This window comes from Salvelinus namaycush, chromosome 27, assembly GCF_016432855.1.
Source record: "Salvelinus namaycush isolate Seneca chromosome 27, SaNama_1.0, whole genome shotgun sequence".
Taxonomy (NCBI): domain Eukaryota; kingdom Metazoa; phylum Chordata; class Actinopteri; order Salmoniformes; family Salmonidae; genus Salvelinus; species Salvelinus namaycush.
In genome coordinates this window covers 4,526,549-4,665,928 of record NC_052333.1, presented here as the reverse complement: position 1 = coordinate 4,665,928, position 139,380 = coordinate 4,526,549, and the positions used below count along the sequence as shown (strand labels likewise).

The following is a 139,380-nucleotide window of genomic DNA, read 5'->3' as shown; positions in this document are numbered from 1 at the left end:
TCAAAAATGTCATTTTTCCTGTGTTTTATATATATTTCAACGCTATGAGGTTGGAATAATACTGTGAAATTGTGAGAATGATGATCGAGCCCTTTTCGTGTAAGAGCTGTTTGAAAAGGACGCCGGAAACTTTTTCCTGTTTTGGTGGGATGTAGTTTTGGCCTCCCTTGTGACATCACCAGGCGGTAAATTAGTTAATAGACCAATAAGAAAAAGAGTTCCAAAACTGTCTTTCAATAACAGCTAGTTTCCAGTTTTCCCCTCTCTACTTCAGACAGTCCTAGCAAAATGTGAGACCGTTTTGGTTGAAATCAATATTTAATTGTTACCCAGAAATGATTTAATTTAAGTAATGGTTTAATTTGGGAACGTAATTATTACAAAGTGCTAACAGCACCCCCTAATGACAAGAAGTTAATATTGAGATATAAATGTCTGCATTGGACCTTTTTTAAGGTTTAGAAATTGGAATCCAGCCGCTACTTGGTGGTTAAAGATACAAATGTCTGGACTCCTATAAATCCCACTCCATAGAGAGCCATTTCTAGAGAAGGGCAGAGACTCGTCTGCGTCCCAAACCGCACCCTATATAGTGCCCTACTTTTGACCAGAGCCCTATTACCTATATAGTGCACTACTTTAGACCAGAACCCTATTCCCTATATAGTGCACTACTTTTCCCCAGAGCCCTATTCCCTATATAGTGCACTACTTTTCCCCAGAGCCCTATTCCCTATATAGTGCACTACTTTTCCCCAGAGCCCTATTCCCTATATAGTGCACTACTTTTCCCCAGAGCCCAATGGGTCCTGGTCTAAGTATTTCACTATGTAATGAATAGCAGGGTGCAGTTTGTTTTTTCCTCCTGGTAGTGGAGGGTTGCAAGGTTCACTGTTTTTACCTTTTAGTCAGAGAGCTGATAACATCCCCACCAGTCACTTTCATTGGTCAGTAAATGACATTAGACCAATAAAGGGATCCTCTGCTGCATAATAACTCGAGGTGAATACCGCACCAGACACTCGGTGGAATCTAAGGGCTCTTTTTTTATGCCAAAGGACTTTGTTCTCACATTTTAACTTGATTTATTATGGATTTCTTACTTTTTTTTGTTATTATTGCTGAGAAAGTATGTATTGTTTTAATATCAGAACCATTGTTTTTTGCACAATGGCATGAGCTGAACAACCGGATTTTTAAATCCCCCAAACCCCTTTGCTTCATTTTGGCCAAATATGAATGTCCAGTGTGACCTGATGGAGTGTTTACCAATGAAAGCTATTTCTGTTTTTTCCATTAGTTATGTAATTGACACCACTCACCTTCAGTACCAAGTCATTCCACCAGATGGCACCAGTGTATTGCATTTTATGAGGGACAGTAGCAGCCAGTGTAAATGGGGGAAATGGATTGAGAGAGATGATTGTGGATTTTGTATTGAAGAGATGCCTGATGACATTTTTTGTACTTGAATTTTTTATTATATTCTTAAATTAATTCCTGAGGCTTCCAGACGGTCTGGAAACTTCTCTGTTTGACAAATCTAATGTATAACTATCAAATCAAATCAAACTTTATTTGCCAAATCAAACTTTATTTGCCATGCACTGAATACAACAAGTGTAGACTTTACCGTGAAATGCTTACTTACAAGCCCTTAACCAACAGTGCAGTTCAAGAAGAAGAAAATATTTACCAAGTAGGCTAAAATAAAAAGTAATAATTAAAAGTAACACAATAAGAATAACAATAACGAGGCTATATACAGGGGGCACCGGTACCGAGTCAGTGTGCGGGGGTACAGGCTAGTAGAGGTAATCTGTACATGTAGGTGGGGGCGAAGTGACTATACATAGGTAACAAACAAACAGCGAGTAGCAGCAGTGTACAAGAGGGGCGGTGTCAGTGTAAATTGTCCAGTGGCGATTGTTATGAATTGTTCAGCAGTCTAATGGCTTGGGGGTAGAAGCTGTTGAGGAGCCTTTTGGTCCTAGACTTGGCGCTCCGGTACCGCTTGGCGTGCGGTAGCAGAGAAAACAGTCTATCACTTGGGTGACTGGGGTCTGACAATTTTATGGGCTTTCCTCTGACACCGCCTAGTATATAAGTCCGGGATGGCAGGAAGCTTGGCCCCAGTGATGTACTGGGCTGTTCGCACTACCCTCTGTAGCGCCTTACGGTCAGATGCCGAGCAGTTGCCATACCAGGCGGTGATGCACCCAGTCAGGATGCTCTCGATGGTGAGGCTATTTTTCAAAACATTTTTATTTCACCTTTATTTAACCAGGTAGGCTAGTTGAGAACAAGTTCTCATTTACAACTGCGACCTGGCCAAGATAAAGCAAAGCAGTGTGACACAGACAACAACACAGAGTTACACATGTAATAAACAATAAACAAGCCAAAAACACAATAAACAAGTCAATGATACAGTAGAAAAAAAAGAAAGTCTATATACAGTGTGTGCAAAAGGCATGAGAGGTAGGCATAAATAGGCCATAGTAGCGAAGAATTACTTTTAGCAGATACAATGGAGTGGTAAATGAGCAGATGATGATGTGCAAGTAGAGATACTGGTGTGCAAAAGAGCAGAAAAGTAAATTAAAACAGTATGGGGATGAGGTAGGTAGATTGGGTGGGCTATTTACAGATGCAGCGATCGGTTAGCTGCTCAGATAGCTGATGTTTAAAGTTGGTGAGGGAAATAAAAGTCTCCAGCTTCAGCGATTTTTGCAATTCCTTCCAGTCACAGGCAGCAGAGAACTGGAAGGAAAGGCGGCCAAATTAGGTGTTGGCTTTGTGGATGATCAATGAAATATACCTGCTGAGATATATAGAACCTTTTGAGGATCTGGGGGCCCATGCCAAATCTTTTCAGTCTCCTGAGGGGGAAAGGTTTTGTTGTGCCCTCTTCACGACCGTCTTGGTATGTTTGGACCATGATAGTTCGTTGGTGATGTGGACACCAAGGAACTTGGATACCTATCCCATAGGTATCCCCCCTTTCCCTTTCCTTTACCATACTAGCTCTCTCACAACTCTGATTAAAGAAAATACTTGGAAATTGTATCCTTAAAACAAACTATAATGAGCTAAAATTCCCCCGATCAACTGAATTTGTAGTGCATTAGTTAGTTATTACACTCGTTAAAATCTTTTCTGGTTCTAGTTCAGGAACCAAATGTGTCTTATTTCAGATGACTCTACCACAGCTAGAACAATGAGACAGATATTTCACCAGATGTGTAAATGTGAAGCATCCGCGTGGCGTTTCCACTCACTACCAAATATGGTAGTGAGAGGAAGCCCGCTGGCGGGCAGTGGGACAAGATAGATCGAGATGGATTTCAGCCGACATTCTGCAAATGTTCTCATCGATGAAACATTTGTTCTGAAAAGAGTGGACTGTTTTGTAGACTTTGCCCTTTGAAAACTTTTATTTGTATTTTTTTTAATCGCGTTGTTTAGAAGGTGCGAGTTATTGCTCACGCGCACTTCACAGAGTAGGCGTTCCCTAACGGAAATATGCAGATGATGCTAGAACACGCCAATAGGATCTCGCTAGCTCGTGCTTGGCTCTGCGCACCTCATTGCTTGTTCTGCCCACTATGACTCATTTGTTCCCATTGGAAAGGACAGGCTGTGGCCTATCTTGGTTTAGTTATAAATAATCTTTGACTCTACCCTGCTGTCAGAGTGATATGATCAATACTGTATGTTTCTGTTTGTAAGTGAAACTGTGTTTGACAGAGTGTCGATGTTGTACTTGATGTATGTCTGTGTGGTGTGGTTGTTGTGTATGTGACTGTTTGTAAGTGAAACTGTGTTTGACAGAGTGTCAGTGTTGTACTTGATGTATGTCTGTGTGGTGTGGTTGTTGTGTATGTGACTGTTTTAACATGTATTCACTTATTTTCTTTCAATCCCTGAAAAGCGCTTTCTCGAGTCTTGGGCAAAATGTTGTCTGATGGTCACTGAACAATGTCTAATAATAATGTTGTTTAAAACCTTTTGCTGTATTTCATCTACAAGGTGTCCACAACTATTTTTCTGCCACCAAAGCTCCATGCACTATTCTTAATACTGTTAAGAGATGAAGTCAAGATTTTGTTTGGCCAGATGAGGACGCGTCATGTATTATTGTGCAGAGTATACGATGCCGGGTTGGGCTCAATTCCATTTTAAATTCTAGTCAATTCAGAAAGTAAACCAAATTCCTATTCTAAATATTCTCACATAAATCATTAAACAGAATTGGCATTTCAGTGTAATTTGTGCATTGACTGGAATTGAGGAATGGACCCCAACCCTGATATAGTCTTCACCAGAGGATGTGTAGCATGAGCTCTACTGACATATATTGACATTTACATTTGCACCATGCACAGTATTTTGATACCAAAAAATATGTTTTTGTCTATTACAAACACTAACCATATTTTGGAGCGTTAAAAGGAAAGGTTCACCCATTTTGAATGTTATATTGTTTTGGTGCATCTCTGAGGGATGTTTGATCGATTCCATGGGTCATTTCTTGTTTTCATGTATATCTGAGTTATTGGCGTTGAACCAGGCAGAAATCCGACCAGTATGACGTAGCACCGTGATGATAAAGTCTCTCTCGCTACACTGGAAGTTAATAGGAATACGACTTTTAGATCGCCAAAACGTCTATCATACATGTCAGATTTCAATACTGGCCGATGTCATAACTCATGAGGATGTCTTCTCTTGAATGAGACATTTTCTGTGATTATCCTACCTCGAGAAATGTGTAATTTAACGGAGGGTCTAGCACATTTTTCCTATTTGTCTGCCTCTTTAGTCCAGGGTGCATTGCATGGTGCCGTTGAGATGTTATAGAAAGGAGATCGGAATCCACTGAATGAAGGAGCGTCTAACGCCTCACCCAGCAGACTGGCGACCAATCGCGTTCACTTTGTCTTGCTGCGTCACGCAGTTGCTAAACTAATCGTCACTCAATCCCTTCTCAAAGTCATTGTATATGTCGAGAAACGTGCCTATTTTCCTCGAAAGTACGTAATGTCACATTTCCAAAGCTATACGATATTCTACAGATAGCAAGTTAATTATCGCACATCTCAGAAAAAATGTGTAATGTTGGGTTTTTGAGCTAGCGCCCAATAGACTCCCATTCACTCCTTGAAGGAGAGTGCTCATTGACCTAGCATGGGCAATGTTTCCCATCTCCTGTTTGACTCCACTTTGTGAGGCACATTGATCTGCAGGTTAAACATGGTGAGATTGTAGACTCCTAAATTGATAGTGCAGTTTGTTGAGGCGATTTTACAGAAAACCAGCTGCTTTACATGCTGGTATTATCTTTGGTAGTATTGTGTGTTGCTACGTTTGCTAGCTACACTCTTAGGAAAAAAGGGTTCCAAACATTTTTGGTTCTAGGTACAACCCTTTTTGGTTCCATGTAGAGCCCTCTGTGGAAAGGGTTCTATATGGAACACAAAAGGGTTCTACTTGGAACCAAAATTGTTCTACCCGGAACCAAGAACAGTTCTTCAAAGGGTTCTCCTATGAGGACAGCCGAAGAACCTATTTAGGTTCTAGATAGAAGAAAAGGTGCTAACAGTTGTCACGTTCCTGACCTGTTTTCCGTTGTTTTTGAACTTTGTTTAGTTGGTCAGGACGTGAGCTGGGTGGGTAGTCTATGTTATGTGTTTCTATGTTGGGTTAAATGTGTTGCCTGATATGGTTCTCAATTAGGGGCAGGTGTTTGACGTTTCCTCTGATTGAGAACCATATTAAGGTAGGCTGTTCTCACTGTTTGTTTGTGGGTGATTGTTCCTGTGTCTGTGTCTACCACACGGGACTGTTTCGTTTGTTCGTTCGTTTGGCTAGTCTTTCCTGTTCGTGCGTTCTTCGTGTCTATGTAAGTTCTCAAGTTCAGGTCTGTCTACGTCGTTTTGTTGTTTTGTATTCTATTCAAGTGTATTTCGTGTCAGTGTTCGTCTTGTTAAATAAATTCTTTATGTCTGCATACCTCGCTGCGTGTTGGTCCGATCCATGCTCCTCCTCAGCCGAGGAGGAGGAATATGACGAACGTTACAACAGTGTAGGTACCTAGCTAGCTAGCTAGCCAGTCAGCCCATAGAGAGAACATTGCATTGTGGGTTTTGTAGTTGACAGATTTCCACAACGATTTTCCATGTTGCTACCAACCTTATTATAATCCCAAAATGAAAAATGTGTGTTCACAAAAAATATTGTTCTCACATATTAGTGTTATTCAACACTGTAAATTTAAAGGAATGAATGGTTTTGGGTGGATTTTTCCTTTAATGTAATTGCCATGAATGTAAATTTGTTGCCGTTGGACGAGTACATTTTCTGCTCACTGTGATGATGTCATAGACGTGGGCGGGTAATCCTGTGGAAACTGCAATAACTAAAGGGACATTTTGCAGCTGGTGATCCCCACAGTTTTAAATACCCACAACCTCCATCCGACCGTACGATGCGCTGTCCTATAATCCGTTGTTTGTATTTCTCATGAGCTTATAACCAATGCCAACCCCTCAGTCCAGTTCAGTGTTATACAAATGCCACGTACGATCCAAGGACAACTCTGTACCCACTCAGCAACTGCATGCGGAATGAAACTCGGATAATGTGTGTGAATGGATTTGGACAATCCATAGACCATGGTGTGCAAAACAAGTGGCATGTGTAGATAATGTATAATATGTTGTTTTTTACATTTTGTACCAGCGAACAGCTGATGTTTATAACTTGCCTATTTATGTACAAATGTTCTCCTGTACATACTCAGCATTCTGTTGAAATAAAATGTTTTGCAGTAAAAATACTGTTGGTTATTCTTTCGACTTATTCCTAAGTGTATGAAATATACAGTTACTTGTTCATATAGTAGTATGTTCAGCTGAATGATGGTTTTGTTAAGAAGAGAGTGGTAGTATTATTGGGACTATGATGCTGAAGAGGCTTTCTGCCTCTCCTGGTAATCTACCATTCTTCTTTCTAGAAGCCCATTCTACTATATGACTAGTCTGACCATGTCCTCTCTCCCTCCAGCTCTCACAATATCACCTGTCAACATTTCCTATCCTCGGTCACACTTTGGATAGTCCGGGTTTTCCATCTGTAGATGCTTTATAGATGGTCATACTATCAACAAACTATCTGTTGATAAGCAACTGCTTGCTAAGGTTACGGTTAGGGTTAGAATAAGGGTTAAGGGTTAGAATAAGGGTTAAGGTAATAATAAGGGTTAGGGTAAGGGGTAAGGGTTAGAATAAGGGTTAGGGTTAGAATAAGGGTTAGGGTTATAATACGGGTCAGGGTTATAATAAGGGTTAAGGTAAGGGGATAGGGTTAGATTAAGGGTTAGGGTAAGGGTTAAGGTTATAAGAAGAGGTAGGGTTAGAAGAAGAGTTAGGGTAAGGGTTAAGGTTAGAGCTATCCTCATAGTGTTACCCTACCCATTACTCTATAAGTCTCTTACCTACCTCCTTTTGTCCCTCCATATCCTACCTCTCTATCCCTCCCTCTCTGTCTCTCTCTCTGTCTGTCTCCCTCCTCCCCCTTCTTCCTGTCCATATGGACACTGCCCTCAGTCTGCCCATGCTGAAACCCTACCAGGCTGGCACACCCCACACACAGAGCCGTCATAAATCCTCATTGTGTTTCCACATGACTCTGCCATTGTCTCCCATTCATGGCTGGCCTCCTGGCAGTGCCCCCATAAGGTTGCCCAGGGTGACATGCTGGATGTGGAGCCAGGGAGGGATCATCAGAAGAGGGAGTGGCTGGACTCCCGGGCTGGCGCTGCTACTAGACAAGCCACACCCCCTGGCGTTGCTACATTTACATTTTACATTTAAGTCATTTAGCAGACGCTCTTATCCAGAGCGACTTACAAATTGGAAAGTTCATACATATTCATCCTGGTCCCCCCGTGGGAATTGAACCCTGGTCCCCCCGTGGGAATTGAACCCACAACCCTGGCGTTGCAAGCGCCATGCTCTACCAACTGAGCCACACGGGACCATTGCTAGACCAGCCACACACCCTGGTGCTCGTAGACCAGCCACATCCCCTGGTGCTGCTAGACCAGCCACACACCCTGGTGCTCGTAGACCAGCCCAACCCCTTGGTGCTCCTGCTAGACCAGCCCAACCCCTGCTAGACCAGCCCAACCCATTGGTGCTCCTTCTAGACCAGCCCAACCCCTTGGTGCTCCTGTACCCCAATTCTAGGTGAGGCAGGAGACCACTGGGGATGGATCCTGGAGCCTTCCAACTGGCAGAAATGCTTTTCAGAGTGAGGCAATAGACAAAGTCTATTAGATGCAGAGGTCTATGGCACTGCGGCTCAGTACTAGAGGTGTCACTACAGACACCATGGTTCGAATCCAGGCTGTATCACAACCGGCCATGATTGGGAGTCCAATAGGGCGGCGCTCAATTGCCCCAGGGTCGTCCGGGTTTGGCCGGTGTAGTCTGTCATTGTAAATAAGAATTTGTTCTTAACTGACTTGCCTAGTTAAATAAATAAAGGTTAAATTGAACAATTTACATTTAAAAGTAGTTCAACACTTACGTGCTCTTAATACAGTTTAAGAGCCATTTTTAACCGAGCTGCTGAAAGACATGGTGTGTCCACCCTTGGGTTTGAGGAAGTTTGCTGTTTTGGCTAATATGGTACAGCCCTTCAATGTTCAAGAAGAACCCTCTGTAAGTGATGGATCATCAGTCAGTGAATGGAGTAGAACAATCGCAAAGTTCCTTATCCGATCCTAGTCTCCATGTCGGGAACAAAAGACCATTTAGAACCTCAGACAATTCGTCTTTCCATTGATATTTGTGTAATGTGTCTCGTCGGTTTCAAAGTAACTTGACTTGAACCCAAAATCTCAAGGCCTAGTCTCCTATTACCGTATGTTCTAGTCACCACTGTGCTGTACTACAGTAAGTACTTTATGTCCAGGGGTCATTGTCATCTTTGTTGCCTAAAGTAGGTTGACTGAGGCGTGGGAGCGACAATGCACTCACTGGAATTGAATCAGTTGCTGTGGAATGAAAAAGGCGAAGGTCTCAAGTCTTTATCACTGTATTTTTGTGAGTGTTTTTGTTATTCTTCTGGCTAGGTTTGTGGTTTCCAGTAAACTCCGTACAAGGGACTGTTTTATAACCTGTTTGAGTGGCTGAGAGGAGCTGATAAGAGGTCAGTGGCCCAGTCTGAAGCTTTGTCCCAAACCGCTCCCTATATATCCCTATTTAATGCACTACTTTTGGCCTGGGAGCTGATTAAAAGTAGTGCACTAATATAGGGAGGAGGGTGCCATTTGGGATGTAGTCTGAGCACGGATACAGGGAAGGAAATGTTTCATAAGAGCAGAACAGAGCAGAGCGGCGCTGAGCGTATATGATCCATGGAATGTGTGTGTGTGTGTGTGTGTGTGTGTGTGTGTGTGTGTGTGTGTGTGTGTGTGTGTGTGTGTGTGTGTGTGTGTGTGTGTGTGTGTGTGTGTGTGTGTGTGTGTGTGTGTGTGTGTGTGGCTTTGTGTGTGGCTTTGTGTGAGGCTGTGTGTGAGGCTGTGTGTGTGTGTCAACTTGGTGCCACCCCGTACATCACCTGTCAGTCTGTATTTGATATCCCAAACAGGAAGTCTGTTATGTTGCTTTCCTGTTTTCTGTCTTCCATAGCTTGTTCTGGAATTCGACATGTCACACCAGGGGGGTGGGTTCCAAATGGCACCCTATTCCTTATAGTGACTTATGGGCTCTGGTCAAAAGTAGCGCACTATATAGGGAATAAGTTGCCATTTGGGAAGAAGGCCAGTTGTCTTTTACGTGGCCCTTGGTACAATCTGTGCCCTTATTTTCCAGGAATGTATTTATCCTTTAACCTGGAAGTGCTCTGGTCATGGCAGGAAGCCACCTCTCTGTGATCTAGTTCAAACACATCACTTTTCTACTGACAGAGGTTTATTATTCTAAGGACTGGTATCTAGCTGTGAGGGACAGTTTCCACTTAAATACTGACACAGAGATTAATGAACTAGTGAACCACCAGGACAAATATGAAAACACTAACAGGTAGAAAGGGTGATTAGCAAGTCATGTCTTATTTCAAAGAAGAATAGATTTATTCTGCTTGTATGTTTCAGTTTATTCAGGACATACTATACACGATTCAGCATCTCCACTTGTGGCTCTTTTGGATATAGGCTACTACTTTATCTGAGACATTAGCTTTCTAGACTACGTTTTAAGTGTTGTAAATCATCCTATCACCATGGTGACTAAATTAGTCATATCACTGCACTAATCCAAACAGTTTGTTCTATATTGATTCATCATAGGATTTATTATGGCTCCGTAGAGTAGATCAGTCTGCTTCATTAAGTCTTGTGCCTTTTGTCTTATTGCTTCCTCCTCAGGAAATACTCCTGAGTTGAGGACGAGACAAGGGGATGCATGCTTGCCTTGAGAAAAAAAAAAGACTCGTTCCACAATGGCTGGATCCTGACCAAGTCGTTTGACCTGGAATATCATCTCAAATGATTGACCTTGTCTCCCCTGGATCATCATCTTTAAGAGCTGCAGACAGACAACTCAGGGTCTGTCTCCTGGACTGACCAGAGGTTCAGTCTTGACAGCAGCGTCTACAGTCTGGGCTGGCCGTAGTCTCTCCAGACAGACAGGTTGCCTCCCACAATGTACCAATGTTCCACTGCTGTTGATCTAGGTCTGGGATTTCTGAGGCTAGGTCTGGGATTTCTGAGGCTAGGTCTGGGATTTCTGAATCTAGGTCTGGGATTTCTGAATCTAGGTCTGGGATTTCTGAATCTAGGTCTGGGATTTCTAAGGCTAGGTCTGGGATTTCTGAATCTAGGTCTGGGATTTCTGAATCTAGGTCTGGGATTTCTGAATCTAGGTCTGGGATTTCTGAGGCTAGGTCTGGGATTTCTGAATCTAGGTCTGGGATTTCTGAATCTAGGTCTGGGATTTCTGAATCTAGGTCTGGGATTTCTAAGGCTAGGTCTGGGATTTCTGAATCTAGGTCTGGGATTTCTGAATCTAGGTCTGGGATTTCTGAATCTAGGTCTGGGATTTCTGAATCTAGGTCTGGGATTTCTGAATCTAGGTCTGGGATTTCTGAGGCTAGGTCTGGGATTTCTGAATCTAGGTCTGGGATTTCTGAGGCTAGGTCTGGGATTTCTGAGGCTAGGTCTGGCTTAGTCACGGTCACTGAGGGTGGAAAGTCATTCTATTTCTATGGCTTAGTCATGTGGATGGAGAGAATCCTCTGATTAGTTTACTGTCCTGTCCTCTGGCCCACGGCCTGGGTGAGACTAGGGCTGTATCCCATATGGAACCCTTTTCCCTATACAGTGTACTAATATGGGCCTTGGTCAAAAGTAGTGCACTTAGGGTTGCAAAGGGAAGGTATATTACTGGAAACTTTAGAAGTTGACCAGTAAAGTATGTCATACCAGACATACTGTATAGTGGCCCTTTTGAATACTTCAGTTGATCAGTTTGTCTGTAATCATCTCTGTCCCTCTGTGTGGCCGTATCACATGTAAAATATATACAATCATTACAATAGATCATCAAACATTATCCTAAATATAAACCATCAACGTAGTGAATAACATTGGTGTTTAATATGAAGGTTTCAGCATGAAATATCCTTTATTTAGTTTTTACAAACTTTTATTTATTTTACTATATCAATGTGAATTTGCTGTCAATGTTTTGGCGTTAAAAGTCATTTGTTGGAAGAGTTGCAGACATCATTTAAAATAATGCCATTGTTGATTAGATGCTTTGAAAAATGAATTAGGCTGTTTTCTCTTGAACCATATGGTCTGTCTACTAGAAACCCGTGGACAATATGGACACAGATATTATAAAGTAATACTATATATGAATATATATTTTTAAAGTTAGTAAAGTATAAATTACCAAAGTTACGATAGATTGCCATAGACTTTCTGTTAATTACAAAAATGACTGAAGATTCAGGTAACTTTGGTAAATTACCCATAGCTTTGCAACCCTAAGTGCACTACATAGGGAATAGGGTGCCTATATAGTACACTACATAGGGAATAGGGTGCCATTTGGGACGCAACTCTAGTTCTGGCTGACTGGCTCTGGGCCCACTGCACCGCTGACGGCACAATACACTCTGGGACTGATTTACGGTCTTCTCTCCTCTCATTATATAAATAGACAGTATGAAAAATGACCCAACTCTTCAGCTCCCCATTGTTTAGGGCTTCTTCTCCGACTCGACTCTATCTCTGAAAGTTACGGCCCTGCTGGGTCATCCTCTGGGGAGGGGCGTATGTGTGTGTGTGTGTGGGGGGGGGGGGGGGTCCTCCCGTTGTTGTGCATGTCCAGTGCCTGAGAGGGGATCATTGTCTGGGCCAGTGGCTGTCATGTGTGGGGACAGTGCGGCAGGCGTCGACCCACACAACTGGCTTCTGGTTCTGGTACAGGCTTCTTAGATGTTGAAACGACAATCAGCCACACAAGGCTCTGGGTGAGGTGGATCTGGATGAGGGGCTTTGGGTGAGGTGGATCTGGGTGAGGTGGATCTGGGTGAGGTGGATCTGGGTGAGGTGGATCTGGGTGAGGTGGTTCTGGGTGAGGTGGATCTGGGTGAGGTGGATCTGGGTGAGGTGGATCTGGATGAGGTGGATCTGGGTGAGGTGGTTCTGGGTGAGGTGGATCTGGGTGAGGTGGATCTGGGTGAGGTGGATCTGGGTGAGGTGGTTCTGGGTGAGGTGGATCTGGGTGAGGGGCTTTGGGTGAGGTGGATCTGGGTGAGGGGCTTTGGGTGAGGTGGATCTGGGTGAGGGCGACTGATTGACTGCAGTCTGATTGACTGTCATTGGGTGTGGCCAGTCATCATGTGGCTCGCTGTAGTCTTGTTCTACATCAATGTTACTCAATACTTCAGGTTCTGATTGGCAGGCAGGTGTTACTCAATACTTCAGGTTCTGATTGGCAGGCAGGTGTTACTCAATACTTCAGGTTCTGATTGGCAGGCAGGTGTTACTCAATACTTCAGGTTCTGATTGGCAGGCAGGTGTTACTCAATACTTCAGGTTCTGATTGGCAGGCAGGTGTTACTCAATACTTCAGGTTCTGATTGGCAGGCAGGTGTTACTCAATACTTCAGGTTCTGATTGGCAGGCAGGTGTTACTCAATACTTCAGGTTCTGATTGGCAGGCAGGTGTTACTCAATACTTCAGGTTCTGATTGGCAGGCAGGTGTTAGGATTCAGTCTTCATTATCTAACTGAAACATTCAAAGTGGATAGTATATGATTTAAATTAAGATTTGCATTTTGAGACTTTATAAAAAACCTGTCAGATTCACATCATACACATAGGTTATACCCGAGGATATGAACCTGGCTATTATTAACTGCAGCTCAAATGTTTATTCAGTTAACTTCCACCAGGGGCCAGCAGTGTAAGAGTCATTCTCTGTTTGTCATCGACTCAGCTCGAGGCAAGCTGTATTTTCCAGTAGGGCTGCATACAACCTATCAGTCTTTCTCTCAATCAATAGTCAATGAAGGCAGTTCATGATCCACTGTTAACAAGGCATTAACACTAGCTATATTCTGGTGGGCAGTCGTGAAGGATGATTGCCACCACAGAGTAGGAGACTCACGCCACGCGTGATCCAATGGAAGAAGGATGATTGCCACCACAGAGCTGTAGACTCACGCCACGTGTGATCCAATGGAAGAAGGATGATTGCCACCACAGAGTAGGAGACTCACGCCACGCGTGATCCAATGGAAGAAGGATGATTGCCACCACAGAGCTGTAGACTCACGCCACGCGTGATCCAATGGAAGAAGGATGATTGCCACCACAGAGCAGGAGAATCACACCACGCGTGATCCAATGGAAGAGGGATGATTGCCACCACAGAGCAGGAGACTCACACCACACGTGATCCAATGGAAGAAGGATGATTGCCACCACAGAGCAGGAGAATCACACCACGCGTGATCCAATGGAAGAGGGATGATTGCCACCACAGAGCAGGAGACTCACACCACACGTGATCCAATGGAAGAAGGATGATTGCCACCACAGAGCTGTAGACTCACGCCACGCGTGATCCAATGGAAGAAGGATGATTGCCACCACAGAGCTGTAGACTCACGCCACGCGTGATCCAATGGAAGAAGGATGATTGCCACCACAGAGCTGTAGACTCACGCCACGCGTGATCCAATGGAAGAAGGATGATTGCCACCACAGAGCTGTAGACTCACGCCACACGTGATCCAATGGAAGAGGGATGATTGCCACCACAGAGCAGTAGACTCACGCCACGCGTGATCCAATGGAAGAGGGATTGTGTGCGTTCGAAGTGGCACCCTGTCCCCTATATAGTGCACTTTGTTTTGACCTAAGGTCCATAGGGCTCTGGACAAAAGTAGTGCACTATACAGGAAAGTGGGTGTAATTTCCGATTCAGACACAGCCAGTGAAGGGGAGAGTGTCTGACTGGACACAGGTTAGTTAAATAATGAGCAGCAAGAGCAGTGAGGCGTAAAGTGGAGCCAGTTTAATTTATTTAGTATGCATAACATAGCTTTTGTTTCACACTGACAATCAATGTTTTATTTCCATTTATTTAACCGTTACTCAGGCAAGCCTCATTGAGATAGTGATGTCATTTGGAAGGGAGACCGGTGTACCACCATCAAAGAGACATATGTCTCAGTGTAATTGGACTGGACAGAGCTGTAAAAGTGAGACGGCATCAAGCTGGGTGTTAGACAACGAAAAGTCTCCTGGGTTGTTCCCATAAACCAATGAAATAACAGGATTTCTCCATTCACGTTCACTGTTCCTGAACTCTTGCTGTGCTTTCTCTTTCCACAGATGAAACATCCTGCCGTTTCTGGACCCAAACTACTCGTGTTGTTTACATGCATCATGCTCATCAATATTGGATGCCATGATAAAAAGTCCTTAAAAAAATCAGTGTTTTATTCAGTCTACTCTACACTATCCTACTAGGACTGCTATGCAATGGTGTCGCAGAATAGTAAAATACCTCCGGCATGGTTTGGGGGCACGATGGCATTCCACAAGGTACAGTCCCAGGGCCCTTTGAGTTTAACTTATGACAATAGAGAGCCATATCAGGTCTCCACAGACCTGGCAGTCTGAGGCCTGCTTTCCTGCCCCAAGCGCCCCAACCCGGGGCCTGACATTTTGAATGAGCCCTGGGTCTTCGCTAACAAACCCGCCGCTGTGATGCCTCAGCTGATTTGGAGCCATGGTTGCCATCGGTATCCTGTAAACCAACAGGGGAGACTATTTTAAACCCAGTTTATGTACCAAACGACACCCTATTCCCTATTTAGTGCACGACTTTTGATGGGCCCTTGTCAAAAGCAGTGCACTAAATAGGGAATAGGGTGCTATATGGAGCACAGCCCCAGGCATTCCTATCAGTCCCCTCAGCTCAGACTCTGACCTTTCAGCCAGCACTTGTCCACAGGCAAATGCCGATCAGCATTGTTATACTAGGGTTGGCATGCGTGTGTGTGTGTGTGTGTGTGTGTGTGTGTGTGTGTGTGTGTGTGTGTGTGTGTGTGTGTGTGTGTGTGTGTGTGTGTGTGTGTGTGTGTGTGTGTGTGTGTGTGTGTGTGTGTGTGTGTGTGTATGGGGGAATGGTTGGCAGGTGTGAGCAGGTTGTACTGTACAGTATCAGAACAACTAAGAACAGAAAGGATGAGTCACACACACACACACACATGTACCCACACACGCAAACACATGCATACGCACACACACACACACACACACACACACACACACACACACACACACACACATACGATTGACACGCAGGCCTTCCATTACATAAGCTTGAAGCGTGGGAGGTGGAATGCGAGCCATATTTAATTCATCAATGTGAGATCTAGCAGCAGTCTCACCATGAGAAAGACAGCCCCCCCCTTAACACACACACACCACCCACAACACACACACAGATCACCATGAGAAAGACAGCCTCCCCCCTTAACACACACAACACACACACAGATCACCATGAGAAAGACAGCCCCCCCCCTTTAACACACACACCACCCACATCACACACAGATCACCATGAGAAAGACATCCCCCCCCCCCCTTTAACACACACACCACCCACAACACACACACACAGATCACCATGAGAAAGACAGCCCCCCCTTTTAACACACACACCACCCACAACACACACACACAGATCACCATGAGAAAGACAGCCCCCCCCCCCCCCCTTTAACACACACACCACCCACAACACACACACAGATCACCATGAGAAAGACAGCCCCCCCCAGCCCCCCTTTAACACACACACCACACACAACACACACACAGATCACCATGAGAAAGACAGCCCCCCCCTTTAACACACACACCACCCACAACACACACACAGATCACCATGAGAAAGACAGCCCCCCCCCTTTAACACACACACCACCCACAACACACACACAGATCACCATGAGAAAGACATCCCCCCCCCTTTAACACACACACCACCCACAACACACACACAGATCACCATGAGAAAGACAGCCCCACCCCTTTAACACACACAGATCTTCCATTGGATATTTCTATGTCAGTTCAGTAAGAGTTCTCCATTTCAGTCAAAAGACTGAAGATAAAAACATGTTGAGGCTCCTGAATACCATGGTTTGATGTGCTATGAGATTTGGTCCTTGTCCCCCCCCCCCCCCCCCCCCCCCCCCAAAAAAAAAGTGTATTTCATTAAAATGGCTTTGTGTTCAGGAACAAAACAGTTGCATTCACTTGTGACAATAAAATAGAGGTCGTGGTGGATGTTTTATAATGACATAGAAGGACAGAGGGAGAATCTCCATATCTTCTTCCAGTAACCCGTAGAGGGTACTGTTCCTCTACGAGAGGTGCCGGCAGATTGACACTAATGTTGACCAGCTTCTAAAAGAACAGGGAAACACTGCTTATTATTGCCTGTGGTGGTTTTTATTTCTTGTTATCTCTTGACACCCAAATGAAAATGTTAGGCCCTGGTTCAACAGTCCATTAACACAAGTCATTGTTTGTGTATCTGTGTATCTGGCTATTGTGTATCTGGCTATCATAGTAAATAGAAAACACACGATCCAAATCAAGTTGTGGTGACGACATGAGAACAACAGGAACATCATGGTGCGTTGAGGAGTGATGGAGCCCTCACATGACGTATTAAACAGATAAAAACATCTGTCCAAAGCAGCAGATAAAGACATGTACTCCCAAGTGTAAGGGATTTAAGCCCATTGAGGCCTGTTGCACCCCAGGAGTCAACAAAAGACGTGTGGCTGGTAGAGGGATAACTAGTTTACATAATATTTCTAGACATGTGTGGCTGGTAGAGGGATAACTAGTTTACATAATATTTCTAGACATGCGTGGCTGGTAGGATAACTAGTTTACATAATATTTCTAGACATGTGTGGCTGGTAGAGGGATAACTAGTTTACATAATATTTCTAGACATGTGTGGCTGGTAGGATAACTAGTTTACATAATATTTCTAGACATGTGTGGCTGGTAGAGGGATAACTAGTTTACATAATATTTCTAGACATGTGTGGCTGGTAGAGGGATAACTAGTTTACATAATATTTCCACAATGATAGAACACATGTAGTATGTGTGTTTATTAATGAAAAGCCTCTAAACAAGTTGCCACTATCCCAATATTTCATGTTTTTACCAAAAAATGCATATCCAGCTATTCATATCATGTGGGAGAAGGATGAGTTTCATTACAATTTGTAGAAATTGCAATAAAGGATGAGGAAATTCAATGGGTTAATAGAAAATAGTTAATACATAAATAGTTAATACATAAATAGTCTATGTGAATGGATAATATTGAAAAAGTGCCCTTCGACCTGAGCACATTCTCACACCTAATGGTTTCACTTTCAGGTGGACTTTCCATATGAGACAATGCATTGGTTTCACTTCCTTATCACAATCAGGTGACAGTCACCTGATGGTAAAGGACTAGGAACTGAATGGAGGAAGACATTTCCCCCCCCCTCCACCTCTGACACTAACTTTCCTGACCTCTCTTTTCCTTTCTTGATGACTAACTAGTGTTGATTACCCCAGGGCTACAAATGTGGTGTCCTTCACCTATAGAAATGAAAGAAATAAAGAACCTGATTTGATATGATTAGTTGTTTATATTGGAATTATTCATGATGACAAACCCAAGCACTTGAAACCTGCTTCGAGAACTTGAGGCAAACCTCGTAAAGCGGTACGACGCAAGCGCAGTGAGTGGCACAACAAAGGGCATCACCCTCCCACTCTTTCCGGCTCAGGTAGCCAATCACGGAGCCCTGGTGGGTGCTATTACAAGAGAAGAGAAGAGAAGAGAAGAGAAGAGAGAGAGGGGAGCGAGAGGAGAGAGAGAGGAGTGATAGAGAGAGAGAGAGGAGAGCGAGAGAGAGGAGTGATATTGAGAGAAGAGAGAGGGAGAGAGAGAGAGGAGAGAGAGAGAGGAGTGATAAAGAGGAGAGCGAAAGAGAGGAGTGATATTGAGAGAAGAGAGAGAGGGAGAGAGAGAGAGAGAGAGGAGAGAGAGAGAAGAGATAGAGAGGAGTGATAGAGAGGAGAGATAGAGAGAGGAGAGAGAGAGAAGAGATAGAGAGAGAGAGGAGTGATAGAGAGAGAGGAGAGATAGAGAGAGAAGAGATAGAGAGAGAGAGAGAGAGGAGAGAGAAGAGATAGAGAGAGGAGAGAGAGAGAGAGAGAGAGAGAGAAGAGATAGAGAGAGAGAGAGGAGTGATAGAGAGGAGAGATAGAGAGAGGAGAGAGAGAGAGGAGTGATAGAGAGAGGTGAGAGAGAGAGAGAGAGAGAGAGAGAGAGAGAGAGAGGAGTGATAGAGAGAGGAGAGAGAGAGAGAGAAGAGATAGAGAGAGGAGAGAGAGAGAGAGAGAGAGAGAGAGAGAGAGAGAGAGAGAGAGGAGAGAGAAGAGATAGAGAGAGAGAGAAGAGATAGAGAGAGGAGAGAGAGAGAGGAGAGAGAAGAGATAGAGAGAGAGATAGAGAGAGAGAGAAGAGATAGAGAGAGGAGAGAGAGAGAGAGAGAGAGAGAGAGAGAGAGAGAGAGAGAGAGAGAGAGAGAGAGAGGAGAGAGAAGAGATAGAGAGAGAGAGAAGAGATAGAGAGAGGAGAGAGAGAGGGCTCAATCAGTGATCAATAGAGTTGAGTGAGTGGCATCTAGTGGAGCGGAGGCGTCAGAATGAAACACATTGACACCCATGTCTTTTCCTCTCTGCAGGCAGACCAGGTACAGTAGACCAAGTCCCAAATGGCATCCTATTCCTTATACAGTGTACACTTTTGACCAGAGCCCTATGAGATTCCCTATGGGCCACAATCAAAAGTAGTGTACTAATATAGGGAATATTTGGTACCATTTGGGACGCAGACAAGGCATGTGCTGCTCCCCAGGAGCCCAGGAGCCCAGCAACAGAAGACCAGTTAGTGAAGCCACAGGCTGCATGAGGATGATAATTAAGTGCTGTAAATCAGCTGATGTATGATCCACCAGGGGACCTGCATCCGGCAAGGGCGGGTGGTTAAAACTCTGCGTAAGGCTTTTCCTTCCAGTGATGGGTCAAAAACAGGAGTGGCTGTATATAGCCAGAGTTTTTGATGACATGGATTTTCCTTGTGTTTTTTTCCAGAGATGTTTTTCCACCACAACACCCAGCTAGCACATTTGGTTCCTTGGAAGTTGTAGGAACGTACGTTTTTGGTTTCCCATTGGTTCTGGGAATGAAGCCATAAGTTTCCTGACTGGTAATCAACTGAACATTTCGCCTGTTCATGGAACGTTCATTTTTAGGTTGCAGGGAGATTCTGAGAACATTTGACTATAGTTCCCTGAAACTTTTCCTGGGAGATTTTATTAACGTTCTGAACCCGGAAATTATAGGTAATTTTAAAAAATGATAATTTATAACTTCCTTAAAAATTCCACTGAAGTTTTCAATAAGACTGTTCATAACACTGCTAGCTTAGTTTGGGTTAGCTATTTTAAACTCTAAGCACAGATAGAACACATGCAAATTCATTTCCTTAGGCATTAATCATACAAACACTTTCCTAAATAAACATATTTTCCTGAGTCTAAATTAAAAGCGATGGAAAAACAAGAGGCTTTTGCTTTCTTCAGCTCTCCTCCTCAGACTGCTGTATTAACTTGTCTCATGGTGTCTATCTGGGTAGGCCTTCTAGCCTTCTTCAACTACAACATTCCTCAGGGACTTGCCTTAACAACAACCGAAGCAGCTTTTCCCCCAAAGTAATGTTGCTGGAAATGATGTGTCCCGAAACACACCAAGCATCCAGGATTCCAGTATCCCCTCTCTTCCCCCCTGGGTGAGGTTCCTTCTTTCCCCACTGGGTGAGGTTCCCTCTCTCACCTCTCTTCCCCCCTGGGTGAGGTTCCCTCTCTTCCCCCCTGGGCGAGGTTCCCTCTCTCACCTCTCTTCCCCCCTCGGTGAGGTTCCCTCTCTCACCTCTCTTCCCCCCTGGGTGAGGTTCCCTCTCTCACCTCTCTTCCCCCCCTGGGTGAGGTTCCTTCTTTCCCCTCTCTTCCCCCCTGGGTGAGGTTCCCTCTCTCACCTCTCTTCCCCCCTGGGTGAGGTTCCCTCTTTCACCTCTCTTCCCCCCTGGGTGAGGTTCCCTCTCTCCCCTCTCTTCCCCCCTGGGTGAGGTTCCTTCTTTCCCCTCTCTTCCCCCCTGGGTGAGGTTCCCTCTCTCCCCTCTCTTCCCCCCTGGGTGAGGTTCCTTCTTTCCCCCCTGGGTGAGGTTCCCTCTCTCCTCTCTCTTCCCCCCTGGGTGAGGTTCCCCCTGTGAAATGTTGCTGAATTGTTGTCACAACATTGCCATAACATCAGCTGGCTGGTCTTCAGTTGGACCACTGCAGGGAAATGACTGTAGTATTCCACTGGCACTATGACCGGGGCACCAAAACATTGTCCAAAAGAGGTAGGGTACTTCCCTGAGCCCTTTATTAGGCTACATAAGGATTCCAAGCACTTTATTAGGCTACATAAGGATTATGAGCAGTTTATTGGGCTACCTAAGGATTCTGAACACTTTATGAGGCTACACAAGGATTCTGAGCACTTTATGAGGCTACATAAGGATTCTGAGCACTTTATTAGGCTACACAAAGATTCTGAGTACTTTATTAGGCTACATAAGGATTCCAAACACTTTATGAGGGAACACAAGGATTCCAAGCACTTTATTAGGCTACATAAGGATTCCAAGCACTTTATGAGGCTACATAAGGATGTTGACCACTTTATTATGCGACATAAAGATTCCAAGCACTTTATTAGGCTACATAAGGATTCTGGGCACTTTATTAGGCTACATAAGGATTCTGAGCACTTTATTAGGCTACATAAGGATTCCAAACACTTTATGAGGCTACACAAGGATTCCGAGCACTTTATGAGGCTACATAAGGATTCCGATAACTTTATTAGGCTACATAAGGATTCTGAGCACTTTTTAGGCTAAATAAGGATTCCAAACACTTTATGAGGCTACACAAGGATTCTGAGCACTTTATTAAGCTACATAAGGATTCCGAGCACTTTATTAGGCTACATAAGGATTCTGAGCACTTTAATAGGCTACCTAAGGATTCTGAACACTTTATGAGGCTACACAAGGATTCTGAGCACTTTATGAGGCTACATAAGGATTCTGAGCACTTTATTAGGCTACACAAAGATTCTGAGTACTTTATTAGGCTACATAAGGATTCCAAACACTTTATGAGGGAACACAAGGATTCCAAGCACTTTATTAGGCTACATAAGGATTCCAAGCACTTTATGAGGCTACATAAGGATGTTGACCACTTTATTATGCGACATAAAGATTCCAAGCACTTTATTAGGCTACATAAGGATTCTGGGCACTTTATTAGGCTACATAAGGATTCTGAGCACTTTATTAGGCTACATAAGGATTCCAAACACTTTATGAGGCTACACAAGGATTCCGAGCACTTTATGAGGCTACATAAGGATTCCGATAACTTTATTAGGCTACATAAGGATTCTGAGCACTTTTTAGGCTAAATAAGGATTCCAAACACTTTATGAGGCTACACAAGGATTCTGAGCACTTTATTAAGCTACATAAGGATTCCGAGCACTTTATTAGGCTACATAAGGATTCTGAGCACTTTAATAGGCTACATAAGGATTACAAACACTTTATGAGGCTACACAAGGATTCTGAGCACTTTATGAGGCTACATAAGGATGTTGAGCACTTTATTAGGCGACATAAAGATTTCAAGCACTTTATTAGGCTACATAAGGATTCTGAGCACTTTATTAGGCTACATAAGGATTCCAAACACTTTATTAGGCTACATAAGGATTCTGAGCACTTTATTAGGCTACATAAGGATTCCAAGCACTTTATTAGGCTACATAAGGATTCCGAGCACTTTATTAGGCTACATAAGGATTCCGAGCATGTTTTGAGGTCAGAAACAAAGTAGGCAGGTCCTCTCAGACGTGTCATCGTGTATTCATTGCATTGGCAGTGGAACCTACAGCTTTATGATAGATCACATGACCACACTGTACTTCATCTAGCTGTTCCGCCAGCCGTTAAGTCTTAAACCCCCCCCCCCCCCCCGCCCCATTCTGTTGATAAGAATCTCTGTATCTGTGTGGCTCAGTGCCTGTGGATGGAGTAGTTATTTTGATTTGTGCTTGTCGGCACACCCCTTAAAGACCAATCATTGGCTTCTTCTGAACAAAAAGCTCTTGCAATAGCAAAACCATAGACACACACAAGGCACGCACACACACACACACACACACACACACACACACACATGCACGCGCACACACACACCAACGTGATTTGGAACACATAGCATCCAGTATGGCGAATCCAGAACACATCGTAACAGTTCTCTCTGTGTGGCTGAAACTGACAGCCCTGCTCAAACACAAGCCATTGGGCCAGATAAGAAGATGTCTAATACAGACTACAGGATTTCCATCCTCCACAAGTTGCTTTTATGGATGTTCGGAGAGCAGCAGTGTTGAAACTCGAATCTATCAAGGACACTGGAGAGAGCACCGCAATCAATAAGTGAGTAGTGAATAGTTGACTGCTCTCTTTGAGAAGCACAGATTGGCAAACATTTCAAGAGAATAAAAGGCACACAATTTCTTATTTCATTGAATGCTAGACAGGCAGAGCAGGAGAAAGAAAGTGCAGCCATGGCGATTGAAAACAGGGAGGCGTCTACTTATATTAAGAGAAAGCCAGATGGTAAGGACTAAAGTCACAAGGTAGGCTATATAAATGGCGAACAGCTGAGAGAGAGAGCACTCAGTGATGATCCCTGGAATACAAAGAGACAGCTTATTCTGTGGGGAAGCCGGGTGCTGTTATTGTACGGCTCAGGAGGACCCGAGTGCCTGTGACCTCGAGTCCATCTTCTAGTGGGTATTACACACACACACAGAGTAATGAGAATGGACTCACATTGTTACCAGTGATATCAAGTGTTTGTATGTGACTTGAACAAGAAGACGCCTCACATTCCCCTCAAAGGTTAGGCTACCCAGAGTTTTTTTTTTTATGCTACAATGTTCCACATTTGGTATTTTTGACGTAAAATAACATGTCAAGAGGACCAATGCTGCTGCAGGTTCATATGATAAAATCACATTAAAAAATGATTTGAAAATACTGTAATATTGTTCCCACACAGACGAAAGATGAACTTCCCTCATGATGGATTTATTTTATTTAATAGATGATTCCTTTATCATCACAGGTTGGCAGATAAATAGCCCGTCGACCATTACACATGCATTACAATCACCTCCCTCAGTGGTTGTTGAATGTTTTTATCAGTATGACACCAATCAGCCATCACACTAGAGGTATCTCAACCATCACACTAGAGGTATCTCAACCATCACACTAGAGGTATCTCAACCATCACACTAGAGGTGTCTCAACCATCACACTAGAGGTATCTCAACCATCACACTAGAGGTATCTCAACCATCACACTAGAGGTATCTCAACCATCACACTAGAGGTGTCTCAACCATCACACTAGAGGTATCTCAACCATCACACTAGAGGTATCTCAACCATCACACTAGAGGTGTCTCAACCATCACACTAGAGGTATCTCAACCATCACACTAGAGGTGTCTCAACCATCACACTAGAGGTGTCTCAACCATCACACTAGAGGTATCTCAACCATCACACTAGAGGTATCTCAACCATCACACTAGAGGTATCTCAACCATCACACTAGAGGTATCTCAACCATCACACTAGAGGTATCTCAACCATCACACTAGAGGTATCTCAACCATCACACTAGAGGTATCTCAACCATCACACTAGAGGTATCTCCACCATCACACTAGAGGTATCTCAACCATCACACTAGAGGTATCTCAACCATCACACTAGAGGTATCTCAACCATCACACTATAGGTATCTCAACCATCACACTAGAGGTATCTCAACCATCACACTAGAGGTATCTCAACCATCACACTAGAGGTATCTCAACCATCACACTAGAGGTATCTATCTCAACCATCACACTAGAGGTGTCTCAACCATCACACTAGAGGTATCTCAACCATCACACTAGAGGTATCTCAACCATCACACTATAGGTATCTCCACCATCACACTAGAGGTATCTCAACCATCACACTAGAGGTGTCTCAACCATCACACTAGAGGTATCTCCACCATCACCATCACACTAGAGGTATCTCAACCATCACACTAGAGGCATCTCAACCATCACACTAGAGGTATCTCAACCATCACACTAGAGGTATCTCAACCATCACACTAGAGGTATCTCAACTATCACACTAGAGGTGTCTCAACCATCACACTAAAGGTATCTCAACCATCACACTATAGGTATCTCAACCATCACCATCACACTAGAGGTATCTCAACCATCACACTAGAGGTATCTCCACCATCACACTAGAGGTATCTCAACCATCACACTAGAGGTATCTCAACCATCACACTAGAGGTATCTCAACCATCACACTAGAGGTATCTCAACCATCACACTAGAGGTATCTCAACCATCACACTAGAGGTATCTCAACCATCACACTAGAGGCATCTCAACCATCACACTAGAGGTATCTCAACCATCACACTAGAGGTATCTCAACCATCACACTAGAGGTATCTCCACCATCACACTAGAGGTATCTCAACCATCACACTAGAGGTATCTCAACCATCACACTAGAGGTATCTCAACCATCACACTAGAGGTATCTCCACCATCACCATCACACTAGAGGTATCTCAACCATCACACTAGAGGCATCTCAACCATCACACTAGAGGTATCTCAACCATCACACTAGAGGTGTCTCAACCATCACACTAGAGGTATCTCAACCATCACACTAGAGGTATCTCCACCATCACACTAGAGGTATCTATCTCCACCATCACACTAGAGGTATCTCAACCATCACACTAGAGGTGTCTCAACCATCACACTAGAGGTATCTCCACCATCACACTAGAGGTATCTCAACCATCACCATCACACTAGAGGTATCTCAACCATCACCATCACACTAGAGGTATCTCCACCATCACACTAGAGGTATCTCAACCATCACCATCACACTAGAGGTATCTCAACCATCACACTAGAGGTATCTCCACCATCACACTAGAGGTATCTCAACCATCACACTAGAGGTATCTCAACCATCACACTAGAGGTATCTCAACCATCACACTAGAGGTATCTCAACCATCACACTAGAGGTATCTCAACCATCACACTAGAGGTATCTCAACCATCACACTAGAGGTATCTCAACCATCACAGTAGAGGTATATCAACCATCACACTAGAGGTATTTCAACCATCACCATCACACTAGAGGTATCTCAACCATCACACTATAGGTATCTCAACCATCACACTAGAGGTATCTCAACCATCACACTAGAGGTATCTCAACCATCACACTAGAGGTATCTCAACCATCACACTAGAGGTATCTCAACCATCACACTAGAGGTATCTCAACCATCACACTTGAGGTATCTCCACCATCACCATCAAACTAGAGGTATCTCAACCATCACACTAGAGGTGTCTCAACCATCACACTAGATGCATCTCAACCATCACACTAGAGGTATCTCAACCATCACACTAGAGGTATCTCAACCATCACACTAGAGGTATCTCAACCATCACACTAGAGGCATCTCAACCATCACACTAGAGGTATCTCAACCATCACACTAGAGGTATCTCAACCATCACACTAGAGGTATCTCCACCATCACACTAGAGGTATCTCAACCATCACACTAGAGGTATCTCAACCATCACACTAGAGGTATCTCAACCATCACACTAGAGGTATCTCAACCATCACACTAGAGGTATCTCCACCATCACCATCACACTAGAGGTATCTCAACCATCACACTAGAGGCATCTCAACCATCACACTAGAGGTATCTCAACCATCACACTAGAGGTGTCTCAACCATCACACTAGAGGTATCTCAACCATCACACTAGAGGTATCTCCACCATCACACTAGAGGTATCTATCTCCACCATCACACTAGAGGTATCTCAACCATCACACTAGAGGTGTCTCAACCATCACACTAGAGGTATCTCCACCATCACACTAGAGGTATCTCAACCATCACCATCACACTAGAGGTATCTCAACCATCACCATCACACTAGAGGTATCTCCACCATCACACTAGAGGTATCTCAACCATCACCATCACACTAGAGGTATCTCAACCATCACACTAGAGGTATCTCCACCATCACACTAGAGGTATCTCAACCATCACACTAGAGGTATCTCAACCATCACACTAGAGGTATCTCAACCATCACACTAGAGGTATCTCAACCATCACACTAGAGGTATCTCAACCATCACACTAGAGGTATCTCAACCATCACACTAGAGGTATCTCAACCATCACAGTAGAGGTATATCAACCATCACACTAGAGGTATTTCAACCATCACCATCACACTAGAGGTATCTCAACCATCACACTATAGGTATCTCAACCATCACACTAGAGGTATCTCAACCATCACACTAGAGGTATCTCAACCATCACACTAGAGGTATCTCAACCATCACACTAGAGGTATCTCAACCATCACACTAGAGGTATCTCCACCATCACACTAGAGGTATCTCAACCATCACACTAGAGGTATCTCAACCATCACACTAGAGGTGTCTCAACCATCACCATCACACTAGAGGTATATCAACCATCACACTAGAGGTATATCAACCATCACACTAGAGGTATCTCAACCATCACCATCACACTAGAGGTATCTCAACCATCACACTAGAGGTATCTCAACCAATACAATCACACTAGAGGTATCTCAACCATCACACTAGAGGTATCTCAACCATCACACTAGAGGTATCTCAACCATCACACTAGAGGCATCTCAACCATCACACTAGTGGTATCTCAACCATCACACTAGAGGTATCTCCACCATCACACTAGAGGTGTCTCAACCATCACACTAGAGGTGTCTCAACCATCACACTAGAGGTATCTCAACCATCACACTACAGGTATCTCAACCATCACACTAGAGGTGTCTCAACCATCACACTAGAGGTGTCTCAACCATCACACTAGAGGTATCTCAACCTTCACCATCACACTATAGGTGTCTCAACCATCACACTAGAGGTATCTCAACCATCACCATCACACTATAGGTGTCTCAACCATCACACTAGAGGTGTCTCAACCATCACACTAGAGGTGTCTCAACCATCACACTAGAGGTGTCTCAACCATCACACTAGAGGTATCTCAACCATCACACTAGAGGCATCTCAACCATCACACTAGAGGTGTCTCAACCATCACACTAGAGGTGTCTCAACCATCACACTAGAGGTATCTCCACCATCACACTAGAGGTGTCTCAACCATCACACTAGAGGTATCTCAACCATCACACTAGAGGTATCTCAACCATCACACTATAGGTATCTCAACCATCACACTAGAGGTATCTCAACCATCACACTAGAGGTATCTCAACCATCACACTAGAGGTGTCTCAACCATCACACTAGAGGTATCTCCACCATCACACTAGAGGTGTCTCAACCATCACACTAGAGGCATCTCAACCATCACACTAGAGGTGTCTCAACCATCACACTAGAGGTATCTCCACCATCACACTAGAGGTATCTCAACCATCACACTAGAGGTGTCTCAACCATCACACTAGAGGTGTCTCAACCATCACACTAGAGGTATCTCCACCATCACACTAGAGGTGTCTCAACCATCACCATCACACTAGAGGTATCTCAACCATCACACTAGAGGTATCTCAACCATCACACTAGAGGTGTCTCAACCATCACACTAGAGGTATCTCAACCATCACACTAGAGGTGTCTCAACCATCACACTAGAGGCATCTCAACCATCACACTAGAGGTGTCTCAACCATCACACTAGAGGTATCTCAACAATCACACTAGAGGTATCTCAACCATCACACTAGAGGTATCTCAACCATCACACTAGAGGTGTCTCAACCATCACACTAGAGGTATCTCAACCATCACACTAGAGGCGTCTCAACCATCACACTAGAGGTGTCTCCACCATCACACTAGAGGTATCTCAACCATCACACTAGAGGTGTCTCAACCATCACACTAGAGGTGTCTCAACCATCACACTAGAGGTGTCTCAACCATCACACTAGAGGTATCTCAACCATCACACTAGAGGTATCTCAACCATCACACTAGAGGTGTCTCAACCATCACACTAGAGGTGTCTCAAGCATCACACTAGAGGTATCTCAACCATCACACTAGAGGTATCTCAACCATCACACTAGAGGTATCTCAACCATCACACTAGAGGTATCTCAACCATCACACTAGAGGTATCTCAACCATCACACTAGAGGTGTCTCAACCATCACACTAGAGGTATCTCCACCATCACACTAGAGGTATCTCAACCATCACACTAGAGGTATCTCCACCATCACACTAGAGGTATCTCAACCATCACACTAGAGGTATCTCAACCATCACACTAGAGGTGTCTCAACCATCACACTAGAGGTGTCTCAACCATCACACTAGAGGTATCTCCACCATCACACTAGAGGTGTCTCAACCATCACACTAGAGGTATCTCAACCATCACACTAGAGGTATCTCAACCATCACACTATAGGTATCTCAACCATCACACTAGAGGTATCTCAACCATCACACTAGAGGTATCTCAACCATCACACTAGAGGTGTCTCAACCATCACACTAGAGGTATCTCCACCATCACACTAGAGGTGTCTCAACCATCACACTAGAGGCATCTCAACAATCACACTAGAGGTGTCTCAACCATCACACTAGAGGTATCTCCACCATCACACTAGAGGTATCTCAACCATCACACTAGAGGTGTCTCAACCATCACACTAGAGGTGTCTCAACCATCACACTAGAGGTATCTCCACCATCACACTAGAGGTGTCTCAACCATCACCATCACACTAGAGGTATCTCAACCATCACACTAGAGGTATCTCAACCATCACACTAGAGGTGTCTCAACCATCACACTAGAGGTATCTCAACCATCACACTAGAGGTGTCTCAACCATCACACTAGAGGCATCTCAACCATCACACTAGAGGTGTCTCAACCATCACACTAGAGGTATCTCAACCATCACACTAGAGGTATCTCAACCATCACACTAGAGGTATCTCAACCACCACACTAGAGGTATCTCAACCATCACACTAGAGGTATCTCAACCATCACACTAGAGGTATCTCAACCATCACACTAGAGGTATCTCAACCATCACACTAGAGGTATCTCAACCATCACACTAGAGGTATCTCAACCATCACACTAGAGGCATCTCAACCATCACACTTGAGGTATCTATCTCCACCATCACACTAGAGGTATCTCAACCATCACACTAGAGGTATCTCAACCATCACACTAGAGGTATCTCAACCATCACACTAGAGGTATCTCAACCATCACACTAGAGGTATCTCAACCATCACACTAGAGGTATCTATCTCCACCATCACACTAGAGGTATCTCAACCATCACACTAGAGGTATCTCAACCATCACACTAGAGGTATCTCAACCATCACACTAGAGGTGTCTCAACCATCACACTAGAGGTATCTCAACCATCACACTAGAGGTATCTCAACCATCACACTAGAGGTATCTCAACCACCACACTAGAGGTATCTCAACCATCACACTAGAGGTATCTCAACCATCACACTAGAGGTATCTCAACCATCACACTAGAGGTATCTCAACCATCACACTAGAGGTATCTCAACCATCACACTAGAGGTATCTCAACCATCACACTAGAGGCATCTCAACCATCACACTTGAGGTATCTATCTCCACCATCACACTAGAGGTATCTCAACCATCACACTAGAGGTATCTCAACCATCACACTAGAGGTATCTCAACCATCACACTAGAGGTATCTCAACCATCACACTAGAGGTATCTCAACCATCACACTAGAGGTATCTATCTCCACCATCACACTAGAGGTATCTCAACCATCACACTAGAGGTATCTCAACCATCACACTAGAGGTATCTCAACCATCACACTAGAGGTATCTCAACCATCACACTTGAGGTATCTCCACCATCACCATCAAACTAGAGGTATCTCAACCATCACACAAGAGGTATCTCAACCATCACACTAGAGGGATCTCAACCATCACCATCACACTAGAGGTATCTCAACCATCACACTAGAGGTATCTCCACCATCACACTAGAGGTGTCTCAACCATCACACTAGAGGTATCTCCACCATCACACTAGAGGTATCTCAACCATCACACTAGAGGTATCTCAACCATCACACTAGAGGTGTCTCAACCATCACACTAGAGGTATCTCAACCATCACACTAGAGGTATCTCCACCATCACCATCACACTAAAGGTATCTCAACCATCACACTAGAGGCATCTCAACCATCACTCTAGAGGTATCTCAACCATCACACTAGAGGTGTCTCAACCATCACAATAGAGGTATCTCAACCATCACACTAGAGGTATCTATCTCCACCATCACACTAGAGGTATCTCAACCATCACACTAGAGGTGTCTCAACCATCACACTAGAGGTGTCTCAACCATCACACTAGAGGTATCTCCACCATCACACTAGAATTATCTCAACCATCACCATCACACTAGAGGTATCTCAACCATCACACTAGAGGTGTCTCAACCATCACACTAGAGGTGTCTCAACCATCACACTAGAGGTATCTCAACCATCACACTAGAGGTATCTCAACCATCACACTAGAGGTGTCTCAACCATCACACTAGAGGTGTCTCAACCATCACACTAGAGGTATCTCAACCATCACCATCACACTATAGGTGTCTCAACCATCACACTAGAGGTATCTCAACCATCACCATCACACTATAGGTGTCTCAACCATCACACTAGAGGTGTCTCAACCATCACACTAGAGGTGTCTCAACCATCACACTAGAGGTGTCTCAACCATCACACTAGAGGTATCTCAACCATCACCATCACACTAGAGGTATCTCAACCATCACACTAGAGGCATCTCAACCATCACACTAGAGGTGTCTCAACCATCACACTAGAGGTATCTCAACCATCACACTAGAGGTATCTCAACCATCACACTAGAGGTGTCTCAACCATCACACTAGAGGTGTCTCAAGCATCACACTAGAGGTATCTCAACCATCACACTAGAGGTATCTCCACCATCACACTAGAGGTATCTCAACCATCACACTAGAGGTATCTCAACCATCACACTAGAGGTGTCTCAACCATCACACTAGAGGTATCTCCACCATCACACTAGAGGTATCTCAACCATCACACTAGAGGTATCTCCACCATCACACTAGAGGTATCTCAACCATCACACTAGAGGTATCTCAACCATCACACTAGAGGTGTCTCAACCATCACACTAGAGGTGTCTCAACCATCACACTAGAGGTATCTCCACCATCACACTAGAGGTGTCTCAACCATCACACTAGAGGTATCTCAACCATCACACTAGAGGTATCTCAACCATCACACTATAGGTATCTCAACCATCACACTAGAGGTATCTCAACCATCACACTAGAGGTATCTCAACCATCACACTAGAGGTGTCTCAACCATCACACTAGAGGTATCTCCACCATCACACTAGAGGTGTCTCAACCATCACACTAGAGGCATCTCAACCATCACACTAGAGGTGTCTCAACCATCACACTAGAGGTATCTCCACCATCACACTAGAAGTATCTCAACCATCACACTAGAGGTGTCTCAACCATCACACTAGAGGTGTCTCAACCATCACACTAGAGGTATCTCCACCATCACACTAGAGGTGTCTCAACCATCACCATCACACTAGAGGTATCTCAACCATCACACTAGAGGCATCTCAACCATCACACTTGAGGTATCTATCTCCACCATCACACTAGAGGTATCTCAACCATCACACTAGAGGTATCTCAACCATCACACTAGAGGTATCTCAACCATCACACTAGAGGTATCTCAACCATCACACTAGAGGTATCTCAACCATCACACTAGAGGTATCTATCTCCACCATCACACTAGAGGTATCTCAACCATCACACTAGAGGTATCTCAACCATCACACTAGAGGTATCTCAACCATCACACTAGAGGTATCTCAACCATCACACTTGAGGTATCTCCACCATCACCATCAAACTAGAGGTATCTCAACCATCACACAAGAGGTATCTCAACCATCACACTAGAGGGATCTCAACCATCACCATCACACTAGAGGTATCTCAACCATCACACTAGAGGTATCTCCACCATCACACTAGAGGTGTCTCAACCATCACACTAGAGGTATCTCCACCATCACACTAGAGGTATCTCAACCATCACACTAGAGGTATCTCAACCATCACACTAGAGGTGTCTCAACCATCACACTAGAGGTATCTCAACCATCACACTAGAGGTATCTCCACCATCACCATCACACTAGAGGTATCTCAACCATCACACTAGAGGCATCTCAACCATCACTCTAGAGGTATCTCAACCATCACACTAGAGGTGTCTCAACCATCACAATAGAGGTATCTCAACCATCACACTAGAGGTATCTATCTCCACCATCACACTAGAGGTATCTCAACCATCACACTAGAGGTGTCTCAACCATCACACTAGAGGTGTCTCAACCATCACACTAGAGGTATCTCCACCATCACACTAGAGTTATCTCAACCATCACCATCACACTAGAGGTATCTCAACCATCACACTAGAGGTGTCTCAACCATCACACTAGAGGTGTCTCAACCATCACACTAGAGGTATCTCAACCATCACACTAGAGGTATCTCAACCATCACACTACAGGTATCTCAACCATCACACTAGAGGTGTCTCAACCATCACACTAGAGGTATCTCAACCATCACCATCACACTATAGGTGTCTCAACCATCACACTAGAGGTATCTCAACCATCACCATCACACTATAGGTGTCTCAACCATCACACTAGAGGTGTCTCAACCATCACACTAGAGGTGTCTCAACCATCACACTAGAGGTGTCTCAACCATCACACTAGAGGTATCTCAACCATCACCATCACACTAGAGGTATCTCAACCATCACACTAGAGGCATCTCAACCATCACACTAGAGGTGTCTCAACCATCACACTAGAGGTGTCTCAACCATCACACTAGAGGTATCTCCACCATCACACTAGAGGTGTCTCAACCATCACACTAGAGGTATCTCAACCATCACACTAGAGGTATCTCAACCATCACACTATAGGTATCTCAACCATCACACTAGAGGTATCTCAACCATCACACTAGAGGTTTCTATCTCCACCATCACACTAGAGGTATCTCAACCATCACACTAGAGGTATCTCAACCATCACACTAGAGGTATCTCAACCATCACACTAGAGGTATCTCAACCATCACACTTGAGGTATCTCCACCATCACCATCAAACTAGAGGTATCTCAACCATCACACTAGAGGTATCTCAACCATCACACTAGAGGTATCTCAACCATCACACTAGAGGTATCTCAACCATCACACTAGAGGTATCTCCACCATCACACTAGAGGTATCTCAACCATCACACTAGAGGTATCTCAACCATCACACTAGAGGTATCTCAACCATCACACTAGAGGTATCTCAACCATCACACTAGAGGTATCTCAACCATCAAACTAGAGGTATCTCAACCATCACACTAGAGGTATCTCAACCATCACACTTGAGGTATCTCAACCATCACACTAGAGGTATCTCAACCATCACACTAGAGGTATCTCAACCCCTGATATCCATAAAGTCTCTCTAAGGAATAACATTTCAGGGCACCAGAGAGAGAGAGAGACAGCTGCCATCTCATTACGGGCATATATATCTATTGGATAAGCAATAAGTTAGTCAGTCAGTCATGTGGCCAAAATATACCCTCTCTCTTGCATGACCAGGTAAAGTCAGAGTCAGTGTTGTCTGGGCAACAGCCTCAGTTATGTGACATCATATGACACTGTGTAAACAAAGCGCCCACAGCAGCAGCGTGTTCTCTTTCCGTCCCTTCAGTGCCTTCTGTGGAGAATAGATGGAAATAGACAGCTCGATCACGTTAGCTTTAAATCCATACACACGTCTACTCCGGCGTGGAGTGTACAGTCGCTCCCTCAAACAACCCTGCAGCAGTGCAGCAGGGACACGATAAAAAGACAATTCTCTATAAACAAATTATATAATACAGTAGTGGACGTTCATGACGTCGTAATTTACAACAACAGGAGCAGCTACGCACGGCAAGTTGCAGCCCTGATTGAACATGCTGAATAGTTTGATAGGGATCCTAACAGCTGTTTGTTTCAGTGGTTTCAGATATAACGGCATTTAAATAGAAAACTTTTGCCGTGTCGTGTGTTTATGGTAGCTCTTATCATTGGAAGACAGTGATTATTATTGTGAATTTATGTTTCAAGTGTTATTTGTCACATGCACAAGTAAAGTGACAGCCCTAACCAAAAGTCCAGTGTTCAATATCAAAATAGTATAACTAATGAAATGAAACACAGGACAAATCAGAGAGGAAGCTAAAACAGGGTCAGTACCAAATCTACAATGTGCAGGGATAGTGGAGTATTGAGGTAGATATGTACAATGTGCAGGGATAGTGGAGTATTGAGGTAGATATGTACAATGTGCAGGGATAGTGGAGTATTGAGGTGTATATGTACAATGTGCAGGGATAGTGGAGTATTGAGGTAGATATGTACAATGTGCAGGGATAGTGGAGTATTGAGGTAGATATGTACAATGTGCAGGGATAGTGGAGTATTGAGGTGTATATGTACAATGTGCAGGGATAGTGGAGTATTGAGGTGTATATGTACAATGTGCAGGGATAGTGGAGTATTGAGGTAGATATGTACAATGTGCAGGGATAGTGGAGTATTGAGGTAGATATGTACAATGTGCAGGGATAGTGGAGTATTGAGGTGTATATGTACAATGAGCAGGGATAGTGGAGTATTGAGGTAGATATGTACAATGTGCAGGGATAGTGGAGTATTGAGGTGTATATGTACAATGAGCAGGGAAAGTGGAGTATTGAGGTGTATATGTACAATGTGCAGGGATAGTGGAGTATTGAGGTGTATATGTACAATGTGCAGGGATAGTGGAGTATTGAGGTAGATATGTACAATGTGCAGGGATAGTGGAGTATTGAGGTGTATATGTACAATGAGCAGGGATAGTGGAGTATTGAGGTAGATATGTACAATGTGCAGGGATAGTGGAGTATTGAGGTGTATATGTACAATGAGCAGGGAAAGTGGAGTATTGAGGTAGATATGTACAATGTGCAGGGATAGTGGAGTATTGAGGTAGATATGTACAATGTGCAGGGATAGTGGAGTATTGAGGTGTATATGTACAATGTGCAGGGATAGTGGAGTATTGAGGTGTATATGTATATGTGTATATACTGTTAACCTATAAAGCGTTACATGGGCTTGCTCCTACCTATCTTTCCGAGTTGGTCCTGCCGTACATACCTATACGTACGCTACGGTCACAAGACGCAGGCCTCCTAATTGTCCCTAGAATTTCTAAGCAAACAGCGGGAGGCAGGGCTTTCTCCTATAGATCTCCATTTTTATGGAACGGGTCTGCCTACCCATGTGAGAGACGCAGACTCGGTCTCAACCTTTAAGTCTTTACTGAAGACTTATCTCTTCAGTAGGTCATATGATTGAGTGTAGTCTGGCCCAGGAGTGTGAAGGTGAACGGAAAGGCTCTGGAGCAACGAACCGCCCTTGCTGTCTCTGCCTGGCCGGTTCCCCTCTCTCCACTGGGATTCTCTGCCTCTAACCCTATTACAGGGGCTGAGTCACTGGCTTACTGGTGCTCTTTCATGCCGTCCCTAGGAGGGGTGCGTCACTTGAGTGGGTTGAGTTACTGACGTGATCTTCCTGTCTGGGTTGGCGCCCCCCCCTTGGTTTGTGCTGTGGTGGAGATCTTTGTGGGCTATACTCGGCCTTGTCTCAGGATTGTAAGTTGGTGGTTGAAGATATCCCTCTAGTGGTGCGGGGGCTGTGCTTTGGCAAAGTGGGTGGGGTTATATCCTTCCTGTTTGGCCCTGTCCGGGGGTATCTTCGGATGGGGCCACAGTGTCTCCTGACCGCTCCTGTCTCAGCCTCCAGTATTTATGCTGCAGTAGTTTATGTGTCGGGGGGCTAGGGTCAGTTTGTTATATCTGGAGTACTTCTCCTGTCTTATCCAGTGTCCTGTGTGAATTTAAGTATGCTCTCTCTAATTCTCTCGTTCTCTCTTTCTTTCTCTCTCTCTGAGAACCTGAGCCCTAGGACCATACGTCACGGCAAACCGGGCATGATGACTCCTTGCTGTCCCCAGTCCACCTGGCCTTGCTGCTGTTCCAGTTTCAACTGCTCTGCCTGCGGTTATGGAACCCCTACCTGTCCCAGACCTGCTGCTTTCAACTCTTAATGATCGGCTATGAAAAGCCAACTGACTTTTATTCCTGATTATTATTTGACCATGCTTGTCATTTATGAACATTTTGAAAATCTTGGCTCTCTCTAATTCTCTCCTTCTCTCTTTCTTTCTCTCTCTCGGAGGACCTGAGCCCTAGCACCATACGTCAGGACTACCGGGCATGATGACTCCTTGCTGTCCCCAGTCCACCTGGCCTTGCTGCTATTCCAGTTTCAACTGTTCTGCCTGCGGTTATGGAACCGCCACCTGTCCCAGACCTGCTGTTTTCAACTCTTAATGAGCGGCTATGAAAAGCCAACTGAAAATTATTCATGATTATTATTTGACCATGCTTGTCACTTATGAACATTTTGAACATCTTGGCATAGTTCTGTTATAATCTCCACCCGGCACAGCCAGAAGAGGACTGGCCACCCCTCATAGCCTGGTTCCTCTCTAGGTTTCTTCCTAGGTTTTGGCCTTTCTAGGGAGTTTTTCCTAGCCACCGTGCTTCTACACCTGCATTGCTTGCTGTTTGGGGTTTTAGGCTGGATTTCTGTACAGCACTTCGAGATATTAGCTGATGTACGAAGGGCTATATAAAATAAACTTGATATGTACAATGTGCAGGGATAGTGGAGTATTGAGGTAGATATGTACAATGAGCAGGGATAGTGGAGTATTGAGGTGTATATGTACAATGAGCAGGGATAGTGGAGTATTGAGGTAGATATGTACAATGTGCAGGGATAGTGGAGTATTGAGGTAGATATGTACAATGTGCAGGGATAGTGGAGTATTGAGGTGTATATGTACAATGTGCAGGGATAGTGGAGTATTGAGGTAGATATGTACAATGTGCAGGGATAGTGGAGTATTGAGGTAGATATGTACAATGTGCAGGGATAGTGGAGTATTGAGGTGGATACAGTGCATTCGGAAAGTATTCAGACCCCTTCCCTTTTTCCACATTTTGTTACGTTACAGCCTTATTCTGAAATGGATTTTTTAAAATTCAATCCTCATCAATCTACACACAATACCCCATAATGACGAAGCAAAAAACAGTTTTTAGAAATGTTTGCAAATGTATTTAAAATTAAAAACAGAAATACCTTATTTACATTTGCTATGATACTCAAAATTGAGCTCAGTTGCATTCTGTTTCCATTGATCATCCTTGAGATGTTTCTACAACTTGATTGGAGTCCATCTGTGGTAAATTCAATTGATTGAACATGTTTTGGAAAGGCACACACCTGTCTATATAAGGTCCCACAGTTGACAGTGCATATCAGAGCAAAAACCAAGCCATGAGGTCGAAGGAATTGTCCGTAGAGCTCCGAGACAGGATTGTGTTGAGGCATAGATCTGGGGAAGGGTACCAAAAACATTTGTACAGCATTCAAGGTCCCCAAGAACACAGTGGCCTCCATCATTCTTAAATGGCAGAAGATTGGAACCACCAAGACTCTTCTTAGAGCTGGCCGCCCAGCCAAACTGAGCAATTGGGGGAGAAGAGCCTTGGTCAGGGAGGTGACCAAGAACCCGATGGTCACTCTGACAGAGCTCCAGAGTTCTTCTGTGGAGATGGGACAACCATATCTTCAGCACACCACCAATCAGACTTTTATGGTAGAGTGGCCAGACGGAGAACACTCTTCAGTAAAAGGCACATGACAGCCCACTTGGAGTTTGCCAAAAGGCACCTAAAGAACTCTCAGACCATGAGAAACAAGATTCTCTGGTCTGATGAAACCAAGATTGAACTCTTTGGCATGAATGCCAAGCGTCACATCTGGAGGAAACCTGGCACTATCCCTACAGTGAAGCATGGTGGTGGCAGCATGCTGTGGAGATGTTTTTCAGAGCAGGGACTGGGAGACTAGTCAGGTTCGAGGGAAAGATGAACGGAGGAAAGTACAGAGAGATCCTTGATGAAAACCTGCTCCAGAGTGCTCAGGACCTCAGACTGGAGTGAAGGTTCACCTTCCAACAGGACAACGACCCTAAGCACACAACCAAGACAATGCAGGAGTGGCTAAGGGACAAGTCTCTGAATGTCCTTGAGTGGCCCAGCCAGAGTCCGAACTTGAACCCAATCGAACATATCTGGAGAGACCTGAAAATAGCTGTGCACCGATGCTCCCAATCCAACCCAACAGAGCTTGAGAGGATCTGCAGAGAAGAATTTTAGAAACTCCCCAAATACAGGTGTGCCAAGCTTGTAGCATCATACCCACAAAGACTTGAGGCTGTAATCGCTGCCAAAGGTGCTTCAACAAAGTACGGAGTAAAGGGTCTGAATACTTATGTAAATGTGATATGAGTTGTTTTATTTTTAATAGATTTGATTTGTCATTATGCTTTGTCATTATGGGCTATTGTGTGTAGATTGATGAGTAAAAAACTATGTAATCCATTTTAGAATAAGGCTGTAACGTAACAAAATGTGGAAACAGTCAAGGGGTCCGAATACTTTCTGAATGTACTGTACAGTATGTACTATGTGCAGAGATACTGGGGTATTGAGGTAGTCATGGATTAGGAGAACGTGACTGATAGCAGGATAAATAATAATAATAATAGTAATTCTTCAGGCCTTTCTAAGACACTGCCTGGCATGTATGTCCTGGATGGCTGGGAGCTCACTCCCAGTTATGTGCTGGGCTGTCACCCCGACCCTCTGGTACGGTACTCAAGTGAGGCCAATCGCTTTGAGATCTATAGCACTGGAAAATGGATGGTTGAAATTAATGACAGCACTTCGACCTATATACTTCAATTACGACATAAATATATACTGTACGTACCTTATGAAAAACACGTGCTAAAAGGAAGATGAGCAGCCTATAGGCAAGTCTTCCTCTGTGAAAGTTTAGTTTGTTTGAGGGCTTGTTCGTATCTATTCAATTAATATCTGAAAATTAAAAAAAAAACTCTTAAACATAGGACCTATCCCAAATGGCACCCTATTCCCTACCTAGTGCACAGGGCTCTGGTCAAAGGTAGTGCACTACGTAGGGAATAGGGTGCCATTTAGGACGCAAGTTAGGGGGTAGTAGGCGCAAACCACAAGTGCCCGTGTTCTTCTCAGTCCAGTCACATAAGAGGCCATTGTTCTGCAGGACAGTTCTGGAGGGCAGCTGCACTTTTTTTTACCAAAACCACTTCAGTTTATTAATAACCCATTCGCTATGACTGCTGTGGAGGCAGTTGAAGAAGTCCCCCTCTGTAACACAATCAGAATGTGCTTTTTATTAGAACATGAGGTGGCATTGACCAAGCCTTGGAATGCTGTGGATTCTGGTCTTGAGGCAGGTTAGGGGTCAGTCTTGTGGACCGGATACGAGGGATGACTCTCAAACTTTCCAAATCAGACTGTGGCTGTGTCCCAAGAGGCATCCTGTTCCCTATATAGTGCACTTCTTTTTGATCAGGGTCCAGCTACAGTAGTGCACTATATAGGGAATAGGGTGCCATGCAGTGCGTGACTCCAGCCTGTAAGTTGCCACTCTGGTCTATCTACAAGAGGATGGGGGTTTTGTTGGGTTATGCAGATTGCTTCTCTGCGACTTGGCTAAACCAAGACTGTCCCCCAAAAGGACCCGCAAGTTCTGCTGAAGGAGCCGTTATGACACGCCAATGCTTCTGGAAACTTCTGAAAACAGATAATCTCTTCTAATATCTACTGTCAAATCCAGACTTCTAGATCTGTACATCCAGACTGACAAGAGGCAGGTCTTCACAACAATTTTTCAACATCTGTCGTATTGCGGTAGCTCGTCAAACCAACACATTAACCGACAGTATGGAAGAAAAGCAGTGGTATGAATGGTTTCACATCACACCCTCATGCTCTCTTTCTCCACAATAATAAAACATCTAGCTCTGTGGGTGGGAAGAGAGTGGTGAATGCAAATGATTCTTATAGAGAGAAAATGAGGCAGACGTGTGGGAGTTTAGATCGTATCTGTGCTGAATTAACATCTTCTGTAAGCTGTGTTACTGAACTCCTAGTAGCCTACACGTTTTAATAGTAGATACCAAGATCAATTCATTTTTTCTCCCCTAATAATTCAAATGATGACATTATTATGCATGGAAGGTCATGGACAAGGTCATGGAAGGTCATGGAAGGTCATGGACAAGGTCATGGAAACACATTTAGTGTTAGTCACATGTGTGACTATATTCACACTCAAATAAGGTCCAGAAAGAGAAGGTCAAGAAAGAGACCAACATAAACGTTAAATCTTTGCCAAACTTATATTGGTCAGAACGGGCTATGTTGGTGCATGTTGTGTGCAGTGGAACAATGTGAGTCATAATGGGTGAGTAACGTCCAGGAGTTGCCACTCTACAGGTAGTCTGAGATGTGATGGTGAGGTGCTCTCACAGGACAGAACCACCTTTCCGTGGAAGTCATGACTGACCACACACTGTGACTAGTGACAGCGGTGACGTCAGAAAGTGTACCATCAAACTCTGCTAAGCTTCTTTGTGTGACAGGGCACTGACTGTAGAAAGAGTGAATGCCTTCCTACTTCTTCTTTTTACGCAATTTGGCCACCGTTATAAAAATACAATTTTAAACAATGGGAGTCATTCATATATTTCAACTGTCTTGTTAAGTTTTCTAAAAGACCAAAAAGCAACAATGAAAAAAATCAAGACATATGAATAGCTATTCGCACAGTGAACACATTTCGTTATATACATTTTGCAAATGTGTGAAGATCCAATTAGGTCCAGTCCAGAGAAAAAATCTACCTTGATCGCAGTATTTCCTCCTGGCAAAATAGCTTGGCCTGTGCAGCATGCCCTTAAAAATGAGACATTCACTGGGGTGCCATCGTACCATCCTTAATATCCCTCACATACATACAGTACAGGCCAGTCTTTGTCCAAAAGGACACCGTCTTTCCTACATAATGCAATACTTTTGACCATGAAGTGCGCTATGTAAGCAATAGTGTGTCATTTTAAGTGCGGCAATTATGTGGGCAATCTGTTTCACAGATAAAAAACTGCCACATCTCCCACGCATTGTTCATTAGTGAGCTATTTCTCTTAGCATAAAAATATACCGTGACTTTTTTCATTAGGTGATGTGTCATAGCGGAAACACACAGTGGCAGCCGTCATGATTCGAGGCACACAGGCATAGCTTAATAAAAACAGAACAGCATCTGCTGATGGATTCATGTCTCCTCTTCAGCATCAGCCCGACAATGGGGTACTGTGACTCAATGTATTACAGGACCAAGATTTTCCAACTATGTTGAAGTAGAGTATATCTCCATTAGATAAATCTCCCATTTATAGATACAATTCTCATAGTAGCTTAATTGACTTAACCTGATGTGGACATCAATAGCCAACACATTTTGTTGTAAGATAAAATATTTAAAATGTAGGCTGGTAAGTCATGTTTTTTTACAAAATAATGGGCAAATAAAAAAAAAACATGAGCTGGTGCACACCCAGAGAAAATTATTTTATGTAGAGGTGCTGACTAACAGCGAATAAAATATAAGCTATAAAAATAAAAACAGTCACACACTCTATATATAAACTCCCAGTAATTCATTGGGTAAATCACCAATGTTTCAGCATCACTGTGCCTTCTTCAGGGTAAATGAGGAAGTAGAAGGCAGACTATCCAAAAGACACAATACACTACATGGTCAAAAGTAAGTGGACACCTGCTCGTCAAACATCTCATTCCGCAATCATGGGCATTAATATGGAGTTGGTCCCCCTTTTGCTGCTATAACAGCCTCCACTCTTCTGGGAAGGCTTTCCACTAGATTTTGGAACATTGCTGCGGGGACTTGCTTCAATTCAGCCACAAGAGCATTAGTGAGGTCGGCGTTCCAATCATCCCAAAGGTGTTCGATGGGGTTGAGGTCAGGGCTCTGTCCAAACCAGTCAAGTTCTTCCACACCAATCTAGATAAACCATTTCTGTATGGACCTCGCTTTTTGAACGGGGGCATTGTCATGCTGAAACAGGAAAGGGACTTCCCCAAACTGTTGCCACAAAGTTGGAAACACAGAATCGTCTAAAATGCTATTGTATGCTGTAGTGTTAAGACTTCCATTCACTGGAACTAAGGGCTGTGTCTGAACCATGAAAAACAGCCCCAGACCATTATTCCTCCTTCACCAACTTTACAGTTGGCACTATGCATTCAGGCAGGTAGAGTTCTCTTGGCATCCGCCAAACCCAGATTCTTCCATCGGACTGCCAGATGGTGAAGCGTGATTCATCACTCCAGAGAACGTGTTTCCGCTGCTCCAGAGTCCAATGGCGGCAAGCTATACACCATTTCAGCCGACGTTTGGCATCGTGCATGTTGATCTTAGGCTTGTGTATGGCTGCTCGGCCATGGAAACCCAATTCAGTACAATCTGTAGAAGCTATGAGAATAGAAAGGTTCAGTACTTTTGTGAAGCATCACAGTACAGTTGAAAAATATATGGCAAATAGAAATCCAAAATGGATGGTTTTAAGAGATAGATGGGAGGGGTTGAATGGAGCTGAAGGGTGGGACAAATAACAACAAGATAACCAATGTTAAACATACAGGGTTTGTAAAATGTATATAGGTTCAGAAATGTTGTGAAATAGCACAGTTACAAATAGAAATCAAACCGGATGGACATCAGAAATAGAGGTAGGACTAAAAACAAACAAAATATAACTATTGTAAAATAGATTGTGTCTGTAAAATGTGTAATATGTACAATTGAAGTCGGAAGTTTACATATACTTTAGCCAAGTACATTTAAACTCAATATTTCACAATTCCTGGCATTTAATCCAAGTACAAATTCCCTGTCTTATGTCAGTTAGGATCACCACTTTATTTTAAGAATGTGAAATGTCAGAATAATAGTAGAGAGAATGATTTATTTCAGCTTTTATTTCTCCCTCTATATATATATACAGTTGAAGTCTGAAGTTTACATACACTTAGGTTGGAGTCATTAAAACTTGTTTTTCATCCACTCCACAAATTTCTTGTTAACAAACTATAGTGTTGGCAAGTCGGTTAGGACATCTAGTTTGTGCATGACACAAGTAATTATGCCAACAATTGTTCACAAACAGATTATTTCGCTTATAATTCACTGTATCACAATTCCAGTGGGTCAGAAGTTTACATACACTAAGTTGACTGTGCCTTTAAATAGCTTGGAAAATTCCAGAAAATGATGTCATGGGTTTAGAAGCTTCTGTTTAGCTAATTGACATCATTTGAGTCCTTTGGGGGTGTACCTGTGGATGTATTTCAAGGCCTACCTTCAAACTCAGTGCCTCTTTGCTTGACATCATGGGAAAATCACAAGAAATCAGCCAAGACCTCCGATTTTGTTTTTTAGACCCCCACAAGTCATTGGGAGCAATTTCCAAATGCCTGAAGGTACCACGTTCATCTGTACAAACAATAGTATGCAAGTATAACCACCATGGGACCATGCAGCCGTCATACCGCTCAGGAAGGAGACGCGTTGTGTCTCCTAGAGATGAACGTACTTTGGTGCGAAAAGTGAAAATCAATCCCAGAACAACAGCAAAGGACCTTGTGAAGATGCTGGAGGAAACAGGTACAAAAGTATCTATATCCACAGTAAAATGAGTCCTATATCGACATAACCTGAAAGGCCGCTCAGCAAGGAAGAAGCCACTGCTCCAAAACCGGCATAAAAAAGCCAGACTACAATTTGCAACTGCACATGGGGACAAAGATCGTACTTTTTGGAGAAATGCCCTCTGGTCTGATGAAACAAAAATAGAACTGTTTGGCCATAATGACCATCATTATGTTTGGAGGAAAAAGGGGGATGCTTGCAAGCCGAAGAACGCCATCCCAACCGTGAAGCAAGGGGGTGGCAGCATCATGTTGTGGGGGTGCTTTGCTGCAGGAGGGACTGGTGCACTTCACAAAATAGATGGCATCATGAGGAATTAAAATTATGTGGATATATTGAAGCAACATCTCAAGACATTAGTCAGGAAGTTAAAGCTTGGGTCTTCCAAATGGACAATGACCCCAAGCATACTTCCAAAGTTGTTGCAAAATGGCTTAAGGACAACAAAGTCAAGGTATTGGAGTGGCCATCACAAAGCCCTGACCTCAATCCTATAGAACATTTGTGGGCAGAACTGAAAAAGCGTGTGCGAGCAAGGAGGCCTACAAACCTGACTCAGTTACACCAGCTCTGTCAAGAGGAATGGGCCAAAATTCACACAACTTTTTGTGGGAAGCTTGTGGAAGGCTACCTGAAACGTTTGACCCAAGTTCAACAATTTAAAGGCAACGCTACCAAATACTATTTGAGTGTATGTAAACATCTGACCCAATGGGAATGTGATGAAAGAAATAAAAGCTGATATAAATCATTCTCTCTACTAATATTCTGACATTTCACATTCTTAAAATAAAGTGGTGATATTAGCTGACCTAAGACAGGGAATTTTTACTAGGATTAAATGTCAGGAATTGTGAAAAACTGAGTTTAATTGTATTTGGCTAAGGTGTATGTAAACTTTCGATTTCAACTGTATATATATATATTTATATATATATGACCCAAAAATTGTCTGTCCTCGCTTGCAAAACTCACTGACGTGCTCCAAACTGCCTCTGGAAACAACGTCAGCACAATAACTGTTCGTCGGGAGCTTCTTTTTAAAAAATAGTTTTATATACATATATGTGCTGACGTTGTTTCCAGAGGCAGTTTGGAACACGGCAGTGAGTTTTGCAAGCGAGGACAGACAATTTTTACACGCTACGTGCTTCAGCACTCGGCAGTCTCATTCTGTGAGCTTGTGTGGCCTACCACTTTGCGGATGAGCCGTTGTTGCTCCTAGATGTTTCCACTTTAAAATAACAGCACTTACAATTGACTGGGGCAGCTCTAGCAGGGCAGAAATTTGATGAACTGATTCGTGGCATCCTATGACAGTGCCACGTTGAAAGTCACTGAGCTCTTCAGTAAGACCATACTACTGCCAAATTTTGTCTATGGAGATTGCATGGCTGTGAGCTCGATTTTATACACCAGTCAGCAACGGGTGTGGCTGAAATAGCCCGAATCCACTCATTTGAAAAGGTGTCCACATAATTTTGTATATATAGTGTATGTGTGCAGCATACAATTCCATAGGCCTTTCTTTGCATAAATGCAAAGCAGTGGCATTCAAGTATGGGGTATTTTGCTGGGTGCATCTTATCCAATTTATTATAGAAGGCTAGTATTATTCAATTTAGTTTTTTTATATAATTAAAATGAAAACAATCTGAAATAAATTGGATTTGTAATACCCTAAATGTCTATGATTGTTGGGGAAAACTGACCGCAATCATTGCATGGCACCCTCTATGTATCCAACATTTTTTATATAGCAGCTGTATAATCTTCGATTTTCAAACTCACCCTCAATACCTCAGGCAAGGCCACAGTCTACTAGGCTTTTATATGGTTAGTAATTGCTATGGGAGATCTGCATGGGAAAGCCCGGTCGGCAGTCGTAGGGGCGCAACGTGACCTGAAAAAAAGGAACCTCCGGGAAAACCGTCAGTGCAAAGGGGAGATCTTTAGGGGGGTGGGCGACAAACGATACTTGAAATAAACACTATTTTAGACTGTTTTTAAATTGTACATATGATCTACACATAGTTGATATACGTTTTAAATGAATGTGCATGTATAAAGTAAAACGTAAGGCCTTGGTAATATTGTTTTCAGTAATTTATTCGCTCGTAGTTCGACCGTCTCACACCTCCCGGAGATGACATCCTGTGGTTGGGAGGCGGAGACGGGACCCCCGGTGACGTCAGTGGGCCTGTCTGTTTCCTGCAATAGAAAGTGAGAGAAGAGAGACTAAATAATCAATTTGTCCTTACAGTTAAGGTGTGTTACACCTGCAACCCCTGACAATTATTAATATTAAGACTGCACTTGTAAGTATATTTGAATGTAGTTTGTGTATATTTATTTATTTTATCGTTAATGTGTTAGCCACTTCGGTCTGCATCGGGATGTGTTCTGGCAGTGTTTTCACGGGGCGCTCGTGTCCAAGGCTTGTCGGGGACGTTCTAGCTGGTTCGGCTAGTTCTTTTCTCAAGGCCATCACTGTTTTGTTTCGTTTAGCTCACGCCTGTGCTTTTTTTGTTTGCCAAGAAGGAATGTCCAATTTTAGGACCAAACAAGTCAAACTTTCAGAGCCGTCGTTGCTTACCGTAGCATCGTTGTTTTGGTGTAGACGTCTGCAGCATTCGAATGTGGTGTGTGTAATGTTACTATCTTGCTTGCTACGCAACGTGTACTGAATGTGCCTATTTTGCGCCCATAGGTAAGACTTATCTATTGCAATTTATCTGATACACTAGCCAGTGTTTATATGTTACGCAACACATGGCAAACAAAGTGTTGAAAATAATGTCGCATTTTGTTGAATTAGGGAAGTGCAGCCGTTGTACTGTTGCAGAGAGCGAGGGGGTTTCCCTGACTCCTCCCTCAGTTACAGCGCGTTCATGTGTTGCTACAGACATAAAAATACGATGTTCCCATATTGCTTTTGATTTAGACTGCGTTCCCTGGAAATAAGATTGACATGTGATATAACATGGATTGTGAAAGCACATTGATGAATGACTACAAGGAAACAGGGGTGTTTACCTGTTTAGATGTGTCACTTGAAGCCACCGTTATTGGTTGGATAGACTGATTTGATTATGTCACAGACAGGGGTTTGGCTATTCAAAATTCATATTTCATAATGCAGGACATCGTGTCTATTGTTTTACATGCGGCTACAATGTTGCTGTAAAATGCTGCAAGGTGACTGACGGGAAGGAATCCTCCTAGGTGTGTGTTGAATGAGTCAGCCGTTAGTGACCAAGAGAGAGGATTTCATTCGGACAGTTTTTGGCCTACTGCAACATTTACTCAGCAGCTCATTGTGGCGTCCTCATCAAGCTGTCAATTTCGTTCGGGGTGTTTCCTCAAATATTTATCAGCTGACACGCGCGCCGCACACGCACGTCTTTGGTCTCCTCCTGACATGCAGCATCGTCTGAAGCATCAAGCATTCGACCTGTCCTTCGTTCTGCGAGGCAGGTGGGTGCCTAGGGCTGCATGTTATATTGTGTGACTTTCATTGTCGTTCTTTCGGTGACCTGGTGCAGACGCTATGTACAACACTGCCGATTTATTGCACTGACTTCGAGAATGATGTCATTGCTGTGGCAGCGCACATGTAGCAGTGTATGGTTAAAAATCCTACAGTTGTAGTAACTGACTGTTATGTAACATTGGCAAACGGAACATAGACGTGATGCTGAAAGATAATGTTCAGTGGAAGGGATTGGACGAGGTTGATTGTTATGAATACTACAATAGGTTATTTTAGTAACGCCATGTAGGAAAATTATATAACAGCATGCAGATCATTATATTTCAAAGGTTTTGTCATTTTCAATAAAGTCATAAAAAAAAAAAAGTATAGATATAATTCAGGGCAGTGTATTGGAGGGCTATTTGCAAGAGTGCTATGCTTTGCCGTGGGTTTTGCTGATGTTTTTTTGTTGTTGCAGAGCGCAGATTTGCATAAAGAAAAAAAAGGAGACCCGATCATCCTCTGTAAAAGAAAAGAAAAGGGCAGCAATACAATTAAACAACTACTACTACGAGATCACATTGCCCTTTCAGTGTTTGCAGAGGTCTGATTGTGACGCAATGATCAATGGAGTGTTAACTTTTACAAGAGGATCCGTCTGATATTAGCCCTGCCCGCTAACCGCCATAGCACCCTGGCGCGCTTACTTCCCGCCAGACACAGGGCCTTATTGTTGGCACCTTTAATCATTCGGGAACGTGTGTCGTCAAAACGAAGGACAGGGATGCGTATCTGACATGGACTTGTCAATCAGGCATTTACCAAAAACAATCTCCTCTTGGTTTAGATCAGACTAGAGATAGTTACTCCAGGGCTTATAGTTATATGGATATAGATGCCTTCACATCTCTTTTGTCTGTTCAGAATTCACCACATTTCAGTCGCAGGAGTGTCATCCTGTCATACGGACATTATACCATCAAACCTAGCTAGAGCTTTTCTTTTTCAGTAGGTGTGGACTGAAGTAAGAATTTCGCCTCTGTACATTTGGGCAGAAGTAACTATTTAGCCTGTGTACATTTGGGCTGAAATAAGAATTTAAAACATGTATCTTTGAATCAATTGTTTGTATATACACTAGATGACCGACAGGGGGCGCTGTATTGAAGCGACCGTACCTCCATCTTGGCACTCCCCCACCATTGTAGAACATATTTTGGGAGCTATTAAAATGCATTCACTAATGTCTACATTTGTTTTTGCCACATTTATTTTATTACAGACACCTTAATGCAGGGGTGGGCAACTCCAGTCCTCGAAGGGCCTGATTGGTGTCACACTGTTTCTCCATCCCTAGCAAACACAGCTGATTAATCAAATTGCATTCTAAACTGAAGATCATGATTAGGTGATTATTAGAGTCAGGTGTGTTAGCTGGGGTTGGGGCAAAACTGTGACACCAATCAGGACCTTGAGGACTGGAATCGCCCACCCCTGCCTTTAATGCATACTTTATAATTATATTATGTGAGCTAAACAAAATTAAAATAAATACACTGCTCAAAAAATAAAGGGAACACTAAAATAACACATCCTAGATCTGAATAAATGAAATATTCTTATTAAATACTTTTTTCTTTACATAGTTGAATGTGCTGACAACAAAATCACACACAAATTATCAATGGAAATCAAATTTATCAACCCATGGAGGTCTGGATTTGGAGTCACACTCAAAATTAAAGTGGAAAACCACACTACAGGCTGATCCAACTTTGATGTAATGTCCTTAAAACAAGTCAAAATGAGGCTCAGTAGTGTGTGTGGCCTCCACGTGCATGTATGACCTCTCTACAACGCCTGGGCATGCTCCTGATGAGGTGGCGGATGGTCTCCTGAGGGATCTCCTCCCAGACCTGGACTAAAGCATCCGCCAACTCCTGGACAGTCTGTGGTGCAACGTGGCGTTGGTGGATGGAGCGAGACATGATGTCCCAGATGTGCTCAATTGGATTCAGGTCTGGGGAACGGGCGGGCCAGTCCATAGCATCAATGCCCTCCTCTTGCAGGAACTGCTGACACACTCCAGCCACATGAGGTCTAGCATTGTCTTGCATTAGGAGGAACCCAGGGCCAACCGCACCAGCATATGGTCTCACAAGGGGTCTGAGGATCTCATCTCGGTACCTAATGGCAGTCAGGCTACCTCTGGCGAGCACATGGAGGGCTGTGCGGCCCCCCAAAGAAATGCCACCCCACACCATGACTGACCCACCGGCAAACCGGTCATGCTGGAGGATGTTGCAGGCAGCAGAACGTTCTCCACGGCGTCTCCAGACTCTGTCATGTGCTCAGTGTGAACCTGCTTTCATCTGTGAAGAGCACAGGGCGCCAGTGGCGAATTTGCCAATCTTGGTGTTCTCTGGCAAATGCCAAACGTCCTGCACGGTATTGGGCTGTAAGCACAACCACCACCTGTGGACGTCGGGCCCTCATACCACCCTCATGGAGTCTGTTTCTGACCGTTTGAGCAGACACATGCACATTTGTGGCCTGCTGGAGGTCATTTTGCAGGGCTCTGGCAGTGCTCCTCCTGCTCCTCCTTGCACAAAGGCGGAGGTAGTGGTCCTGCTGCTGGGTTGTTGCCCTCCTACGGCCTCCTCCACGTCTCCTGATGTACTGGCCTGTCTCCTGGTAGCGCCTCCATGCTCTGGACACTACGCTGACAGACACAGCAAACCTTCTTGCCACAGCTCGCATTGATGTGCCATCCTGGATGAGCTGCACTACCTGAGCCACTTGTGTGGGTTGTAGACTCCGTCTCATGCTACCACTAGAGTGAAAGCACCGCCAGCATTCAAAAGTGACCAAAACATCAGCCAGGAAGCATAGGAACTGAGAAGTGGTCTGTGGTCACCACCTGCAGAACCACTCCTTTATTGGGGGTGTCTTGCTAATTGCCTATAATTTCCACCTGTTGTCTATTCCATTTGCACAACAGCATGTGAAATTGATTGTCAATCAGTGTTGCTTCCTAAGTGGACAGTTTGATTTCACAGAAGTGTGATTGACTTGGAGTTACATTGTGTTGTTTAAGTGTTCCCTTTATTTTTTTGAGCAGTGTATATATAAAAACAGTTTCCTTAAAAAAATCCTAATCAAGCTACACACAATATCCCACAATGACAAAGCGAAAACAGGTTTCTAGACATTTTTACTAATTTATAAAAAAACAGAAATATCTTATTTATTTAAGTATTCAGACCCTTTGCTATGAGACTTGAAATTGAGATCAGGTCCATCCTGTTTCCATTGATCATCCTTGACGTTTCGAGAACTAGATTGGAGTCCACCTTTGGTAAATTCAATTGATTTGACATGATTTGGAAAGGCACATACCTGTCTATATAAGATCCCACAGTTGACAGTGCATATCAGAGCAAAAACTGAGCAATTGGGGGAGAAGAGCCTTGGTCAGGAAGGTGACCAAGAACCCGATGGTCACTCTGACAGAGCTCCAGAGGTCCTCTGTGGAGATGGGAGAACCTTCCAGAAGGACAACCACCTCTGCAGCATTCCAGCAAATAAAGCCTTGATGGTAGAGTGGCCAGACGGAAGCCACTCCTCAATAAAAGGCACATGACAGCCCACTTGGCGTTTGCCAAAAGTCACCTAAAGAACTCTCAGACCATGAGAAACAAGATTCTTTGGTCTGACGAAACCAAGATTGAAATAAGAATTTAGACCGTGTACGTTTGGACTGGAATAAGAATTTCGACTGTGTACGTTTGGACTGGAATAAGAATTTAGACCGTGTACTTTTGGACTGGAATAAGAATTTAGACCGTGTACTTTTGGACTGGAATAAGAATTTAGACCGTGTACGTTTGGACTGGAATAAGAATTTAGACCGTGTACGTTTGGACTGGATTAAGAATTTAGACCGTGTACGTTTGGACTGGATTAAGAATTTTGACCGTGTACGTTTGGACTGGATTAAGAATTTTGACCGTGTACGTTTGGACTGGATTAAGAATTTTGACCGTGTACGTTTGGACTGGAATAAGAATTTTGACCGTGTACGTTTGGACTGGAATAAGAATTTTGACCGTGTACTTTTGGACTGGAATAAGAATTTAGACAGTGTACCTTTGGACTGGAATAAGAATTTAGACCGTGTACTTTTGGACTGGAATAAGAATTTAGACCGTGTACTTTTGGACTGAAATAAGAATTTAGAAAGTGACACCGGTTAGGCTGACAGTCGCAACAACAGCAGTGTTCTCTCTTCCAAGTGATTAGGACAGGAGACTACACACACCCACCCCGTAAATGCCAGCTTTTGCCCATTTAAAAAAGAAGCTAAATCAAATTGTCCGGGAGAAAAAAAATCCATTGGAAAATAATGCTTTTTATTCATTGATGGAAATAGCAGTCGATGTGCCCCAACTTCAAAGGCAAATATACTTTATAGGCTAATAAATCCTCAAGCTGCTTGAAAATGTATATCTGGTGTGTTTCTATTTTTACCCACGTTAAAGACGCAAGGTCCTCGTAAGGGACTTCAGCTAAGTGTACCCTGACTGAGCAAAATTGGCGAATATTATGTTGATTATCCCTGTTTCCAGTGCGCCCGCCGAGAGGAAATCCTTTCTCCAAAACGGAGTAAAGACGGCCTCAAGATCGCTCCTTGAGGACAAAGTAGCGAGGCTGAAGCGAATCGCAAGCTGCCCCAAGGAGTTGGACTGATTTGACTTCCCAACAGCAGAGGCTCACTTTTGAGCAGGCCAAGGTCCGCTGCAAGTAAATTAGAGGCAAATGATTGTGTTGGTCAGCCCGGTACTAGTAGTTCTGCTGCCGCCCTAGACAAGATCAACATATGTCGCTCCTGTTTCATGTATAGTAGGACTATAAAGATTTGGAATGGATTGATAGACTGTAGAGTAATGATGTGTATCATGCGAAATTGGTGTATTTCAATTGTGCTTATTTAGTAGCACTTGGAAACAAAACCAGTGCTTCCATACATGTATGGCGTGCACCTCGTTTCACAGGAGCATTGTAAAATAAGCTTCCTCTCAATTAACCAACCTTTTTTTTAATGAATTCTTTGGATTTACTTATCGAATTTGATTATCCGACATCAGTTTTATAATTTCTTCATTTTGTTGCCGCCTTGAGTCGCCTCTCCACTGCTGTGGTGCTGAATCACAGCTTGACTGGGGTGTGGGGCAGGCCGGCTCTGGTGTTCGTAGACAGCCATGTTTTGTTATTTTAATTGGCTTAATTAAAATATTAATGTCTAGGCTAAATAAAATTTGAGAGGCCTAGGTTGTATTTAAATAAAAAACAGCTGTGATTTGTTATTTATTAATTAAAGTGTTCTTACAAATAGCCTGTAAGACAGGTCGTTCGCACATTTTATTATACAAATGTAATATTTTGAATTTGTTTTACTGTCTAGGCAGTCAAGCTGTCCCGTGCTAAACTTTCCTAACGGGAACCCTGACACACACCACACACACACACACACACACACACGGAAGAATGCATGGACTGCTTAGTGTTTATTGATCTTCACTGTGTGTTGAGCTAACGCTGACCACTCTGTTGTTTGTGTGTGTGAACCCAGAGGGTGTCCCTGACTGTGTGTATGTGGAGTCAGCTGTCCCCCAGCTGGTCTACCTGCATTAGAGAATCTACCACCTTTCAGAAGATGTGTCAGTGAGTGAACCAACCAACCGGGGAGAAGAAAATGCCGCGCACAAAGCAGAACAACCCCAAGAACCTTAAAGGTGAGTCCCAAAAATGTGTGTTATGAATGTGTCTTCTATTCTAACCTATCCTATTCTCACCTATCCTAACCTATCCTATTCTCACCTATCCTAACCTATCTTATTCTCACCTATTCTAACCTATCCTTTCTCACCTATTCTAACCTATCCTATTCTCACCTATCCTAACTTTACCTATCCTAACCTATTCTATCCTAACCTATTCTATCCTAACCTATTCTATCCTAACCTATTCTATCCTAACCTATTCTATCCTAACTTTACCTATCCTAACCTATTCTATCCTAACCTATTCTATCCTAACTTTACCTATCCTAACCTATTCTATCCTAACCTATTCTATCCTAACCTATTCTATCCTAACCTATTATATTCTAACCTATTCTAACCGAGTCTATTATCCTATTCTAACCTATTCTATTATCCTATTGTAACCTATTCTGTCCTATTCTATCCTATTCTATTATCCTATTCTAACCTATTCTATTTTATTATGTTCTATTCTATCCTTTTACATTCTACTCTCTGTCAGGTCATCTTTAGTTTAGACTTCAATAATCGGAAGCAAGTGAGCAATAGACAGAAATAGGAAGGGATCACTGAGTCACCTGTCCTAACCCCAGTCCCCTAGTCCCCAACACACTTCTGTCCACACAGACCAAATGTCTATAGGATCTGCTGACACATGGTCGTCCACTTCCCTTCTGGGTGATTTTGCTGGTTAGTCTTTTGTCATACACTTTCCTATTAGTGCTTCCTATTCCCTTCAGTGTGTGCTGTGGGAAGCACAGAAGTAGAATACATTGTGTAATTCTATGGTGGAACATCCCTTTAGGCCGATATCGTTGGAGTCTGTATGTTAGTTATGGTTGGAGTCTGTATTAGTTATGGTTGGAGTCTGTATTAGTTATGGTTGGAGTCTGTATGTTAGTTATGGTTGGAGTCTGTATGTTAGTTATGGTTGGAGTCTGTATGTTAGTTATGGTTGGAGTCTGTATGTTAGTTATGGTTGGAGTCTGTATGTTAGTTATGGTTGGAGTCTGTATGTTAGTTATGGTTGGAGTCTGTATGTTAGTTATGGTTGGAGTCTGTATGTTAGTTATGGTTGGAGTCTGTATGTTAGTTATGGTTGGAGTCTGTATGTTAGTTATGGTTGGAGTCTGTATGTTAGTTATGGTTGGAGTCTGTATGTTAGTTATGGTTGGAGTCTGTATGTTAGTTATGGTTGGAGTCTGTATGTTAGTTATGGTTGGAGTCTGTATTAGTTATGGTTGGAGTCTGTATGTTAGTTATGGTTGGAAGTCTGTATGTTAGTTATGGTTGGGAGTCTGTATGTTAGTTATGGTTGGGAGTCTGTATGTTAGTTATGGTTGGAGTATAGTGTGTAAGCTCATATGGCTTATGTTCATGTTTACAGAAGCATGCCTGTTAATCAAGAGCAGAGCTATTCTTTGGCTGCATTAATTGCTTTTGATTTCTACTAGGGTTGCAAAGATACCGGTAATTTACCAAAGTTACCAGAACAATCAGTAATTTAGGTAATTAACATATAATCTATGACAATCTATTTTAACTTTGGCAATTTATACTTTAATAACTTTACATTTTTTTATTAATATACAGTATACTTTAAATAAAAATAAGTATTAATATACAGTATACTTTAAATAAAAATAATCTGTGTCCATATTGTCCATGAGCTTCTAGTAGATAGACCATATGGTTCAAGAGAAAATAGCCTAATTAATGGGAAAAAAGCATCTAAAACAATGGCATTATTTTTAGTTAACTTTGCAACTCTTCCAAACATAGACTTTTTTCACAAATGCCACCAGTTTGACGCTAAAACATTGACAACAAATACATATTGACATAAATAAAATGTAAAAAAAAAATATATATATATATGAAGAATAGTTAATGCTCAAACCCTTGTATTTATATTATAATGCTATTCAGTAAGTTTTTGGTTCATTTAGGATAATGTTTCACAGCTTTGTCATTCTATTTTTTATTTATTTTAAATCATCTTAATTAATAATTTTATACATTTTACATGTGATACGGCCACGCAGAGGGACAGAGATGATAACAGACACCTGTGATGATCTGAAGAACCCAGAAGGGCCACTAGATGTCTTGTGAAAAAAATTCAGAAACATTTCTTGAAAGTTACCAAAATTCTGGTAGTTCACTGGTGAATTTAGAAAGTTAATGAATAATATACCCTCCCTTTGCAACCCTAATCTCTGCCAATGGCTTTCCTATGCTAATTATTGGATGATTGTGTGTTTGTGTGTGTGCGTGTGTGATGCATGCAAAGTCCACATGAGTAAAATGAGAAAAGGTTTCTTTTGCCAATCTCTGTTTACTCATCATATAACCCCCCCCCCCCCCCTGCATTCTTATTGCTTTGAGCTTACTTGGCCAAACAACGTTAATCATTTAGATTTATAGCAGCATATTGCCTAATGGAGGACTGTGAAAGTGTACATTTCCCCAGTCACGTTCGACCAGTTACTATTTTAGAGCAAGTCTAAACCACGTGTAGTGGTGGTGGTAGTAGTGGTGGTAGTAGTAGTGGTGGTGGTAGTAGTAGTGGTGGTGGTGGTGGTGGTGGTAGTAGTAGTGGTGGTGGTAGTAGTGGTGGTGGTGGTAGTAGTGGTGGTAGTAGTAGTGGTGGTGGTAGTAGTGGTGGTAGTGGTAGTAGTAGTGGTGGTAGTAGTGGTGGTAGTGGTGGTGGTGGTGGTAGTAGTGGTGGTGGTAGTGGTAGTAGTAGTGGTGGTGGTAGTAGTGGTAGTAGTGGTAGTAGTGGTAGTGGTAGTAGTGGTAGTAGTGGTAGTAGTAGTGGTGGTGGTGGTAGTAGTAGTGGTGGTGGTGGTGGTGGTAGTAGTAGTAGTGGTGGTGGTGGTGGTGGTAGTAGTAGTGGTGGTAGTGGTAGTAGTGGTGGTAGTGGTGGTAGTGGTAGTAGTAGTGGTGATGGTGGTGGTAGTGGTAGTGGTGGTAGTGGTGGTGGTGGTAGTAGTAGTGGTAGTAGTGGTAGTAGTGGTAGTAGTAGTGGTGGTGTTGGTGGTAGTGGTAGTAGTAGTGGTGGTAGTGGTGGTGGTGGTGGTAGTAGTAGTGGTGGTAGTGGTGGTAGTAGTGGTGGTGGTGGTAGTAGTAGTGGTAGTAGTGGTAGTAGTAGTAGTGGTGGTGGTAGTGGTGGTGGTGGTGGTAGTAGTAGTGGTGGTAGTGGTGGTGGTGGTAGTAGTAGTGGTGGTGGTGGTGGTAGTAGTGGTGGTGGTGGTAGTAGTAGTGGTGGTAGTAGTGGTGGTAGTGGTGGTGGTAGTGGTGGTGGTAGTGGTAGTAGTGGTAGTAGTAGTGGTGGTAGTGGTAGTGGTAGTAGTAGTGGTGGTAGTGGTGGTGGTGGTAGTAGTGGTAGTAGTAGTAGTGGTGGTGGTGGTGGTAGTGGTAGTAGTAGTAGTAGTAGTAGTGGTAGTAGTGGTAGTAGTGGTAGTGGTGGTGGTAGTGGTGGTGGTAGTGGTAGTGGTAGTGGTAGTAGTAGTGGTGGTAGTGGTGGTGGTGGTGGTGGTAGTGGTGGTAGTAGTGGTGGTAGTAGTGGTGGTGGTGGTAGTGGTGGTGGTGGTAGTGGTAGTAGTAGTGGTGGTGGTAGTGGTGGTAGTAGTAGTGGTAGTAGTGGTAGTAGTAGTGGTGGTGGTGGTGGTAGTAGTAGTAGTAGTAGTAGTAGTAGTGGTAGTAGTGGTAGTAGTAGTGGTGGTGGTAGTGGTAGTAGTAGTGGTAGTAGTAGTGGTGGTAGTGGTGGTGGTAGTGGTAGTAGTAGTGGTGGTAGTGGTGGTGGTGGTGGTAGTAGTGGTAGTAGTGGTGGTGGTGGTGGTAGTAGTAAATAATGAATTGTCTGCCACCTAAAGGCAGGACCTAATTTAAGGAATGGAAGGAAGCTTCATCTTTCCTCAATTGTTTCCTCTGGCAATGTATGGATTTGGTTTGTTACAAGAACAAGTACTGCAGTGAACAAGGATTTCCCATCCTCTCTGGCATATCTCTCTTTCTCTTCCACCAGTTTCTCCATGTAGTTTCAGACTGAAGGAACGCAAGGAAATTACCTGACCAGATATCTGTATAGTATATGAAAACTAAATACAGATGTAGGTTCTTAATTTGAGTACGAAAAAGTATGAAAATGTATGCACTCACTCTGGATGAGAGCGTCTGCTAAATGACTAAAATGTAAATGTAGAATGAGACAGTTTGCTACAGTAGGAAAATAATGCTGCAGCATGTGGATTATAATTCATGGACATTTTTTTGTAGGGGTTGATACATTTTTGTCATGATAAATCAAGTCTGACATTTTAAAGCGGAAACTACAAACTTTATAAACCTTGAATAGTTTGCATTTCCTGCTGTGCAGGAACAAATTAAGATCCTACATCTGTTGGGGATTGTACCGTTTCTGTGTTGTGACTTCTATGGTTTCAGAAGGATCTCAAGGAAATGAGAGTATTAGATATATTAAAAATAAATCCCAGTAGCTTGCTTACAGCTTTTGTATTGTGTCGTTTGACCTTTGACCTGTTTCATCACTTCTCCTCTCTGTGCTCGGAGGCTGGATTTAGTGAGACAGGAAATGCTGCTGTTCAGTGTTATCACATGTTCAGTCACATTCTACTGCAGTGACTGTCATACCCCTCAGATCCTCCTAATGCTCTTCTTGGGAACTGCACACACCCTCCTCTCCAAACTGCTTCTGGCAATCACATGTTGATGCTCAGTCAGACCTCAAGACAACATTCCTGTATGTATCCTGTCACAATCTACAACAGCCTCTTTTTCTTCTTGGTCTAATGGAAAAGGAGGGCCCCCATTAACATCGCCGTGGCTTTTGTGGAGCGGGTCGAGAGTTTCAAGTTCCTTGGTGTCCACATCACCAACAAACTATCATGGTCCAAACACACCAAGACAGTTGTGAAGAGGGCACGACAACACCTTTTCCCCCTCTGGAGACGGAAAGATTTGGCATGGATTCCCAGATCCTCAAAGATTTCTACAGCTGCACCATCGAGAGCATCCTGACCAGTTGCATCACCGCCTGGTATGGTAACTGTTCAGCCTCCGACCTTTAAGGTGCTGGGGCCAAGCTTACTGCCATCCAGGACCTTTTATACTAGGCGTGTCAGAGGAAGGCCCAAAAAATTGTCAGACTCCAGTCACCCAAGTCATAGACTGTTCTCTCTGCTATCCCACGGAAAGCGGTACCGGAGCACCAAGAGGCTCCTTAACAGCTTCTACCCCTGAGCCATAAGACTGTTGAACAATTAATCAAATGGCCACCCGGACTATTTACATTGACCCCCCCCCCCCCCCCCCCATCGCTTTGTTTTTACACTGCTGCTACTTGCTATTTGTTATTTATGCATAGTCACTTTACCCCTACCTACATGTACAAATTACCCCTGCACATTGACTCGGTACCGGTACCCCCTGTATATAGCCTCATTACTAACCTGTACCCCCGCACATTGACTCGGTACCGGTACCCCCTGTATATAGCCTCATTACTAACCTGTACCCCGCACATTGACTCGGTACCGGTACCCCCTGTATATAGCCTCATTACTAACCTGTACCCCTGCACATTGACTAGGTACCGGTACCCCCTGTATATAGCCTCATTACTAACCTGTACCCCTGCACATTGACTCGGTACCGGTACCCCCTGTATATAGCCTCATTACTAACCTGTACCCCTGCACTGCACATTGACTCGGTACCGGTACCCCCTGTATATAGCCTCATTACTAACCTGTACCCCTGCACATTGACTCGGTACCGGTACCCCCTGTATATAGCCTCATTACTAACCTGTACCCCTGCACATTGACTCGGTACCGGTACCCCCTGTATATAGCCTCATTACTAACCTGTACCCCCGCACATTGACTCGGTACCGGTACCCCCTGTATATAGCCTCATTACTAACCTGTACCCCCGCACATTGACTAGGTACCGGTACCCCCTGTATATAGCCTCATTACTAACCTGTACCCCCGCACATTGACTCGGTACCGGTACCCCCTGTATATAGCCTCATTACTAACCTGTACCCCCGCACATTGACTCGGTACTGGTACCCCCTGTATATAGCCTCATTACTAACCTGTACCCCTGCACATTGACTCGGTACCGGTACCCCCTGTATATAGCCTCATTACTAACCTGTACCCCTGCACATTGACTCGGTACCGGTACCCTCCTGTATATAGCCTCATTACTAACCTGTGCCCCCGCACATTGACTCGGTACCGGTACCCCCTGTATATAGCCTCATTACTAACCTGTACCCCTGCACATTGACTCGGTACCGGTACCCCCTGTATATAGCCTCATTACTAACCTGTGCCCCCGCACATTGACTCGGTACCGGTACCCCCTGTATATAGCCTCATTACTAACCTGTACCCCTGCACATTGACTCGGTACCGGTACCCCCTGTATATAGCCTCATTACTAACCTGTACCCCCGCACATTGACTCGGTACCGGTACCCCCTGTATATAGCCTCATTACTAACCTGTACCCCTGCACATTGACTCGGTACCGGTACCCCCTGTATATAGCCTCATTACTAACCTGTACCCCCGCACATTGACTCGGTACCGGTACCCCCTGTATATAGCCTCATTACTAACCTGTACCCCTGCACATTGACTCGGTACCGGTACCCCCTGTATATAGCCTCATTACTAACCTGTACCCCCGCACATTGACTCGGTACCGGTACCCCCTGTATATAGCCTCATTACTAACCTGTACCCCTGCACATTGACTCGGTACCGGTACCCCCTGTATATAGCCTCATTACTAACCTGTACCCCTGCACATTGACTCGGTACCGGTACCCCCTGTATATAGCCTCATTACTAACCTGTACCCCCGCACATTGACTCTGTACCGGTACCCCCTGTATATAGCCTCATTACTAACCTGTACCCCCGCACATTGACTCGGTACCGGTACTCCCTGTATATAGCCTCATTACTAACCTGTGCCCCCGCACATTGACTCGGTACCGGTACCCCCTGTATATAGCCTCATTACTAACCTGTACCCCTGCACATTGACTCGGTACCGGTACCCCCTGTATATAGCCTCATTACTAACCTGTGCCCCCGCACATTGACTCGGTACCGGTACCCCCTGTATATAGCCTCATTACTAACCTGTACCCCTGCACATTGACTCGGTACCGGTACCCCCTGTATATAGCCTCATTACTAACCTGTACCCCCGCACATTGACTCGGTACCGGTACCCCCTGTATATAGCCTCATTATTGTTGTTTTACTTTAGTTTATTTAGTAAATATTTATATTTCTTGAACTGCATTGTTGGTTAAAGGCTTGTAAGTAAGCATTTCACGGTAAGGTTGTATTTCAGCTGTTGTATTTGGCACAAATCATCATTTGATTTAATGCAGTGTGTTAAATAAATATATGAAAAATAACAAATTCCAGGAAAAAACTGTGGCTTTGGCAAAAAATAATTACATTTGAAAATAGCCCCCCAAAAATTGGCAAAGTATATAGACCTCAGTTGTTTTGAGCCGGGGCCTTCGAAGGCCAAAGTTCCTTCCTTATTATTTTTGGCTTGAAGCTCTGTAATGAATACTCGCACCATGGTTACGGACAATCATGTCAATAAGGGAACCACCCTAGTGTGTGTGTGTGTTCATGTCTTCGAATAAGGTTGTCACATTAAGTCCTGTTAAGAGATACAAAAGATGAATTGTTATATTGTCTTAAACCCATCTGGATTGGCACTGGCAGGTGAAGTTAAAACAGGGTGACACTCTGGTGTGTGTCTTCTCTCTCTCTCTCTCTCTCTCTCTCTCTCTCTGTGTGTTTGTGTCTGTCAACATGACAGGAATGCCGTGACGCAGTTTGCGGGTTTTAAGTCCGGAACTCCAGCAGTTGGTTTCCAAGCAGCTCTGGTTGGGCGGGAGCCTGGGTCATAACAGTAGTTTCCCCTGGCCTGCCGCTCATTCTCCCATCACTGACTGACAGAGTCACATTTAATGGCCATCATACATTCAGTCACCATTGAGGACCTTAAAGGTGCAATATGCAGAAATCGCTCCGCCATTTCCTGTTTGCAAATTTTTTAATAGTTTGCCTAATTTCAGTTTGTGTCAAAGTAAGCAGTCATTGTGTAGAGAATCATTGTACCATCTAAACTGCTGTGAAATATATTTTCCATAACCAAAAATATAGTTTTTTTTAGCTGTTTGAATCTGGTGTACAAAACCCAAAGTAAATGACACAATAACGAAACTTTAGAACGGGATGCATAGAAATAGAGCTCTACCGCTTCTTAGACTTGCGTTCAATGAGCATGACAGATCTATAACTCGTATATCTGCGACTTTGTTTGGGTCCCCCCAAAAATTACTTATTGGAGCTTTAACAGCCTAACGGGGTAGCTTATTTTTAGCTATTCAAAGATGAAAAATTCAAAATATTTGCTGAAAATTTAATTATGCTCAATAATAAGAGTCTAAGAACTTGAATTATTTATTCTCTCGTATTATTTATTTCAGTGGTTTTGCGAACTTTATGATATTTAGATTCTGTACTGTTCAGTTTATATGCTGTTTGGTCTGTATCGGGTGAATGACTTGCGGAAGCACCATAGCTCACCCTTAGATACCCCATATCCCTCTTTATTGTGCCCCTAAAAATGCCCAGACTTGTTGGCCGCTGAAGTTTTTATTATAGCACCAAGGCTGCCTGTCTTTTATAAAAGGTGTCTTCTCAGGAAGTGTCTTCTCAGGAAGTGTCTTCTCAGGAAGTGTCTTCTCAGGAAGTGTCTTCTCAGGAAGTGTCTTCTCACGAAGGCTCAGGATGTGTCTTCTCACGAAGGCTCAGGATGTGTCTGCTCCCCTGCTTTAGCTAGGAAAAAACACTGTCTGCAAAATGGGGAACAATTTATATGTAGCGGCCCACACATTTAACAAGGTGGGAAAAATGTTTAGGCTACCCTTTTTAAAGGAAAAATACATTGAATCTCCCTCACTATGCGAATTCCCAAACTGATCTGCCTTGTTTAGATGCTGTTATATAATGCATTAACTGGATGTGAATGCATTCGGATAAGGTCAATATAGTGCATAGCAGCTCTACTAGCCAGTTGAATATTCCACCTATACGGTGGTTTCTGACAATACCAACATCACTCTACCTGCATCCCAAAAGCACTCTTTTCCCTACAGTCCCTGGTCAAAAGTAGTGCACTATAAAAGGAATTAGGTGCCATTTGGGACCTAGACTCTGTTTTTAATAATCAACCCATAGATCTGCTCTCACTGACTTCATTCAGCCAGTGGTTACTGTTTAGGTGTTGTTGTGTGTCAGAGTAGGGCTGTAGCGGTCATGACATTTTGTCAGCCGGTGATTGTCAAGCAAATCACTGCCGGTCTCATGGTAATTGACCGTTTAATGAACATAAACTCATTTAGTATCTCCTGGCTTCCACACGTAGCCTACAAGCCACTGATATAGACTTTTTGGAACATCTACAAGTCTAATAAATCAATTTAATATAGCCTGCACCATCACAATAAAACCATAATTTATTTTAGACAGGTCTAAAGAAACATGATATTAAGAAAATATAGTGTATTTCAGAAGAACAGAATAGTTTACTCTGAGTTGTCGTTATGTTAGGTCCTGATCTGGCTATGCCAAATGGCTGTTGGCTACTCTAATTCATTTGGCAGACAAGATTTGTTTAGAATTCCATGGCATTATTTTATAGTATGAAGAATACAATTGAACGTAGCTGAATAAAATAGAAAATATATTTTTTCCAAATGATTTCTGAAGGAGTGCGCACATGCGGCTATTTTGTGTTGAGCGTTTAAGTAACAGGTCCTCTTATATGCTTCATTTGGAGTTATTTATGATACAAACGTTGGGCTATATGTTTTGATTTTAATACATTCTCTAAGGCTGCATGATGCGACTCTAATGATGATTTCAAAAAAGTTGCATGAAAGGCATGAGCTCTGCTTTGTTTTTTGCTCAGGCTGCACACACGTTTATCAGTCTCTCATTCACAATATGACAAGCACTAGAGCTCTAGAGCTCTGTCAGTGACCATTGTGTTCTTGGTCACCTCCCTGACCAAGGCCCTTCTCACCCGATTGCTCAGTTTGTAGGGGCGGCCATTTCTAGGAAGAGTGTTGGTGGTTCCAATCTTCTTCCATTTAAGAATGATGGAGGCCACTGTGTTCTTGGGGACCTTCAATGCTGCAGAAATGTTTTTGTACCCTTCCCCAGATCTGTGCCTCGACACAATCCTGTCTCAGAGCTCCACGGACAATTCCTTCGACCTCATGGCTTGGTTTTTGCTCTGACATGCACTGTCAACTGTGGGACCTTATATAGACAGGTTTGTGCCTTTCCAAATCATGTCCAATAAATTTAGTTTTCCATAGATGGACTCTAATGAAACATCACAAGGATGATCAATGGAAACAGGATACACCTGATCTCAGTTTCGAGTCTCATTGTAAAGGGTCTGAATACTTATGTAAATAAGGTATTTCTGTTTTTTAAGTTTAAAAAATGTGCAACATTTTCTAAAAACCTGTTTTCATTTTGTCATTATGGGGTATGATATGTAGATTGCTGAGGATTGTTATTATTCTTTTTTTTTTTTTAGAATAAGGCTGTAACATAACAAAATGTGGAAGAAGTCAAGGGTTCTGAATACTTTCCAGAAGGCACTGTATACTAAATAATATGTGTGAAATTAGTTTTGACTTAGAATGGAATGGACCGTTATGGTGCACCTGTCTCAAATGGGGGCAGCGGGAAAAAATACATGTCATCTATTCAAGTATGGAGGACGCTTTTCCCGCGGTTCATTTTCATGCCAGCCAGGTAGGCTATACTCATGTTGTAAATAGAAGCAATGTGCTTAATATTAGGAAAGCTGAGAAATAAATATAGTCGGCCTAGCCTATAGAAAGTTGATGGGATCCTCCTCTTTTTAGTAGAGGCCATCACTCTGTTTTCTCACACAATTGCATAGCCTATAGAAATGTTGCCCAACATGAGCTCATGGGCTCACATTAAATCTTAGATTTTCAATTACATTTGCTTTGATGTCAGAGTGATTTAGAGAGACAATTGAGTTCTGAGTACCAGGCAGTTAACAAGTTTGGTAGGCAACTTATGACAACCAGCATCAGAGCTTGGAGAAGCCTAGTTACCTTGACTAAACAGTCACGTAGAATTTGACTGTGGTCATGACTTGTGACCGCCGGTGTGGCGGTAATGCGGTCACCTTAACAGCCCTAGGTTAATGTCAAGGCCAGTGGTTACTGGTTAGATATTTTTGAGGTCAGAGTAAAGGACAGTGGTTACTGATTAGATATTGTCAGAGTAAAGGTTGCCACTCCTCCCAGATCTAACTCACACGGTAACCTAGAGATGGCATGATACAGTGCTTTCAGAAAGTTTTCACACCCCTTGACTTATTTCACATTTTGTTGTGTTACAGCCTGAATTCAAAATGGATTACATCATCTACACACAATACCCCATAATGACAAAGTGAGAACATGTTTGTTGAATTTTCTGCAAATATATTGAAAATGAAATACAGAAATATCTAATTTGCATAAGTATTCACACCCCTGAGTCAGTACTTTGTAGAAGCACCTTTTGGTGGTGATTACAGCTGTAAGTATTTTTGGGTAAGAGCTTTGCACACCTGGATTGTACAATATTTGCCAATTATTATTTTTAAAAGTCTTCAAGCTCTGTCAACTTCATTGTTGAGCAATGCTAGACAGCCATTTTCAAGTCTTGCCATAGATTTTCAAGACGATTTTTAAATCAAAACTGTAACTAGGCCACTCAGGAACATTCAATGTAATTTTGGTAAGTAACTCCAGTGTAGATTTGTCCTTGTGTTTTAGGTTATTGTCCTGCTGAAAGGTACATTAAAAAGCTCGCCAGTCCTTGCCGATGAAAAGCATACCCATAACATGATGCAGTCACCACCATGCTTGAAAATAGTATTGTGTATTGTGGAGTAACTGCAATGTTGTTGATACATCCTCAGTTTTCTCACATCACAGCCATTAAACTCTGTAACTATTTTAAGTCACCATTGTCCTCATGGTGAAATCCCTGAGTGGATTCCTTCCTCTCCTGAAACTGAGTTAGGAAGGACTCCTGTATCTTTGTAGTGACTGGGTGTATTGATACACCTTCCAAAGCCAAATTAATTACTTCACCACGCTCAAAGGGATTTTCAGCGTCTGCTTTTTATTTAATTTTTACACATCTACCAATAGGTGCCCTTCTTTGTGAGGCACTGAAAAACCTCCCTTGTCTTTGTGGTTGAGTCTGTGCCTGAAATGCACTACTCGATTTAAGGGACCTTACAATTATCTGTTTGTGTGGGGTACAGCGATGGGGTAGTTTATTAAATAATCATGTGAACCACTTATTGTCCATGCAACTTATAATGCGATTTGTTAAGCACATTTTTACTCTTGACCTTATTTAGGCTTTGCCATAACGAAGGGGTTGAATAAGACATTTCAGCTTTACATTTTTTATGAATTTTCTACAAATGAAATTGCACTTTGACATTCTGGGATATTATGTGCCACACAATCTTTAGCACTTTACCCCGGGGCGGATTGGAGGCTGAGTTCAGGGTCCAGGTAGCCACTGGGAGTTCCCATCTCCCAACACACTTAAATCATCCTCCAAGAGACTCCCACCCAATAAGCAACTAGATCAGCTTAATAAGCACTTTACCCAGGGCTGGATTTGTGGCTGGATTGGACCCTGTATGCTTGACACCAGATTCATAATTAGCCTAAGTAATAGCCCAACAAGCATGCCCTGTACTACTGGCCAGGGGTCTCCCTTGTAAAATATAAATAAATAGGTCTCCTGACCTCAATGAGACTTCCTAGATAAATACATGTTAAATATAACATGGTATGTTGTGTAGACTAGGCTGGATTCAGCCCATGGAGATAACAGTCTGTATGTCTGTCTACTGTAGACTACATTGAGCTTAGTATGCTTCAGTATGTGGTGCAGGGAAAGAGTTAACAGTGTGACTCCTATACATGTTGTGTCATGCTTAGGCAGCCAAACCAGTCCCTCTGTACAGTACCTCCTTCAAATGAGAGCGTGAAACCAGCACAGATTCACACAAAGGGAAATTCTCCCCCGGAGGCAGGAGGAACCCGTGGTTTTAGCAACAGTAACTACAACAGACAGGCTGGGACGGGTTCAGGGACATCTGTTTAACTTAGTGGCAACCTCTGAGAATGGGAGAAGCCTTTCACTTTGAGAGAAAAGAGAGAGGGAGGGAGGAAATACAGGGAGGGGACAACTAAGTGGGGGGAGAGAATTTTTATGGCCATATTTTGTGTGAACGAAATTGAAATTGCGCACTTTGTCATCCGTAATGTGGGTTACGTTCTAACCCGTCTCTTCTACTGACGGCAGTGTGTTTTACTGCTTCCTGGATTTTCCTTTCCACAGAGACTGTAGCCAATGTGATAGATTTATATTCAACAGAGGAAAAGTAGGCCTATGATTTCCCAATAAGTAGCTTAGAAGTAACTCTTAACATTAGAATACCTTGAGCTCACTTTTCCTTTTGTTTCGGATTTATAGTCAAACCAACGGGGGTGTCTCTACCTTACTCCTAGAATACCTTTTTCCCCGATTTGGTTTAGATTCAAACCATCAGGGGTGTCTCACCAGTCTCCAAGAGCATTTTTTTTATTTTTTTATCACGATGGTATTGTTTTCCTGTTTAGAGGTGGGAGTTCACTGACAAATCACCTATAGTAGCCCAGAGGAGAGGACCTCCCTAGCACCTGTGAACATCTGTTCTTGAGGAATAACTTACCCGATGGCCAATTTCCAACAATCTCCGATGACAGCTGTCCATTCAGGTAATTAGATATTTCTGGATGTGAATTTTCTGTTAAATAAGCTTGAACTTGTTGATAGCTACTTGGATAGGAACCCAACCCACTAGTCAACTCTAAGGCCCTCGAGCTGCAGTTGAGTTGACTTCATAGTTCGTACAAGTTCATTTTTGAAGCTGTGGGATTGGAACACTTGTGTTGTTTTTCTCTCTCTCTCTCTAGCTCTCTCTCGTTCTCTCTCGCTCTCTCTCATTCTCTCCCGCTCTCTCTCGCTGTAACCGAAGAGAAGTGAGGGGGTGGCTGTCTGCTGCTATCTCATCTGCAGCATGTCTCCACCTCCTCTCTCTCGTTTTCTCAGTTTTTTTTGTTAATTACTTGACACATTGGAAAGAATTATCTTTTTGTTTTCTCATGATTTGGTTGGGTCTAATTGTGTTGCTGTCCTGGGGCTCTGTGGTTTGTGTTTGTGAACAGAGCCCCAGGACCAGTTTTACTTAGGGGACTCTTCTCCAGGTTCATCTCTCTGTAGGTGATGGCTTTGTTATGGAAGGTTTGGGAATCGCTTCCTTTTGGGTGGTTGTAGAATTTAACGGCTCTTTTCTGGATGTTGATAAGTAGCGGGTATCGGGCCTAATTCTGCTCGCATGCATTATTTGGTGTTTTACGTTGAACACAAAGGATAGTTTTGCAGAATTCTGCATGCAGAGTCTCAATTTGGTGTTTGTCCCATTTTGTGAGTTCTTGGTTGGTGAGCGAGCCCCAGACCTCACAACCATAAAGGACAACCATAAAGGCTAATGGGTTCTATAACTGATTCAAGTATTTTTAGCCAGATCCTAATTGGTATGTCAAATTTTATGTTCCTTTTGATGGCATATAAGGCCCTTGCTTTGTCTCTCAGCTCGTTCACAGCTTAGTGGAAGTTACCTGTGGTGTTGATGTTTAGGCTGAGGTATGTATAGTTGTTTGTGTGCTCTAGGGCAACAGTGTGTCTAGATGGAATTTGTATTTGTTGTCTTGGCAACTGGACCTTTTTTGGAACACCATTATTTTGGTCTTACTGAGATTTACTGTCAGGGTTCAGGTCTGACAGAATCTGTGCAGAAGATCTAGGTGCTGCTGTAGGCCCTCATTGGTTGGTGACAGAAGCACCAGATCATTGGCAAGTAGTAGACATTTGACTTCAGATTCTCGTAGGGTGAGGCCGGGTGCTGCAGACTGTTCTAGTGCCCTTGCCAATTCGTTGATATATATGTTGAAGAGGGTGGGGCTTAAGCTGCATCTCTGTCTCACCCCACGGCTCTGTGGAAAGGCCTTGCGTTTTTTGCCAATTTTAACCACACACATTGTGTACATGGATTTTATAATGTCGTATGTTTTTCCCCCAACACCACTTTCCATCAATTTGTATAGCAGACCCTCATGCCAAATTGAGTCAAAAGCTTTTTTTAAATCAACAAATCTCTCTCTCCCCCTCCCCAGTAGACTTTATTGACATGGCAAGTTAAATTACTTACATTGTCAAAGTATACATATAACACAACATGGTGGGACCAACAGCAAAAAGGCATCAATCATAGTAATAGTGGAAATGGGATTACTATTAACAGCAACAACAATATTAATGAGAAATAGTAGTAAATAAAAGCAATAGTAGTAGACCAATCTCCACATCTTTCTCTCTCTGTGTGTTTGAGGCTACCTCTTCTAGGACCATGTGCTTTATTCAGACGGTTTAGTTTTTTTAATGCGTTTCAAACCCACTGCTGTTTATCAGACACCACATGGTGACTAATGCCAACGCTAACGCCACCTACCTGCCTGCTCTGAAAAGTCCCTGTGTGTGTCTGTGTTCTGTGTGTTTGTGTGTCTCTGCCTCCAGTGAAAATCCTTCCAGTATTTCTCAGAATATTCCTTACCCTTTAATAACGGAACTAAATATGGTTTTCATTAAGTGATGGCCAACAGCATTTACCTGTCAGAACGGAGGCATCCTGTTCTGAGCCAAGGCTGAGTTGGTGTTCATTAGACAGCTCCCAAATGTCTCTCAGCTGAACTCAGCCACCCACTCTGACATTTAGAACACTAGGCTGCCTCCTGATGCCAGTAGGTCTGACATCACTAGGCTGCCCCCTGATGCCAGTAGGTCTGACATCACTAGGCTGCCCCCTGATGCCAGTAGGTCTGACATCACTAGGCTGCCCCCTGATGCCAGTAGGTCTGACATCACTAGGCTGCCCCCTGATGCCAGTAGGTCTGACAACCTGACTGTGCTATGTTGTGTGTGTGTGTGTGTGTGTGTCTGTATGGGCTAGTGTAATGGCGACTATTTCCATAATTTATCAAGCCGCTGGACTGAATCATTGAGCCTGAAATTGTTGACCATTTTAGAGTGAAGAGCTCCCCACTAGACCTGACATTGGAATGCACGTGGACACACACACACACACACACACACACACACACACACACACACACACACACACACACACACACACACACACACACACACACACACACACACACACACACACACACACACACGTACACACTCTCCTCCTTGCTCCACAGGTGAGTTCAGCAGCCCTGCGCTCCAACATCACTTCCTGGAAGCTTGGTAGAGCAACGTTGATTTTGGCTTAGAAAGGGACACGTTGGCGTACGACCGACCGGGACTGAGGGGAAAATCAGAGTGGGAGACGCCCAGCCGCCTTTCATTTGTCCTTCGTCCTCGCCAGCAACAGAAACCTGGAACGGAGGGAGGGGTCCACTGCGGTCATGAAATGGTCCAATGGTTGGACTGCATGTTGTTTTGAGACTTGTTGAGGAATCATGACACAGCGAGGGAGGAGAGAGAGATCTGTGTATCTGATTGACTTCAAAGAATGTGTAATTCACAGAGAAACACTGCCTCTGTGTGACGTGAACGCACTGCGATCTGTTTTCTCCCGGGCTCTGCTTAAAATGTGATGTGGGATAGCTAATTCTCTGTTTAGGATGTGATGTGGGATAGCTAATTCTCTGTTTAGGATGTGATGTGGGATAGCTAATTCTCTGTTTAGGATGTGATGTGGGATAGCTAATTCTCTGTTTAGGATGTGATGTGGGATAGCTAATTCTCTGTTTTAGAATGTGATGTGGGATAGCTAATTCTCTGTTTAGGATGTGATGTGGGATAGCTAATTCTCTGTTTAGAATGTGATGTGGGATAGCTAATTCTCTGTTTAGAATGTGATGTGGGATAGCTAATTCTCTGTTTAGAATGTGATGTGGGATAGCTAATTCTCTGTTTAGAATGTGATGTGGGATAGCTAATTCTCTGTTTAGGATGTGATGTGGGATAGCTAATTCTCTGTTTAGAATGTGATAGCTAATTCTCTGTTTAGAATGTGATGTGGGATAGCTAATTCTCTGTTTAGGATGTGGTGTGGGATAGCTAATTCTCTGTTTAGAATGTGATAGCTAATTTTCTGTTTAGAATGTGATGTGGGATAGCTAATTCTCTGTTTAGGATGTGATGTGGGATAGCTAATTCTCTGTTTAGAATGTGATAGCTGTTTAGAATGTGATGTGGGATAGCTAATTCTCTGTTTAGGATGTGATGTGGGATAGCTAATTCTCTGTTTAGGATGTGATGTGGGATAGCTAATTCTCTGTTTAGAATGTGATGTGGGATAGCTAATTCTCTGTTTAGAATGTGATAGCTAATTCTCTGTTTAGAATGTGATGTGGGATAGCTAATTCTCTGTTTAGAATGTGATGTGGGATAGCTAATTCTCTGTTTAGAATGTGATGTGGGATAGCTAATTCTCTGTTTAGAATGTGATGTGGGATAGCTAATTCTCTGTTTAGAATGTGATGTGGGATAGCTAATTCTCTGTTTAGAATGTGATGTGGGATAGCTAATTCTCTGTTTAGAATGTGATGTGGGATAGCTAATTCTCTGTTTAGAATGTGATGTGGGATAGCTAATTCTCTGTTTAGAATGTGATGTGGGATAGCTAATTCTCTGTTTAGAATGTGATGTGGGATAGCTAATTCTCTGTTTAGGATGTGATAGCTAATTCTCTGTTTAGAATGTGATGTGGGATAGCTAATTCTCTGTTTAGAATGTGATGTGGGATAGCTAATTCTCTGTTTAGGATGTGGTGTGGGATAGCTAATTCTCTGTTTAGGATGTGGTGTGGGATAGCTAATTCTCTGTTTAGAATGTGATAGCTAATTCTCTGTTTAGAATGTGATGTGGGATAGCTAATTCTCTGTTTAGAATGTGATAGCTAATTCTCTGTTTAGAATGTGATAGCTAATTCTCTGTTTAGAATGTGATGTGGGATAGCTAATTCTCTGTTTAGGATGTGATGTGGGATAGCTAATTCTCTGTTTAGGATGTGATGTGGGATAGCTAATTCTCTGTTTAGGATGTGATGTGGGATAGCTAATTCTCTGTTTAGAATGTGATGTGGGATAGCTAATTCTCTGTTTAGGATGTGATGTGGGATAGCTAATTCTCTGTTTAGAATGTGATGTGGGATAGCTAATTCTCTGTTTAGAATGTGATGTGGGATAGCTAATTCTCTGTTTAGAATGTGATGTGGGATAGCTAATTCTCTGTTTAGGATGTGGTGTGGGATAGCTAATTCTCTGTTTAGGATGTGGTGTGGGATAGCTAATTCTCTGTTTAGGATGTGGTGTGGGATAGCTAATTCTCTGTTTAGAATGTGATAGCGAATTCTCTGTTTAGAATGTGATGTGGGATAGCTAATTCTCTGTTTAGAATGTGATAGCTAATTCTCTGTTTAGAATGTGATAGCTAATTCTCTGTTTAGAATGTGATGTGGGATAGCTAATTCTCTGTTTAGGATGTGATGTGGGATAGCTAATTCTCTGTTTAGGATGTGATGTGGGATAGCTAATTCTCTGTTTAGAATGTGATGTGGGATAGCTAATTCTCTGTTTAGGATGTGATGTGGGATAGCTAATTCTCTGTTTAGAATGTGATGTGGGATAGCTAATTCTCTGTTTAGAATGTGATGTGGGATAGCTAATTCTCTGTTTAGAATGTGATGTGGGATAGCTAATTCTCTGTTTAGAATGTGATGTGGGATAGCTAATTCTCTGTTTAGAATGTGATGTGGGATAGCTAATTCTCTGGAGTTAAAATAAAAAAGTATTTCTTTGGGGGAAAAAGAGAGTAAAACTGACATATGCTAGCCAGAAACCCTTAAAAGGGTGGTTGTGTGTGTGTGTGCAATGTGCTGGCAATGCCTGGGCTTTGCTTGTGCAAACCATTAATGTAATGGTTGCCAGGCAACGGAGCAGTATGAGTCTTAGTGTGCAGGTGACGTTCCTTGTGTCCTACTGCGGGAGCCTCCTAGGATGAGGGAGAGAGAGATATGGCGGAGGTAGAGAGAGAGAGGGAATGCTGGGAATTCAGCAAGCCAGAGTGAGTGGAGAGAAAATAGTGGTGCAGGTCGGTGGGGAGATTATAGCTAGAGAAAGGGGGGATGGTACTGTAACTGTAGAGAAGGGGGCGGGGGGGTTGGGAGGGATGGTACTGTAACTGTAGAGAAGGGGCGGGGGTGTTGGGAGGGATGATACTGTAACTGTACAGAGTGTGCTGTGGACGTCAGCTTAGATCCACCGGACAGGAAGGACAGCCATGCAGTGTTACCCACAGTTTCTGCTCCACAGTGACTTACTTGGAGAAAGAACAATAACAGCTAGTCTCCTCGCTGGCAACGATGACATGCTCATTTGAGTCCATGATTTCCTCAGCTGGAGTTTAAATTCACCACTTTCTTCCTCGATTCCTTATTTGTCCATTCACCATCTCTGGTCCAATAAGGGCACCCCTCATCCTCAAATACTGTAGCACTGATTCATTGACCCGTCAATGTATTGTGTGTTTTTTTTAGTTTTTTTCATGCTCCATCGCTGCTTCCCAAAATGGCTGCCTTAATCCCTACATGGGTCCTGCTCAAAAGTAGTGCACTATATAGGGTATGTTGTGCCATTTGTGAAATAGACTATGCCAATGACCCATTGGCCATGTTGGTCATTACTATCAATGAGACACAGTTAGCTTGCCTGACTCTAATAGCTGAGCCGATACTTAATTTAATGTTGAATGCAAACAGAACACACATTAGACAACAGTCTGACACATTTAAAGAGCCATTCCATACAGAGGTCATGACATTGAAGTGCAGTGTTCTGGATGGATGCACTGCAGCAGTGGTTGCCTGTGCTTACATGAACAGACATTAGCATATGTAAGACTGTATGATACAAGCACAATGACTCCAGTCTTACATGCACACACTGGTTAAAAATAGTGCACTACCTAAGGAAAAGGCTGCTTATTTCAGACACATCTTCAGTTTACTGTCGCACATTGTCTGCTTAGACGGAGTAACAATTAGGTCCCTGGGAAAGGGAAGTTGTAGCCTCGCCCTGCAGCAAATGGCTTCGTGAACATCTTTACCTGAAGACTTACCTATACAAAGGGAATGTCAATTTACCCAGAATACCCTGGTGTCCATTAGTGATTATCCCATCGCCTCTCCTCATTGGCTCTCCCAGACTTAGATTTTTTTAGCCACCCAGGATTTGTCCCACATGGATCTCTATTCTCAGCATAGTGTACTACTAATGACCACTACCTCACCAAAAGGGAATATATATATATATATAAAAACTGGGTGATTCGAGCCATGAATGCTGATTGGCTGACAGCCATGGGATAATGGACCGTATACTACGGGTATGACAAAACATTTATTTTTACTGCTTTAATTACGTTGGTAATCAGTTTATAATAGCAATAAGGCACCCCTGGGTTTTGTGGTATATGGCCAATAAACCACGGCTAAGGGCTGTGTCCAGGCACTCTGCGATGCATCGTGCCTAAGAACTGCCCTTAGCCATGGTATATTGGCCATATACCTTATTGCTTAAATATAACTCCCAAACGCAACTCTTGACCTGGAAGCCAGTTCCACTGTGTTTTGTCCTTTGTTCTCCTCTAATCAGGGACTGGTTAGACCTGGGACACCAGGTGGGTGCCATTTTAATGATCAGGTAGAACAGAAAACCAGGAAGCTCTAGCAATGTTCCCTCTAAGCGCGTGCATTTCTAGCCATCTTTAAAAAGCGAGTCAGGTAAAGAGCTTTTTTTTCTTTTTTTTCTTCTTAAATGGACAGGCTTGAATAAGCTAAGTAGCCAATAGGCAGAGGGTAACGTCATTTGATTCTCTGTAATTGTGGTATGGGGATAATAAAGTGGTTTCTTGCATCAAACACCACAACATTTCCAGTCACCTCCTTGTCTCAAGTGGATAAACAGGTTAATGTCAAGCCCTGCATGTTTTTTTCAGTCTCATGGAATGTAGTCCTACATTGAACATCACACATTGGCTGCTACTGTAGGTTGAATGATAGAACAGCTATTTCCATGTTAAAATGTTATGGGATGCATTTTCTCCATTGTTTTTGATGGTAGGCCACTCTGGTAGGCCTACATTATGATCAAATAGACACAGCAGCCTACTTGACCACTGTTTAAACTGTAACTTAAAGCAGGTACAGCCTCAGTGTTCACGGTAAAACTGTAACTTAAAGCAGGTACAGCCTCAGTGTTCACGGTAAAACTGTAACTTAAAGCAGGTACAGCCTCAGTGTTCACGGTTAAACTGTAACTTAAAGCAGGTACAGCCTCAGTGTTCACGGTAAAACTGTAACTTAAAGCAGGTACAGCCTCAGTGTTCACGGTTAAACTGTAACTTAAAGCAGGTACAGCCTCAGTGTTCACAGTAAAACTGTAACTTAAAGCAGGTACAGCCTCAGTGTTCACGGTAAAACTGTAACTTAAAGCAGGTACAGCCTCAGTGTTCACGGTTAAACTGTAACTTAAAGCAGGTACAGCCTCAGTGTTCACAGTAAAACTGTAACTTAAAGCAGGTACAGCCTCAGTGTTCACGGTTAAACTGTAACTTAAAGCAGGTACAGCCTCAGTGTTCACGGTTAAACTGTAACTTAAAGCAGGTACAGCCTCAGTGTTCACGGTTAAACTGTAACTTAAAGCAGGTACAGCCTCAGTGTTCACGGCTAAACTGTAACTTAAAGCAGGTACAGCCTCAGTGTTCACGATAAAACTAACTTAAAGCAGGTACAGCCTCAGTGTTCACGGTTAAACTGTAACTTAAAGCAGGTACAGCCTCAGTGTTCACGGTTAAGCTGTAACTTAAAGCAGGTACAGCCTCAGTGTTCACGGTTAAACTGTAACTTAAAGCAGGTACAGCCTCAGTGTTCACGGTAAAACTGTAACTTAAAGCAGGTACAGCCTCAGTGTTCACGGTTAAACTGTAACTTAAAGCAGGTACAGCCTCAGTGTTCACGGTTAAACTGTAACTTAAAGCAGGTACAGCCTCAGTGTTCACGGTTAAACTGTAACTTAAAGCAGGTACAGCCTCAGTGTTCACGGTAAACGCGTGCTGGAAGTTAAACAGAAATTTCACAACGTTCAAGTTTGCGCTCAGCAGACCTGAAATTTGCTCAGTGCCCTAAAACATTTAGAGTGAACATTGGGCTCCGGACCTCGTAGTGTAAGAGTTCAATACCCCTAATATAGGGAATGGGATGTCATTTGGGAAGCAGCCACTGTGTTGTGAGGCAGGACATTCTTAGGACAATCGTTTTCAAGGTCCAATTGAATCAACTTGAAGGATCTCTGTAATATGCAGAACATCAATCTATCTAACGTTTATTGTGAAGGAATTGCTCTCCACAGGTTTCTTTTATTGTTAACAGCTGCTTTGTTTTAATATTTGTTGTTGTAATGTACTATTCAAGGTCCCTTTTTGTAAAAGGGTAGGAAATTAACAGCACACCAAGCAGTCTAACATGATTGTCTATAGAGAATTGAACTGGTATGTTGCTTGTGTAATGTACTGAAGTTATTCCTGGCTGGTTTTGTAAGGATTTAGAGAAGGCTGTTATCAGGTCCAGTTGATTGACGCTCCCTCTGCGATGGACAACATGACAAGCTCTCTGACATAATGAATTGAGAGAATTGTTTGTTTTGTATTGAGTGGCTGCTGCATTGTTGTGTAATGTACTACTGGGTTCTGTAAGGGGGATACTTGGTTTCTGTAAGGGGCATACTTGGTTTCTGTAAGGGGCATACTTGGTTTCTGTAAGGGGCATACTTGGTTTCTGTAAGGGGCATACTTGGTTTCTGTAAGGGGGAGACTTGGTTTCTGTAAGGGGGAGACTTGGTTTCTGTAAGGGGGAGACTTGGTTTCTGTAAGGGGGATACTTGGTTTCTGTAAGGGGGAGACTTGGTTTCTGTAAGGGGGATACTTGGTTTCTGTAAGGGGGATACTTGGTTTCTGTAAGGGGGATACTTGGTTTCTGTAAGGGGGATACTTGGTTTCTGTAAGGGGGAGACTTGGTTTCTGTAAGGGGGCGACTTGGTTTCTGTAAGGGGGAGACTTGGTTTCTGTAAAGGGGAGACTTGGTTTCTGTAAGGGGGAGACTTGGTTTCTGTAAAGGGGAGACTTGGTTTCTGTAAGGGCGAGACTTGGTTTCTGTAAGGGGGATACTTGGTTTCTGTAAGGGGGATACTTGGTTTCTGTAAGGGGGAGACTTGGTTTCTGTAAGGGGGAGACTTGGTTTCTGTAAGGGGGAGACTTGGTTTCTGTAAGGGGGAGACTTGGTTTCTGTAAGGGCGAGACTTGGTTTCTGTAAGGGGGAGACTTGGTTTCTGTAAGGGGGAGACTTGGTTTCTGTAAGGGCGAGACTTGGTTTCTGTAAGGGCGAGACTTGGTTTCTGTAAGGGCGAGACTTGGTTTCTGTAAGGGGGATACTTGGTTTCTGTAAGGGGGATACTTGGTTTCTGTAAGGGCGAGACTTGGTTTCTGTAAGGGGGAGACTTGGTTTCTGTAAGGGCGAGACTTGGTTTCTGTAAGGGCGAGACTTGGTTTCTGTAAGGGGGAGACTTGGTTTCTGTAAGGGGGAGACTTGGTTTCTGCTGGTGTTGCTGCAGGTCAGTAGCTTCGACAGTCACAGCCAGGGAGTCAGACAGACAGGTCAGTAGGATCGACAGTCACAGCCAGGGAGTCAGACAGACAGGTCAGTAGGATCGACAGTCACAGCCAGGGAGTCAGACAGACAGGTCAGTAGAATTGACAGTCACAGCTAGGGAGTCAGACACACAGGTCAGTAGGATCGACAGTCACAGCCAGGGAGTCAGACAGACAGGTCAGTGACCTCTCCTTTCCACAGGTCAGCAAACAGTCACTTCTGTTTATCTGTTCTAAGAGGGTCTCTGTCTCTTCATGGATTCATTAACACAAATCACTGTGCTGGTCTAGCTGTCTGTGCATGTGCCCTGTGAGACAGTCAGTTCCGGGAATGATTGTCTTGTTTGTGTGTAGTGTATGGATTTGTAGGAGGTGGATGAGGAAATTAGGTGTGATGGTCTAAGAGGGTCTCTGTCTCTTCATGGAGAGATAAAGACCTTGTCAGGAAGGCCTCGTCCTTTGTGGTTTGATCCTGATGGCCTCGTCCTTGGTGGTTTGATCCTGATGGCCTCGTCCTTGGTGGTTTGATCCTGATGGCCTCGTCCTTGGTGGTTTGATCCTGATGTCCTCGTCCTTGGTGGTTTGATCCTGATGGCCTCGTCCTTGGTGGTTTGATCCTGATGGCCTCGTCCTTGGTGGTTTGATCCTGATGGCCTCGTCCTTTGTGGTTTGATCCTGATGGCCTCGTCCTTTGTGGTTTGATCCTGATGGCCTCGTCCTTTGTGGTTTGATCCTGATGGCCTCTTCCTTTGTGGTTTGATCCTGATGGCCTCGTCCTTTGTGGTTTGATCCTGATGGCCTCGTCCTTGGTGGTTTGATCCTGATGGCCTCGTCCTTGGTGGTTTGATCCTGATGGCCTCGTCCTTTGTGGTTTGATCCTGATGGCCTCGTCCTTGGTGGTTTGATCCTGATGGCCTCTTCCTTTGTGGTTTGATCCTGATGGCCTCTTCCTTGGTGGTTTGATCCTGATGGCCTTGTCCTTGGTGGTTTGATCCTGATGGCCTCTTCCTTGGTGGTTTGATCCTGATGGCCTCGTCCTTGGTGGTTTGATCCTGATGGCCTCGTCCTTGGTTATCTGAGCCTGGTGGATTCCAGCGGGTTGGTCGATCCTGGTGGATTCCAGCGGGTGGGTTGATGTTGACAAGTTGAAAGCCACCACTGCAGGTGTGTGAGTCATCAGGAACAAGTGGGGTTAGCAGGATCAGTCAGGCCAATATTAGAAACACACACACACACACACACACACACACACACACACACACACACACACACACACACACACACACACACACACACACACACACACACACACACACACACACACACACACACACACACACACACACACTCCTGACAGGTCAGAGGATTCCTTACCTCTCAGTCACTGTTCTCCAATGACATCAGGCAGCACAGCCCGTACTGACAGGTGGCAGTCAGGTGTGAGGCATTGATGTATTGTCTGGACTGAAGTAGGAGGTTTACCATGGGAAAATCACGCTCCACTCCTCCTGACAGGTCAAGCCTCCATCAGGCTGCTGCATCAAGACAAGCTATCGGTTGCGTCCCAAATCACTCCCTATTCCTCTATGGGCCCTGGACAAAAGTAGTGCACTATATACGGAATAGGGTGCTATTTGCGATGTGGCCCTTAGGTTTGTTGACCAGAGTGTGGAAACAGCTTTTTCTAACAGAGATACCAGTCAGCCATGACACCAGTGTTTCTTTCCAGGCTGCCTCACAAATGGCATCTTATACCCTAATATTTCTAGGGAATAGGGTGCGATTTAGGGCTCCAAAGGCAGGTCTCCGAATAAATGCCCCCACTACCACCAGCAGCAACAAGTGAGAGACTGAATCAGTCTGTTAAGAGAGAAGGAGACAAACTGTTCAGGACACGGATTGAGAAATGGAGCGATGAAAGAAAAGAGTGAAACATGTTGGAGAGAGAGGGAGGAGAGAGGAGGGAGAGAGAGAAAGGTGTCACGTGCCGAATACAACAGGTGTAGACCTTACAGTGAAATACAAATAACAATAAGAAATAAAAGTAACAAGTAGTTAAAGAGCAGCAGTAAAATAACAATAGCGAGACTATATACAGGGGGTACCGGTACAGAGTCAATGTGCGGGGGCACCGGTTAGTCGCGGTAATTGAGGTAATATTTACGTGTAGGTAGAGTTATTAAAGTGACTATGCATAGATAATAACAGAGAGTAGCAGCTGTGTAAAAGAGTAATGCAAATAGCAATGCAAATAGCCTGGGTAACCATTTGATTAGATGTTCAGGAGTCTTATTGCTTGGGGGTAGAAGCTGTTTAGAAGCCTCTTGGACCTAGACTTGGCGCTCTGGTACCGCTTGCCGTGCGGTAGCAGAGAGATAACAGTCTATGATTAGGGTGGCTGGAGACTTTGACAATTTTTATGGCCTTCCTCTGACACCACCTGGTATAGAGGTCCTGGATGGCAGGAAGCTTGGCCCCAGTGATGTACTGGGCCATACGCACTACCCTCTGTATTGCCTTGCGGTTGGAGGCCGAGCAGTTGCCATACCAGGCAGTGATGCAACCAGTCAGAATGCTCTCGATGGTGCAGCTGTAGAACCTTTTGAGGATCTGAGGACCCATGCCAAATCTTTTCAGTCTCATGAGGGGGAATAGGTTTTGTTGTGCCCGCTTCACGACTGTCATGGTGTGCTTGGACCATGTTAGTTTGTTGGTGATGTGGACACCAAGGAACTTGAAGCGCTCAACCTGCTCCACTGCAGCCCCGTCGATGAGAATGGGGGCGTGCTCGGTTCTTTTTTTCCTGTAGTCCACAATCATCTCCTTTGTCTTGATCACGTTGAGGGAGAGGTTGTTGTCCTGGCACCACACGGCCAGGCCTCTGACCTCCTCCCTATAGTCTGTCTCGTCATTGTTGGTGATCAGGCCTACCACTGTTGTGTCATCGGCAAGCCTAATGATGGTGTTGGAGTCGTGCCTGGCCGTGCAGTCATGAGTGAACAGGAAGTACAGGAGGGGACTGAGCACGCCCCCCTGAGGTGCCCCCATGTTGAGGATCAGCGTGGCGGATGTGTCGTCACCTACCCTTACCACCTGGGGGGCGGCCCGTCAGGAAGTCCAGGATCCAGTTGCAGAGGGAGGTGTTTAGTCCCAGGGTCCTTAGCTTATTGATGAGCTTTCAGACACGGACAGGGAGAGGTCAGTGAAGACACTTGCCATTTGGTCAGCGCATGCTCGCAGAACACGTCCTGGTAATCCGTCTGGCCCATCGGCATTGTGAATGTTGACCTGTTTAAAGGTCTTACTCACATCGGCTACGGAGAGCGTGATCTCACAGCCGTCTGGAACAGCTGGTGCTCTCATGCATGTTTCAGTGTTATTTGCCTCGAAGCGAGCATAGAAGTAGTTTAGCTCGTCTGTTAGGCTCGTGACACTGGGCAGCTCTCAGCTGTGCTTCCCTTTGTGATCTGTAATGGTTTGCAAGCTCTGCCACATCCGACAAGCTTCGGAGCCGGTGTAGTACAACTCTATCTTAGTCCTGTATTGACACTTTGCCTGTTTGATGGTTCGTCGAAGGGCATAGCGGGATTTATTTTAAGCTTCCGGGTTAGACTCCCACTCCTTGAAAGCGGCTGTGCATATGTTGCCTGTAATCCTTGGCTTCTGGCTGGGATATGTATGTACGGTCACTGTGGGGACGACATCATCGATGCAGATATTGATGAACCAATGACTGATGTGACTCCTCAATGCTGTGCTTGCAAAACAGTCCTGTAGCTTAGCATCTGCTTCATCTGACCACTTTTTTATTGACCGAGTCTGGTGCTTCCTGCTTTAATTTTTGCTTGTAAGCAGGAATCAGGAGGATAGAATTATGGTCAGATTTGCCAAATGGAGGGCAAGGGAGAGCTTTGAACAGTCGTGGCCAAAACTTTTGGCCATGACACATTAATTTTCACAAAGTTTGCTGCTTCAGTGTCTTTAGATATTTTTGTCAGATGTTACTATGGAATAGTGACGTATAATTACAAGCATTTCATAAGTGTCAAAGGCTTTTATTGACAATTACATGAAGTTGGTGCAAAGAGTCAATATTTGCAGTGTTGACCCTTCTTTTTCAAGACCTCTGCAATCCGCCCTGGCATGCTGTCAATTAACATCTGGGCCACATCCTGACTGATGGCAGCCCATTCTTGCATAATCAATGCTTGGAGTTTGTAAGAATTTGTGGGGTTTTGTTTGTCCACCCGCCTCTTGAGGATTGACCACAAGTTCTCAATGGGATTAAGGTCTGTGGAGTTTCCTGGCCATGGACCCAAAATATCAATGCTTTGTTCCACAAGCCACTTAGTTATCACTTTTGCCTTATGGCAAGGGGCTCCATCATGCTGGAAAAGGCATTGTTCATCACCAAACTGTTCCTGGATGGTTGGGAGAAGTTGCTGGGGACAGCAAGGAGTCATCATGCCCGGTAGTCCTGACCATACGTCAGGACTACCGGGCATGATGACTCCTTGCTGTCCCCAGTCCACCTGGCCTTGCTGCTATGATCGGCTATGAAAAGCCAACTGACATTTATTCCTGATTATTATTTGACCATGCTTGTCACTTATGAACATTTTGAACATCTTGGCCATGTTCTGTTATAATCTCCACCCAGCACAGCCAGAAGAGGACTGGCCACCCCTCATAGCCTGGTTCCTCTCTAGGTTTCTTCCTAGGTTTTGGCCTTTCTAGGGAGTTTTTCCTAGCCACCGTGCTTCTACACCTGCATTGCTTGCTGTTTGGGGTTTTAGGCTGGGTTTCTGTACAGCACTTCGAGATATTAGCTGATGTACGAAGGGCTATATAAAATAAACTTGATTTGATTTGCTCTTGGAGGATGTGTTGGTACCATTCTTTATTCATGGCTGTGTTCTTAGGCAAAATTGTGAGTGAGCCCACTCCCTTGGCTGAGAAGCAACCCAACACATGAATGGTCTCAGGATGCTTTACTGTTGGCATGACACAGGACAGATGGTAGCGCTCACCTTGTCTTCTCCGGACAAGCTTTTTTCCGGATGCCCCAAACAGTCAGAAAGGGGATTCATCAGAGAAAATGACTTTACCCCAGTCCTCAGCAGTCCAATCCTTGTACCTTTTGCAGAATATCAGTCTGTCCCTGATGTTTTTCCTGGAGAGAAGTGGCTTCTTTGCTGCCCTTCTTGACACCAGGCCATCCTCCAAAAGTCTTCGCCTCACTGTGCGTGCAGATGCACTCACGCCTGCCTGCTGCCATTCCTGAGAAAGCTCTGTACTGGCGGTGCCCCGATCCCACAGCTGAATACTCTTTAGGAGACGGTCCTGGCGCTTGCTGGACTTTCTTGGGCGCCCTGAAGCTTTCTTCACAACAATTGAACCGCTCACCTTGATGTTCTTGATGATCCGACAAATGGTTGATTTAGGTGCAATCTTACCGACAGCAATATCCTTGCCTGTGAAGCCCTTTTTGTGCAAAGCAATGATGACGGCACATGTTTCCTTGCAGGTAACCATGTTCGACAGAGGAAGAACAATGATTCCAAGCACCACCCTCCTTTTGAAGCTTCCAGTCTGTTATTCGAACTCAATCAGCATGACAGAGTGATCTCCAGCCTTGTCCTCGTCAACACCTGTGTTAACGAGAGAATCACTGACATGATGTCAGCTGGTCCTTTTGTGGCAGGGCTGAAATGCAGTGGAAATGTTTTTTTGGGGATTCAGTTCTTTTGCATGGCAAAGAGGGACTTTGCAATTCATCTGATCACTCTTCATAACATTCTGGAGTATATGCAAATTGCCATCATACAAACTGAGGCAGCAGACTTTGTGAAAATTAATATTTGTGTCATTCTCAAAACTTTTGGCCACGACTGTACGTGTCTCTGTGTGTGGAGTAAAGGTGGTCTAGAGTTTTTTTCCCCTCTGGTTGCACATTTAACATGCTGATAGAAATTTGGTACAACAGATTTAAGTTTCCCTGCTTTAATGTCCCTGGCCACTAGGAGCGCCGCCTCTGGATGAGCGTTTTCCTGTTTGCTTATGGCGGAATACAGCTCCGTCATAATAGCTTCTGCCAGTTGGTGGTGATTAATCGCTGTTCTGATATCTATGTTATTTTCGGTCATAAGAGACAGTAGCAGCAATATTATGTACAAAATAAGTAAAGAAATAAATGACAAACAACGCAAAAAAACGAACATTAAAAACCCAATCGGTTAGGAGGACAAAAACGTCAGCCATCTTCTCCGGCGCCGTTTCTGACGGGCTAAGAAGGAGGCATATGAGTAAGGGGGGATGATGCTGGATGAGAGAGGGTTGGATGAGGGGTGGGGGAGTAGAGGGAGGGAGAGGGTGGTTTCCTGCCTGCTGGCAGTGACATCATCCTCTTGCGTAACATGAGGGCCGTCTTCCTTTAGCCGCTGCTGCCATGGGAAGAAATGGTGAGGCAAGGTGGGTTCTGAGCTCACTACAGCTCACCTTGCTCTGGATAGATAGACTTTGACTGTCTGGGGATCTCGAAGCTGCCTGTAACTCTCACTTACTGACTTCACTCCCTTATCGCCAGCCATCTTTCCTCCTTCTCCACGTCCTTCTCCACCTCTCTTTTTGGAGGGAGGTGGGATTAAAAGTGTGTGTGTGTGACTTCAAATTCTGCATAGAAACTGCTGGGCTGTGACTCAGTGCTCCTCAAGTGTGCTTTGTAAAAATAAAAAGTGTGTGTGTGTGATTTTACATAAGTATGTGTGTTGGTGCGTCCGTACTTGTGTGTGTGCCATGACTAACGGTGACTGACTCCCAACAACACACTCACTACTCAGATCCGTCTGTAACCAGACACACAGACAGACTGAGGGTCGGCTGCTGGAGCACCACCCTGCAGAGAGAGTAACATGGTGATCCCAGGTAGCAGCAGGTCACCTGAACCACACAGCACAGCCATCAACAGCCAGGCTGCAGTACACAATGTTCAGCAGTCACTCTACTGAGACTTCCAGCAGTGTGTGCAATGCGCGAGTTCCCCTGTGTCTGTTTGTTTTTCTGTGTATTTGTGAGCGTGTTCTGTGTCTATTTCAATACCCCTGTGTGCGTTAGCAACACTCATTAGTCCCTGTGTGTTAGCAACACTCATTAGTCCCTGTGTGTTAGCAGCACCCATTAGTCCCTGTGCGTTAGCAACACTCATTAGTCCCTGTGTGTTAGCAACACTCATTAGTCCCCGTGCGTTAGTAACACTCATTAGTCCCCGTGTGTTAGCAGCACACATTAGTCCCCGTGTGTTAGCAACACTCATTAGTCCCCGTGCGTTAGTAACACTCATTAGTCCCCGTGTGTTAGCAGCACACATTAGTCCCCGTGTGTTAGCAGCACCCATTAGTCCCCGTGCGTTAGCAACACTCATTAGTCCCTGTGTGTTAGCAACACTCATTAGTCCCCGTGCGTTAGTAACACTCATTAGTCCCCGTGCGTTAGTAACACTCATTAGTCCCCGTGTGTTAGCAGCACCCATTAGTCCCTGTGTGTTAGCAGCACCCATTAGTCCCCGTGTGTTAGCAGCACCCATTAGTCCCCGTGTGTTAGCAGCACCCATTAGTCCCTGTGTGTTAGCAGCACTCATTAGTCCCTGTGTGTTAGCAGCACCCATTAGTCCCCGTGCGTTAGCAGCACCCATTAATCCCCGTGCCTTAGCAGCACCCATTAGTCCCCGTGTGTTAGCAGCACTCATTAGTCCCCGTGCGTTAGCAGCACCCATTAGTCCCCGTGCGTTAGCAGCACCCATTAGTCCCCGTGCGTTAGCAGCACCCATTAGTCCCTGTGTGTTAGCAGCACCCATTAGTCCCCGTGTGTTAGCAGCACCCATTAGTCCCCGTGTGTTAGCAGCACCCATTAGTCCCCGTGCGTTAGCAGCACCCATTAGTCCCCGTGCGTTAGCAGCACCCATTAGTCCCCGTGTGTTAGCAGCACCCATTAGTCCCCGTGTGTTAGCAGCACCCATTAGTCCCCGTGTGTTAGCAGCACCCATTAGTCCCCGTGTGTTAGCAGCACCCATTAGTCCCCGTGCGTTAGCAGCACCCATTAGTCCCCGTGCATTAACAGCACCCATTAGTCCCCGTGCGTTAGCAGCACCCATTAGTCCCCGTGTGTTAGCAGCACCCATTAGTCCCCGTGTGTTAGCAGCACCCATTAGTCCCCGTGTGTTAGCAGCACCCATTAGTCCCCGTGCCTTAGCAGCACCCATTAGTCCCCGTGCCTTAGCAGCACCCATTAGTCCCTGTGTGTTAGCAGCACCCATTAGTCCCCGTGCGTTAGCAGCACCCATTAGTCCCCGTGCGTTAGCAGCACCCATTAGTCCCCGTGCGTTAGCAGCACCCATTAGTCCCCGTGCGTTAGCAGCACCCATTAGTCCCCGTGCGTTAGCAGCACCCATTAGTCCCCGTGTGTTAGCAGCACCCATTAGTCCCTGTGTGTTAGCAGCACCCATTAGTCCCCGTGCGTTAGCAGCACTCATTAGTCCCCGTGTGTTAGCAGCACCCATTAGTCCCTGTGTGTTAGCAGCACCCATTAGTCCCCGTGCGTTAGCAGCACCCATTAGTCCCCGTGCGTTAGCAGCACCCATTAGTCCCCGTGTGTTAGCAGCACCCATTAGTCCCTGTGTGTTAGCAGCACCCATTAGTCCCCGTGTGTTAGCAGCACCCATTAGTCCCCGTGTGTTAGCAGCACTCATTAGTCCCCGTGTGTTAGCAGCACCCATTAGTCCCCGTGTGTTAGCAGCACCCATTAGTCCCCGTGTGTTAGCAGCACCCATTAGTCCCCGTGTGTTAGCAGCACCCATTAGTCCCCGTGTGTTAGCAGCACCCATTAGTCCCCGTTTGTTAGCAGCACTCATTAGTCCCCGTGCGTTAGCAGCACCCATTAGTCCCTGTGTGTTAGCAGCACCCATTAGTCCCCGTGCGTTAGCAGCACCCATTAGTCCCCGTGTGTTAGCAGCACCCATTAGTCCCCGTGTGTTAGCAGCACCCATTAGTCCCCGTGTGTTAGCAGCACCCATTAGTCCCCGTGTGTTAGCAGCACCCATTAGTCCCCGTGTGTTAGCAGCACTCATTAGTCCCCGTGCGTTAGCAGCACCCATTAGTCCCCGTGTGTTAGCAGCACCCATTAGTCCCCGTGTGTTAGCAGCACCCATTAGTCCCTGTGCGTTAGCAGCACCCATTAGTCCCCGTGCGTTAGCATCACCCATTAGTCCCCGTGTGTTAGCAGCACCCATTAGTCCCCGTGTGTTAGCAGCACCCATTAGTCCCCGTGTGTTAGCAGCACCCATTAGTCCCCGTGTGTTAGCAGCACCCATTAGTCCCCGTGTGTTAGCAGCACCCATTAGTCCCCGTGTGTTAGCAGCACCCATTAGTCCCCGTGCGTTAGCAGCACCCATTAGTCCCCGTGCGTTAGCAGCACCCATTAGTCCCCGTGTGTTAGCAGCACCCATTAGTCCCCGTGTGTTAGCAGCACCCATTAGTCCCCGTGTGTTAGCAGCACCCATTAGTCCCCGTGTGTTAGCAGCACCCATTAGTCCCCGTGTGTTAGCAGCACCCATTAGTCCCCGTGCGTTAGCAGCACCCATTAGTCCCCGTGCGTTAGCAGCACCCATTAGTCCCCGTGTGTTAGCAGCACCCATTAGTCCCCGTGTGTTAGCAGCACCCATTAGTCCCTGTGTGTTAGCAGCACTCATTAGTCCCCGTGTGTTAGCAGCACCCATTAGTCCCTGTGTGTTAGCAGCACCCATTAGTCCCCGTGCCTTAGCAGCACCCATTAGTCCCCGTGTGTTAGCAGCACCCATTAGTCCCCGTGTGTTAGCAGCACCCATTAGTCCCCGTGCCTTAGCAGCACCCATTAGTCCCCGTGTGTTAGCAGCACCCATTAGTCCCCGTGCGTTAGCAGCACCCATTAGTCCCCGTGCCTTAGCAGCACCCATTAGTCCCCGTGCCTTAGCAGCACCCATTAGTCCCTGTGTGTTAGCAGCACCCATTAGTCCCCGTGCGTTAGCAGCACCCATTAGTCCCCGTGCCTTAGCAGCACCCATTAGTCCCCGTGCCTTAGCAGCACCCATTAGTCCCTGTGTGTTAGCAGCACCCATTAGTCCCCGTGCGTTAGCAGCACCCATTAGTCCCCGTGCGTTAGCAGCACCCATTAGTCCCCGTGCGTTAGCAGCACCCATTAGTCCCCGTGCGTTAGCAGTCCCCGTGTGTTAGCAGCACCCATTAGTCCCCGTGCGTTAGCAGCCCTCATTGTGTATGTTTGAACTTTTATTGTCCTCGTCGGCTAGTGAAGTGAGAGCTTGTTGTGCAGCAGCAGATAGTATCAATACACAGGACAGATCAATGTGTATTTATAGCTGCTGTGGTGGCGTGGGAGGTTGCTGCTCATCACAAGTGGGTTAGTGGCTAATCTGATGTTGACTGTGTGTGTGTGTGTGTGTGTGTGTCCCTCCCCACACATGAATAGGAATTAGTCACCAGAGCTTCTTTAGCTCCTGCATCCTGCTTTGTTTTATATCTTTTTTTAAACGAATGTTGTTGCTCTGGTAGGAGAAGTCAGCACAGTGGCAGTCAGGGCTTTCCCTGATTTCAGAACAGGGATTAAAAAGGACAGCGAGGGAGAGAGGGCAGGAAAGCAAAGACAGAAAGAGAAGGGAAGTGGGACTTCTAGCTGGTGCTCAAGCAGAAGGAGAGGCAGTCAGAAGTGAGAACCGAAAGCTACGACTCTTATCTCAACTCACTCTGTAGAGATTTGAGTGAGCGAGTTCTCAGACAGACAGACGGACGTTGGCCGGACGCTCTCTCTACGTTCCACTCCGCTGTGGCGTTTCATGAGTTGAGGAGAGGGCAGGAAAGAATGTCAGACAGTTATTGGTCGAGGAGGAGAGTGTATGGCTGACTTACTGAGGGGGTAATGTCAGGTGTTCCTCAGTAAACTACGTGTTATCTGACTCTGAGGAGAGAAGACACACAGAGACTTCAGAACAGAGTCCGACCACAGAACAGCTTTCTGCCATTTGCGAAGGTATTGTGATGTGCGTGTCTTTTGTGTGTCTCTTTCATAGACTGTGTGTGTGTGTGTTGAGTTTTTTGTTGTTGAGTGTGTGAGTGTGTGTTTGATTTACAGCTGTGTGTTATTGCAACAGGATTACAGTATATACTCCTACAGTGGAGGTTGAGTTTTTCAGTTTCCTCCTACTGTATCTCTGGTTCTCATTGATCCCCTCTTTTGTTTACCTCCTCTCCTGTCTGGTCTATTCAAGAAAGCCATTGGTCATCTACAAAACATACAGAATGCTGCAGCACGGGTACTGACCAAGACCAGACAGAGAGCTCACATTACACCGGTTTTAACATCTCTGTACTGGCTGCCTGTGAGTTTTAGAATTTATTTAAATATTATTTTATTGGTTTTTAAATCAATCCATAATTGTGCACCCCAATACATGTCAGACATGCTTTTAAGTTCTGTACCCAGTAGATTCCTCAGGCACAGGTCCTTTAACTCTCCCAAAGCCCAGGACCAAGAGGCACGGAGAGTCAGCCTTTAGTTACTATGCCCCCAGGCTCTGGAATAGCCTGCCAGAGAACCTTGAGGGAGGCCGAAACTGTGGACATATTTAAAAGAGATCTTACAACACACCGGTAATATTCTATCCAGGTGGAGGTGGGATTGATGGCCTTCTTTTCTCATGTTCTTTTTAATCGTTTTTGAAAGATAAGAGCAGGGTGGTATGTTATGGATGGTGTGTAACATCTTAGAGGCCTGTGTGTTTATAAGTGTAATAAGTCAAAATAGCAAACATATGTTGTTCATCACAACATGGTGGTGGTGTTCTGACATCACAACCTGGAGGAGGTGGTGGTGTTCTGGCGTCACAACCTGGAGGAGGTGGTGGTGTTCTGGCGTCACAACCTGGAGGAGGTGGTGGTGTTCTGGCGTCACAACCTGGAGGAGGTGGTGGTGTTCTGTCGTCACAACCTGGAGGAGGTGGTGTTCTGTCATCACAACCTGGAGGAGGTGGTGGTGTTCTGGCGTCACAACCTGGAGGAGGTGGTGGTGTTCTGTCGTCACAACCTGGAGGAGGAGGTGGTGTTCTGGCGTCACAACCTGGAGGAGGTGGAGGTGTTCTGTCGTCACAACCTGGAGGTGGTGGTGTTCTGTCGTCACAACCTGGAGGAGGTGGTGGTGTTCTGGCGTCACAACCTGGAGGAGGTGGAGGTGTTCTGTCGTCACAACCTGGAGGTGGTGGTGTTCTGTCGTCACAACCTGGAGGAGGTGGTGGTGTTCTGTCGTCACAACCTGGAGGAGGTGGAGGTGTTCTGTCGTCACAACCTGGAGGAGGTGGTGGTGTTCTGTCATCACAACCTGGAGGTGGTGGTGTTCTGTCGTCACAACCTGGAGGAGGTGGTGGTGTTCTGGCGTCACAACCTGGAGGAGGTGGTGGTGTTCTGGCATCACAACCTGGAGGAGGAGGTGGTGTTCTGGCGTCACAACCTGGAGGAGGTGGTGGTGTTCTGGCGTCACAACCTGGAGGAGGTGGTGGTGTTCTGGCGTCACAACCTGGAGGTGGTGGTGTTCTGGCGTCACAACCTGGAGGTGGTGGTGTTCTGGCGTCAACCTGGAGGAGGTGGTGGTGTTCTGGCGTCACAACCTGGAGGTGGTGGTGTTCTGGCGTCACAACCTGGTGGTGGTGGTGTTCTGGCGTCACAACCTGGAGGTGGTGGTGGTGTTCTGGCGTCACAACCTGGAGGTGGTGGTGTTCTGGCGTCACAACCTGGAGGTGGTGGTGTTCTGGCGTCACAACCTGGAGGTGGAGGTGTTCTGGCGTCACAACCTGGAGGTGGAGGTGTTCTGTCGTCACAACCTGGAGGTGGTGGTGGTGTTCTGTCGTCACAACCTGGAGGAGGAGGTGGTGGTGTTCTGGCGTCACAACCTGGAGGAGGAGGTGGTGGTGTTCTGGCGTCACAACCTGGAGGAGGAGGTGGTGGTGTTCTGGCGTCACAACCTGGAGGAGGAGGTGGTGGTGTTCTGGCGTCACAACCTGGAGGAGGTGGTGGTGGTGTTCTGGCGTCACAACCTGGAGGAGGAGGTGGTGTTCTGGCGTCACAACCTGGAGGTGGTGGTGGTGTTCTGGCGTCACAACCTGGAGGAGGTGGTGTTCTGGCGTCACAACCTGGAGGAGGTGGTGGTGTTCTGGCGTCACAACCTGGAGGAGGTGGTGGTGGTGTTCTGGCGTCACAACCTGGAGGAGGTGGTGTTCTGGCGTCACAACCTGGAGGTGGTGGTGTTCTGGCGTCACAACCTGGAGGTGGTGGTGGTGTTCTGGCGTCACAACCTGGAGGAGGTGGTGGTGTTCTGTCGTCACAACCTGGAGGAGGTGGTGGTGTTCTGTCGTCACAACCTGGAGGTGGTGGTGGTGTTCTGGCGTCACAACCTGGAGGAGGTGGTGGTGGTGTTCTGGCGTCACAACCTGGAGGAGGAGGTGGTGGTGTTCTGGCGTCACAACCTGGAGGAGGAGGTGGTGGTGTTCTGTCGTCACAACCTGGAGGTGGTGGTGGTGTTCTGGCGTCACAACCTGGAGGAGGAGGTGGTGGTGTTCTGGCATCACAACCTGGAGGAGGTGGTGGTGTTCTGGCGTCACAACCTGGAGGAGGTGGTGGTGTTCTGGCGTCACAACCTGGAGGTGGAGGTGTTCTGGCGTCACAACCTGGAGGTGGAGGTGTTCTGTCGTCACAACCTGGAGGTGGAGGTGTTCTGGCGTCACAACCTGGAGGTGGTGGTGTTCTGTCGTCAACCTGGAGGTGGTGGTGTTCTGTCGTCAACCTGGAGGTGGTGGTGTTCTGGCGTCACAACCTGGAGGAGGTGGAGGTGTTCTGGCGTCACAACCTGGAGGTGGTGGTGTTCTGTCGTCAACCTGGAGGTGGTGGTGTTCTGTCGTCAACCTGGAGGTGGAGGTGTTCTGTCGTCACAACCTGGAGGTGGTGGTGGTGTTCTGGCGTCACAACCTGGAGGTGGAGGTGTTCTGGCGTCACAACCTGGAGGTGGAGGTGTTCTGTCGTCACAACCTGGAGGTGGAGGTGTTCTGGCGTCACAACCTGGAGGTGGAGGTGTTCTGTCCTCACAACCTGGAGGAGGTGGTGGTGTTCTGGCGTCACAACCTGGAGGTGGTGGTGTTCTGTCCTCACAACCTGGAGGAGGTGGTGGTGTTCTGTCCTCACAACCTGGAGGTGGTGGTGGTGTTCTGGCGTCACAACCTGGAGGAGGAGGTGGTGTTCTGGCGTCACAACCTGGAGGAGGAGGTGGTGGTGTTCTGTCCTCACAACCTGGAGGAGGTGGTGGTGTTCTGGCGTCACAACCTGGAGGAGGTGGTGGTGGTGTTCTGGCGTCACAACCTGGAGGAGGTGGTGGTGGTGTTCTGGCGTCACAACCTGGAGGTGGTGGTGTTCTGGCGTCACAACCTGGTGGTGGTGGTGTTCTGGCGTCACAACCTGGAGGTGGTGGTGTTCTGGCGTCACAACCTGGTGGTGGTGGTGTTCTGGCGTCACAACCTGGAGGTGGTGGTGTTCTGGCGTCACAACCTGGTGGTGGTGGTGTTCTGTCGTCACAACCTGGAGGAGGAGGTGGTGTTCTGGCGTCACAACCTGGAGGAGGAGGTGGTGGTGTTCTGGCGTCACAACCTGGAGGAGGTGGTGGTGTTCTGGCGTCACAACCTGGAGGAGGTGGTGGTGTTCTGTCGTCACAACCTGGTGGTGGTGGTGTTCTGGCGTCACAACCTGGTGGTGGTGGTGTTCTGTCGTCAACCTGGAGGAGGAGGTGGTGGTGTTCTGGCGTCACAACCTGGAGGAGGAGGTGGTGGTGTTCTGTCATCACAACCTGGAGGAGGTGGTGGTGTTCTGGCGTCACAACCTGGAGGAGGTGGTGGTGTTCTGGCGTCACAACCTGGTGGTGGTGGTGTTCTGTCGTCACAACCTGGAGGTGGTGGTGTTCTGTCGTCACAACCTGGAGGTGGTGGTGTTCTGTCATCACAACCTGGAGGAGGTGGTGGTGTTCTGGCGTCACAACCTGGAGGAGGAGGTGGTGGTGTTCTGTCGTCACAACCTGGAGGAGGTGGTGGTGTTCTGGCGTCACAACCTGGAGGAGGTGGTGGTGTTCTGTCGTCACAACCTGGAGGAGGAGGTGGTGTTCTGGCGTCACAACCTGGAGGAGGTGGTGGTGTTCTGGCGTCACAACCTGGAGGAGGAGGTGGTGTTCTGTCATCACAACCTGGAGGTGGTGGTGGTGTTCTGGCGTCACAACCTGGAGGAGGTGGTGGTGTTCTGGCGTCACAACCTGGAGGAGGTGGTGGTGTTCTGGCGTCACAACCTGGAGGTGGTGGTGGTGTTCTGTCGTCACAACCTGGAGGAGGTGGTGGTGTTCTGGCGTCACAACCTGGAGGTGGTGGTGGTGTTCTGTCGTCAACCTGGAGGAGGTGGTGTTGTTCTGTCGTCACAACCTGGAGGAGGTGGTGGTGTTCTGTCGTCACAACCTGGAGGAGGTGGTGTTCTGGCGTCACAACCTGGAGGAGGTGGTGGTGTTCTGGCGTCACAACCTGGTGGTGGTGGTGTTCTGTCGTCACAACCTGGAGGAGGTGGTGTTCTGTCGTCACAACCTGGAGGAGGTGGTGGTGTTCTGTCGTCACAACCTGGAGGAGGAGGTGGTGGTGGTGTTCTGGCGTCACAACCTGGTGGTGGTGGTGTTCTGTCGTCACAACCTGGAGGAGGTGGTGTTCTGGCGTCACAACCTGGAGGAGGTGGTGGTGTTCTGGCGTCACAACCTGGTGGTGGTGGTGTTCTGTCGTCACAACCTGGAGGTGGTGGTGTTCTGTCGTCACAACCTGGAGGAGGTGGTGGTGTTCTGTCGTCACAACCTGGAGGAGGAGGTGGTGGTGGTGGTGTTCTGGCGTCACAACCTGGAGGAGGAGGTGGTGGTGTTCTGTCGTCACAACCTGGAGGTGGTGGTGGTGTTCTGGCGTCACAACCTGGAGGAGGTGGTGGTGTTCTGGCATCACAACCTGGAGGAGGTGGTGGTGGTGTTCTGGCGTCACAACCTGGAGGAGGTGGAGGTGTTCTGGCGTCACAACCTGGAGGAGGTGGTGGTGTTCTGGCGTCACAACCTGGAGGAGGTGGTGGTGTTCTGGCGTCACAACCTGGAGGAGGTGGTGGTGTTCTGTCGTCACAACCTGGAGGTGGAGGTGTTCTGGCGTCACAACCTGGAGGAGGTGGAGGTGGTGTTCTGGCGTCACAACCTGGAGGAGGTGGTGGTGTTCTGGCGTCACAACCTGGAGGAGGTGGTGGTGTTCTGGCGTCACAACCTGGAGGTGGTGGTGTTCTGGCGTCACAACCTGGAGGTGGTGGTGTTCTGGCGTCACAACCTGGAGGTGGTGGTGTTCTGGCGTCACAACCTGGAGGTGGTGGTGGTGTTCTGTCGTCACAACCTGGAGGAGGTGGAGGTGGTGTTCTGGCGTCACAACCTGGAGGAGGTGGTGGTGGTGTTCTGGCGTCACAACCTGGAGGAGGTGGTGGTGGTGTTCTGTCATCACAACATCTCGTTCTGTCTGCTGGCCATGAAATTGGCAGGCTGGTTGATGTCAGTCAGGGGCTAACAACGCTAAATACTAACTACTAATTCAGTCAGTCCATTCAGTGAATGACTGACTCCTTAAAGCAAGGCTTACTTACAGCATGTGGTTGTGTGGTGTTTAACCAATGGGCAGAGTGATGCGGTGCCATCGACAAGATGATCTCAGGCAGGATGAGCTGCTGCTGGATTGTTAGAGTTAACAGTTACAGCCAAGTCCCTTAGATGAGAGGTGTGTGTGGATGGGCGGATGGGTGGGTGGAGGTGGTCTTGACTGACTCTTCCACACACCATGAGCTCATCAGATCTCCACTAGCCATGGTCTCCCTGCTTTACTTAATGATGCCGTTTTAATGACATAATCCTCCTGTAACTTCTGGTGGTGGAGGCTCTCCATCCTCCTCGACATGGAAGCATTTATACCCTCTGCTAGGCTGTGTAAATATACCACCCTAGTCTCTATATAGTGCACTACGTTTGACCAGGGCCCATAGGGCTCGGATCAAAAGTAGTGTACAATGTAGTGAATAGGTTTCCATTAGGAACGCAGTCCTAGATTTCCCTCAGAGGGTGAGCAGTTACTATCCCTTTATTGGCAGCATTTAGAATGGTGGGGAAAACAAAATGGTGGGAAAAACAAAATGGTGGGGGAAAAATATGCATATAGGATTTTTGTTATGTCATTACCATCTGGGTGCAGAAATACTCTGTAACAGTGGTCTGATACGACGACGTCAACATAATGTTCAGAGGATATCTCTTTGTTTTGATCCAAAACGAGTTGGAGTGGAAAAATAGACTAGAAAAGGGGGAAGGAGTGGAGGGGGAGAGAGATGGAAAGATTGAGAATCCGTTCCTCGGCTCTCCTCTCTCAGCGGTGTTCTGCTAGGTGTGATTATGTAACGTTACCGTCTGCCTGCCTGTCGGTGAGGAAGGCACCGGATAATAGCGTAAGGTCTGGTCAAAAGTAGTGCACTATATAGGGATTAGGGACACAACCAGAGCAGCTGCTGTAAACCCCAGAGGGAAGCTACCAGTCTCCCTAGGCATGCCCACAGTACCCAGCCACCAGTACAGTGCCAGTCTCCCTAGGCATGCCCACAGCACCCAGACACCAGTACAGTGCCAGTCTCCCTAGGCATGCCCACAGCACCCAGACACCAGTACAGTGCCAGTCTCCCTAGGCATGCCCACAGCACCCAGACACCAGTACAGTGCCAGTCTCCCTAGGCATGCCCACAGCACCCAGACACCAGTACAGTGCCAGTCTCCCTAGGCATGCCCACAGCACCCAGACACCAGTATAGTGCCAGTCTCCCTAGGCATGCCCACAGCACCCAGACACCAGTACAGCGCCAGTCTCCCTAGGCATGCCCACAGCACCCAGACACCAGTACAGTGCCAGTCTCCCTAGGCATGCCCACAGCACCCAGACACCAGTACAGTGCCAGTCTCCCTAGGCATGCCCACAGCACCCAGACACCAGTACAGTGCCAGTCTCCCTAGGCATGCCCACAGCACACAGCCAGCACAGAGGCAGACAACATATTGCAGAACAGTACACCGGAACACCAGAACAGTACACCAGAGCAGTACACCAGAACAGTACACCAGAACAGTACACCAGAACAGTACACCAGAACAGTACACCAGAACAGTACACCAGAGCAGTACACCAGAGCAGTACACCAGAGCAGTACACCAGAACAGTACACCAGAACAGTACACCAGAACAGTACACCAGAGCAGTACACCAGAGCAGTACACCAGAGCAGTACACCAGAGCAGTACACCAGAGCAGTACACCAGAACACCAGAACAGTACACCAGAACAGTACACCAGAACAGTACACCAGAGCAGTACACCAGAGCAGTACACCAGAACAGTACACCAGAACAGTGCACCAGTACACCAGAACAGTGCACCAGTACACCAGAACAGTGCACCAGTACACCAGAACAGTGCACCAGTACACCAGAACAGTGCACCAGTACAGTGCACCAGAACACCAGAACAGTGCACCAGTACACCAGAACAGTGCACCAGTACACCAGAACAGTACACCAGAACAGTACACCAGAACAGTGCACCAGAACAGTGCACCAGAACAGTGCACCAGTACACCAGAACAGTACACCAGAACACCAGAACAGTGCACCAGTACAGTGCACCAGAACACCAGAACAGTACACCAGAACAGTGCACCAGAACAGTACAACAGTACACCAGAACAGAACACCAGAACACCAGAACAGTGCACCAGAACACCAGAACAGTACACCAGAACAGTGCACCAGAACAGTACAACAGTACACCAGAACAGTGCACCAGAACACCAGAACAGTGCACCAGAACACCAGAACAGTACACCGGAACACCAGAACAGTACACCGGAACACCAGAACAGTGCACCAGAACAGTACACCAGAACACCAGAACAGTGCACCAGAACACCAGAACAGTGCACCAGAACACCAGAACAGTGCACCGGAACACCAGAACAGTACACCGGAACACCAGAACAGTGCACCAGAACACCAGAACAGTGCACCAGAACAGTACACCGGAACACCAGAACACCAGAACAGTGCACCAGAACACCAGAACAGAACATCAGAACAGTGCACCAGAACAGTGCACCAGAACAGTGCACCAGAACAGTGCACCAGAACAGTGCACCAGAACAGTGCATCAGAACAGTGCACCAGAACAGTGCACCAGAACAGTACACCAGAACAGTGCACCAGAACAGTGCACCAGAACATCAGAACAGTGCACCAGAACAGTGCACCAGAACAGTGCACCAGAACAGTGCACCAGTACACCAGAACAGTGCACCAGTACACCAGAACAGTGCACCAGAACACCAGAACAGTGCACCAGAACAGTGCACCAGAACAGTACACCAGAACACCAGAACAGTGCACCAGAACAGTGCACCAGAACAGTGCACCAGAACAGTGCACCAGTACACCAGAACAGTGCACCAGTACACCAGAACAGTGCACCAGAACACCAGAACAGTACACCAGAACAGTACACCAGAACAGTGCACCAGAACAGTACACCAGAACACCAGAACAGTGCACCAGAACAGTACACCAGAACACCAGAACAGTACACCAGAACACCAGAACAGTACACCAGAACAGTACACCAGAACACCAGAACAGTGCACCAGAACAGTGCACCAGAACAGTACACCAGAACAGTGCACCAGAACAGTACACCAGAACAGTGCACCAGAACAGTACACCAGAACAGTGCACCAGAACAGTGCACCAGAACAGTGCACCAGAACAGTACACCAGAACAGTGCACCAGAACATCAGAACAGTGCACCAGAACAGTGCACCAGAACAGTGCACCAGTACACCAGAACAGTGCACCAGTACACCAGAACAGTGCACCAGAACACCAGAACAGTGCACCAGAACAGTGCACCAGAACAGTACACCAGAACACCAGAACAGTGCACCAGAACAGTGCACCAGAACAGTGCACCAGAACAGTGCACCAGTACACCAGAACAGTGCACCAGTACACCAGAACAGTGCACCAGAACACCAGAACAGTACACCAGAACAGTACACCAGAACAGTGCACCAGAACAGTACACCAGAACACCAGAACAGTGCACCAGAACAGTACACCAGAACACCAGAACAGTACACCAGAACAGTACACCAGAACACCAGAACAGTACACCAGAACACCAGAACAGTGCACCAGAACAGTACACCAGAACACCAGAACAGTGCACCAGAACAGTACACCAGAACACCAGAACAGTGCACCAGAACAGTACACCAGAACAGTGCACCAGAACAGTACACCAGAACAGTGCACCAGAACAGTACACCAGAACAGTGCACCAGAACACCAGAACAGTACACCAGAACACCAGAACAGTACACCAGAACACCAGAACAGTACACCAGAACACCAGAACAGTGCACCAGAACAGTACACCAGAACACCAGAACAGTGCACCAGAACAGTACACCAGAACACCAGAACAGTGCACCAGAACAGTGCACCAGAACACCAGAACACCAGAACAGTACACCAGAACACCAGAACAGTACACCAGAACACCAGAACAGTACACCAGAACACCAGAACAGAACACCAGAACAGTGCACCAGAACACCAGAACACCAGAACAGTACACCAGAACACCAGAACAGAACACCAGAACACCAGAACAGTACACCAGAACACCAGAACACCAGAACAGTACACCAGAACACCAGAACAGTACACCAGAACACCAGAACAGTACACCAGAACACCAGAACAGAACACCAGAACAGTGCACCAGAACACCAGAACAGTGCACCATAACAGTGCACCATAACAGTACACCAGAACAGTGCACCAGAACACCAGAACAGTACACCAGAACACCAGAACAGTACACCAGAACACCAGAACAGTACACCAGAACAGTGCACCAGAACAGTACACCAGAACACCAGAACAGTGCACCAGAACAGTACACCAGAACACCAGAACAGTGCACCAGAACAGTGCACCAGAACAGTGCACCAGAACACCAGAACAGTACACCAGAACACCAGAACAGTACACCAGAACACCAGAACAGAACACCAGAACAGTACACCAGAACACCAGAACAGTGCACCAGAACACCAGAACAGAACACCAGAACACCAGAACAGAACACCAGAACACCAGAACACCAGAACAGTGCACCAGAACAGTACACCAGAACACCAGAACAGTGCACCAGAACAGTGCACCAGAACACCAGAACAGTACACCAGAACACCAGAACAGTGCACCAGAACAGTGCACCAGAACAGTGCACCAGAACAGTGCACCAGAACACCAGAACAGTACACCAGAACACCAGAACAGTACACCAGAACACCAGAACAGAACACCAGAACAGTACACCAGAACACCAGAACAGTGCACCAGAACACCAGAACAGAACACCAGAACACCAGAACAGTACTGTAGGCCTAACACCTGTCAACTGAATGTAGAGGGTGTGCTGAGCAGCCTATGTATTGACTGTGGAATGCTGCTTTTGCAACAATACAACGGTTAATAGTGTACATTTTTTACCTCCTTATCTTTCATATTTAGCAATATTCAGAGAATAAGACACATTTATTTTTGTGCATTCAGTTGTTCAAAAGACAGGCTAACTAGTATTTATGCTTGATAAAGGTATTGGTGGAGCAGTTCATTTCAGATGCATAATGGAGCATTTGAATATTGTCCTTTGTCCCATTGATGCAGTTCTGATTGTAAACCATATTTGACACAAACACTGCTATGCAGCCGATAGAATAGCCTCTGAGAGAATAGCCTCTGAGAGAATAGCCTCTGAGAGAATAGCCTCTGAGAGAATAGCCTCTGAGAGAATAGCCCCTGAGAGAATAGCCCCTGAGAGAATAGCCCCTGAGAGAATAGCCTCTGAGAGAATAGCCCCTGAGAGAATAGCCCCTGAGAGAATAGCCTCTGAGAGAATAGCCTCTGAGAGAATAGCCTCTGAGAGAATAGCCCCTGAGAGAATAGCCCCTGAGAGAATAGCCTCTGAGAGAATAGCCTCTGAGAGAATAGCCCCTGAGAGAATAGCCCCTGAGAGAATAGCCCCTGAGAGAATAGCCTCTGAGAGAATAGCCTCTGAGAGAATAGCCTCTGAGAGAATAGAAAGTGAATGGTAAGAGGCCAGGCAGGCTTCTTGAATACAGTTTTTTTTTCATCTTTATTTTGTCACTTTGGATTGCTTCCAGAATGTTATATACTGAACAAAGATATAAACGCAACATGCAACAATTACAATGATTTATTGAGTTAAAGTTCATATTAGGAAATCATTCAACTGAAATAAATTCATTAGGCCCTAATCTGTGGATTTCACATGACTGGGCAGGGGCACAGCCATGTGTGGGCCTGGGAGGGCATAGGCCCACCCACTTGGGAGCCAGGCTCACACACTGGGCAGCCTGGCCCAGCCAATCAGAACAAGTTTTCCCCCACAAAAGGGCGTTAATTACAGACAGAAGTACTCCTCAGTTTCATCAGCTGTTCAGGTGGCTGGTCTCAGATGATCCCGCAGGTGAAGAAGCCGGATGTGGAGGTCCTAGGCTGTCATGGTTACACGTGGTCTGCAGTTGTGAGGCCAGTTGGACGTACTGCCAAATTCTCTAAAACGATGTTGGAGGTGGCTTATGGTAGATAAATTAACATTAAATTCTCTGGCAACAGCTCTATTGGACATTCCTGCAGTCAGCATACCAATTGCACGCTCCCTCAAAAATTGAGACATCTGTGGCATTGTGTTGTGTGACAGAACTGCACATTTTAGTGGCCTTTTATTGTCCCCAGCACAAGGTGCAGCTGTGTAATGATCATGCTGTTTAATCAGTTTCTTGATATGCCACACCTGTCAGGTGGATGGATTATCTTGACAAAGGAGAAATGTTCACTAACAGGGATAGAAACAAATTTGTAGCACAAATTTATTTCAGCTCATGAGTTACGGGACCAACACTTTGCATGTTGTGTTTTATATTTTTGTTCAGTGTAGTAACACCACAGCTGTTAACACAAACAACACAGTCAGAGTTGTTTGCCAGGTCTGAGAGAGAATGTTTTTAAAAACTGTCTCCCAGAAAACCTGTATCTCCACTTCACCTGTTCAGTGAGAATTTGGTCAGAAGGAAGTTGACAAAGCCCACACACACACACACACACACGTACACACACATAGTACACACACACACGTACACACACATAGTACACACACACACACACACACACACAGTACACACGCACATAGTACACACACATAGTACACACATGTACACACACACACGCACACACACTGGGGAAATACAGTGTTTGGCTTGTGGCATTGTTGAGTGTGTCGTGTCTTTGGCATCATTAAATTGAAGACTGTTATTTTATCAAATCAATTCTCTGTATTTATTATTACGGGAATAAACGAATCATGTAAATGTAATTAACTAGGAAGTTGGGGCACCAAGGAAAATCTTCAGATTACAAAATTATAATTTTCCTAATATAACTCTTCAGATATTTTAATATCTGATCAATTAGTCTTCGAATTAATTATTCTTTACCTCACGTTAGTCTCAATCCAAGCGTCGTAAATGGTTGGTTATCTGCACCAACTCAGCCTTTACTATGAATCATCCATACACCAATTGTCTTAATCATTAATTTACTAACTAACTAAATAATCACAGAAATGCATAAACAAACAACACAGTAGATATGGTTACAAGGAAATGATTGGGGAGGTTCCCTAGTGGGCTAAGCCGATATAACGGCTTGGTGGACAAAGGGAAGTGGGTGTGGAGGTTGCTGACGTATGACGTAAAGGTAACGTAAGGGTAATGGCGGACTGAAGGGATTTATGTAGAGCACCTCAAGATAAAACATAATATTCGAAATATCTGCTAAATTAGACTAAAATATTAGCACTACTTAATCTGGTGAGTGATAACCTTCAATCTGGACAATAACACAAAACAAATCCTAAAACTAGAGACATTTATCGACAAATATTACGAAAACAGGCAACAACCAAACATGACGGAGAGTAAGACAGGGGAACCGATTACAAAACGAAAACGTGACTCTTCTACAGACACTGATGATTTAATATTCTCACCACCGGGAATGGTAAAGGTCGAAACCGATCTGTTAAAATCAATAAATGACAAACTGGGTATACTTGAATTAGTAAGGATATAAAAGAGTTGAAGGCAAGCCTAGAGATGAGTGATGAAAAAGCTGCGACATTGGAGAAGCAAACACACGCGCTAAAAGGGACAGTCAATAAGATTGAAACCGAAATGAATGGAATTAAAAAGGAGAACACCGTTCTGAAGGAAACCTTACTGGACATACAAACTAGATCCATGAGAGAGAATTTGGTACTTACAGGTATCCAAGAAAAAGAAGGAGAAGTTCCTGAATCTATAGTTAGAGAGTTCCTCCTTACAGCGCTTCAGATTCCACGCGAAGTTATCGACAAAATCCAACTTGAACGCGTTCACCGCTTCGGACAGAGAGGGCAGAGGTACGAACGCCCAATCGTTGCCAAATTTGCTTCATTTAAAGATAAAATAATGGTTAAAAGCCTGGGTAAAAGACTTGCTGGGACCAAAATTGGCATGAATGATCAGTTTCCGAAGGAAATTGCAGAACGGCGCAAAGTTCTGTATCCAATTTTCAAAGAAAATAGATTAAAAGCGAAACGAGTAGCTCTCGTCGTTGATAAACTATATATTGATAACCAGTTGTTCAGAGACACAAAGACTACTCCATGGTTATTTTAAAAATTACAAAGTTCTCATAGACGAGGGAAATAAACACAATTCAAGCCCGGTTACTGATTGTAACAATACAATAAAAAATATAGCTTTTCTATAAATCTTCACATATAACTAATTGAACACACAAGCACTAATTCAACATAGTGAAGATAAAAACTAAGTAAACAGAAGGCACAGTATGTGTGGATGGTATGGTTTGTGTTTATTTTTTATTTTATTTGTTATGTTTGGAAAGTTGAGTGAGTGAGTAATGAAATGGTTGCATATCCCAGAGCCAATGTATTGCTGTGAGCCGGGTATGAGAGGGCTTTCAATGTTGTTCAGATGATGGATATACTTTTATAATGAATTATACGTCTTATTTATTTATTGTCCTATCATGGAGAACTACATTTTTTTATTTATTTTTTTATAAATTATATCTAATTATTTATTATCCTATTTTAATGGTACGGTCCATGGCACTATACCCTAGACACCCACCTGAATGACCCAGATACTAAGGAGAAGTCCCTAACTGTTTTATGTGCCCGCTGTAAGCGGTCTGTATGCAGCTAAAATGAGGTCAGAGACCAAGAGCAGCACTGCCCCCTCAAGATTCTGAGCCTGCTTGGCAGGGTTGGTCCTGCAAAGCCAAAGCCCCATAAAGGGAGAGCATAATATACAAGGAAATTCTCAAAGCTGCTAATGAGAACCTTGACGACCTTGTACCTAGCCGGTGGGGATTCCGGTGGGGTGCCCCCACCCAGGCAGTGGCAGTGCTGGCAACACTAGCTGCAGTAACCCATGGGGAGGGGGTCACACTCGGACATTCAGAGAGGGGGTATATTATTGTGGCCCTGGCGGCACAAAATCAAAGTCGGACTGCATGGAGATGCGTGGGGACATGGTCATGACGGGTGGCCGTATTGTGGGTGTTTCAGGAATAAGGTGTACATTTGACCTCCATTATCTAGGATATGACAATGGTAAATAAATCTCTCAATTTTTGCTAATTTTTTGTGCGGTCTTGCAGGCCTTCTCATGCAGCTGCAACTGCAAGTGCATTTGTAAATCATGACCCATCTTGAGTTGGGCTCTGGGATGGTGCAATTGTTGAGAAAGTGAGCTTATGGTTGTGTGGGGGTAAGGGCTGAGTGTGTGTGGGTGTATGTGTGTATCCCACAACTGTTGCGAAGGAAGAAGTAAAAGATGTTAGGGACAATAGAGGATGATCCACAGATATATATAATACAAATCGAGGTGAGGGCAATGGAAATGCATATGGCAATTGATCTTCTTCAATTCGGTAAATGGCACTGTATGCTCTTTTCAAAGAATGGATCCCAGTCGGTTCAGGGCTATGGGATACAGGGGGTCGAGGGTGGTCTGCCGGGCATTGGGATGACAAGCCATCTCGAGATGAGGCCTTTTAGCGGGTGGAATAGTAGGGACCAATTGGAGGTTTACTTAGTAGAAATGCAAATATCATGGTACAACTATATAGACACTCAATCATTATGTTACTTTTTAATAGTACGTTTACAAAAATATATTCTGATTAAAAGAATGAAAGGTGTGTCTCATTATGGTAAGTGGTGAAATAAGTATAGCCAGTTACAATTGTAATGGCTTAGCAGATAATAAGAAAAGACGATCAGTATTTACCTGGCTAAAAGAGAAGGATTATAATATCTATTGTTTACAGGAAACCCATTCAACAGTTTTAGATGAAGTTTTGTGGAAAAAGAACTGGGGGGGCAAAATATATTTCTCCCATGGGCAAAGAAATTCAAAAGGGGTGATGGTTTTAATTAACAATAATTTTGATCCAAATGTGCAAATTGTCCAAACAGATCCTCAAGGTAGATGGATTATTTTAAATATGTTATTGGACAATAAACAAATATGGCTTGTTAACCTATACGGTCCGAATAATGATGATCCAAGCTTCTTTGAAAATATATATAAGAATTTATCAACTCTACAAGCAACACTAGACTCTATTATTATAGTGGGAGATTTTAATACGGTCTTAAATACCTCTATAGACCGGAAAGGAAATCACACTACAAACTATCACCCTCAGGCACTTAAGGAAATCATGAATGTCATGGATATATTGGAATTAGTGGATATATGGAGACTTAAATACCCTGATTTAGTGAGATATACATGGCGGAGGCTGAATCAAGCTAGTCGTCTTGACTACTTTCTTATACCATTCTCTCTGGCACCAAAAGTTAAAAAAGTGTTGATAGGGGACAGAATGCGGTCGGATCATCACATAATTGGCATATATATTTCTCTTACAGAATTTCCACGTGGGCGAGGATATTGGAAATGTAATCAGTCTACTAGATGATAAATTGTTTAGAACTAGGACAGAAGATTTTATAACTGACTTTTTCAGACATAACATAGGTACAGCAGATCCCCTTATTGTATGGGACACTTTTAAGTGTGCCTTTAGAGGCCATGCAATTCAGTACTCATCTATAAAACAAAGGGAATTTAGATCAAAAGAGTCCATATTAACAAAGGAAATTGAAGGACTAACAGTACAGTTAGATAGCAATAAAAACGGTACCATAGAGGCACAGAATAAGTTAGAGGAAAAACAAAAAGAAATGGAGGAACTTATTCAAGAAAGATCCAGTGTAATATATTATAAAAATAAAGCGAACTGGATGGAATATGGGGAAAAATGCACCAAATTCTTTTTCAATCTTCAATATAGAAATGCTACCAAAAAAAATGTATTAAAACTTGTTACAAATGATGGAGTCACGCATGATTCACCAAATGATATTTTGAAAGAGGAAGTAAAGTACTTTAAGAATATGTTTTCGTTTCAGGCTCCTCCATCTCCACTAACTGAAACTAATTGTATGGATTTTTTTCCTATTAATAATGTAAAATTAACATCTGTACAGAAAGACTCATGTGAAGGCCAAATTACAGAGGAGGAACTGCTTGATGCAATTGGGGCCTTTAAGGATGGGAAAACTCCAGGGCTGGATGGCATACCAGTGGAAGTATACAAAACTTTTTTTGATATACTCAAAGGACCATTATTAGCTTGTTTTAACCACTCCTATATAAATGGTAGATTATCAGACACGCAACAAGAAGGTCTGATATCGTTATTACTGAAACAGGACCCAAGTGGTATATATAAAGATCCAGTCCAATTAAAAAATTGGAGACCTCTTACACTTCAGTGTTGTGATGCAAAAATCCTAGCAAAATGCTTGGCGCATAGAATAAAAAAAGTTTTGTCAGATATTATTCATCCTAATCAGACAGGTTTTTTACATGGACGATACATTGGAGATAATATAAGGCAAGTACTGGAAACAATAGAACACTATGAAATATCGGGGACACCAGGTCTGGTTTTCATAGCTGATTTTGAAAAGGCTTTTGATAAAGTACGACTGGAGTTTATATATAAATGCCTAGAATATTTCAATTTTGGGGAATCTCTTATAAAATGGGTAAAAATTATGTATAGTAACCCTAGGTGTAAAATAGTAAATAATGGCTACATCTCAAAGTTTTAAACTATCTAGAGGAGTAAAACAAGGTTGTCCACTATCGGCATATCTATTTATTATTGCCATCGAAATGTTAGCTGTTAAAATTAGATCAAACATTAATATTAATGGATTAGAAATCCGTGGCTTAAAAACTAAGGTGTCATTGTACGCTGATGATTCATGTTTTCTTTTAAAACCACAACTAGAGTCTCTCCACGGCCTCATAGAGGATCTAGATACCTTTGCTATCCTCTCTGGATTAAAACCAAATTATGATAAATGTACCATATTACGTATTGGATCACTAAAAAATACACATTTTATATTGCCATGTAGTTTACCAATTAAATGGTCTGACGGAGATGTGGACATACTCGGTATAAAAATCCCAAAAGAAAGAAATGATCTCACTCCAATAAATTTTTATAGAAAGTTAGCAAAAATAGATAAGATCTTGCTACCATGGAAAGGAAAATACTTGTCTATTTGTGGAAAAATCACCCTGATTAACTCTTTAGTCATATCACAGTTTACCTATTTGCTTATGGTTTTGCCTACACCTAGTGACCTGCTTTTTAAATTATATGAACAAAAAATATTCCATTTTATTTGGAACGGCAAGCCAGATAAAATTAAAAGGGCCTATTTATATAACGAATATGAATTCGGAGGGCAGAAATTATTAAATATTAAAGCATTAGACCTCTCACTAAAGGCATCAGTCATACAAAAGTTATACTTAAATCCAAACTGGTTCTCTAGTAAATTGGTACGAATGTCTCATCCTATGTTCAAGAAGGGCCTTTTTCCCTTTATTCAGATTACACCTGCTCACTTTCGGTTGTTTGAAAAGGAAATAATCTCCAAAATATCCTTATTTTTTAAACAAGCCTTAGAAAGTTGGTTGCAATTTCAGTTTAATCCACCTGAAAGGACGGAACAAATAGTACAACAAATATTGTGGTTAAATTCAAATATAGTAATTGATAAAAAAAACTGTATTTATCGAAGAAATGTTTAAAAAAGGTATAATTTTTGTGAATGATATCATAAATAGGACTGGTGGAGTTATGTCACACATGCAGCTAACACAGACATATGGAAATGTCTGCTCTACCCAAAATTACAACCAATTAATTGCAGCATTACCACAAAAATGGAAGAGGCAAGTAGAAGGGGAAAAAAGTAAGGAACTTGTATGTCGGCCCTGTATTAAAGAACATAAATGGTTAAAGAAAAGTGTGATAAATAAAAACATATACCAATTTCATTTAAGGACCAAAAAACTGACAGCTGTGCCATATAAATTGCAAAATAGTTGGGAAGAGATTTTCGATGTACCCATTCCATGGCACATGGTTTATGAATTGATACGCAAAACAACGCCGGATTCAAAACTTCGAATTTTTCAATTTAAATTACTGTACAAAATTCTTGCAACTAATAGAATGTTATATATATGGGGTATACAATCTTCCCAGCTCTGCAGATTCTGTTGTGAGGAGGCAGAGTCATTAGATCATTTATTTTGGTATTGTCCATATGTAGCTCGTTTTTGGTCACAGGTCCAGGAATGGCTGAAGAATTGCAACATTTGCCTAGAACTAACGCTACAGATAGCAATACTGGGGGATTTGAAAAGCCATAGTCAATCAATCAATAATATAATAATTATTTTAGCAAAAATGTTTATTTTTAATTTACAATCTGTAGAAGCTATGAGAATAGGAAGGTTCAAATATTTTGTGAAGCATCACAGCACAGTTGAAAAATATATGGCAAATAAAAATCCGAAATGGATGATGTTGGAAGATAGATGGGAAGGGTTGAGTGGAACTGAAGGGTGGGACTAATAACAAGATAAACAATGTAGGGCATACGGGATCTGTGAAATGTGTATAGGTGCGGAGCTTTTGTGAAATAGCACAGTTACAAGTGGAAATAAAATTGGATGGACAACAGAAATAGAGGAAGGACTAAGAACAAACAAGAGAGAACTATTATAAAGTAGTCTGTGTCTGTAAAATAGGTATAAGATGTATAAATTGAAGGTAAAAGCAGAAGTGTTTATTAGTTTACTCCAATTGGGGGAGCGGTGGTAGAGTTGCGGGGAATAATAATAAAGGTATATTCTTTAAAAAAGTATGTATGTCTATATAGGTATGTGTATGTATATATGTATATATGTATGCATGCGTGTATGGATATATATATTTACCCCAAAAAATATGGGGGATTGGAAATGATGCAGACAATTACATTGGAAGCAACATTCTTTCCGCAATATTAAGCTGATCCACCCCTAAAAAAAAAAAAAAAAAAAAAAAAAAAAAAAAAGTGGGTGTGGACTGAGAAGGGCGGGAAAGACAAAAAGGAGTCCCTGCACAGTTGATAATTATATTAATTGAAATGCTAATCCTTTGCACATGAACGCTCACTCATTCGGGAATATTGAAATCAATATATATTTAAGCTCAGTGTGTCGTGGTGATCTCTGTTGGAATCATCCGTCTTTCTGTCGGAGTGTTCGTCCGAGCGTCTCTCTCTCTGCTTCCCTGAAGCCTTTCGTGGTTAGAATGGATGCTTCAGAGTACCATTCAGAAATGTTCTCATAGAATAGATGTTTCGGCGGTTGTCGGTCTTCGCATCCCAGGTTGACATAATTTCTAGCTGCGGACTAGTAATTAGTATCTAAGATTTGCTCTTATTCTGTCGGGATCGATAGTCTGAGTTTAACCATTTCCCGCCGTGTAAACAATGCTCCAGGTGGTATGTTCAGGAATTCAACAACCATTACAACCGTAGCTTATACTGAGGTTTTTGTGGTCTCTACTCCAACCTTTGCTCCCTCAGCTGACCGAGGTATGCGTGGTCTGAAGAGGATTTCTTCAGGTGGGGTTTTTATTCGGAACAGTAGAAAAGGGCTGTCCCATGAGCCAGATCATGTCTGTGTTCATGGGGGCGGGCCAATGACTTAGTTAAACTTTAAAGGGAATACAATTCTCTCACATTAACGGTTTAACATAGCATTACATCATTTAACAAATAGTTTCATCTTAACTCATTCATTTTATACAATAATTAGACGCAACCCTCATAACGGAGGCTCCTGTATAAACAGAGTTATGGTAATGTGGCTGTATTGTCTTTCATGAGGTCACAAACAAAACGGACCGGTCGTAGCTGGCTTCTCCACCGACCGTTTACACATTCTCCAAAACATGGATATTGTTCAGTTCTCAAGTTCTGTGATGTAGAAGAAGTTCCTTTGTTCTACTGTGGAACTCTCTCTCTATACTGCCTGGCCAGGGGGAGAGAGTCTCCTACAGGAATTTACGACCTGAGATAACAGAACCTGGGTGTAGGAGAGAGAGCGAGAGGGATGCCACGATCTATACCCAGAAAGGGTCACGTCATGACAAGTGTCAGAGGTCAATGTTGGTCCAGGTCCTGTTGTGTGTGTTCAGACAATTAACATTGTGTGCATGTGTATGTGTGTGTGTGTGCGCATTAATTTCTGTGTTTGTGTGTGTGTGTGTGGACTGCTGCCAGAGAGACTGGTTCCCCAGGGTTAGAGGGGCTGGCCAGGTTTAACTGCTGCTAATTGCCTACTGCCCACAGCAATGTGGTTGATGAGAGTAGAGGGGACTGGGAGCAACTAGTCCACTGTCACTCAGAGAGAACTGGATTAAAGGCCAGGGATGAGAGAACTGACATGGTTGGAATGGAATAGTGTTCCTGTTGCCTTCAGTTTTCACACGAGGTAACTACTGCTGCTTTCAGTTGTTAGTTGACCAGGACCTTATATCTCTATCTGGCTCGCTCCTCAAGACCAAATTACTGACCAGGACCTTGGAGATCTACCTGGCTCGCTCCTCAAGACCAAATTACTGACCAGGACCTTAGAGATCTACCTGGCTCGCTCCTCAAGACCAACTTACTGACCAGGACCTTAGAGATCTACCTGGCTCGCTCCTCAAGACCAAATTACTGACCAGGACCTTGGAGATCTACACTACATGACCAAAAGTTGAACATCTCATTCCAAAATCATGAGCATTAATATGGAGTTGGAAGGCTTTCAACTAGATGTTGGAATATTGCTGCGGGGATTTGCTTCCATTCAGCCACAAGAGCATTAGTGTGGTTGGGCACTGATGTTGGGCGATTAGGCCTGGCTCGCAATCGGTGGGGTTGAGATCAGGGCTCTGTGCAGGCCAGTCAAGTTCTTCCACAATGATCTTTACAAAACATTTATGTATAGACCTCGCTTTGTGCACGGGGGCATTGTCATGCTGAAATAGGAAAAGGCCTTCCCCAAACTATTGCCACAAAGTTGGAAGCACAGAATCGTCTATAATTTCATTGTATGCTGTAGTGTTAAGATTTCACTGGAACTAAGGGACCTCGCCTGATTCATGAAAAACAGCCACAGACCATTATTCCTCCTCCACCAAACTTTACAGTTGGCACTATGCATTGTGGCAGGTAGCGTTCTCCCGGCATCCGCCAAACCCTGATTCGTCCATCGGATTGCCAGATGGTGAAGGGTGAATTATTACTCCAGAGAACCAATGGCGGCAAGCTATACACCACTCCAGCCTATGCTTGGCATTGTGCATGGCTATCTTAGGCTTGTGTCCGGCTGCTCGACCATGGAAACCCATTTCATGAATGTCCACAGTTCTTGTGCTGACGTTGCGTCCAGTGGCAGTTTGGAACTCGGTAGTCCAGTCTTTCAAATCGAGGACTTGCGATTTTCACTCACTAGACACTTCAGCACTCAGCGATCCCGTTCTGTGAGCTTGTGTGGCCTACCACTGCGTTGTTGAACCGTTGTTGCTCCTAGACCAGGTGTGCCCAACCTTCTTTGACGTGAGATCTACTTCTTCATTTGCCAGCCTGATGAGATCTACCAGTCTCTAAATCTAAACCAAACAACACAATATATGAAACGCAACACACCACTGAGTATGAACCTGATGCAATGAATCCTATTTGATACCCAAATATAATGTGGACCAATAACATGTTTTCCACAAATAATTGCAACTCATTTAATTTCCTACCTTTTTTAGTGTGACTTTTGGCATTGGGTGGAGGCAAGTAGTTTTTCCTAGTCAGGGCTGGAGCAGTTTATTGCCAGTCTCATGCAGGCCACAAAGTGGTCATCCACCATAGTAGATCTGGACTTTATTATCTTCATGTGAGACAATGCAGACTCAGAGGTAGGTTGATCCAAACAAGGGCTGATATGTTGAGAGCACATCTTCTTATGTTGGGATACTTCTCCTCTTGCAGCTCCCAGAACTCTTCCTTCATCTCAGTGGTTGCCCTGGATTTCAGCTGAATGTCATTTTGAAGGGTGAACATTTCAGTTTCTGCTATAGTTGTGTCCAACTGAAAAAGTGATCCCATTTTGGAGGCAATGACTTCCAGATTTATGTCTCTGCCAAACGGATATTATATATATGTGGCAATAGGCTCAAGTGATGCAAAGTCAGTGAAACGACTGTCAAACTCAGATAGTCGGTTACAGGTAGTCGGTTACAGAACAGCATGGTAGTCGGTTAGAGAACAGCGTGGTAGTCGGTTACAGAACAGCGTGGTAGTCGGTTACAGAACAGTGTGGTAGTCGGTTACAGAACAGCGTGGTAGTTGGTTAGAGAACAGCGTGGTAGTCGGTTACAGAACAGCATGGTAGTCGGTTACAGAACAGCGTGGTAGTCGGTTACAGAACAGCGTGGTAGTCGGTTACAGAACAGCGTGGTAGTCGGTTACAGAACAGCGTGGTAGTCGGTTACAGAACAGCGTGGTAGTCGGTTACAGAACAGCGTGGTAGTTGGTTAGAGAACAGCGTGGTAGTCGGTTACAGAACAGCATGGTAGTCGGTTACAGAACAGCGTGGTAGTCGGTTACAGAACAGCGTGGTAGTCGGTTAGAGAACAGCGTGGTAGTCGGTTAGAGAACAGCGTGGTAGTCGGTTAGAGAACAGCGTGGTAGTCGGTTACAGAATAGCGTGGTAGTCGGTTACAGAACAGCGTGGTAGTCGGTTACAGAACAGCGTGGTAGTCGGTTAGAGAACAGCGTGGTAGTCGGTTACAGAACAGCGTGGTAGTCGGTTACAGAACAGCGTGGTAGTCGGTTACAGAACAGCGTGGTAGTCGGTTACAGAACAGCGTGGTAGTCGGTTACAGAACAGCGTGGTAGTCGGTTAGAGAACAGCGTGGTAGTCGGTTACAGAACAGCGTGGTAGTCGGTTACAGAACAGCGTGGTAGTCGGTTACAGAACAGCGTGGTAGTCGGTTACAGAACAGCGTGGTAGTCGGTTACAGAACAGCGTGGTAGTCGGTTACAGAACAGCGTGGTAGTCGGTTAGAGAACAGCGTGGTAGTCGGTTACAGAACAGCGTGGTAGTCGGTTACAGAACAGCGTGGTAGTCGGTTACAGAACAGCGTGGTAGTCGGTTAGAGAACAGCGTGGTAGTCGGTTACAGAACAGCGTGGTAGTCGGTTACAGAACAGCGTGGTAGTCGGTTACAGAACAGCGTGGTAGTCGGTTACAGAACAGCGTGGTAGTCGGTTACAGAACAGCGTGGTAGTCGGTTAGAGAACAGCGTGGTAGTCGGTTAGAGAACAGCGTGGTAGTCGGTTACAGAACAGCGTGGTAGTCGGTTACAGAACAGCGTGGTAGTCGGTTAGAGAACAGCGTGGTAGTCGGTTAGAGAACAGCGTGGTAGTCGGTTAGAGAACAGCGTGGTAGTCGGTTACAGAACAGCGTGGTAGTCGGTTACAGAACAGCGTGGTAGTCGGTTAGAGAACAGCGTGGTAGTCGGTTACAGAACAGCGTGGTAGTCGGTTACAGAACAGCGTGGTAGTCGGTTACAGAACAGCGTGGTAGTCGGTTAGAGAACAGCGTGGTAGTCGGTTACAGAACAGCGTGGTAGTCGGTTAGAGAACAGCGTGGTAGTCGGTTACAGAACAGCGTGGTAGTCGGTTAGAGAACAGCGTGGTAGTCGGTTAGAGAACAGCGTGGTAGTCGGTTACAGAACAGCGTGGTAGTCGGTTACAGAACAGCGTGGTAGTCGGTTACAGAACAGCGTGGTAGTCGGTTACAGAACAGCGTGGTAGTCGGTTAGAGAACAGCGTGGTAGTCGGTTAGAGAACAGCGTGGTAGTCGGTTACAGAACAGCGTGGTAGTCGGTTACAGAACAGCGTGGTAGTCGGTTACAGAACAGCGTGGTAGTCGGTTAGAGAACAGCGTGGTAGTCGGTTAGAGAACAGCGTGGTAGTCGGTTAGAGAACAGCGTGGTAGTCGGTTACAGAACAGCGTGGTAGTCGGTTACAGAACAGCGTGGTAGTCGGTTAGAGAACAGCGTGGTAGTCGGTTACAGAACAGCGTGGTAGTCGGTTACAGAACAGCGTGGTAGTCGGTTACAGAACAGCGTGGTAGTCGGTTACAGAACAGCGTGTTAGTCGGTTACAGAACAGCGTGTTAGTCGGTTACAGAACAGCGTGGTAGTCGGTTACAGAACAGCGTGGTAGTCGGTTACAGAACAGCGTGGTAGTCGGTTAGAGAACAGCGTGGTAGTCGGTTACAGAACAGCGTGGTAGTCGGTTAGAGAACAGCGTGGTAGTCGGTTAGAGAACAGCGTGGTAGTCGGTTACAGAACAGCGTGGTAGTCGGTTAGAGAACAGCGTGGTAGTCGGTTACAGAACAGCGTGGTAGTCGGTTAGAGAACAGCGTGGTAGTCGGTTACAGAACAGCGTGGTAGTCGGTTAGAGAACAGCGTGGTAGTCGGTTACAGAACAGCGTGGTAGTCGGTTACAGAACAGCGTGGTAGTCGGTTACAGAACAGCGTGGTAGTCGGTTACAGAATAGCGTGGTAGTCGGTTACAGAACAGCGTGGTAGTCGGTTACAGAACAGCGTGGTAGTCGGTTACAGAACAGCGTGGTAGTCGGTTACAGAACAGCGTGGTAGTCGGTTAGAGAACAGCGTGGTAGTCGGTTAGAGAACAGCGTGGTAGTCGGTTAGAGAACAGCGTGGTAGTCGGTTACAGAACAGCGTGGTAGTCGGTTACAGAACAGCGTGGTAGTCGGTTACAGAACAGCGTGGTAGTCGGTTAGAGAACAGCGTGGTAGTCGGTTAGAGAACAGCGTGGTAGTCGGTTAGAGAACAGCGTGGTAGTCGGTTACAGAACAGCGTGGTAGTCGGTTAGAGAACAGCGTGGTAGTCGGTTAGAGAACAGCGTGGTAGTCGGTTAGAGAACAGCGTGGTAGTCGGTTACAGAACAGCGTGGTAGTCGGTTACAGAACAGCGTGGTAGTCGGTTACAGAACAGCGTGGTAGTCGGTTACAGAACAGCGTGGTAGTCGGTTACAGAACAGCGTGGTAGTCGGTTACAGAACAGCGTGGTAGTCGGTTACAGAACAGCGTGGTAGTCGGTTACAGAACAGCGTGGTAGTCGGTTACAGAACAGCGTGGTAGTCGGTTACAGAACAGCGTGGTAGTCGGTTAGAGAACAGCGTGGTAGTCGGTTAGAGAACAGCGTGGTAGTCGGTTAGAGAACAGCGTGGTAGTCGGTTACAGAACAGCGTGGTAGTCGGTTAGAGAACAGCGTGGTAGTCGGTTACAGAACAGCGTGGTAGTCGGTTACAGAACAGCGTGGTAGTCGGTTAGAGAACAGCGTGGTAGTCGGTTACAGAACAGCGTGGTAGTCGGTTAGAGAACAGCGTGGTAGTCGGTTAGAGAACAGCGTGGTAGTCGGTTACAGAACAGCGTGGTAGTCGGTTACAGAACAGCGTGGTAGTCGGTTACAGAACAGCGTGGTAGTCGGTTACAGAACAGCGTGGTAGTCGGTTACAGAACAGCGTGGTAGTCGGTTACAGAACAGCGTGGTAGTCGGTTACAGAACAGCGTGGTAGTCGGTTACAGAACAGCGTGGTAGTCGGTTAGAGAACAGCGTGGTAGTCGGTTACAGAACAGCGTGGTAGTCGGTTAGAGAACAGCGTGGTAGTCGGTTACAGAACAGCGTGGTAGTCGGTTACAGAACAGCGTGGTAGTCGGTTAGAGAACAGCGTGGTAGTCGGTTAGAGAACAGCGTGGTAGTCGGTTACAGAACAGCGTGGTAGTCGGTTACAGAACAGCGTGGTAGTCGGTTACAGAACAGCGTGGTAGTCGGTTACAGAACAGCGTGGTAGTCGGTTACAGAACAGCGTGGTAGTCGGTTACAGAACAGCGTGGTAGTCGGTTACAGAACAGCGTGGTAGTCGGTTAGAGAACAGCGTGGTAGTCGGTTACAGAACAGCGTGGTAGTCGGTTACAGAACAGCGTGGTAGTCGGTTAGAGAACAGCGTGGTAGTCGGTTAGAGAACAGCGTGGTAGTCGGTTAGAGAACAGCGTGGTAGTCGGTTACAGAACAGCGTGGTAGTCGGTTACAGAACAGCGTGGTAGTCGGTTACAGAACAGCGTGGTAGTCGGTTACAGAACAGCGTGGTAGTCGGTTACAGAACAGCGTGGTAGTCGGTTACAGAACAGCGTGGTAGTCGGTTAGAGAACAGCGTGGTAGTCGGTTAGAGAACAGCGTGGTAGTCGGTTACAGAACAGCGTGGTAGTCGGTTACAGAACAGCGTGGTAGTCGGTTACAGAACAGCGTGGTAGTCGGTTACAGAACAGCGTGGTAGTCGGTTACAGAACAGCGTGGTAGTCGGTTAGAGAACAGCGTGGTAGTCGGTTACAGAACAGCGTGGTAGTCGGTTACAGAACAGCGTGGTAGTCGGTTACAGAACAGCGTGGTAGTCGGTTACAGAACAGCGTGGTAGTCGGTTACAGAACAGCGTGGTAGTCGGTTACAGAACAGCGTGGTAGTCGGTTACAGAACAGCGTGGTAGTCGGTTACAGAACAGCGTGGTAGTCGGTTAGAGAACAGCGTGGTAGTCGGTTACAGAACAGCGTGGTAGTCGGTTACAGAACAGCGTGGTAGTCGGTTACAGAACAGCGTGGTAGTCGGTTACAGAACAGCGTGGTAGTCGGTTAGAGAACAGCGTGGTAGTCGGTTACAGAACAGCGTGGTAGTCGGTTACAGAACAGCGTGGTAGTCGGTTACAGAACAGCGTGGTAGTCGGTTACAGAACAGCGTGGTAGTCGGTTACAGAACAGCGTGGTAGTCGGTTACAGAACAGCGTGGTAGTCGGTTAGAGAACAGCGTGGTAGTCGGTTACAGAACAGCGTGGTAGTCGGTTACAGAACAGCGTGGTAGTCGGTTACAGAACAGCGTGGTAGTCGGTTACAGAACAGCGTGGTAGTCGGTTAGAGAACAGCGTGGTAGTCGGTTACAGAACAGCGTGGTAGTCGGTTACAGAACAGCGTGGTAGTCGGTTACAGAACAGCGTGGTAGTCGGTTACAGAACAGCGTGGTAGTCGGTTAGAGAACAGCGTGGTAGTCGGTTAGAGAACAGCGTGGTAGTCGGTTACAGAACAGCGTGGTAGTCGGTTACAGAACAGCGTGGTAGTCGGTTACAGAACAGCGTGGTAGTCGGTTACAGAACAGCGTGGTAGTCGGTTACAGAACAGCGTGGTAGTCGGTCGGTTACAGAACAGCGTGGTAGTCGGTTACAGAACAGCGTGGTAGTCGGTTACAGAACAGCGTGGTAGTCGGTTAGAGAACAGCGTGGTAGTCGGTTACAGAACAGCGTGGTAGTCGGTTACAGAACAGCGTGGTAGTCGGTTACAGAACAGCGTGGTAGTCGGTTACAGAACAGCGTGGTAGTCGGTTAGAGAACAGCGTGGTAGTCGGTTACAGAACAGCGTGGTAGTCGGTTACAGAACAGCGTGGTAGTCGGTTACAGAACAGCGTGGTAGTCGGTTACAGAACAGCGTGGTAGTCGGTTACAGAACAGCGTGGTAGTCGGTTACAGAACAGCGTGGTAGTCGGTTACAGAACAGCGTGGTAGTCGGTTACAAAACAGCGTGGTAGTCGGTTAGAGAACAGCGTGGTAGTCGGTTACAGAACAGCGTGGTAGTCGGTTACAGAACAGCGTGGTAGTCGGTTACAGAACAGCGTGGTAGTCGGTTACAGAACAGCGTGGTAGTCGGTTACAGAACAGCGTGGTAGTCGGTTACAGAACAGCGTGGTAGTCGGTCGGTTACAGAACAGCGTGGTAGTCGGTTACAGAACAGCGTGGTAGTCGGTTAGAGAACAGCGTGGTAGTCGGTTACAGAACAGCGTGGTAGTCGGTTAGAGAACAGCGTGGTAGTCGGTTACAGAACAGCGTGGTAGTCGGTTAGAGAACAGCGTGGTAGTCGGTTACAGAACAGCGTGGTAGTCGGTTACAGAACAGCGTGGTAGTCGGTTACAGAACAGCGTGGTAGTCGGTTACAGAACAGCGTGGTAGTCGGTTACAGAACAGCGTGGTAGTCGGTTAGAGAACAGCGTGGTAGTCGGTTACAGAACAGCGTGGTAGTCGGTTACAGAACAGCGTGGTAGTCGTTTACAGAACAGCGTGGTAGTCGGTTACAGAACAGCGTGGTAGTCGGTTAGAGAACAGCGTGGTAGTCGGTTAGAGAACAGCGTGGTAGTCGGTTAGAGAACAGCGTGGTAGTCGGTTAGAGAACAGCGTGGTAGTCGGTTAGAGAACAGCGTGGTAGTCGGTTAGAGAACAGCGTGGTAGTCGGTTAGAGAACAGCGTGGTAGTCGGTTACAGAACAGCGTGGTAGTCGGTTACAGAACAGCGTGGTAGTCGGTTACAGAACAGCGTGGTAGTCGGTTAGAGAACAGCGTGGTAGTCGGTTAGAGAACAGCGTGGTAGTCGGTTAGAGAACAGCGTGGTAGTCGGTTACAGAACAGCGTGGTAGTCGGTTACAGAACAGCGTGGTAGTTGGTTTTTGAAGGTAATATTAGCGACAAACTCACACCCCGTGCTGAACTTCCTGGACTAGTATGACTGATAATTTGTCCAAAATGGCACCCTATTCTCTACGGGTCCAGATCAAAAGTAGTGCACTATATAGGGAATAGGGTGCCATTTTGGGGGACAGCCGTGCAGTATGAGTGAGTGTCAGACTTCTCCAAACTATTTGCCTCCGCTAATGACTGCATCGACGTAGAGCTTAGCTTTTGTCAAGTGTGCAGAAGACAAGGCAATCTCATGCTAAAGTATTTCTAATTAATTAACGTGATTAGGGAATGTATGAAGGAAAACCTTATCATAGTCTGAGCCGAACGACAGCCCTCCCCCCCCCCCCATATTTCCTCCACTGATCTGAAGAGTTTGTGTGACTGTGTGTGACTGTGTGACTGTGTGTGTGTGACACTGTGTGTGTGACTGTGTGTGTGAAGTTGGTTTTCACACGGAGTCTAATGAAACGTGCTTCTTGCCCCACACGGCCCAGGTCTCCTTGGTCACCGTTGATAACATGCTGGCTGTCACTCTGTGGAGTCAGTTGAGTGGAACAGCAGTCTGGATGTTAGTTCTGGTTCACGGCCCCCAGGAGAATGCAGCAATGGGGAACTTGAGAAGTTGACCCGATCGATTTTTGACGTGTGGCTTTTTTTATTCCTCCTTTTGGGTTTTACACAATGAAAAGAAAAGAGTGGGTGACTGTGTAGTACTGTACAGTTGGGACGGCTGTAGCATTTCAATGGTAATTTCTCTCCCCTGTCAAATACAATTAGGGCTGCTAAGTGGCTAAAATCTAATATTAAATTAAAATATCTTCCAGAAATGCTATTTTTCAGCTCCATAATCACACCTTCCATGATCGGCTATAGAGAAACAAATGATAATTTATCTCTGCTTGGCCATGTGTGTGCTGCTTTGGCAGTCTGTCTCTCTATTCGTACAGAACATATTTTCAGAGGCTAAATATGTCTTGTCTAACAGAGATGGAAGTTACAGAATTCACATTCGTGGCCACCCCCGCTTGCGCACACACACACACACACACACACACACACACACACACACAGTCAGTGCTGGGTGGTACGTGTGTGTGTTGGAAATCAAATGTGTGTTTTGACTAGGTGTTGTTTGGAAGTGGTTGATCTGTTGCTTTGTGAAAATGCATGTTGCGTGGGCCTGCGTTTGGTTTGTTCACATGTATGGACCACATGATTATCTGTCAGTGTTTTCTGCCTATAGACTTGTAACCTGTCTCCTCATTACATTGGACCGTGAGTGGTGGAGAAAACCACATCGCAGCGAATGACGTCCTGCCTTTTAGTGTGCCATTTGTCTGCCGTTCGTTTGCTTGCTGACGTGGTGTTGTGTTTTAGAGCAACCCCACCGGTAGGCGTCTGACTGCTGTCATTTTCTCCCTGTAGAACCGGTTCACAAATTGCAGCCGGTACTCTGTTCAGAGGTGCTACGTACTCTTGTCTGGCAAACACTACTAGTGTTTCCATGCCATTAATGGCTGCTTGAGTACAAAATGGCACCCTATTCCCTATATAGTTGTCGTGTCTTTGGCATCATTAAATTGAAGACTGTTATTTTATCAAATCAATTCTCTGTAATTATTATTACGTGATTAAACTAATCATTTAAATGTAATTAACTAGGAAGTCGGGGCACCAAGGAGAATCTTCAGATTACAAAGTTATAATTTTCCTAATATAACTTTTCAGATATTTTAATATCTGATCAATTAGTCTTCTAATTAATGAATTATTCTTTACTTCACGTTAGTCTCATTCCAAACGTCGTAAATGGTTGGTTATCTGCATGAACCCAGTCTTCACTATGAATCATCCATACACCAATTGTCTTAATCATTAATTTACTAATTAACTAAACAATCACAGAAATGCATAAACAAACAACACAGTAGATATGGTTACAAGGAAATGATTGGGGAGGTCCCCTAGTGGGCTAAGCCGATATAACGGCTTGGTGGACAAAGGGAAGTGGGTGTGGACTAGAGGTCGACCGATTATGATTTTTCAACGCCGATACCGATTATTGGAGGGCCAGTGCCGATGTCATTTTTTTTATTAAAAGAAAATGTATTTGTAATAATGCCAATTACAACAATACTGAATGAACACTTATTTTAACTTAATATAATACATCAATAAAATCAATTTAGCCTTAAATAAAATGAAACATGTTCAATTTTCGTTTAAATAATGCAAAAACAAAGTGTTGGAGAAGAAAGTAAAAGTGCAATATGTGCCATGTAAGAAACTAACGTTTAAGTTCCTTGCTCAGAACATGAGAACATATGAAAGCTGGTGGTTCCTTTCAACAGGAGTCTTCAATATTCCCAGGTAGGAAGTTTTAGGTTGTAGTTATAGGAATTATAGAACAATTTCTCTCTATACGATTTGTATTTCATATACCTTTGACTATTGGATGTTCTTATAGGCACTTTAGTATTGCCAGTGTAACAGTATAGCTTCCGTCCCTCTCCTCGCCCCTACCTGGGCTCGAACCAGGAACACATCGACAACAGCCACCCTCGAAGCAGCGTTACCCATCGCTCCACAAAAGCCCCGGCCCTTGCAGACCAAGGGGAACAACCACTCCAAGTCTCAGAGCGAGTGACGTTTGAAACGCTATTAGCGCGCACCCCGCTAACTAGCTAGCCATTTCACATCGGTTACACCAGCCTAATCTCGGGAGTTGATAGGCTTGAAGTCATAAACAGCTCAATGCTTGAAGCACAGCGACGAGCTGCTGGCAAAACGCACGAAAGTGCTGTTTGAATGAATGCTTACGAGCCTGCTGGTGCCTACCATCGCTCAGTCAGACTGCTCTATCAAATCATAGACTTAGTTATAACATAATAACACACAGAAATACGAGCCTTAGGTCATTAATATGGTCGAATCCGGAAACTATCATCTCGAAAACAAGACGTTTATTCTTTCAGTGAATTACGGAACCGTTCCGTATTTTATCTAACGGGTGGCATCCATAAGTCTAAATATTCCTGTTACATTGCACAACCTTCAATGTTATGTCATAATTACGTAAAATTCTGGCAAATTAGGCGGCCCAAACTGTTGCATATACACTGACTCTGCGTGCAATGAACGCAAGAGAAGTGACACAATTTCACCTGGTTAATATTGCCTGCTAACCTGGATTTCTTTACCAAAATATGCAGGTTTAAAAATATATACTTCTGTGTATTGATTTTAAGAAAGGCATTGATGTTTATGGTTAGGTACAGCCGTGCAACGATTATGCTTTTTTCGCAAATGCGCTTTTGTTAAATCATCCCCCGTTTGGCGAAGTTGGATGTCTTTGTTAGGAAGGAATAGTCTTCACAGAGTTCGCAACGAGCCAGGTTAGCAGGCAATTTTAACTATATATGCAAGTTTAAAAATATATACTTGTGTATTGATTTTAAGAAAGGCATTGATGTTTATGGTTAGGTACACATTGGAGCAAGACAGTCCTTTTTCGCGAATATGCACCGTATCGATTATATGCAACGCAGGACACGCTAGATAAACTAGTAATATCATCAACCATGTGTAGTTATAACTAGTGATTATGATTGATTGATTGTTTTTTATAAGATAAGTTTAATGCTAGCTAGCAACTTACCTTGGCTTCTTACTGCATTCGCGCAACAGGCAGTCTCCTCGTGGAGTGCAATGTAATCAGTTGGTTAGAGCGTTGGACTAGTTAACTGTAAGGTTGCTAGATTGAATCCCCGAGCTGACAAAGTAAAAATCTGTCATTCTGCCCGTGAACAAGGCAGTAACCCACCGTTCCTAGGCCGTCATTGAAAAAAAGAATGTGTTCTTAACTGACTTGCCTAGTTAAATGAAGGATAAATAAAGGTATAAAAATAATCGGCCAAATCAATGTCCAAAAATTCCGAATTCCGATTGTTATGAAAACTTGAAATCGGCCCCAATTAATCGGCCATTCCGATTAATCGGTCGACCTCTAGTGTGGACTGAGAAGGGCGGGAATTACAAGAGTCACTACACAGTTGATAATTATATTGATTGAAATGCTAATCTTTGCACATGAACGCTCACTCATTCGGGAATAATTGCAATCAATACATATTTTTCGCTCAGTGTGTCGTCGTGATCTCTGTTGGAATCGTCCATCTTTCTGTTGGAAAGTTCATCCGCCCCTCTCTCTGCTCCCATGAAGTCTCTCGTGGTTAGAATGGATACTTCAGAGTCCCATTCAGAAATGTTCTTATAGAATAGATGTTTCGGCGGTTGTCGGTCTTCGCATTCAATGGTACATAATTTCTAGCTGCAGACTAGTAATTAGTATTGAAGAGTTGCTCTTATTCTGTCTGATCGATAGTCTCAGAGTTTAACCACGTGGTATGGTTAAGAATTCAGCAACCAACCTTAGCTTATACTGAGGTTTTTGTGGTCTCTACTCCAACCTTTGCTCCCTCAGCTGACCGAGGTATGCATGGTCTGAAGTGGGTTTCTTCAGGTGGGGGTTTTATTCGTAACAGTAGAAAATGGCTGTCCCATGAGCCAGATCATGTCTGTGTTCATGGGGGCGGGGCAATGACTTAGTTAAACTTGAAAGGGAATACAATTCTCTCACATTAACGGTTTAACATAGCATTACATCATTTAACAAATAGTTTCATCTTAACTCATTCATTTTATACAATAATTAGACGCAACCCTCATAACGGAGGCACCTGTATAAACAGAGTTATGGTAATGTGGCTGTATTGTCTTTCATGAGGTCACAAACATGAAACAAAACGGACCGGGTCGTAGTTAGCTTCTCCACCGACCGTTTACACATTCTCCAAAACATGGATATTGTTCAGTTCTCAAGTTCTGTGATGTAGAAGTTCCTTTGTTCTACTGTGAAACTCTCTCTCTATACTGCCTGGCCAGGGGGAGAGAGTCTCCTCCAGGAATGTATGACCTGAGATAACAATCTGGGTGTAGGAGAGGGAGAGAGGTACTCGCTATACCCAAAGAGGGCCACGTCATGACATAGTGTACTACTTTAGGCCAGGGCCCAATGGCACCCTATTCCCTATCTAGTGCACTATTTTACACCAGGGGCCAAATGGCACCCTATTCCCTATATAGTGCACTACGTTAGACCATAGTTCTCCCAGGTGGTAAGGGTAGACAACACACTGATCCTCAACTCTGGGGTGCGTGCTTAGTCCCCTCCTGTACTCCCTGTTCACCTATGACTACGTGGGCAAGCACGACTCCAACACTATAATTAAGTTTGCTGACGACACCGGTAGTAGGCCTGATCACCAACAACGATGAGACCGCCTATAGGGAGGAGGCCAAAGACCTGGCAGTGTGGTGCAAGGACATCAACCTCTCACTCAACGTGATCAAGACAAAGGAGCTGGTCGTGGACTACAGGAAAAGGAGGGCTGAGCACGCCGACATTCTCATCGACGGGGCTGTAGTGGAGCAGGTTGAGAGCTTCAAGTTCCACCTCACCAACAAACTATCATGGTCCAAACATACCAATAAAGTCGTGAAGAGGGCACAACAATGCCTATTCCCCCTCAGGAGAATGGAAATATTTGGCATGGGTCCAAACATCCTCAAAAAGTTCTACAGCTGCACCATCGAGAGCATCCTGACTGGTTGCGTCAATGCCTGGTATGACAACTGCTCGGCCTCCGACCGCAAGGCGCTACAGAGGGTAGTGCGTACGGCCCTGTACATCACTGGGGCCAAGCTTCCTGCCATACCAGGCGGTGTTAGAGGAAGGCCCTAAAAATTGCTAAAGACCCCAGCCACCCTAGTCATAGACTGTTCTCTCTGCTACTGCACGGCAAGCGGTACTGGAGCGCCAAGTCTTGGACCAAAAAGGCTTCTTAACAGCTTCTACCCCCAAGCCATAAGACTGCTGAACAGCTAATCAAAGAGGGAACCATCCAGACTACTCTGGACTATTTGAATTGACCCCCCCCCCCCCTGCTGCTACTATGCGTATTCACTTTAACTCTACCAACATGTACATATTACCTCAATTACCTCGACTAACCTGTGCCCCCGCACATTGACTCGGTACCGGTACCCCTTGTATAAAGCCTCGTTATTGTTATTTTATTGTTGCTCTTTTATTTTTTTTATTTCGTTTATTTAATAAATATTTTTCTTAAAACTGTGTTAGTGTAAGGGCTTGTAAGTAAGCATTTCAAGGTAAGGTCTACACCTGTTCGGCGTATGTGACAAATAAAGTTTGATTTGAAAGTATTGAGTGCCATTTAGGCTCTCATGTCACGGTGTCGCTCAGTCCAAATCTGTATTTGTTCACTTACACATGTGACTTCATACTTTGCTCTCACACCAGCTTCCCCCTGTTCATCCATACATTATTCAGCACCGCCTGAAGCAAGGGATAATGGTGTGTTTTATTCCCAAACTGCCATTCACTGCCATGCCTTCACACACACGCGAACACACTGTTTCCCCTAGGATTTATTTTAGCAACGGTGGCAAAGTTAGGGGGGGGGGGGGGGGGGGGGGGGGGGGGGGGGGGGTCTTGGCCAATGGCGCGGTTTGGTGGTAGTAAGTTCTCAAAGATGGTCTTATTAAAATATATATTGGTCCATTATCTTTTCTACATACTTTATATCTGGCTTTATTAAAAAAAGATATGTTTTTTCTCCTTCCCATTCTATCCCAATAGAGCGAGACACGCCTAACCCCAGCAGGGAGTGCTGCACCATGCCATCCTCCCACCTTGCCTCCTCTCCCCTCCTATCGACTCCTCTCCTCTCCTATCAACTCCTCTTCTATCCTCTCCCCTCCTATCGACTCCTCTCCCCTCCTATCGACTCCTCTCCTCTCCTATCGACTCCTCTCCTATCCTCTCCACTCCTATCGACTCCTATCGACTCCTCTCCAATCCTATCGACTCCTCTCCTATCCTCTCCACTCCTATCGACTCCTATCCTCTCCAATCCTATCGACTCCTCTCCTCTCCTATCGACTCCACTCCTCTCCACTCCTATCAACTCATCCTCTCCCCTCCTATCGACTCCTCTTCCCTCCACTCCTATCCTCTCCACTCCTATCGACTCCACTCCTCTCCACTCCTATCGACTCCTCTTCCCTCAACTCCTCTCCCTTCCCCTCCTATCCTCTGCCCTCTTATCCACTCCTCCTCTCCACTCCTATCCTCTCCCCTCCTCTCCTCTCCACTCCACTCCTTTCCCCGAGTGCTTAGTAGTCAGAAGCTGATCCCGTAACTGCAGAGAGGGAGAGTGAGAGCTTTTCCTGAGTACTTTGTTCATGCCGTGCTGCAGAGATTTTGGGAAGTGAAACTCTCTCAGACGTTTGAGAGAGAGAGAGAGACGGTGCACTCCGTATTGTTGTCTATTGCAGAGTATGTCTGGGGGGTTTTCTCTTTCTTTCTCACACTCCCTCTCTCCATCCCTTATTGTCTATTAGGGTTTGGAGCACTCAACACTTACAGTCTAGTGCAGAGTAGTCTGGGTGCTTTCTCACACTCATTCTCTTTTTCCAAGCCTCATTGTCTATCAGGGTGGATGGAGACTAGACTTAAGTAATGAAACACGGTAGTCACTGGTCTGATGACTATAGACTGTTGGGTAATGGAACACTGTAGTCACTGGTCTGATGACTATAGACTGTTGGGTAATGGAACACTGTAGTCACTGGTCTGATGACTATAGACTGTTGGGTAATGGAACACTGTAGTCGCTGGTCTGATGATGATAGACTGTTGGGTAATGGAACACTGTAGTCACTGGTCTGATGACTATAGACTGTTGGGTAATGGAACACTGTAGTCACTGGTCTGATGATGATAGGCTGTTGGGTAATGGAACACTGTAGTCACTGGTCTGATGATGATAGACTGTTGGGTAATGGAACACTGTAGTCGCTGGTCTGATGACTATAGGCTGTTGGGTAATGGATCACTGTAGTCACTGGTCTGATCACTATAGACTGTTGGGTAATGGAACACTGTAGTCACTGGTCTGATGACTATAGGCTGTTGGGTAATGGAACACTGTAGTCGCTGGTCTGATGACTATAGGCTGTTGGGTAATGGAACACTGTAGTCACTGGTCTGATGATGATAGACTGTTGGGTAATGGAACACTGTAGTCACTGGTCTGATGACTATAGACTGTTGGGTAATGGAACACTGTAGTCGCTGGTCTGATGATGATAGACTGTTGGTAATGGAACACTCTAGTCACTGGTCTGGTGATGATAGACTGTTGGGTAATGGAACACTGTAGTTGCTGGTCTGATCACTATAGACTGTTGGGTAATGGAACACTGTAGTCGCTGGTCTGATGATGTTAGACTGTTGGGTAATGAAACACTGTAGTCACTGGTCTGATGACTATAGACTGTTGGGTAATGGAACACTGTAGTCACTGGTCTGATCACTATAGACTGTTGGGTAATGGAACACTGTAGTCACTGGTCTGATGACTATAGACTGTTGGGTAATGGATCACTGTAGTCGCTGGTCTGATGACTATAGACTGTTGGGTAATGGAACACTGTAGTCACTGGTCTGATGACTATAGACTGTTGGGTAATGGAACACTGTAGTCACTGGTCTGATCACTATAGACTGTTGGGTAATGGAACACTGTAGTCACTGGTCTGATGACTATAGACTGTTGGGTAATGGATCACTGTAGTCACTGGTCTGATCACTATAGACTGTTGGGTAATGGAACACTGTAGTCACTGGTCTGATGACTATAGACTGTTGGGTAATGGATCACTGTAGTCGCTGGTCTGATGACTATAGACTGTTGGGTAATGGAACACTGTAGTCACTGGTCTGATGACTATAGACTGTTGGGTAATGGAACACTGTAGTCACTGGTCTGATCACTATAGACTGTTGGGTAATGGAACACTGTAGTCACTGGTCTGATGACTATAGACTGTTGGGTAATGGATCACTGTAGTCGCTGGTCTGATGACTATAGACTGTTGGGTAATGGATCACTGTAGTCGCTGGTCTGATGATGTTAGACTGTTGGGTAATGGATCACTGTAGTCGCTGGTCTGATGATGTTAGACTGTTGGGTAATGGAACACTGTAGTCACTGGTCTGATGATGATAGACTGTTGGGTAATGGAACACTGTAGTCGCTGGTCTGATGATGTTAGACTGTTGGGTAATGGAACACTGTAGTCACTGGTCTGATGATGTTAGACTGTTGGGTAATGGAACACTGTAGTCGCTGGTCTGATGATGTTAGACTGTTGGGTAATGGAACACTGTAGTCGCTGGTCTGATGATGTTAGACTGTTGTGTAATGGAACACTGTAGTCACTGGTCTGATGACTATAGACTGTTGGGTAATGGAACACTGTAGTCACTGGTCTGAGGATGTTAGACTGTTGGTAATGGAACACTGTAGTCACTGGTCTGATGACTATAGACTGTTGGGTAATGGAACACTGTAGTCGCTGGTCTGATGATGATAGACTGTTGGTAATGGAACACTGTAGTCACTGGTCTGATGACTATAGACTGTTGGGTAATGGAACACTGTAGTCGCTGGTCTGATCACTATAGACTGTTGGGTAATGGAACACTGTAGTCACTGGTCTGATGATGTTAGACTGTTGGGTAATGGAACACTGTAGTCACTGGTCTGATGACTATAGACTGTTGGGTAATGGAACACTGTAGTCGCTGGTCTGATCACTATAGACTGTTGGGTAATGGAACACTGTAGTCACTGGTCTGATGACTATAGACTGTTGGGTAATGGAACACTAGTCGCTGGTCTGATGACTATAGGTTGTTGGGTAATGGAACACTGTAGTCACTGGTCTGATGATGATAGACTGTTGGGTAATGGAACACTGTAGTCACTGGTCTGATGATGATAGACTGTTGGGTAATGGAACACTGTAGTCGCTGGTCTGATAATGATAGACTGTTGGGTAATGGAACACTGTAGTCGCTGGTCTGATAACTATAGACTGTTGGGTAATGGAACACTGTAGTCACTGGTCTGATGACTATAGACTGTTGGGTAATGGAACACTGTAGTCGCTGGTCTGGTGATGATAGACTGTTGGGTAATGGAACACTGTAGTCACTGGTCTGATGACTATAGGCTGTTGGGTAATGGAACACTGTAGTCGCTGGTCTGATGACTATAGGCTGTTGGGTAATGGAACACTGTAGTCGCTGGTCTGATGACTATAGACTGTTGGGTAATGGAACACTGTAGTCACTGGTCTGATGACTATAGACTGTTGGGTAATGGAACACTGTAGTCACTGGTCTGATGACTATAGGCTGTTGGGTAATGGAACACTGTAGTCGCTGGTCTGATGACTATAGACTGTTGGGTAATGGAACACTGTAGTCACTGGTCTGATGACTATAGACTGTTGGGTAATGGAACACTAGTCACTGGTCTGATGACTATAGACTGTTGGGTAATGGAACACTGTAGTCGCTGGTCTGATGATGATAGACTGTTGGGTAATGGAACACTGTAGTCGCTGGTCTGATGACTATAGACTGTTGGGTAATGGAACACTGTAGTCACTGGTCTGATGACTATAGACTGTTGGGTAATGGAACACTGTAGTCGCTGGTCTGATGATGATAGACTGTTGGGTAATGGAACACTGTAGTCGCTGGTCTGGTCTGTGCCTGCCGATGTGTGTCTGTGTGTCACCCACCACTGACCATAACCGGTAGCTTACTGCATACCGGCGTCTGTTCTTTTTTTGGGGTCTCTTTTCTAGTCTGTTATTGATGATTTGGTCTTTTCTAGTCTGTTATTGGTGATTTGGTCTTTTCTAGTCTGTGAATGGTTGTTTCGTCTTTTTGTAGTGATTTGTTCATTTTCTCGAGACCCATGGGAGTTTATTTTGTGATATTTTCTTGTAAGGGTGCAACCATAAACAGACAGACCAATCACACAGTAGCTCCCTGCTTGCAAAGGAGAAGTGGTCATTTCAGTAGTGGTTTCCCTGAGCCATCAGTAAATGTAGCACTAGCCGTGTGTGTGTGTGTGTGTGTGTGTGTGTGTGTGTGTGTGTGTGTGTGTGTGTGTGTGTGTGTGTGTGTGTGTGTGTGTGTGTGTGTGTGTGTGTGTGTGTGTGTGTGTGTGTGTGTGTGTGTGTGTGTGTCCTTTGGGTGGTGGACCATTCTTCATATAATCACAGGAAACTGTTGAGTGTGAAAAACCCAGCAGCGTTGCAGTTCTTGACACAAACTGGTGAGCCTGGCACCTACTACCATACCTCGTTCAAAGGCACTTACATCTTCTGAATGGCACACGTACACAATCCATGTCTCAAGGCTTAACATTCTTTCTTTAACCCGTCTCCTCCCCTTCATCTACACTGATTGAAGTTGATTTAACAAGTGACTTCCATAAGGGATCATAGCTTTCACCTGGATTCACCTGGTCAGTCTGTGTCATGGAAAGAGCAGGAGTTCTTAATGTTTTGTCCACTGTGTGTGTGTGTGTGTGTGTGTGTGTGTGTGTGTGTGTGTGTGTGTGTGTGTGTGTGTGTGTGTGTGTGTGTGTGTGTGTGTATAAGCGTCAACATTAAGAGTAATCTCCTTTGCATCTGCAGGACACCAGTCTCTCATTGTTAAAGACGGCTATTTAATGGGCCAGTCAGGTGACTGACTATAGCAACCTGTTGTTATCTTAGCCCCCTGTTAGACTATCTAAGATAACAGTGACTATAGCAACCTGTTGTTATCTTAGCCCCCTGTTAGACTATCTAAGATAACAGTGACTATAGCAACCTGTTGTTATAGCAACCTGTTGTTATCTTAGCCCCCTGTTAGACTATCTAAGATAACAGTGACTATAGCAACCTGTTGTTATAGCAACCTGTTGTTATCTTAGCCCCCTGTTAGACTATCTAAGATAACAATGACAGACAGCTAAACCCACCATTTGTATCTAACGTATTAATGTTCCAGTGTGTACCGTACATCTGCCTGTGGGGGGGTTTCTGTGACTGTGTGTGGGGAGGGGTTTCTGTGACTGTGTGGGGGGGGGGGTTCTGTGACTGTGTGTGTGGGGGGGGGGTTCTGTGACTGTGTGTGGGGGGGGTTCTGTGACTGTGTGGGGTGGGGTTCTGTGACTGTGTGTGTCGGGGGCTGCCTGTGTGGGGGTTTCTCCTCCATGTACATCACCTCCATCTCCCTCCCTCACAGTGACAGTTAACAGAAGTGGGGGGCAGTTGTCTGCTACTATCTCATCTGCAGCAAGTCTATTATTTATTCTCTCTATCCCTCCCTCCCTTTATATATTTTTCTCTCTCTCTATCCCTCTCTGTCTTTCCATCTGTCCCTCTCTCTGTCTCTGTCTCTCTGTCTCTGACTCTCTGTTTTTCTTCATGGTGTACGGTAATGGCACAGCCATCAGTATAATGCTGGGCTCAGCAGCCAGCCATTAGCCAGGCCCTCTCTCAGTGTTCTATAACCACTCCCCAGTGTTCTATAACCACTCCCCAGTGTTCTATAACCACTCCCCAGTGTTCTATAACCACTCCCCAGTGTTCTATAACCACTCCCCATTGTTCTATAACCACTCCCCAGTGTTCTATAACCACTCCCCAGTGTTCTATAACCCCTCCCCAGTGTTCTATAACCCCTCCCCAGTGTTCTATAACCCCTCCCCAGTGTTCTATAACCCCTCCCCAGTGTTCTATAACCCCTCCCCAGTGTTCTATAACCACTCCCCCGTGTTCTATAACCACTCCCCCGTGTTCTATAACCACTCCCCCGTGTTCTATAACCACTCCCCCGTGTTCTATAACCACTCCCCCGTGTTCTATAACCACTCCCCCGTGTTCTATAACCACTCCCCCGTGTTCTATAACCACTCCCCAGTGTGACCGGTGTAACTCAACCAGACCCAGTGTTCTATAACCACTCCCCCGTGTTCTATAACCACTCCCCCGTGTTCTATAACCACTCCCCCGTGTTCTATAACCAGACCCAGTGTTCTATAACCACTCCCCAGTGTGACCGGTGTAACTCAACCAGACCCAGTGTTCTATAACCACTCCCCGGTGTTCTATAACCAGACCCAGTGTTCTATAACCAGACCCAGTGTTCTATAACCACTCCCCAGTGTGACCGGTGTAACTCAACCAGACCCAGTGTTCTATAACCACTCCCCAGTGTTCTATAACCACTCCCCAGTGTGACCGGTGTAACTCAACCAGACCCAGTGTTCTATAACCACTCCCCAGTGTTCTATAACCAGACCCAGTGTTCTATAACCACTCCCCAGTGTTCTATAACCACTCCCCAGTGTGACCGGTGTAACTCAACCAGACCCAATGTTCTATAACCACTCCCCAGTGTTCTATAACCACTCCCCAGTGTGACCGGTGTAACTCAACCAGAACCAGTGTTCTATAACCACTCCCCAGTGTTCTATAACCACTCCCCAGTGTTCTATAACCACTCCCCAGTGTTCTATAACCACTCCCCAGTGTTCTATAACCACTCCCCAGTGTTCTATAACCACTCCCCAGTGTTCTATAACCACTCCCCAGTGTTCTATAACCACTCCCCAGTGTGACCGGTGTAACTCAACCAGACCCAATGTTCTATAACCACTCCCCAGTGTTCTATAACCACTCCCCAGTGTTCTATAACCACTCCCCAGTGTTCTATAACCACTCCCCAGTGTTCTATAACCACTCCCCAGTGTTCTATAACCACTCCCCAGTGTTCTATAACCACTCCCCAGTGTGACCGGTGTAACTCAACCAGACCCAGTGTTCTATAACCACTCCCCAGTGTTCTATAACCACTCCCCAGTGTTCTATAACCACTCCCCAGTGTGACCGGTGTAACTCAACCAGACCCAGTGTTCTATAACCACTCCCCAGTGTTCTATAACCACTCCCCAGTGTTCTATAACCACTCCCCAGTGTGACCGGTGTAACTCAACCAGACCCAGTGTTCTATAACCACTCCCCATCACAGCTCTATTTAATGTTAATGACAAATATTACCATAATGATGCTGCTATTTGGAGGCTACCAGGGGAGCTAGCTAACTGGCCAGCTCCCAAATGTGTCCCAAATAGCTCCCTATTCCCTATATAGTGCTCTATGGGCCCTGGGCATAGTGCTCTAGGGGCCCTGGGCATAGTGCTCTAGGGGCCCTGGGCATAGTGCTCTATGGGGCCCTGGGCATAGTGCTCTAGGGGCCCTGGGCATAGTGCTCTATGGGGCCCTGGGCATAGTGCTCTAGGGGCCCTGGGCATAGTGCTCTATGGGGCCCTGGGCATAGTGCTCTAGGGGCCCTGGGCATAGTGCTCTAGGGGCCCTGGGCATAGTGCTCTAGGGGCCCTGGGCATAGTGCTCTAGGGGCCCTGGGCATAGTGCTCTAGGGGCCCTGGGCATAGTGCTCTAGGGGCCCTGGGCATAGTGCTCTATGGGGCCCTGGGCATAGTGCTCTAGGGGCCCTGGGCATAGTGCTCTAGGGGCCCTGGGCATAGTGCTCTAGGGGCCCTGGGCATAGTGCTCTAGGGGGCCCTGGGCATAGTGCTCTAGGGGCCCTGGGCATAGTGCTCTAGGGGCCCTGGGCATAGTGCTCTAGGGGCCCTGGGCATAGTGCTCTATGGGCCCTGGTTATAGTGCTCTATGGGGCCCTGGGCATAGTGCTCTATGGGCCCTGGTTATAGTGCTCTATGGGGCCCTGGGCATAGTGCTCTATGGGCCCTGGTTATAGTGCTCTATGGGGCCCTGGGCATAGTGCTCTATGGGGCCCTGGTTATAGTGCTCTATGGGGCCCTGGGCATAGTGCTCTATGGGCCCTGGTTATAGTGCTCTATGGGCCCTGGTTATAGGTTGCAATTTTGGATGCAGACATTAATGAACCCATCTGCAATGCTGTCTGCTCTGCTGCCCAGCCCACTGGGATTGTGCTCCGTTGTTGATCTCAAAACACATATGCAAAGCACACATGGATGTACTTGATTGGCGTGGTGTCCATGGCTAGTCCCCAGAAGGAGAGAGCAGGCTGTTGACCTGAGCTAAATGTGTTACTGCCTGGCAGGCAGCCAGCAAGGGAGGTGAGCCTGGTGGTAATCTGGCAGACAGGGGCAGGCAGCAAGGGAGGTGAGCCGGGGGGTAATCTTGCAGACAGGGGCAGGCAGCAAGGGAGGTGAGCCTGGTGGTAATCTGGCAGACAGGGGCAGGCAGCAAGGGAGGTGAGCCTGGTGGTAATCTGGCAGACAGGGGCAGGCAGCAAGGGAGGTGAGCCGGGGGGTAATCTTGCAGACAGGGGCAGGCAGCAAGGGAGGTGAGCCTGGTGGTAATCTGGCAGACAGGGGCAGGCAGCAAGGGAGGTGAGCCTGGTGGTAATCTGGCAGACAGGGGCAGGCAGCAAGGGAGGTGAGCCTGGTGGTAATCTGGTTGACAGGGGCAGGCAGCAAGGGAGGTGAGCCTGGTGGTAATCTGGTTGACAGGGGCAGGCAGCAAGGGAGGTGAGCCTGGTAGTAATCTGGCAGACAGGGGCAGGCAGCAGGGTAGGTAAGCCTGGTGGTAATCTGGTTGACAGGGGCAGGCAGCAGGGGAGGTGAGCCTGGTGGTAATCTGGTTGACAGGGGCAGGCAACAGGGGAGGTGAGCCTGGTGGTAATCTGGTTGACAGGGGCAGGCAGCAGGGGAGGTGAGCCTGGTGGTAATCTGGTTGACAGGGGCAGGCAGCAGGGGAGGTGAGCCTAGTGGTAATCTGGTTGACAGGGGCAGGCAGCAAGGGAGGTGAGCCTGGTGGTAATCTGGTTGCCAGGGGCAGGCAGCAGGGGAGGTGAGCCTGGTGGTAATCTGGTTGCCAGGGGCAGGCAGCAGGGGAGGTGAGCCTGGTGGTAATCTGGTTGACAGGGGCAGGCAGCAAGGGAGGTGAGCCTGGTGGTAATCTGGTTGACAGGGGCAGGCAGCAAGGGAGGTGAGCCTGGTTGTAATCTGGTTGACAGGGGCAGGCAGCAGGGGAGGTGAGCCTGGTGGTAATCTGGTTGACAGGGGCAGGCAGCAAGGGAGGTGAGCCTGGTGGTAATCTGGTTGACAGGGGCAGGCAGCAAGGGAGGTGAGCCTGGTTGTAATCTGGTTGACAGGGGCAGGCAGCAGGGGAGGTGAGCCTGGTGGTAATCTGGTTGACAGGGGCAGGCAGCAAGGGAGGTGAGCCTGGTGGTAATCTGGTTGACAGGGGCAGGCAACAGGGGAGGTGAGCCTGGTGGTAGTCTGGTTGTAATCTGGTTGACAGGGGCAGGCAACAGGGGAGGTGAGCCTGGTGGTAATCTGGTTGTAATCTTTTTGACAGGGGCAGGCAACAGGGGAGGTAAGGAGGCGAGTAGCGGGGGTTGCCTCTCACCAGGGGTCCCAGCCAGGGTTCCAGCCAGGGGTCCCAGCCAGGGGTCCAGTCAGGGGTCCCAGCCAGGGGTCCAGCCAGGGGTCCCAGCCAGGGGTCCCAGCCAGGGGTCCCAGCCAGGGGTTCCAGCCAGGGGTTAGCGCCAGGGGGCACAGCCAGGGGTCCCAGCCAGGGGTTCCAGCCAGGGGTTCCAGCCAGGGGTCCCAGCCAGGGGTCCCAGCCAGGTGGGGTCTGTTCCAGATGTTCCCTGTACTATGTGGGTACACTCCTCTGATTTATAATGTAATGAAGTTAGTTATCATGCTGACAGATAGTGATCCTGTTTCATTGAGGAAATTGAGCCAGGCCTATTTTAATTAGGCGAAGCGACACTGCTGTCCTCGTTTAGAACGTGTTTAGACAACGTGTTTGGACAAGGAATCCGGTGTCCGACAAGGAATCTCTTTAAATTCATTGGTGTCAGGTTGCTATATGGGAACGTGAACAGGTTTCCCAGCTTCCCGGCAAGCACGGCTCCTCCGTGTTGAGGCTGTGTGTCGTGAACTCACAAACACGCAGGTGTCCATAGTAGCACAGTCACGTGCACGTTTCACATGTGGCGCTTATGACGTCATTTTTCATCTATAGGAACCAGCTTAATCACATTCCACCACCCTGAGGCGAGCGGACAGGGAGGGAATGCAATCTGCCATGAGGAGCAGACTTCCTGGTTGTCATGGTAGCGCCAACGATGAGACTCGTTCTAGGCCTACCGCTCTGCAAGCCAACCCACACCAGCCCCTCCCACCACCGATCTGATCCACAGATATAATCATGTTGCCTGAATCTACATCCATCACACACCTCTACAGCCATCCATCACAGGCCTCTACAGCCATCCATCACACACCTCTACAGCCATCCATCACACACCTCTACAGCCATCCATCACACACCTCTACAGCCATCCATCACAGGCCTCTACAGCCATCCATCACACACCTCTACAGCCATCCATCACACACCTCTACAGCCATCCATCACACACCTCTACAGCCATCCATCACACGCCTCTACAGCCATCCATCACAGGCCTCTACAGCCATCCATCACAGGCCTCTACAGCCATCCATCACACACCTCTACAGCCATCCATCACACACCTCTACAGCCATCCATCACACGCCTCTACAGCCATCCATCACACACCTCTACAGCCATCCATCACACACCTCTACAGCCATCCATCACAGGCCTCTACAGCCATCCATCACAGGCCTCTACAGCCATCCATCACACACCTCTACAGCCATCCATCACACACCTCTACAGCCATCCATCACACGCCTCTACAGCCATCCATCACACACCTCTACAGCCATCCATCACACACCTCTACAGCCATCCATCACACGCCTCTACAGCCATCCATCACACACCTCTACAGCCATCCATCACACACCTCTACAGCCATCCATCACAGGCCTCTACAGCCATCCATCACAGGCCTCTACAGCCATCCATCACAGGCCTCTACAGCCATCCATCACAGGCCTCTACAGCCATCCATCACACACCTCTACAGCCATCCATCATACACTCACACCCTTGAATCCAGTACCACTAAAACAATGTTGAACCTCCCTTTAAATTCCAGTCACGCACCAGATGTGTGTCCCAAATAGCACCCTATACCCTATATAGTGCACTACTTTTGACCAGAGTCCTATGGGGAATAGGGTGCCATTGGGGCCGGACCACGTGGTTCAGATTGTGTTCATCTGTTCATTGACAGTATACATTCAGCGTTTTATTTATTAGGTTTTATGATGTTTTATTAACTTGTATTTTCTCCCCAGGAGGATCGACTGACAATAAAAAATGTTTGTAAGAAAATTGAATGATAAATGTCTCCCTCGTGAAACCCTTAGTCGCCCCTCCCTCGTGAAACCCTTGTCGCCCCTCCCTCGTGAAACCCTTAGTCGCCCCTCCCTCGTGAAACCCTTAGTCGCCCCTCCCTCGTGAAACCCTTAGTCGCCCCTCCCTCGTGAAACCCTTAGTCGCCCCTCCCTCGTGAAACCCTTAGTCGCCCCTCCCTCGTGAAACCCTTAGTCGCCCCTCCCTCGTGAAACCCTTAGTCGCCCCTCCCTCGTGAAACCCTTAGTCGCCCCTCCCTCGTGAAACCCTTGTCGCCCCTCCCTCGTGAAACCCTTAGTCGCCCCTCCCTCGTGAAACCCTTAGTCGCCCCTCCCTCGTGAAACCCTTAGTCGCCCCTCCCTCGTGAAACCCTTAGTCGCCCCTCCCTCGTGAAACCTTTAGTCGCCCCTCCCTCGTGAAACCTTTAGTCGCCCCTCCCTCGTGAAACCCTTAGTCGCCCCTCCCTCGTGAAACCTTTAGTCGCCCCTCCCTCGTGAAACCCTTAGTCGCCCCTCCCTCGTGAAACCCTTAGTCGCCCCTCCCTCGTGAAACCCTTAGTCGCCCCTCCCTCGTGAAACCTTTAGTCGCCCCTCCCTCGTGAAACCCTTAGTCGCCCCTCCCTCGTGAAACCTTTAGTCGCCCCTCCCTCGTGAAACCCTTAGTCGCCCCTCCCTCGTGAAACCCTTAGTCGCCCCTCCCTCGTGAAACCCTTAGTCGCCCCTCCCTCGTGAAACCCTTAGTCGCCCCTCCCTCGTGAAACCCTTAGTCGCCCCTCCCTCGTGAAACCCTTAGTCGCCCCTCCCTCGTGAAACCCTTAGTCAACCTGACCATGTCACACATCACATGGTAAAAGGCTCTTCTGAAAGCCTTGCCCTGTGCCTTTTAATAACAACACACAGTAAAAACAACAGCGGCTAGGCACCCTATTCCCTTTATAGTGCACTACTTTTGACCAGGGGCCTATAGGACTGGTCATGTGCTCTGGTGAAAAGTATTGTACTATGTAGGGAATAGGGTACCATTTGGGATGCTACAGGGCCTCCCTCCCTGCCTCTCCGTGATTCAGAGGCCGTGGTGCTCTGTACTGGGCGGAGCAGCTTGGACTTAATGCTTGTTTTTCAGCAGGAGGAGACGGGGTCCTGTTGGTGGATTGTTATCTAATGTGTGGGTTGCTGTGTTTTCTGCAGGGAGATTCTTTGTGTTCCTCCCGTCAGGCAGGCAGACAGGGCTGGGGTAAGGGGGCGGGGCTGTATTATATAATCTGCGGCGTGTGCCAGAGAGGGAGGCAGAGAGAGAGAGAGGGAGGCAGAGAGAGAGAGAGGGAGGCAGAGAGAGAGAGAGGGAGGCAGAGAGAGAGAGAGGCAGAGAGAGAGAGAGGGAGGCAGAGAGAGAGAGAGGGAGGCAGAGAGAGAGAGAGGGAGGCAGAGAGAGAGAGAGGGAGGCAGAGAGAGAGAGAGGGAGGCAGAGAGAGAGGGAGGCAGGCAGAGAGAGAGGCAGGCAGAGAGAGAGAGAGGGAGGCAGAGAGAGAGAGAGAGGGAGGCAGAGAGAGAGAGAGAGGGAGGCAGAGAGAGAGAGAGAGGGAGGCAGAGAGAGAGAGAGAGGGAGGCAGAGAGAGAGAGGGAGGCAGAGAGAGAGAGAGAGGGAGGCAGAGAGAGAGAGAGAGAGAGAGGGAGGCAGAGAGAGAGAGAGGGAGGCAGAGAGAGAGAGAGGGAGGCAGAGAGAGAGAGAGGGAGGCAGAGAGAGAGAGAGGGAGGCAGAGAGAGAGAGAGGGAGGCAGAGAGAGAGAGAGGGAGGCAGAGAGAGAGGGAGAGACACACAGAGAGAGACACAGACGGGTGTGACTGGAGTAATACTCAGAGCATGACATAATGCTTCTTCACAGTAACAACACTTTTTCAACCACACAACATTTTCTTTCTGCCCTCTATGGCTAGTAGTTACCATCCCAGGTCCATCCTTCAGGGCTGGTTTGGCTGTTTGTTTTTTAAATGTGTGTGTGTGTGTGTGTGTGTGTGTGTGTGTGTGTGTGTGTGTGTGTGTGTGTGTGTGTGTGTGTGTGTGTGTGTGTGTTCTGGTGTGTGTGTGTGTGTGTGTGTGTGTGTGTGTGTGTGTCGCTGTTCTTGTGTGTGTGTGTGTGTGTGTGTGTGTGTGTGTGTGTGTGTGTGTGTGTGTGTGTGTGTGTGTGTGTGTGTGTGTGTGTGTGTGTGTGTGTGTGTGTGTGTGTGTGTGTGTGTGTGTGTGCGCGCGCGTGTGCATGCGCTAGCACCTGATCAGAGCCATAAGG

General features: G+C 45.5%; 2 long non-coding RNA genes across 3 annotated transcripts; both read left to right on the top strand.

The window, feature by feature from the left end:
* Nucleotides 1–47,204: 47,204 nt before the first annotated feature.
* On the top strand, nucleotides 47,205–59,190 carry LOC120022866. Its single transcript, XR_005472643.1, has 3 exons — nucleotides 47,205–47,345; nucleotides 54,135–54,297; nucleotides 59,151–59,190. It is a non-coding gene; the product is annotated as an uncharacterized LOC120022866 (long non-coding RNA).
* Nucleotides 59,191–69,755: 10,565 nt separating this feature from the next.
* LOC120022865 lies at nucleotides 69,756–73,459 on the top strand. 2 transcript variants are annotated; one of them, XR_005472642.1, is made up of 2 exons: nucleotides 69,756–70,454; nucleotides 70,527–73,459. It is a non-coding gene; the product is annotated as an uncharacterized LOC120022865 (long non-coding RNA). The 2 variants fall into 2 exon arrangements; XR_005472641.1 differs by having other exon boundaries at nucleotides 69,756–70,490.
* The last annotated feature ends 65,921 nt before the right edge of the window (nucleotides 73,460–139,380 follow it).